The sequence below is a fragment of the Salmo salar genome, chromosome 01, assembly GCF_965601325.2.
Source record: "Salmo salar chromosome 01, fSalSal1, whole genome shotgun sequence".
In the NCBI taxonomy this organism is placed as follows: Eukaryota; Metazoa; Chordata; class Actinopteri; order Salmoniformes; family Salmonidae; genus Salmo; species Salmo salar.
In genome coordinates, this window is record NC_138291.1 from 25,800,797 (window position 1) to 25,944,975 (window position 144,179).

Consider the following 144,179-nt stretch of genomic DNA (forward strand, 5'->3'; position numbering starts at 1 on the left):
CCCAAGTATGCTGGCAAGAGCATCCTGTCTGGTGCAGAGATCAACAAGGCCTATGGTGTCATCACTACCGTGTCTCGCCACCTTGATCTGGATGAGGGCCAGGTTCTTGGCAGTCTGGCAAAGTACACTTCCAAGCAAGGGCTTTTGGATGGAGATGCAATATTGCAGTCGTGCCAACATATCTCATCAGCCATGCTTCCATCTTCCAAATCCCACCAACATCAGCCGCCTCAGAGCGCAACTGGTCCTTGTTTGGGAACACACACACCAAAGCATGCAACCAATACAAAGTTAGAAAAATTGGTGGCCATCCGGGCAAATTTAAGGCTTTGAGCCTGACAACGAGCCATTCTCAACAAGGTTGGAAAGTGACAGTGAAGATGAGGCCTCAGTCTGATATTCAAGAGGCGGACATTGTGGAGGTCCAGGGAGAAGACATGGAAGCCTGAGAGGAAGACAACCAAAGCTTTAGTTTCTAGGCTATCATTTTACCGATGTACAGTATTTTGAAAATGTTTTTGGGAGATGCGATGGATCATTGGGAATCATTCAATGTTTCCTTTCTTTTGTTATTCATTTAAATCATCCCATGTGAAGAGTCAACTCATTTAATTAAAGTTCAATTCGTAACTAAATTGTTTTATTTTTTATTTCTACTGGAAGAATTTAATCATTTGCAATTATGTCTACTTAGGACAAGGTAAAAGGTTTTATGTGTCTGTCTCCATATGATATGGTAAATATATACAATGCAAAAAACATCTACATTTAAATGGTATTAATATTAATTTGCATATATTTCCATTAATTCCCATACATTCACATTAAATCCAATTATTTCCCGTTAATTCCCATGGAAAGTTTCCACATCTGAATATTCCTCAATGTGCAACCCTAACAGAGACAATGGTGGTCTGCTTGAAACATGTTGGTATTACAGACTCGGTCAGGGACAGGTTGAAAATGTCAGTGAAGACACTTGCCAGTTGGTCAGCGCATGCTCGGAGTACACGTCCTTGTAATCCTTCTGGCCCTGCGACCTTGTGAATGTTGGCCTGTTTAAAGGTCTTACTCACATCGACTACGTAGAGTGTGATCACACAGTCGTCCGGAACAGCTGATTCTCTCATGCATGCTTCAATGTTGCTTGCCTCGAAGCAAGCATAGGTTATTTAGCTCGTCTGGTAGGCTTGTGTCACTGGGTAGCTTGTGGCTTTGCTTCCCTTTGTGGTCCGTAATAGTTTGCAAACCCTGCCACATTGGACGAGTGACAGAGTCGGTGTATTACAATTCAATCTTAGTCCTGTATTGACGCTTTGCCTGTTTGATGGTTGTCGGAGGGCATAGTGGGATTTCTTATAAGCGTCCAGGTTAGAGTCCCGCTCCTTGAAAGCGGCAGCTTTACCCTTTAGCTCAGTGCGGATGTTGCCTGTAATCCATGGCTTCTGGTTGTGTTATGTACGTACGGTCACTGTGGGGATGACGTTATCAATGCAATTATTGATGAAGCCAGTGACTGATGTGGTGTACTCCTCAATGCCATCGGAAGAATCCCGGAACATATTCCAGTCTGTGCTAGCAAAACAGCCCTGTAGCTTAGCATCTGTGTCATCTGACCACTTCCTTATTGAGCGAGTCACTGGTACTTCCGGCTTTAGTTTTTCCTTGTAAGCAGGAATCAGGAGGATAGAGTTATGGTCAGATTTGCCAAATGGAAGGCGAGGGAGAGCTTTGTACGCGTCTCTGTGTGGGGAATAAAGGTGGTCTAGTTTTTTTCCCCTCTGGTTGCACATTTTACATGCTGGTAGAAATGAAGTAAAATGGATTCAAGTTTTCCTGCATTAAAGTCCCCGGCCACTAGGAGCGCCGCCTCTGGATGAGCATTTTCTTGTTTGCTTATGGCCTTATACAGCTTGTTAGTGCCATCTCAGTGCCAGCATCGGTTTGTGGTGGTAAATAGACAGCTATGAAAAATATAGATGAAAACTCTCTTGGTAAATAGTATGGTCTACAGCTTATCATGTGATACTCTACCTCAGGTGAGCAAAACCTTGAGACTTCCTTAATATTAGATTTCATGCACCAGCTATTATTTACAAATGGACACAGACCGCCACCCCTTGTCTTACCGTAGGCAGCTGTTCTATCTTGCCGTTGGATCAAAAACCCTGCCAGCTTTATGTTATCCATGTCGTCATTCAGCCACGACTCGGTGAAACATAAGATATTACAGTTTTTAATATCCCGTTGGTAGGATAGTCTTGATCGGAGCTCATCCATTGTGTTATCCAATGATTGCACGTTGGCTAATAGGACTGATGGTAGAGGGGGATTACTCACTCGCCGTCGGATCCTTACAAGGCACCGCGACCTACGTTCCTGATATCTCCGTCTCTTCTTCATGCGAATGACGGGGATTTGGGCCTTGTCGGGTGTCTGAAAAAAATCCTTCACGTCCGACTCGTTAAAGAAAAAATCTTCGTCCAGTACGAGGTGAGTAATCACTGTCCTGATATCCAGAAGCTATTTTCACTCAAAAGAAATGGTGGGTGATTTTGTACTTATGTAAAAGAAAAACCACACACACACACAATAGCACAATTGGTTAGGAGCCCGTAAAACGTCAGCCATCTCTTCTGGTGCCATCATTCTGTTACCCTTGTTTTCCAGTTTTTTCAAATGTATGTTAATATAATATATGCCATTTAGTAGACACTTTTATCCAAAGCAACTTAGTCATTTGGCAAACATTTCACGTTCAGGTGGTCCCTGGAATCGAAACCAATATTCTGGCATTGCAAGCGCCATCTTCTACCAACTACCATACTGTACCAGACTGGCCAATATAATATTACTATAATGGCCAGTCTGGTAGGGTTTACGTTTTACACATTGACTCCAAAAATGTAATTTATTTTTTCATTATTTTCAAAATGTTCATATAACAATGATATCTGAAACGGATCACATTAAAGCCAGGAAAAGTATTTGAATATACCAAACTAAAAAACATACAATCAAAATGCTTGCGAAGGTCAATACCTACAATTTTATTTCACAATTATCATGCGAGTCCGTAATAAATTGTTTAGCGCACTTTAACTACACCTCCCATGATGCATTGTTTTCAGGAAGTGGATGCGTCCGAGTTGAAAGTTCAAAACGTCCAACCCAAATGCTACAACAACAAACATCTTCAGGACGTTGATATTTCGTTTGTTTTGGTATTTTATTGTAGTAAATAAATATAAAATGACAGGAAATAAGGCGAAAGACCTTTTGCAGATGGACCTGTATGGTCTACTGGGTATAGACGGCACAGCGACGGCGAAAGAGGTGAGTGATAGCTAGCTAACGTGCTAAGATTCTAACTACGCTAGCTAGCGTTAGTTCGCTTGCAAACTTTGACGCCTTGTAGTTTATTAGTAGTTTAGTTAGCTAGTTGGTACAGTACAAATAAAACAATTCAAATGTATTCGTTACATGCTTCGTAAAAAGCAGGTGTAGACTACAGTGAAATGCTTACCTACGGGCCCTTCCCAACATTTCGGAGATATAAAATAGACACATAATTGAAAGTGAAACACGTAACACGTTAATAATTATACACAATGAGTAAAACGATAACGGCTATATACACGCAGTACCGAGTCGATGTACGAGGTAGATATGGCCATAAAACTAGGAATAAAGTGACAGATAATGAACAGTAGCAGCAGTCAAAAAAGTTAGTGCAAAAATGGGTCGGTCAATGCAGATAGTCTGGGGTAGCTGTTTGGTTAACTATTTAGCAGTCTTATGGCTTGGGGTAGAAGCTGTTCAGAGTTCTGTTGGTTCCAGACTTGGTGCATCGGTACAACTTGCCCTGTGTGTTCTACGAGTAAAGTATCTTCAAATGGCCACTAAGTGGCGGCATAGTACCATTCACAATTCTATGTAATTCTGTAGTCCTATGAATGATGACGTTTTTGATTTAGCGCAGTGGTGGAAAATGTACCCAATTGTCATACTTGAGTAAAAGTAAAGATATTTTCTGTTAAGATGACTCAAGTAAAAGTCACCCAGTAAAATACTAATTGAGTAAAAGTCTAAAAGTATTTGGTTTTAAATATACTTAAATATCACAAGTAAATGTAATGTAATGTCCTGCTGAGCATTAAAAATGTAACAAGTAATTTTGGGTGTCAGGGAAAATGTATGGAGTAAAAAGCACATTATTTTCTTTAGAAATGTATTGAAGTAAAAATATAACGAGTACTTTTAAGTAGTACTTTAAAGTATTTTTACTTAAGTACTTTACACCACTGATTCAGAGACAACAGAGCCAGCCATCTAGGTTTTCTGCAGGGATGTATTCATCCCGCGGATTCTGTTGCAAAACGTTTCTCAAACTGAAGCAAATGGAACAGGGAGGGACTTTTGATAGGGCTGCGGCGGTCATAAAATTTTGCCTGCAGGTTATTGTCATGCAAAAGACTACCGGTCTCATGGTAATTGACCGTTAATTAACATAAACACGTTTAGCATCTTCAGGCCTCCACACATACTAGCCGCTGATGTCCACCTTTGAAACATAAAGTAAAATAAATCTATTTAATATACATCATCATAATAAATCCATTATTTATTTCAGTCAGATCTAAAGAAACATTATGATATAAAGAAAACGTATTTCAGAAGAACAGAATGAGTTTGCCTACTGTAGGCCTATGTTATCTGGCTATACTCCCATGCCATAGGCTGTAGGCTTGTTAATTTAGCTGACAAGATATGTTTATAAGTGCTATTATTTTATCAGGTTAAATAGTAAGAAGAATATAAATTAATTAAGCTTATTAAAATAGGAAGGATGTTTTTCCCATTACAGAGCGAGTGCGCATATGAAGTGGCTATGTTGATAATTTGACACAGGTCCTATATGCTAGATTTAGAGTTATTTAGCAACTTTAGTTGTGAATTATACAAACCTTAGAATGCCTTAGAAATTAAAACGTATATGGGCTGCATAATGTGACTAGGCTATTGATGATTTGATAAATTAACAACAAAAGCTTGCACTCTGCTTGCCTCAGGCTGACAGCTGTTCTCTTATCAAGTGATCATATTTTCACCCATCAAACTATTCTCAATTTAATCTTGTCTTTACTAATATGTAAAATAAGTTTGATGGGGTTGAGGTCAGGACTCTGTGCAGGCCAGTCAAGTTCTACCACACCGATCTCGACAAACCATTTCTGTATGGACCTCGCTTTGTGCATGGGGACATTGTTATGCATGCTGAAACAGGAAAGGGCCTTCCCAAACTGTTGCCACAAAGTTGGAAGCACAGAATCGTCTATAATGTCATTGTATGCTGTAGTGTTAAGATTTCCCTTTACTGGAACTAAGGGGCCTATCCCAAACCATGAAAAATAGCCCCAGACCATTATTCTTCCTCCACCAAACTTTACCGATGGCACTATGTATTCGGGCAGGTAGCATTCTCCTGGCATCTGCCAAACCCAGATTTGTCCGTCGGACTGCCAGATGGTGACGCGTGATTCATCACTCCAGAGAACACGTTTCCACTGCTCCAGAGTCCAATGGGGGTGAGCTTTACAGCATTCTAGTCGACGCCTGCATTGCGCATGGTGATCTTAGGCTTGTGTGCGGCTGCTCAGCCATAGAAACCCATTTCATGAAGCTCCTGACGATAAGTTATTGTGTTGACGTTGCTTCCAGAGGCAGTTTGGAACTAGGTAGTGAGTGTTGAAACTGAGGAAAGATGAATTTTACGCACTACGTGCTTCAGCACTTGGTGGTCCCGTTCTGTGAGCTTGTGTGGCCTATCACTTCACTTCACAGCAGCTACAGTTGACCGGGACAGCTCAAGTACAGCAGAAATTTGACAAACTTACTTGTTGGAAAGGTGGCATAATATGACGGTGCCATGTTGAAAGTCACTGAGCTCTTCAGTAAGGCCATTCTGCTGTCAAATCAAATTTGGTTGGTCACATACATGTGATTAGCAGATGTTATTGTGGGTGTAGCAAAATGCTTGTGCTTCTAGCTCCGACAGTGCAGTAATATCTAACAAGTAATATCTAACAAATTACACAACATATACCCTATACACACATCTAAGTAGGAATGAATTAAGACTATATACATATGGACGAGCGATGTCAGAGCGGAACTGGACTAAGATACACTAGAATAGGATAGAATACAGTATATACATATGAGATGAGTAATGCCAGACATGTAAACATTATTAAAGTGACTAGTGTTCCATTCCTTAAAGTGGCCAGTGATTTCTAGGGTATGCCTAATAGGCAGCAGCCTCTTATGTGCTAATGATGGCTGTTTAACAGTCTGATGGCCTTGATAGAAGCTGTTTTTCAGTTTCTCGGTCCCAGCTTTGATGCGCCTGTACTGACCTCGCCTTTTAGATGATAGTCAGGTGAACAGGCAGTGGCTTGGGTGGTTGATGTCCTTGATGATCCTTTTGGCCTTCCTGTGACATTGGGTGCTGTAGGTGTCCTGGAGGGTGAGTAGTTTTCCCCTGGTAATGCGTTGGGCAGACCACACAACCCTCTGGAGAGCCTTGTGGTGGCGGGGGGTGCAGTTGCCGTACCAGGCGGTGATACAGCCCGACAGGATGCTTTCAATTGTGCATCTGTAAAAGTTTGAGGGTTTTAGGTGACAAGCCAAATTTCTTCAGCCTCCTGAGGTTGAAGAGGCTCTGTTGCACCATCTTCACCACACTGTCTATGTGGGTGGTCCATTTCAGTTTGTCAGTGATGTGTACGCCAAGGAACTTGAAGCTTTCCTTCTCCACTGCGGTCCCGTCGATGTAGATAGGGGGTGCACCCTCTGCTGTTTCCTGAAGTCTACAATCATCTCCTTTGTTTTGTTGACGTTGAGTGAGAGGTTATTTTCCAGGCATCACACTCCCTGAGCCCTCACCTCCTCCCTGTAGGCTGTCTCGTCATTGTTGGTAATCAAGCCTACTGCTGTTGTATCATCTGCTAACTTGATGACTGAGTTGGAGGTGTGCTTGGCCACACAGTCATGGGTGAACAGAGAGTACAGGAGGGGGCTGAGCATGCACCCTTGTGGGGCCCCAGTGTTGAGGATCAGCGGAGTGGAGGGGATGCTTCCTACCTTCACCACCTGGGGGTCGGCCCGTCAAGAAGTCCAAGACCCAGTTGCACAGGGCCGGGTTCAGACCCAGGGCCTCGAGGTTAACCTCCTACTCAACAGCCAGTGTAATCCCGTGGCGCGATATTCAAATACCTCAAAAATGCAAAAACTTCAATTTTTCAAACATATGACTATTTTGCACAATTTTAAAGACAAGACTCTCGTTAATCTAACCACACGGTCTGATTTCAAAAAGGCTTTACAACGAAAGCAAAACATTAGATTATGTCAGCAGAGTACCCAGCCAGAAATAATCAGACACCCATTTTTCAAGCTAGCATATAATATCACATAAACCCAAACCACAGCTAAATGCAGCACTAACGTTTGATGATCTTCATCAGATGACAACCCTAGGACATTATGTTATACAATACATGCATGTTTTATTCAATCAAGTTCATATTTATATCAAAAACCAGCTTTTTACATTAGCATGTGACTAGCATGTGACTAGCATTTCGACCGAACACTGCCGGTGAATTTACTAAATTACTCACGATAAACATTCACAAAAAACATAACAATTATTTTAAGAATAATAGATACAGAACTCCTCTATGCACTCGATATGTCAAATTTTTAAAATAGCTTTTCGGTGAAAGCACATTTTGCAATATTCTAAGTAGCTAGCCTGGCATCACAGGGCTAGCTATTTAGACACCCAGCAAGTTTAGCACTCACCAAAGTCAGATTTACTATAAGAAAAATGTTATTACCTTTGCTGTTCTTCGTCAGAATGCACTCCCAGGACTTCTACTTCAATAACAAATGTTGGTTTGGTCCCAAATAATCCATTGTTATATCCAAATAGCGGCGTTTTGTTCGTGCGTTCAAGACACTATCCGAAAGGGTAAATAAGGGTGACGAGCATGGCGCATTTCGTGACAAAAAAATTCTAAATATTCCATTACCGTACTTCGAAGCATGTCAACCGCTGTTTAAAATCAATTTTTATGCCATTTTTCTCGTAAAAAAGCGATAATATTCCGACCGGGAAAGCGTGTATACGTACAAAGAGAGAGAAAATAAAAACATCTCGTGCAAGAGCATGAGTCTCAGAGTACTCTGACCAGCCACTATCCAAACGCGATAATGTGTTTCAGCCTGGGGCTGCCTCGATATCATTCAGCTTTTTCCCGGGCTCTGAGAGCCTATGGGAGCCGTAGGAAGTGTCACGTTACAGCAAAGATCCTCAGTCTTCAATAAAAAGAGCCAAGATGAACAACAACTCTTCAGACAGGCCACTTCCTGTTCAGAATCTTCTCAGGTTTTTGCCTGCCATATGAGTTCTGTTATACTCACAGACACCATTCAAACAGTTTTAGAAACTTTAGGGCGTTTTCTCTCCAAAGCCAATAATTATATGCATATTCTAGACTTAATTGGATTTCAAAGTCCCATCCGCCCCAGAGGAGTATGTTGGGGAAGTTAGTGGTTGTGGCTTTGACAGAAAGAGTCTCCGAAATTGCGAGTCAAGTTCTGTGAGGTCTACTGATGGTCAGGATAGATAGTTTGCTGTAGTGCGTACACAAGTGAGTGTGTGGGGACTGGAAGGCCTTAAAACCAAGTGGTGAAATCTATGAAGACAGCTACTTTGTCACAGTTGTTTTTGCCCAATGCTACACCAACAGGACTGCTGTTTATCATTGAGAGAGGAAATACCCCTCCAGGAACATGTTAATGTGGGCTTACCACAACTTGTAAACCATTCCCTGACGTATCCCGGCTTCCTGTTACTCCTGGTTTGAATGATCTGTCGTTATCTCTGGTATCGAAATTGCTCTCATTTTGGGTTGCTGATATTATAGCCAAGCAGCTGGAGTTGGTAGCTTGGAACCTGTGGTTTATGCACATCACTGAGTGACTCGTTATCTGGACCCAGATAAAAAAAAAACGTTCTCCCTAGAATTGGTATATTACCCGTAATGTTCTTCTGTTTGAGTGTCCCGTTTTCTGAGGGTTAGGAGAATATTCCATCAATGTCCCACCAAAGATACGCAGAACATGGTTTGCACTTATTTGGACTATCATTTGTTTTTCAACAGGACAATGAACCAACACACCTCCAGGCTGTGTAGGGCTATTTGATCAAGGAGAGTGATGGAGTGCTGCGTCAGATGACCTGGCCTCCACATTCACCTGACCTCAACCCAATTGAGATGGTTTGGGATGAGTTGGACCGCAGAGTGAAGGAAAAGCAGCCAACAAGTGCTCAGCATATGTGAGAACTCTTTCTGTTGGAAAAGCATTGCAGGTGAAGCTGATTGAGAGAATGCCAAGAGTGTGTAAGGGTGGCTACTTAAAATATATTTTTCGTTTGACACTTTTTTTTGGTTACTACATGATTCCATATGTGTTATTTCATAATTTTGATGTCTTCACTATTATTCTACAATGTAGAAAATATGACATCACATCATCAAATATTTATAGCTAAACTGGAATTACTGAGTGTACCAGTACAGATATCCACTAAAAAATCTTTACATAAATTAGATAATCAAAAACACGTTGAAATATAGCATTAGGCTGAATTAGCTAGCTAGCTTTCTTACCTAAAAGAAGAAGCGCCTTGTGGGAAGTCCTCCATGTTGCAATATGGCTACCAGTTAGCTACCTGGAGATGTGAACATGTTGATCCAGCCTTCCAAATTAGCTAGCCAATCACTGGCATTGTAACTAAAAGCACTGCTATGATTGGTCGATAAAGCTGGCTATCTTATTTGAGTAACATGTCATTCTAGATTTGCTAGCACACAGAGATCATTTCATGCAAGCACAGCTACATTTCGAGAGAGCGCAGGCAAGTATACCGAGAAATGGGAGATGCTGTGCTCTACACTTCATTTCTTGCTCCCAATTCCACTTTCTGGCCAATCAACATTTGTGTCCGAGCTCTCAACTATCTCTGTTCCTCAACATGATCCTCTGCACCCTTAAGATTTTTATCTGAACTTTCAACTCTCTCCACCCACTCTCAACATTATTTTCCACACTCTTGACATGCCCCCATGCGCATTCGAATTGTGAGACTGAAATGACACCATAGTTTTCGCTCACAGGAGCACAGGAGTGATGGTTGCTGATAATGGGCCTCTGTACGCCTATGTAGATATTCCATAAAAAAATCATCCGTTTCCAGCTTCAATAGTCATTTACAATGTCTACACTGTATTTCTGATTTAATTTGATGTTATTTTAATGGACAAAAAAATTGCTTTTCTTTCAAAAACAAGAATTTCTAAGTGACCCCAAACTTTTGAACGGTGGGGTATATTTTTTTATAAACATGCTTTTGCAACTTTCCCATGAAATGTGTCAAGAACATTAATATCTTATGTTTTGAGAACATGGCAACCATGTTCTGTGTATGTTTGGTGGGACATTGATGGAATATTCTCCTAACCCACGGAACGGACACATGAATGTTCTTGCAATGTTCCCATGAAACGTGTCTAGATTTATTAGGATCCCCGTTAGCCGACGCCAATGGCGACAGCTAGTTAATATCTTAAGTTCTGAGAACATGTTAACCACGTTCTGGGTAATTTAAATTGGACACTAAGGGAATGGTCTCTTGGAAACATTCCTAGCACATCACCGGAACATTCCTATGAAATTGTTAGTTAATGACCTAATGTGACTCTTAAGGGAACATTCTCTAAAGTTGTGGGAATGTTCGTTGTTAGCTTGGGAGTTCCTTTTGCGCCACTGAGTTATCCTGTAGCCGACACAGTTAAACAGGCTAGCTATCACTTTTCAGCCACATGCTCCTGCATTTCAGCAGGGATAAACAAGTGGCTGTTTTACTTACTAAGAGAGCAGAAGAAGGGAAAAGACTGGACACAGTTAAGGCACAAACAAATTCAATAAGATTTAGCTACTGTATGTGGCTTGCTGGTGCTATTTCTGTTGGGTAATAAAGCACAATATACCGTAACTGTTTTATATGTGGACACAATCTAGCTGTCTGAGTTCTGTGCAGACATTCACCAGCAGATGTCTTTGTGGACGTTATCATGACACACAGCGATTGCATGTGGAGCGTCTTCCTCTCATTCCTATCGCTCTTCGTGTCTGGCGCCCTGACTTCAGTAACGTTTGGGCTCCATGGCACAAACAGCTGTAACTCATGGCACTGTAGCGTAGCTAGCTGAGGGAGTGAGGGGGAATAGAGTGACACTTATCCTACCCTTGTGCTCTGCTGCCTGCATCCATGCAGAAGAAGACCCTTTCCTTGGGTGTGTGGGTAACTCAGCTGGCCCTTGACAGGCCCCACTCACGCTAATTGTATCACTGTCCCAAATAAATGTTCCTGTCAGGCGAACTATGCTCGCTCAGTGCGCATTTTGGAAGCTGAACTGCAATTATATCTTACTAGGCAGACGTACGCACGCACACACAGTTTCCACTCTATATCCCCATGCTCTGTAGCTCTTATCGTTTTGTTTCTTTCTCCCTTGTACTCCTTCTCCTTCTTACCCTCCCTCTATCTTTTTCTCTAGCTGATAATTTCCTGTAAAGGCCAGATCAGTGTGATTTAAGGAGGATGGCCCCATGGCAAAGCAGGCAGCTACCTAATCAACCACCCATGTGGGTCCTGTTGGGGCAGTGCTGTGGTTTCTGGGGCCAGTTGTCAGCTGTAATAGTCACCACAGACTGGGGTAATGAGGACAAGATGTGGGCATGCAGTAAAGACTGTGGCAGGCAGCGGGTGGCAGAAAGCGCTTGATTTCTTCAGGCACCAACCATTTGGGCTACTGTGTGCCTGCTGGTACTGCAAGTAAAGTACAGTAGCCCACTGCTTAGGAGTGAGGGATGGGCTTGATTCTAGCTTGGGCCTCATTAGTCTTATGGTTCATTGGATCCTTTAAGAGGTCTCTCTCATAATTGATTTAGGATATCCAGCACTGGAAAAAACTGTAATGAGCGGTAGGCTAGTAGATGGCACAGTTATTGACCCTCCTCATTCAGGGAGGACCTGTCACTCAACCTGAGATTTCTACTCTCACTTAGCACTGAATTAGCAAACTCTAAACTTGGATCCTGGTTTTACCTCAATTAGGGCTTGCGTGTTACTGCATTGATGGGAGCAATCATGTATTATTGAACAAAATTCTGAGCTGGGGGAGCAGTATTCATGTGCCAGCAGTAGATGAGGGATAGCGAGATGAGGCGGGGGGGAGGTACGCATTCACCAAATGGGCTGTTATTAACAGAGAGGGGATCTCTTCCTCCCCCTCCCCCAGGGAGGTGAGGTAGCCACTCTCGGAGAGGATTTGATTGACTAGCGTTGTTAATTTCTAGTGTGACTGCTTTTCAGCACAGCGGCGTTGTTGACTGGCTGCACTTGTTTAAGAGCTGTTTAGATGTCCAGACAGCTGGAGAAACCTACTTTGACCTTACACAATGACAGAGACATGTAATCCTATTAAATTGGTCTCATGATGGCAAAATCTGCTATGTGAGTTGAAGACATGACCTGACCTCTTCAGCTGGCCGGGTGTTTCTCTTGGGCAGTGGCAGTGCTGTGTAACTCAGGAGCTCCTCATGTCGCTCATCTTGCTGCTCAACAGGACATCTGCCGCTGACTCACTCCTCGGCTGAGGCAATGTGCTGGCCATGTGCTGAACTCTGTGAAACAGATTATGAGGAGAGGAGGGGGTGGTCCAGGAGAGGGGATGAGACAAAAAAGACAGCAGAGCAGAAAGTGACTGACTGATTAGTAGAGGAAAGGAAAGGGAATTGAGACTGGAAGTTAGAGCTGGGTGACACGGACAAATCTGTATCTCAATAAATTGTCTGAATTGATGAGATAATGATAAATAGAATAACTTTAAACATTAATTTGCATCCGTTTTTTAAATTGTATGATCCTTTAAACTACTACAACTAGTTTGACGGTTGTAGCCATCAATTGTCCCATTAACATCACCCACATTAGCAAACTTACTTCATTTCAAACTTCACATTTCTCTAGTATAGGCTAATATTGTAATGAATGATATCAGCAAAATGCCTGCAATAAGTGGTCGGTGTCGATCATTTTCAGTTTATCCCAGTTTTACTGGAAGTCCAGAGTCAGAGGAGAGGGTGTAGGAGGCTGAGGGGGAAGTGTTGCTGCTTGAAATAGTTCCACAGACCTGCATATTACTGTATATAGTACGCTCTCCTGAGTGAAGGGCTGTAAGAATGTGTAGCTTCACAACACCATCCTACTGAACTGTTTCAAAAGTCACCATTAAGAGATGCACGTATGCTGTTCACTCTGCCAGCTCTGCCCCCATCCACCTCTGGACAGCACACCAGGTCCAGGTCAAGCCCAGACTACCTCAGGCCAGGGGAGGCTCATATCAGATAGTTCATAAAAGGTCTTCTCTAACTGCTGATGTAAACTCATCAAAAAAAGAAACATCCCTTTTTCAGGACCCTGTCAAAGATAATTCGTAAAAATCCAAGTAACTTCACAGATCTTCATTGTAAAGGGTTTAACACTGTTTCCCATGCTTGTTCAATGAACCATAAACAATTAATGGACATGCACCTGTGGAACGGTCGTTAAGACACTAACCGCTTACAGACGGTAGGCAATTAAGGTCACAGTTATGAAAACGTAGGACACTAAAGAGGCCTTTCTACTGACTCTGAAAAACACCAAAATAAAGATGCCCAGGGTCCCTGCTCATCTGCGTGAACATGCCTTAGGCATGCTGCAAGGAGGCATGAGGACTGCTGATGTGGCCAGGGCAATAAATTGCAATGTCCATACTGTGAGACGCCTAAGACAGCGCTACAGGGAGACAGGACGGACAGCTGATCGTCCTCGCAGTGGCAGACCACGTGTAACAACACCTGCACAGGATCGGCACATCCAAACATCACACCTGCGGGACAGGTACAGGATCGCAACAACAACTGCCCGAGTTACACCAGGAACGCACAATCCCTCCATCAGTGCTCAGACTGTTCGCAATAGGCTGAGAGAGGCTGGACTGAGGGCTTGTAGGCCTCTTGTAAGGCGGGTCCTCACCAGACCTCACCGGCAACAACGACGCCTATGGGCACAAACCCACCGTCGCTGGACCAGACAGGACTGGCAAAAAGTGCTCTTCACTGAAGAGTCGCGGTTTTGTCTCACCAGGGGTGATGGACGGATTCGCGTTTTTCATTGAAGGAATGAACATTATACTGAGGCCTGTACTCTGGAGCGGGATCGATGTGGAGGTGGAGGGTCCGTCATGGTCTGGGGCGGTGTGTTACAGCATCATCGGACTGAGCTTGTTGTCATTGCAGGCAATCTCAACGCTGTGCGTTACAGGGAAGATATCTTCTTCCCTCATGTGGTACCCTTCCTGTAGGCTCATCCTGACATGACCCTCCAGCATGACAATGCCACCAGCCGTACTGCTCGTTCTGTGCATGATTTCCTGCAAGACAGGAATGTCAGTGTTCTGCCATGGCCAGCGAAGAGCCCGGCTCTCAATCCCATTGAGCACGTCTGGGACCTGTTGGATTGGAGGGTGAGGACTAGGGCCATTCTCCCCAGAAATGTCCGGGAACTTGCAGGTGCCTTGGTGGAAGAGTGGGGTAACATCTCACAGCAAGAACTGGCAAATCTGGTGCTGTCCATGAGGAGGAGATGCACTGCAGTATAGACGTTAATGCAGCTGGTGGCCACACCATATACTGACTGTTACTTTTGATTTTGACCCCCCCCCCCCTTTGTTCAGGGACACATTATTCAATTTCTGTTAGTCACATGTCTGTGGAACTTGTTCAGTTTATGTCTCAGTTGTTGAATCTTGTGTTCATACGAATATTTACACATGTTAAGTTTGCTCAAAATAAACGCAGTTGACTGTGAGAGGACGTTTCTTTTTTTTGCTGAGTTTATTACCATATCCTCTTCAGTTCACTAACAGTCAGTCAGTTGGTCGGTCTGCACAGTATGTTCTGGCACATTCCTGTTACAATAGTGCAAAACAATAGACACACAGGGAAACGTTGCATTTCCCAGAGTAGATGGCATCCAATGCAAAAGTTCCAGGTGTGCAGACCAGAAAGGAGTCCATGATCTATCCAGTTCCAATGGACGGATCTGATTGATTGGCAGCAAGGGAGAGAGGAGGAGGAGGTGAAAGGGGGGAGGTGAAAGCATGCAGAATGCTGGCAGGGCTGATTACTACTGGGGTCTGTACTGAGGATAGAGGAGTGGTTTGAAAAGCTGGGCGCTCTGCACTTCCTGTCTCTTCAGAGAGCTGCTCTCTCTCTCTCTCAATGGGCCCTGCTTCCTCGCTGGAGGAGTAGACTTCGCCTAATGAAAAACATGTCATTAACTCGTGCAGAAGGGCCGAAGAAACATTCCTGAGAACAACAGAGTAAAAAAAGAAAAGGACTAAAACCTCACTTAAGATTGCAGTGCTCCAAAGTATTGTTTTGTTTCCTAATTTGGTCGCTCATATTTTAAAATGTTTTGGCTTGAGACCCAAGATATGAATGGCTGCCTTCCCAATTTCGTGATGACGATGGCACGCTGTTTGCATGTTATTGTAACTTTTTTTTTCTGGCCCCAATGAAGCTAATCTCATCCTCTCCTGCCGACACAGTCCACATTTATCCATCTTGAAAAATCATTGTCAGCATAAAGGTGACAGCAGTCAAGTCAATCTTTATTTAAAGTACATTATCACAAGCACAGCAAAGGATGGGTGCAGATATTGATGTGGCCCCCCAGTGAAACTAAACCTGAACTCCCTATCAACCACTGAACACTTTTCCACCCCCTGTAGTTTTATCAATCTTTTACTATTTTTATTATGTTTCCATGGGACCATCATTTTTATGCACGTTTCGTGCCAGTGATGGCATGCAAAAGAGTAATTGGTGTTGGAAATATATTTCAGCGATTCTAGATTGCCAAACTGCATACAGCGGTTTAGAATATTCAGGAAAAAGAACCCTGTAGGCGATATTTTGAAACAACAACAGTATACAGTCGCTACCACAAAGTCCAACCAAGCTGAAAAAAATGAACTAACTGTATGCATCTACAAAAATATTCATCCACTCTAGGGACAGTTTTTTTTTGGCTGGAGGTTATTGGACAAGGGTGACTTGTTTTTTGGCTGGAAAATTCACCACAGATCAACATTTTTATGGTTTCAATAGACAACTGAACATAGTGGACTGGGACATAACAATGAGAATAATAATAATGTGCTGACCAAAGTCCATGCATACTAAAAAAGTAAATACTCGATAAATCTGATTTCATTTTCTCCTGTAGATCAAGAAAGCCTACCGACAGAAAGCCTTGACCTGCCATCCAGACAAGAACCCAGACAACCCAAAAGCAGGTTAGTGAAAAAGACATGGCACAAGTAAAGCCTAGGTACAATGTCCATTTCTCCTCACCTTGTATGTCGGCTTTCTTCCTCTGTAGATGATTGTAAAACCTGAACACCATCACCACCAGCCACATCCATGATTCTGACCAGACGCACATTGAGAGAATAGCGTGTGTTCAGTGTCTTGCCTTCAGAAGGTATTCAGACCATTACTTTTTCCACATTTTGTTAGGTTACAGCTTATTCTAAAATTGATTAAATTGTGTTTTCCCCTCATCAATCTACACACAATATCCCATAACTACAAAGAAAAAATTGGTTTTTAGAAATATTTTCAAATTTATTACAAATAAAAACTGAAATATAACATTTACATAAGTATTCAGACCCTTTACTCAGTACTTTGAAGCACCTTTGGCAGCAATTACAGCCTTGAGTCTTCTTGGATATGACACTACAATCTTGGCTCACCTGTATTTGGGGAGTTTCACCCATTCTTTGCTCCACAGCTATTTTCTGGTCTTTCCAGAGATGTTCGATCGGGTTCAAGTCCGGACTCAAGGACATGCAGAGACTTGTCCCGAAGCCACTCCTGCTTTGTCTTGGCTGTGTGCTTAGGGTCATTGTCTTGTTGGAAGGTGGACCTTCGCCCAAGTCTGAGGTCCTGAGCACTCTGGAGCAGGTTTTCATCAAGGATCTCTCTGTACTTTGCTCCGTTCATCTTTCCCTTGATCCTGACTAGTCTCCCAGTCCCTGCTGCTGAAAAACATCCCCACAACATGATGCTGCCACCACCATTCTTTACTGTAGGGATGGTGTCAAATTTCCTCCAGACGTGACGCTTGGCATTCAGGCCAATAGTTCAATCTTGGTTTCATCAGTCCAGAGAATCTTGTTTCTCATGGTCTGAGAGTCTTTAGGTGGCTTTTGGTAACCCCAAGCGGGCAGTCATGTGCCTTCTACTGAGGAGTAGCTTCCATCTGGCCACTCTAACATAAAGGCCTGATTGGTGGAGTGCTGCAGAGATGGTTGTCCTTCTGGAAGGTTCCCCCATCTCCACAGAGGAACTCTGGAGCTCTGTCAGAGTGACCATCGGGTACTTGGTCACCTCCCTGACCAAGGCCCTTCTCCCCCGATTGCTCAGTTTGGCCGGGCGGCCAGCTCTAGGAAGAGTCTTGGTGGTTCCAAACTTATTCCATTTTAAGAATGATGGAGGCCACTGTGTTCTTGGGGACCTTCAATGCTGCAGACATTTTTTGGTACCATTCCCCAGATCTGTGCCTCGACACAATCCTGTCTCTGAGCTCTACGGACAATTCCTTCGACCTCATGGCTTGGTTTTTGCTCTGACATGCACTGTCAAATGTGGGACCTTATATAGGCAGGTGTGTGCCTTTTCTAAATCATGTCCAATCAATAGCATTTACCACAGTTGGACTCCAAGTTGTAGAAACATCTCAAAGATGATCAATGGAAACGGGATGCATCTGAGCTCAATTTCGTGTCTCATAGCAAAGGGTCTGAATACTTATGTAAATACGTTTTTTGTGTTTTCTAAAAACCTGTTTATGCTTTGTCAGTATGGGATATTGTGTGTAGATTGCTGAGGATTTTTAAATGTATCCATTTTAGAATATGTCTGTAACAAAATGTTAGTCAAGGGTCTGATTACTTTCCGAAGGCACTGTATGCACAAACTGTTTCGAACTGTTTCGTTTGTGAAGTATGCGGACGCCTTAACTAGACTACCTGGGGTGGCAGGTAGTCTAGTGTTTAGAGCGTTGGACTTATAACTGAAAGGTTGCAAGATCGAATCCCCGAGCTGACAAGGTAAAAATCTGTCTTTCTGCCCCTGAACAAGGCAGTTAACCCACTGTTCCTAGGCCGTCATTGAAAATAAGAATTTGTTCTTAACTAACTTGCCTAGTTAAATAAAGGTAAAATAAAAAAAAACTCTACAGTCTGCTCCACTCTGTGCCATGCTGCCAGACAGGCCGGCCACAGCCCTCTACAGACTGGCTAAGCAGAGCAGAGCCTTCCCACAAGCCCTCCAGCCACCTGGGCCAGTCCCAGCCAGACAGTATGACCAGTATGTTTGAGACGATATCCAATATTGCGATACTCGTTAGTTTTGTGACAAGGAAACAAAACACTTCGGATTTAACTTCTTTAGAAAAACAGCCCTAATGTTGGAAACAAACATCATTATGTTGTCATCCAAAGTCACATTTATTTTCCAAGCTATAGCACACTATTTTAAATACAGCAGGTTTTTAAAGGACCAAAACGTTTGTTTCATTTATGCCATGGAAGAAATATCGCAATACTGGTATCGTCCCGGCCCTAATGACCACCGTTTCCCCAGTCAGCCCCCCTGGCCTATCGCGGCCTGTAACCAACAAACATGTCAACAATCAGTTTTGGAAATGTCTATATAATTGTGCGTCAGGTGAAAAAAGAAAGGCACCCTGGAAAAGGCCCATTTGTGAGGCATGTTTTCAAGTGAGGTTTGTGCGGTTGCTGGATACCTTTTAACTATTCCTGATTTAAGTAAGAAACGAGAAACAATGGGGTAATAGGGGACTGAGTGGCATAAAATGGCTCAGTTTCACAGAAATGAAAAGTAGATGGTGAGGAATATGCACTTTCACATCACATGCAGTGATTTATCCACTCACATGAGAGGGTAAGAGCCCTGAGACTATAGCCCCAAGTGGGATGGGGGGGTGTTGAGGTGAGGTGGGGGGTCACCTTCCATCCCCACCCCTATATGCACCCTCTGTGCTGTGACAGTCTGAGCTGCACAGACCAATGATTCAGCTAGCTCTATTCCATGTGCGTAGGTAAGTTGACCCGTCCACTTGCAGCTCTCTAGAGCCTGCTGTTTATGCCGCTTTCCTCACAGGGAGTAAAAGTATATGCCCGTTAGATAGAAGATGAAAAAAAACTCCCATAAGTGAGTGATTAAGCTGGAGCAGTGGAGTGCGGTAATGGGGCCGGTTATGGGCTGGGGGTTTGCGGTTCTGGGTTTGGGGCTGGAAGGTTGGAGAGAGGCGAGCACCGGAGGTTTGCGTGGTACTCTTGATTGGCCCTGTGTCCCCTTAGGGCTCCCTAATGGGAGATGGATTGAGAGGCCCGGGTGGGTTTGTGGGAAAAGTGCGGTTGGATCATTAGAGGAACCCGATTTCGTGAGACTCCAGGCACCTTTTAATGTAGGAAATGTCTCCGTTTATCTCAGCCCCGGGTCCCGTGTTGGCACAGAGACACCACACAGAGCACACGCCGGCTTGTTTCTTAACCCTGCCTCGTTTCCGTCCTTTCCTCCACACTCCACCAAGTCTCTCCCCTCCTCTGACCTCTCCCTGCGTGTTAGCAGCTCACTAAGATATCATTACCTTGTATTGTTAACCTTTGTTCCATTTGGTTGTTGTTTTTAAAGCTAACATTCAACACATACACTATGGTCCCCTCGATCACATCTTACCTTTAAGTCCTCACTGAGCAGGAATATGAGATTCTAGATGTTTCTATGTACAGGTAACTGACAAAATAAAGGAAACACCAACAAAGTGTTTAAATGGGTGTTGTGCCACCACAAGCCGCCAGACCACATTCATTGTGCCTTGGCGTAGATTCGACAAGTGTCTGGAACTCTTTTGGAGGGATGCGACATCATTTTTTCCATGAGAAATTCCATAATTTGGTGTTTTGTTGATAGTAATGGAAAATGCTGTCCCAGGCGCTGCTTCAGAATCTCCCATCTCTCTCACACACACACACACACACACACACACACACACACACACACTTTAATCCCCCTATGCTCCTTTGAGACCCCTCTTTCAAAGTCACTGAGCTCTCTTTCTATCCAGTAATGGGTAACTAGACATTTTTATACCTTACCCTAAGCATGATGGGATGTTAATTACTTAATTAATTCAGAAACCACACCTGTGTGGAAGCACATGCTTTTACTCAAGTGTTTGCTTTATTTTGGCAGTTATCTGTAAGTACAGCGCAGTATGTATAAATGAATATAGAAAGCAAAACAATCACTTATAGAAAGCCCGGCTAAAAAGGTGGGTTTTCGAAAGTGGTTTATGACAGTGTCCTTGGTGTTTCTTCCCCAGCTGATCTCTTCCACCAGCTGTCCCAGGCCCTAGAGGTGCTGACTGATTCTGCTGCCAGGGTAAGACTTCTGTCTGACACACACACACACACACACACACACCATCCATACCACCACCAGACCCTCTTTCTCTCTTCTCTCCAACTGTTCATCACATCAAACTGTCCTCCTCTCCTCTGTGTCAGGCTGCTTACGATAAGATCTGCGCTGCCAAGAAACAAGCGGAGGCGAGAAACAACAAGCTAGATGCTAAGAGGAAGAAGATCAAGCTAGGTGAGCCCTCAGACCTGTGCCTACTACAACTCAACAACCCTTCCCCTAAAAACACAAAACTGGCTATCAGGATGATGCTAACTGTATGTGTGCGCGTGTGTGTTACTGTGTGTGTACGGTTTTCACAGACTTGGAGGCCAGGGAACGCCAGGCGGAGGCACATAGTGCAGAGCAGTTCCAAAACACCAGAACACTAGAGGAGGAGGTAAGAAAGACACAACTTCACAGCATCCTAGTTTCCTACTCTGACCCTAGAACAGATCATACAGGCACGGTTCACTTTCAATGTCAATCCCTCAACCACACACATGGGCCTAGAGTAGTGAGGTGGATAAAACCATTCCATGCATCCTGGAGAATGGATAAAGTAGAACGGATGCTTAGCTCACGCTAACTCCTGAACACTGCACCACACACAGTCAGCCCTAGAGTACAGCTGTTCCAATCACTGGCTTAGTGAAGGTAAGACATACACAGCCACCTCTACTCTCCTCGACCCTCTCGCACAGCCACCCCTACTCTCCTCGACCCTCTCGCACAGCCACCCCTACTCTCCTCGACCCTCTCGCACAGCCACCCCTACTCTCCTCGACCCTCTCGCACAGCCACCCCTACTCTCCTCGACCCTCTCGCACAGCCACCCCTACTCTCCTCGACCCTCTCGCACAGCCACCCCTACTCTCCTCGACCCTCTCGCACAGCCACCCCTACTCTCCTCGACCCTCTCGCACAGCCACCCCTACTCTCCTCGACCCTCTCGCACAGCCACCCCTACTCTCCTCGACCCTGTCGCACAGCCACCCCTACTCTCCTCGACCCTCTCGCACAGCCACCCCTACTCTCCTCGACCCTCTCGCACAGCCACCCCTACTCTCCTCGACCCTCTCGCACAGCCACCCCTACTCTCCTCGACCCTCTCGCACAGCCACCCCTACTCTCCTCGACCCTCTCGCACAGCCACCCCTACTCTCCTCGACCCTCTCGCACAGCCACCCCTACTCTCCTCGACCCTCTCGCACAGCCACCTCTCCTCGACCCTCTCGCACAGCCACCTCTCCTCGACCCTCTCGCACAGCCACCTCTCCTCGACCCTCTCGCACAGCCACCTCTCCTCGACCCTCTCGCACAGCCACCTCTCCTCGACCCTCTCGCACAGCCACCTCTCCTCGACCCTCTCGCACAGCCACCTCTCCTCGACCCTCTCGCACAGCCACCTCTCCTCGACCCTCTCGCACAGCCACCTCTCCTCGACCCTCTCGCACAGCCAACTCTCCTCGACCCGTCTCGACCCTCAATTGATTAACCTTTTATAACGCACGCTTTCACAGGTTTCCTTTGATTGATCTTGAAATTCACTAAAGATTCGCGCAAATAACAAAGCCGCAGCCATGTCTCATAGAAACGTTTTCATTCATCAAATCAAATTTATTTATAAAGCCCTTCTTACATCAGCTGATATCTCAAAGTGCTGTACAGAAACTAGAGGTTGACCGATTATGTTTTTTCAACGCCGATACCGATTTATTGGAGGACCAAAAAAAAGCCACTACTGATTAATCGGCCGGGTTTTATTTATTTATTTATTGATAGATTAAAACAAATATATTTTTCTTTTTTTCCCTTTTTAATAATGACAATTACAACAATACTGAATGAACTTATTTCAACTTAATATAATACATTAATAAAATCAATTTAGCCTCAAATAAATAATGAAACGTTCAATTTGGTTTAAATAATGCAAAAACAAAGTGTTGGAGAAGAAAGTAAAAGTGCAATATGTGCCATGTAAGAAAGCTAACGTTTAAGTGCCTTGCTCAGAACATGGGAACATATGAAAGCTGGTGATTCCTTTTAACACGAGTCTTCAATATTCCCAGGTAAGAAGTTTTGGGTTGTAGTTGTTATAGGACTATTTCTCTCTATACGATTTGTATTTCATATACCTTTGACTATTGGATGTTCTTATAGGCACTTTAGTATTGCCAGTGTAACAGTATAGCTTCCGTCCCTCTCCTCGCTCCTACCTGGGCTCGAACCAGGAACACATCGACAACAGCCATCCTCGAAACAGCGTTACCCATGCAGAGCAAGGGGAACAACTACTCCAAGTCTCAGAGCGAGTGACGTTTGAAACGCTATTAGCGTGCACCCGGCTAACTAGCTAGCCATTTCACATCGGTTACACCAGCCTAATCTTGGGAGTTGATAGGCTTGAAGTCATAAACAGCGCAATGCTTGAAGCACAGCGAAGAGCTGCTGGCAAAACGCACGAAAGTGCTGTTTGAATGAATGCTTACGAGCGTGCTGCTGCCTACCACCGCTCAGTCAGACTGCTCTATCAAATCATAGACTTAATTATAATATAATAAACACACAAATACGAGCCTTAGGTCATTAATATGGTTGAATCCAGAAACTATCATCGCGAAAACAAAACGTTTGTCCTTTCAGTGAAATACGGAACCGTTCTGTATTTTATCTAACGGGTGGCTTCCCTAAGTCTAAATATTCCTGTTACTTGGCACAACCTTCAATGTTATGTTATAATTACGTAAAATTCTGGCAAATTAGTTCGCAACGAGCCAGGCTGCCCAAACTATTGCATATACCCTGACACTGCGTGCAATGAACGCAAGAGAAGTGACACAATTTCACCTGGTTAATATTGCCTGCTAACCTGGATTTCTTTTAGCTAAATATGCAGGTTTAAAAATATATACTTCTGTCTATTGATTTTAAGAAAGGCATTGATGTTTATGGTTAGGTACAGTCGTGCAACGATTGTGCTTTTTTCGCAAATGCGCTTTTGTTAAATCATCCCCTGTTTGGCGAAGTCGGCTGTCTTTATTAGGAAGAAATAGTCTTCACTGTTCGCAACGAGCCAGGCGGCCCAAACTGCTGCATCTACCCTGACTCTGTTGCAAGAGAAGTGACACATTTTCCCTAGTTAAAAGAAATTCATGTTAGCAGGCAATATTAACTAAATATGCAGGTTGAAAAATATATACTTGTATATTGATTTTAAGAAAAGTATTGATGTTTATGGTTAGGTACACGTTGGAGCAACGTGTACCTAAGCGATTATATGCAACGCAGGACAGGCTAGATAAACTAGTAATATCATCAACCATGTGTAGTTAAGTAGTGATTATGATTGATTGTTTTTTATAAGATAAGTTTAATGCTAGCTAGCATCTTACCTTGGCTTCTTACTGCATTCGCGTAACAGGCAGGCTCCTCGTGGAGTGCAATGTAAAGCAGGTGGTTAGAGCGTTGGACTAGTTAACCGTAAGGTTGCAAGATTGAATCCCCGAGCTGACAAGGTAAAAATCTGTCGTTCTGCCCCAGAACAATGCAGTTAACCCACCGTTCCTAGGCCGTCATTGAAAATAAGAATGTGTTCTTAACTGACTTGCCTAGTTAAATAAAGGTGTAAAACATTAATTTTTTTTAAACGGCGTCCAAAAATACCGATTTCCGATAGTTATGAAAACTTGAAATCAGCCCTAATTAATCGGCCATTCCAATTAATCGGTTGACCTCTAACAGAAACCCAGCCTAAAACCCCAAATAGCAAGCAATGCAGGTGTAGAAGCATGGTGGCTAGGAAAAACTCCCTAGAAAGGCCAGAACCTAGGAAGAAACCTAGAGAGGAACTAGGCTATGAGGGGTGGCCAGTCCTCTTCTGGCTGTGCCGGGTGGAGATTATAACAGAACATGGCCAAGATGTTCAAATGTTCATAGATGACCAACAGGGTCAAAAATAATAATCACAGTGGTTGTCGAGGGTGCAACAGGTCAGCACCTCAGGAGTAAATGTCAGTTGGCTTTTCATAGCCGATCATTCAGAGTATCTCTACCGCTCCTGCTGTCTCTAGAGAGTTGAAAACAGCAGGTCTGGGACAGGTAGCACGTCCGGTGAACAGGTCAGGGTTCCATAGCCGCAGGCAGAACAGTTGAAACTGGAGCAGCAGCATGGCCAGGTGGACCTGAGGCATGGTCCTAGGGCTCAGGTCCTCCGAGAGAGAAAGAAAGGAAAGAGAGAGAGCATACTTAAATTCACACAGGACACCGGATAAGACAGGAGAAATACTCCAGATATAACAGACTGACCCTAGCCCCCGACACATAGCCTCCAGCTAGTTTGAGACAGGAGAGGTCGGGAGACACTGTGGCCCCATCCGACGATACCCCCAGACAGGGCCAAACAGGCAGGATCTAACCCCACCCACTTTGCCAAAGCAAAGCCCCCACACCACTAGAGGGATATCTTCAACCACCAACTTACCATCCTGAGACAAGGCCGAGTATAGCCCACAAAGATCTCCGCCACGGCACAACCCAAGGGGGGGCGCCAACCCAGACAGGAAGATCACGTCAGTGACTCAACCCACTCAAGTGACGCACCCCTCCTAGGGACGGCATGGAAGAGCACCAGTAAGCTAGTGACTCAGCCCCTGTAATAGGGTTAGAGGCAGAGAATCCCAGTGGAGAGAGGTGGACCGGCCAGGCAGAGACAGCAAGGGCGGTTCGTTGCTCCAGTGCCTTTCCGTTCACCTTCACACTACTGGGCCAGACTACACTCAATCATATGACCTACTGAAGAGATGAGTCTTCAGTAAAGACTTAAAGGTTGAGACCCGAGTCTGTGTCTCTCACATGGGTAGGCAGACCATTCCATAAAAATGGAGCTCTATAGGAGAAAGCCCTGCCTCCAGCTGTTTGCTTAGAAATTCTAGGGACAGTTAGGAGGCCTGCGTCTTGTGACCGTAGCATACGTGTAGGTATGTACGGCAGGACCAAACTGGAAAGATAGGTAGGAGCAAGCCCATGTAATGCTTTGTAGGTTAGCAGTAAAACCTTGAAATCAGCCCTTGCCTTAACAGGAAGCCAGTGTAGAGAGGCTAGCACTGGAATAATATGATCAAATTTTGGGGTTCTAGATTCATTGCCATATCATTATTGATACACTTTGCTCGTGAAGTCAATGATAAATAAAAGGTTTGGGATGCTTTTCACTTGAGTAATGATGACTTGCACTCAACCTGTTAAATGCATGTAATTATGGACCATGTGTTGTGACTGACTGACTGGGAGTGATCACCAGTGGGTGGCAGTATTCTATTCTCAGTATAGTAATGAGCTAGTGGTACTGCACATTGGCTGGTGTTACTGCAGTCCATATGGTCGTGGATTACTGTCCAACCAAGTAAAAGACCACGATCCTTAATAGGCATAGTAAAAGCGCTGCTTCATTATGATTTAAAGGACAAAACTGATCCTAGATCACTACTCATACTCTGAGACACTTTGTGAATACTGGCCCAGAACCTATCCTTGAGAGAAGGATGTTCCTTGTTGTTAACCATGAGGTAATTGTCCTGTCAGATTGCCCGTCTGCGAGAGGAGGGCTCCAGGCAGCTGCAGGAGGAACAGAGGCTGATCAAAGAACAGATCCAGAGGGAGAGAGAAGCACAGCTCCACCACTCAGGCACAGCAGACTACACAGCTACAGGTACATTACTCAACCACACCAGTCACTCAACATTGCAGTACATTTTACTGCCTTGTTACCCACAGAGTTTGGATCACAATGTTCATTCTACTTCTATGGCTGGCACACTTACCATATAACTGTGTAACCGACGGTTATGGTTGAAGACTCATGAAAATAAAATAACCATCATAACCGGGGGAAAAAATTATCAAATCTATATTTTTGGAACGAATAGCTGACTGAAGATGGGACGGCCGAGTATTCATGCGGTTGAGTCCGTTTCTGGAATAACATGGACTCTTAACAACATGATGAAACTTTGTTGCTCCTTGCTGAAACAAGCAAGGTGTTGTAGCAAATGATTAATAAAATGGGCTTGGAACCTCTCACCCTGGTAAGGGTCACCCACCAAAAAAGGCATTCCATGACTAGGGCTGTTGCGGTGACCCTATTACCGCCACACCGGGGGTCACAAGTCATGAAGGCAGTCAAATTCCACATGACCGTTTAATCACGGTAATTAGGCTTCTCCAAGCTCTGATTCTGCTGCTGGTCATTAGTAGCCTATCAAACTTGCTAACTGCTTGGTACTCAGAACTCTATTGTCCCTCTAATCACTCTGACATCAATCCAAATGTATTCGGAAATCAAATCAAACACTTCATGAGAGCCAATGAGCTCATGTTGCACAACATTTCTATAGGCTATGTAATTGTGGGAGAAAACAGTATGATGGCTGCTAATAAAAATAAAATGAGGATCCCATCAGCTTTCTATAGGCTAGGCCTACTATATTTATTTCTCAACTTTCCTAAAATGAAGCACATTGCTTATCTTTACAACAGGAGTATAGCCTACCTGGCTGGCATGAAAATAAACTATGGGGAAAAGCTTCCTCCATTCACTATTTAAGTGCATAGATTACATGTATTTTTTTCCCCCCACTGCCCCTGTTTTGATACAGGTGCATGTTAATGGTAAATTCTAAATCAAAACAAATGTCACATATATATTATTTAGTATATGTACAGACAAGATTAAATCAAGAATAGTCTGATGGGTGACAATAATAGCCTATCACTTGTGAATTATATATTATCACTTGTGAATGATGCCCAGCATAAGAAATAATGGCTTTTTTCCCCTTTTTTTAAATAAAAATATAAATAAATAAGCAGCGCGTGAGTTTCAAGTTTGGGGAAGATCATTTTCACCATAAATGTTCCATTTATAATAAAAGCATTACATGCATAATTGCATTTTTGGTCACTTTTGATAATGGTGTGTCCCGCTAATGGAACATTCAGGCTTATAGCCTACTACCATGTGTGCATTGCTGCGCTTATAATGTAAAGAAATAGCCTAATAGTTTATCAACATTTTTAAGCTAAACGTTCTGATCTGTTTCATCAACCACATTGCATCAAAAAGTTTTTTTGATGCTAGTGGTTGTATTAATTTGGGATCTATCGCATCCCACAACTGTCCCAGACTATGTTTGGAATATTTATTTCTTCCACAAAATAGAATAGGTTGACGTTTGTACTATGAGGGATAGTAGATTGACATAGGCTAGTGCTTTTGCTGTTCTTTAGGACTACTCATCTTGTTGGCTGACAAAAAGTTAATGTGGACAGGATTTTACAAGTGGATTTTTTTAGAGTGCATGGATTTTTTTAGAGTGCATTACGGACACAAAGGGGATGCCGCCGTGAAAATCGAGGTATTATCAAGTGTTTGTCAAATTGAATGAGAGACTATTGGAGTCTGTACAGCCTGCGCAAAAAACAAAGCAGAGCTCATGCCTTTCAAGCAACTTTTTTCAAAATGTTTTTGCTATTTGAACGGGGTTAAAAAATATAAAATATATTTATATTTTTTAATTTGTTCTTAAACTGACTTGCCTATAATTATTTAACTAGGCAAGTCAGTTTAAGAACAAATTCTTATTTGCAATGACGGCCTAGGAACAGTGGGGTAACTGCCTTGTTCAGGGGCAGAACGATAGATTTTTACCTTGTCAGCTCGGGGATTCGATCTAGCAACCTTTCGGTTACTAGTCCAACTCTCTAACCACTAAGCTACCTGCCATCAACCCCTTGAACGGCTATTACGGAGACCAAGGTCATTTGGCTGGCCAATTACTGTTATCCAAAATTCCATGACTATCACCGCCCTATCTACTACCTCTAATTATATGCTGTTGCACATGGTGCTGTCTATCAGACCCACTGCTAAGTCTGTCTACTGAACTAGGCCAGTCAACAGGGCAGTGAGCGGCCAGTTGGACAGATATTACACAGTACACAGCTCGTCTGGACAGAACAACAATGGCATGTTCTTTGACTTTTAATATGTTATGTTGCTTAGAAACACAACTGTTTGGACTATTTGTAGGAAAGGCCTATTTTTGTTCATTAGCAAAGAAATAACCTGGCTGCATAATACAGATCTGACAGACGCATATAGCGCTTCATCATCTGGTTCACAAGGTATCCTTTTACATCTTAATATCATATGCATTTGGGGGAAAAAGATGCTTGTTCTGGGCTGGAGCCATGAGAAACCATGGATGGTCTAATAAAGGGTGATGGGAGTCAGCGTTGTGGGAGATGAGGTCTTGGCCTGGCCCCCTATTGCTGCTGCACATTAAGTCAGGCAAGTTCAGCACATCGTCACTGAGATCTTCTCTGCTCGCACGCTATTGGGCCTCTCCAGGCCTCTGCGGCGAGGCCTTCCTGGAACAACGCCCTGTTACGGCTCTGGAGGCACCCGGCAGGTCTGCAGGCTTGGGGTCGGGGCGAGTACAGTACTGCGGAGAGATGAACAACCCAAGACTGATCATGTATGACCTGCGGTGATGCGAGACAACCGATCTCCCAACGGAGAGACAACAATGTCTTGACCACTGTGACAGAGCCCTCCCTGTCCTCGACCAACTGCACGTCTCATTCGTCTTTTGAGATTTTTTTGTCTGCTTGATTGAATAATTTTTTTCTTTGTCTTTCTCTCTCTCTCTCTCTCCCTTTCCTTCGCTGTCTTCCAGACGCAGCACTTGGAAGGCATTCCAAGAGCAATGTGACCCCCAAATTAAAAGTAAGTTCTAACATTGCTTTTAGTCAGGGGATTGGAAGAGGGGTCAGTATTTAGGGTTGAGATTCTTGGCGAAGGAACAAGAGAGGAGGGGGAAGAAGAGTCTTCATACTGGTTTCTTCCTGAGGAATCTCTGAAGTGATTGGCTGAAATCTCCTAAGGTATTTCATTTGTAAGTGGTTTATGATGGAAACCAAGACATTTGAGATCTAATGGAGAGTACATACACTCCTCCTCCTCTGCCCTGTTCCTCTCCTGTACTGTAGGCCATCGTCAGGAGTGCTGTAACTATGTAAAAAGAGGGTTATTATATTTCCTCTGGAAACTATTCAATCCCCATCTATTACTGGGGATGTTAGCTAATGTGTTTCTGTATTTAATATTGTTAAAACGTCTGATACCCAAGAGCGGTGTATCCCCCAAAGAAGTTTGTGTGTTCAGTTAGGAAAACAAACGTCAGGGCTGAGTGTTGAGTCTGGCTACGGTATTAAACAAATTGTATTCACGTACTGTGCATGTGAATATTATTCCATACATTTACTCTGAGGGGCAGTTGTATCTGTTAGCTGGTAACACGCAATAATGTCAATATCAAAGTCAGACTTCAGTTAGTAATTTTGTTATAGAACAATATTGATAGATGTAAATGAATGACATCTGTGTCTTTTTTAAGCTACAACATTCAAGCGGTATCGTTCCTGGCCCTAGAGCTAGAGCGTTGTTCTTTCCCTCAGTATCAGTCCTTTATCTTTCAATCTGAGACAGGAAAAAAAATTGCTTCATATTTAAATTTCCCCACAACAGAAATGTAATGTAGTAATTTTCACTATTTTCGTATTTTATTTTGGGGTAGAATAAAGTCCAAACTACTGGGGGACATTGACTCTTACGTTTCTAACGGTCCTCAAAGAGTAGATTTCAACAGTGCTATTTGGAAGTTGACCATACACCATTCTTGTCCTCCCCAGTGTGGGGAGAGTGAAATATGACCGCTGATTATGCGGTTATTTTTTGTGTGAGGGTATTTGTTTTTGTTCTTACATCTTTAGTTATTTGCGGCTTGCAAGCGTGGGTATTAAATGTACCAGAGCAGATGGGTACTGCCAGGGAACTCCAATCTCTTAAAATGTGTTTAGAATGCCAGTAACGTACACCGTAGAAACGTGCTGGAGCGGCCTGAACATTTGGGTATCACCCAAGATCTGCTCTGCCTTGTTAGAAGATTAATGGGGTACAAGGTTATCGTTGGGTAGAGGAGATTGGCCTTGGAAGGAGAAAGCACATTTTGGAAATAAATGTTAAAAAAAGGTGTGTGTGGGTGGGAGCAATTCCCAGAAAGTGAACAGAGTTCTGCTCTGGCCCTGGTCCGGTCACTCGCTGCTTGCCATTTATAATTCTGCTCCATTAGTTAGCGAGATACGGTCTTGACACTGCTGAGTTATGAATGGAATTAACCTGTTATGTAACATCTTACTCAGAGAGCTAGATGCTGGGCAGAAGAACCATTTACAATTGAAATGCTGTACAGTTAACTTTCAGCTGTCAGCCAACATTAGAGATCATGGCTTTATTACATGGTATTGGCTAATAATGACCAGAGCTAACCAGGAGTTTGCTCAGAATAACTCTCACATATTTCTGTGTGATTGAGTGACCCTCGCGTTAGCTGCGTGCCACACGTATATGTCTAGCAGCAGGTGAGTCAGTCTGGTGTCTTCGGTCCAGATCCCAGTCTGACCTGTCTTAATTTTAGTCCTCCCCTAAGCACGTAAAGCTGACTGGAAATTGACTGCAGGTCTCCCAGGTGGTGGTGGTGGTGGTGGGTATGCTCCAAGAGCTGAACAATGTCCCCCTGGAGCTCTGCTCTGCTCCTCGGCCTGGCACGGGCTCAGTCCTGCTTAATCTACGCTTGTCATCAGAACATGTTTTTTTATTTTTTCTCTTGGGGGCTGCAGGAGTGTGTGCTTCACCACTGACTATAAATTAAGTATAACTGTAAGAAATCTAAGATATATCGGGAGCCCCGGATATATACCTTATATATCCAGTTCAGGGCTCCAGCTATGCATTTGGTTTGCTTACGTGCTAGCTAAGTGGCTAGATGTAAAGATCAAGCTTCTTGGTTACAGCAGAGATATTCAATCCCCTCTTGGATCAAGATCCCTGTTGCCCCAAAACAATTTTGTTTAAAAAAATTGCGCCCCTTGTGTACACTTCCGGTAATACCGTATACCCCGGTATGGTACAGAAACGATATGACAGTATGAAAATCTATATACCACCCAACCCTATCCATAACCAAAAACTGGCAGCTTTGGGGAACATTAGTACAGACCCCATGTAAATAGGATTCATAACCCTAGACTGGCAGCTGTGGGGAACATTAGTACAGACCCCATGTAAATAGGATTCATAACCCTAGACTGGCAGCTGTGGGGAACATTAGTATAGACCCATGTAAGTAGGATCCATAACCCAAGACTGGCAGCTTTGGAAAACATTAGTACAGACCCCATGTAAGTAGGATCCCTAACCCAAGACTGGCAGCTTTGGAAAACATTAGTACAGACCCCATGTAAGTAGGATCCCTAACCCAAGACTGGCAGCTTTGGAAAACATTAGTACAGACCCCATGTAAGTAGGATCCCTAACCCAAGACTGGCAGCTTTGGAAAACATTTGTACAGACCCCATGTAAGTAGGATCCCTAACCCAAGACTGGCAGCTTTGGAAAACATTAGTACAGACCCCATGTAAGTAGGATCCCTAACCCAAGACTGGCAGCTTTGGAAAACATTAGTACAGACCCCATGTAAGTAGGATCCCTAACCCAAGACTGGCAGCTTTGGAAAACATTAGTACAGACCCCATGTAAGTAGGATACATAACCCAAGACTGGCAGCTTTGGAAAACATTAGTACAGACCCCATGTAAGTAGGATCCATAACCCAAGACTGGCAGCTTTGGAAAACATTAGTACAGACCCCATGTAAGTAGGATCCCTAACCCAAGGTGGGTTATCTGTTTCTCTCGGTTTTTCTTTCCTAACCTTTTTTTCCTTCTCTCTTTTCAGTTGAAGTGGAAGTGTAAAAAAGAGGATGACACCAACGGTGGCTACTCTCAAGACTTTATTTTTTGCCTTCTATCAAAGGTGGGTGCCTTGAACGTGAATCACCAAATATCACCATACGGCTACGATTCAAAAGGCCATCGCCCTTAAGTTGGCACACAGTTTCTCACACCTGCTTCTCTTGGAAGGAGCTAAGACTCCTACTGTATGTCTCCTATCAAATGTTCTTATTTGAATGTGTAATGTCGCAGAAGAGACACTGGTTATGTAATCATACTTGTAGAATATTGCTCTCAAGCTATGTGGTGTAAGACTGTCTGTAATGGCTTGTCCCCTGCTGCATCACAGACCTGTATCTGTCTGTGAGGGCTTGTCCCCTGCTGCATCACAGACCTGTATCTCTCTCCAACTCGCCTGTGATGAGACCTGCCTGGTGTCCAGCTCGCTTTTGAGCTCTGCATGACATCAGTGTTTTAGATGGTTTTATTTTTCCCTTTATACAAGCCCCATTAAGTTTTGTAGCAGTGAAAGGGCTTAGGGCAATGCAGTGCCCTCTTAAAGTGGTGCACGCCATTGTTAGTTCCCCTGCTACTGGGCGGGTTTAGCAGTGCCAGGGGAGTCGCTAGGAAATGTGCTCTTCTCATGCAACCGTGTACCACCTCAAACTGCAACCAGCTAATGGGAGTTTTGGTGGGGCGTAGGTAGTGCAGGAATGAGGATAGGTCAAGTCCAAGTGTCACTGACGTCAAACAGAAGGAAAAAAATGTAAAACTTTGAATTTTTCCTCCGCACGCACTCAATGTATCGTCAGGCGTGGGAGGCTGGGTCAGAGGATTGTGGGAAAAGGAGTGTTGTTGTTTTTGCTGAAGTAAAGAGAGACATTTAAAAAACAACTTAACGCTATTTGCAATGGCGAGCTTCTCCGATGAGTGGCAGGTAATGCTTGAGTAGGAGTAGCCGCTCATGTGTGGGAAAGGGGACTGTGTGTGTGTGTTTTGGACTCACGCAACCTTACGTCTGCTCTGGAAGGGAGAAAAAATACATATTAAATATTTGGATTTATGAAATAGGGGTCTACAGAGACTCCCGTTTGTCACTGTTGGCACGCTGTAGTGTCCACGTTCCCTGGCCTGTCCTTTTCCCAGCGAAGCAGATTCCTGGTAAATGGGATTCTCAGAGGCCTCCTTGCTGAGACTGCTCTCTAGAAGTGGGCTTAATGAGAGAGGCCCTGTATTTCAGGTGACATACTGTATCAGCCGTGGACCCTGTCTCTGCTGCAGGCCTTTACCCAGAGGAGCCCAGCCTCCATCAACATCTATCAGCCAAGAGCCTCTGTAATTATAAGTGCAGCTGAGAGAGATCAGCTTTTACTGCTGTCAGACCTAATCCAAGTCCTGTCTCCACTTTCCAGCTTGTCTGTCTGTCTGTCTGTCTGTCTGTCTGTCTGTCTGTCTGTCTGTCTGTCTGTCTGTCTGTCTGTCTGTCTGTCTGTCTGTCTGTCTGTCTGTCTGTCTGTCTGTCTGTCTGTCTGTCTGTCTGTCTGTCTGTCTGTCTCTGTGTCTGTCTGTCTCTGTCTGTCTCTGTCTGTCTCTGTCTGTCTCTGTCTGTGTCTGTCTGTCTCTCTCTCTCTCTGTCAGAGGTCAGTGGTTGACCCAGGCTGGACTGTTCCTCCCCTGTACTCCCCTGCATCTGACGTACTGGCAGGCAGCTGGACAAGGGCCTTGGCTAATTTCAGTTTATACCAAAACATGTTTTATAGAGTTTTCTCATCACACACAGAGTACACTTACTGAAGAAGTCCAGGATGCTGTCTTGATACTTGGAACATGCTAAAAGTCGTTTATGTTGACGTGTCCCAGACATTTCTGTTAGAAATGTTACCGAGGTTGATATTTTTCTGGAAATTAATCATAAAAAAAAATACATTAGGGTTCATGTCATTTTTAAAATCACATTTAGGGATGATATGTTTCTCGTTCTCTCTAACAGTATAGGTCCCTCCCACTATCTCTCAAGGGACCAAATCACAGGATGTCCTACGTATAGTTGTTATTGTGTAACTTGAAAACTCAGCCATTACAAGTGTATACTCTAACATTGTCATTGGAGGTGGTGGTCCATAAACTGATGTGATACACTGTGGAATTTACGCTTTAGAGTCCTGTCTGGTCATCTGTTGGGTTTTTCTTGCTGATTTAATGATGCCCATTTTTCTGGTTCTGTGTTCTACTTTGAGAATACATTGTGTAATAACTGTCTCTGTTTCTGTGGCTCTTTCAGTATGGCGACGTTTTAAATGTTCTCATATCAAGGAAGAAGAGAGGAAGTGCTGTGGTAGAATTTGAAACCGTAAAAGCAGCTGTAAGTATTCTGGTTCATAAATTATACACACTCATCTCATTTCCTATTGAAAAGTCACTGAAATCAATCAATACCCACCAGCTTTTCCGGATTGGCATTTTTTTACCATTTGGTTTGCACTGAGCATTATGCGTCTCAACAACTTCCCAGCCCAAGGCCCCTAGTTTTCCACACACATGATGACATTCTCATCATCTTGTAGTGTGTGTCTGTAACAGAACAGAGGAGTTGACAGAACAGAGTGTTCTGATGGGAACCAGGAGGATAGAATAGCTGAGCCGCCTCATTGTTCAGACCACCTGAGTCCTCTGCCCCTTTGCTGTCGCATGCTGTTTTGTTGTGGGCTTTGGTGCGATGTGTGGTTCCCCTCAGCAGAACATTTCTGCTGTCCCCTGCGGAGCCAGACTCTGGGCCTGCGGTCGCCTTCTTGCTGTCTGGAGATCTCGGGGTCCCTACGCTGCTTGGGGGGTTGGGGTATCTAAAGTTCACCTCATATGTGCGTTTCAAATACACAAGGCAAAACCCCACACAACGGCTGGGGTGGAAGACACAACTAACTCTATAGAGCTGAGAGGAGTAGATAGGTTGATGTAGCTCCATAGTGGTGCTGGGGGAAAGAATGGCCTGTCAGCAGATCATGTCACACTGGGGTCTAACGTTACTCCGTTGTTTCTCTCCAGGAATTGGCATATAAGAACGAGAGTGGCCTTACAGCAAACCCACTGAAGATCTCTTGGCTTGAGGGACAGCCTGAAGTCATCACCCCAGTGGTGTCGCAGGTTCAGCAAACATCTGGACAGTACTTCCCACCTAAACAGGTATGTAACCAGGGGCAACCACCACCACAAGTAGGGCAACCCCTCCCCAATGTGCTTAGTCCTAATTCTCCTTCACTCCCATCAATGATAATGTAAGCCCTATGTTGCCAAATATCTCCACGTTGTTGGCTTCCAATCCAAATAACATTTCCTAAACACCATCCCGCAAAGAGAGGTATGTAAACTTCTGCGGTTTTATTTTTGTATCAGCGAGAAAATATTGCCCATGCACTTGCACTCTCCTTGTCTGGCCCAGAAAAATGTGTTTCGTTAAATGGTCTTAGGTTTGTTTGGCTTGGAGACGCAGTGTGTTGGCCCGGTGCTGGTCCGATCCCCTGGCCTGTCCCGCCTCTCATTAAGGCCTGACCCACCCGGGAGACCAATGGAATGCCTCACTCCATGAGAATCACACGGTAACCCAACACGACCAGCGTGAAGGCAGGCACGAGAGGGCTTTCTCTCTCTACCCAGAGTGGTACTCACCCCAGTCTGCCCACCTTTTTGCTAACCTCCTGGTCGGCTTTCATAACACGCATACTGGCCGTTTGGAGGCCTTTTCCAGTCAGGGTAATGTTGTAGCACAGTTGGGAAATGTAGGTGGACGATGAAGGTGATCTGAGTCAGTTTGAGGAGTACAGGAAGTTTAAGCTTCTCTCTGGTCATGAGCTAGACATGACTCAGTCTCTGTGTCCATAATCACCATTACTTAGTTTCAGTGCTGTGGTCATTTAGGCCTAATAATAATAATAACGCTGACTTTGTTTATAAAGAGCTTTTCCATACATTTGGGCTCAGGTCTGCATGGGTTTAGACCAGCAGACTCTCCCTCCCCAGAGCTGAGGATGGACTGTTTCACCTCAGTAACTCAGGCCCCTCGTCAGGGTTCACAGCCCGGCCCGCGCATTGGGACTTGTCAGAGTAATGTTATTATGGTAACTGGTTTTACCGGTTAAAGCTATCCGACGTAGATTGCTTCATCTCTCGCAGAGCTTTTCAGGGCAGAGAACGAAAACAACATGATTATGGCAGTGTAATTTTCACATTAGCCCTCAGTGAGTACGCTTCTTACTAAAGAGGCCCACATGACATAATGGGGATCCAGTGAACATTGGTAATATTGTCCCACATCTGGCCTGGGGTCAGTGGATACTGGGGAGAACCATGGAGGTCCTGGGCAGGCTGTCTGGCCTGGGGTCAGTGGATACTGTTACAATCTCCACCCGGCACTGCCAGAAGAGGACTGGCCACCCCTCTGAGCCTGGTTCCTCTCTAGGTTTCTTCTTAGGTTCCTGCCTTTCTGGGGACTTTTTCCTAGCCACCGTGCTTCTACATCTGCATTGCTTGCTGTTTGGGGTTTTAGCCTGGGTTTCTATATAGCACTTTGTGACATCAGCTGATATAAGAAGGGCATTATAAATACATTTGATTGATTGGGGAGAACCATGGAGGTCCTGGGGAGACTGTCTGGGATCCAGAACACTGCTTCTCCCTCTTATCTTTCTCCCTCTCTTTTTCCCTCCGCTCCCTCTCTTTCTCCCTCTGCTGCCTCTCTTTCACCCTCCCCCTCGTTTTCTCCCTTTCCCTCTCCCTCAGTGTGACCTGCTGCGATCACATAGGAGCAGCAGTGCTGATACCTGCTTCTTTAACCTCCATCAATCCAGCCCCAGCACAGCAGGGAGCCCAGGGACGCACACGCCTGACTTCACACTATGCACCACTCTGTTTAATAAGAGTATCTGCTTACACTGGTCTGGGACCTGCTGCTGCACCTGGGCCCCCAAGTCCCCACAGGCCCATGGAGGCCCCTAGTATCACACACTGTAGCAAAGTTGGAGAGACATGGATGAGCACCTGTTGTACTCCTGTGCTGAGTGATTCTCTAAGTTTGTGAATCAAATCAAATCATTTGTCACGTGCCGAATACAAGAAGTGTAGACCTTACCATGAAATGCTTACTTACAAGCCCTTAACCAACAGTGCAGAGAAGAGTTAAGAAATTATTTACCAAATAAACAAAAGTATAACAATAACAAGGCTATATACAGGGGGTACCGAGTCAGTGTGCGGGGGTACAGGTTAGTTGAGGTAATTTGTATATGTAGGTAGGGGTGAAGTGACTATGAAATACATAATAATCAGCGAGTAGCAGCAGTGTACAAAACAAATGGAGGGGGGGTGTCAATGTAAATAATCCGGTGGCCATTTGATGAATTGTTCAGCAGTCTTATGGTTTGGGGGTAGAAGCTGTTAAGGAGCCTTTTGGTCCTAGACTTGGTGCTCCGGTACCGCTTATCGTGCGGTGGCAGAGAAAACACTCTATGACTTGGGTGACTGGAGTCTCTGACAATTTTATGGGCTTTCCTCTGACACCGCCTAATACATAGGTCCTGGATGTCAGGAAGCCTGGCCCCAATGATGTACTGGGCCGTACGCACTACCCTCTGTAGTACCTTATGGTCAGATGCCGAGCAGTGGCCATACCAGGCAGTGACGCAACCAGTCAGGATGCTCTCGACGGTGCAGCTGTAGAACCTTTTGATGATACAGGCCCTCTGTCAGACATGGGTGTGTTGGGTCAGGCGTTTAACCAGTAGGGACACCATGCAGAGACAATACTGTAGGGGTGGTGGTCCATTCACAACGTTCTTCTAAACATAAATAACCAAGCAGGGTAAGGAACAGAGGCCCTGTCCCAGCCAGGCCATGGTGCGGAAAATTGCTCCCCATGCTCCAGACTAAACTCCCTTGTATTTCGATAGGATCTAGTTTCACCTCCTGAGTGTGCTATGTTTTGTATCACTGCACCGTGCCATAATAAATTATCATAATGAGAGGCTGTAAAGTATGTATGGTAAATCATTCTGTGCTCGTGCTGTTTTTCAAACAGTCGGTCTCTGTTGACGTTTGATGTCAAGTTTTATTGAATGTCAGTGTGATGTACACAGTCAGATGTGTGTCTGTTCCTGAAATACTCAGTGGATTACGTAATCTGTTAAGAATAGACTATACTGTTGCTACATAGATGGATGGTGGTTTGCATGACAATGCGAAGTACACAGTTCAATTATCGTGGATGAGGTGTTCAAGCTGTCCCCCCAGAACTCTTCACATTGCTGCCAGACTACAGTGATTCACACAATGTCAATATGACTCAAAGTTGTTAAGCCCTTACCTACAAGAATCTCTCGAGTTTGGGGTCCACATCCAACCATCTGTATCCTCCCTATCAGAAGAACCTTTAGCATAATCATGTCTTTGGAAGTCATAAATCATTGTATCCCCAATTTAGAACAATTGTTTAGCATATTGTCTTTTTAGAGTATTTATTCTGATAAAGACGTATCGCAATACTTGATACGACTCTGTTTATTTAATCTTTGAGGAAACTTAGACTTGGAGCCTGTCACAACATGAACCAGATGTAGCTTGTCATCTGTTCTGGGATGTTTTTTCCATCATATCGGACCGGCTAGCTTCCTTCTGCTAAAGAAAGAGTACGCTCACCTAAAATAGCCCGAGTCTGTCCGGGTCCTGGGATGCTGCGCATAGTCCTGCTACAGTTGGCAGCTGGCTGCAGCACTGTACTCTTTCTGGACGGAGATAACTTCTAGTGTTCTGACTTCCTGGAAGAGTCCGTTTAGCGACGAAAGGACTAATGTAACAGATTGGTTAATTTACAGCTGTTGCCAGCTGTTGTTATCAGCATCAATTCATTTAACTGGGCTTTAGCTTAGACAGGGAATAGAGAAGGTATTGGACTATCTTAACACGAGGTCTGGGAGCAATGGAGACCACTGCATTTTTCTTCATGGGACAGTTAGAAGGAGCAAAAGGCCATGGGAGACCATTTTTACATTGCTGACTCAGTGTTTTTCCTCTGTGGACTAAAGTTGAATTGAATCTCCTCAGACTTTTGTGCTCCTCTTCGATCTACTATAACACATTGCATATGAACTTGATCAAATAGCTTGCTAGTTTTAATCAGCGGATGTTAAACTTTTGAGATCTTTTGATGGTTTTGTCTTCTCAAGGTTTTACGATGCCCAAATGTATCATGGATATCATGCGAAGCAGTACTATTGTGAGCTACCTTGGCCCTAAATGTGTTTTTAAATGGGGGAGAAATGTGTGAATCGGTGGCTCTGTAATGTGTCCTGACACGATGCAGAGTTCCATAAACAATATCAGTTTCAGAAACGGAATGTCTTGGTTGTCAAAACAATATTTCCACCCCCAAAAAATGTCAGATTTATTTTTATTTTTATAAAAGCCTCTGTCTTTTGTAAGATGGCTTTCGTGGTATTCTGTATGATGGTGAGTTTGGAATTTGGGGGAAAAGTGGTACCAGATATGATGGGGTACCTCATAGTTTAAAATGTTTTGCCAGTTGGCACTGTGCCAAGATAATTTGTCTTCCAATTACTCTTTCTTCTCACATCAGCCTTGTGAGTTTGGGTGCTTGTTGAGAATACATTTGTGACTTCTTATGTGGAGGAGCCCAGTGCAGACGATGGGGTGTTGTACGGTCCAAGGACAGTCTGCGTGTGGGTGCTCTGTAGTTCTGTCTCTGAGCTCTGGCTGGGACAGTGGGACATTAGTCCCACTGTTCTAGAGGCGTGTTATGTCATTGAGGAGAGTCTGGATAAGAGGTAATGTAGATTTAGGCACCAGGTTTGACAATGAAGTTATGGATGCTGATGAAGCATGCAAGGTGGGCTTTCATAGGATTAGGTGAAAGGTGGGAAAGGAAGAGGCATCTTTTCTGGGCTTTGACAAGAATAAGGAACCATAATGTATGGTCCTCCATTCCTCTCCTGAGCAAATTATATCAAGACTCGTTAACCTAGAAAGCCAAGATGTCAATCTGATAAGGCCCAGGGAAACTCTCAACATTTCTTATGAATGGATTACTTGTTCTGCTGGTCCAGGATAAGTGGGGAATAAAGGTTGACTTCATCAAGCCCAACTTCATCTATTCAATAACCTTGCTGTGATGCAGGTGTGGTCAACACTGTGCATCATAACCATTCAGTACTTCCCTCAAGCTCCAGTTCATTGTAATAGCAGTATCAAAGTGAAACCTGTGAATGAGTAGATGGTTGATTTGGCTTGGAATGTCTGTCTGTACGTGCCCATGTGTAAGTATCTGACATGGACTACTTTAGCTCCAGCTGTCTCATGTAATGTCAGGGTGTAATTTCTCTTCAAACAGTAAGTGTAAAGTGTGACAGACAGGGCTTTAATATGGCCTCTATTAGAGGTCGACCAATTAATCGGAATGGCCGATTTAATTAGGACCGATTTCAAGTTTTCATAACAATCGGTAATCGGTATTTTTGGCCACCGATTTGCCAATTCTTTTTAATAAAAAAAAAGAATACTTTTTTTTAATTAAAAGAATTGGAAAATCGGCCCCCCAATTTTTTTTTTTATATATATTTTTTTACACCTTTTATTTAACTAGGCAAGTCAGATTAAGAACACATTCTTATTTTCAATGACGGCCTAGGAATGGGTGTTAACTGCCTTGTTCAGGGGGGATTCGGGGATTCGTTTTTGCAACCTTCTGGTTACTAGTCCAACGCTCTAACCCGTTAGATAAAATAAGGACCGGTTCCGTATTTCACTGAAAGAAAAAAAAACGTTTTGATTTCGAGTTGATAGTTTCCGGATTCGACCATATTAATGACCTAAGGCTCGTATTTCTGTGTTTTTTATTATATTATAATTAAGTCTATGATTTAGTAGAGCAGTCTGACTGAGCGGTGGTAGGCAGCAGCAGGCTCGTAAGCATTCAGTCAAACAGCACTTTCGTGCGTTTTGCCAGCAGCTCTTCGCAATGCATTGCGCTGTTTATGACTTCAAGCCTGTTAAGGCTGATTAGACTGGTGTAACCGATGTGAAATGGCTAGCTAGTTAGCGGGTGTGTGCTAATAGCGTTTCAAACGTCACTCGCTCTGAGACTTGGAGTAGTTGTTCCCCTTGCTCTACATGAGTAACGCTGCTTCGAGGGTGGCTGTTGTCGATGTGTTCCTGGTTCGAGCCCAGGTAGGTGCGAGGAGAGAGACGGAAGCTATACTGTTACACTGGCAATACTAAAGTGCCTATAAGAACATCCAACAGTCAAAGGTATATGAAATACAAATCGTATAGAGAGAAATAGTCCTATAATTCCTATAATAACTACAACCTAAAACTTCTTACCTGGTAATATTGAAGACTCATGTTAAAAGGAACCACCAGCTTTCATATGTTCCCATGTTCTGAGCAAGGCACTTAAACGTTAGCTTTCTTACATGGCACATATTGCACTTTTACTTTCTTCTCCAACACTTTGTTTTTGCATTATTTAAACCAAATTGAACATGTTTCATTATTTATTTGATGCATTATATTAAGTTAAAATAAGTGTTAATTCAGTATTGTTGTAATTGTCATTATTACAAAAAAAATAAAAAAAATTGGCCGATTAATCGGTATCGGCGGGGTTTTGGCTCTCCAGTAATCGGTATCGGCGCCGAAAAAAATCATAATTGGTCGACCTCTAGTCTCTATGGCACCTCATGACTGTTAGAAAACCAAACATATGTCAGTCCATCAAAGTGTGTAAGCAGTATTATACAAGCCATCTAAAATGTTGATGCGAGCAATTCTATCCCCAACCACTGATCTTGGAATTTGACAAGAGTAAAAGAAGTTTGTGAAACACTCTTTTAGACCAGTGTGTACACTATGTGTTATTATTCTCATAAAACATACAATATACTGAAAGCCATAAATCGTTTTACTGAAAGATGCACAAAACATATGCAGTACAGATGTAACCACAAACATCAGTGACTCCATTAGATTGTTAACATGCTATTGCTAACGCTGTTTAACTGTTTGTTAGCAGCAGGACACTCATGGCTAGTGAAGTTCTCTGTAACGCCTCAAGGATCCCTGGAATGTAACAGCTTTTAGCTTTGCCCCACCACTTTCCTTTCCTGACAGCCCCCTGCTGTGGTGCTGGCTGTGGCTCTCTCCCAGCTCCCCTTGCAGGTGGGTAAGTGGGCCCAGGACTGGGGTTGGTGGGCAGTTCATCGGGCCCTGTTTGTTCAGCAGGTAGTGTTTAAACCCTCATCAGGAGCCTTGCAGGTAATGGATGGCTGTGGTCCCCAGCCTTCTTGGCTCCAGCAGCACGTGGAAGGATCACATTACCCCTCGCCACCTTCCCCTCTCGCGCCACTCACCAGAGCGAGGGACTCCGATTAACATTTAAGAAAACGGCGCTGGGGTTTTGGGGCACGGACCTGTGGCCTGAGTTGCAGCCCACCAACCACTGGCTTTATTGGAAGCAGAGCTAAGTGTTTGTTTTCATTGTGTTGTTGGAAAAGAGAGACGGGGGTGCCTTCGTGCACCTTCAAGTGGGGCCTCTGAGATGCGTGCGGAAGAGAGATTGCCCTCCCACACAACGGAATGGCAAGGACGCCAAGTCGTCACAGCTTCAGGACCTTGGAAAACTAAGCCCTCATTCTTTTTTCTTTCTTTAACATAACATTCTTAAGTCTAACAATCCCCTCGAGAGCTCTGGAGGAAGGACCTGCGTTTAATCTAAGAAGGTGAAAAAGCAGCCAACTGAAAATGCCCACTTTACTTTGAACAGCTTGAGATAAAAAAAAAAGTGCTAAATTATTAACTAGACTATGTAACATTTTATCTAATGCTGCAACGGGTAATGCTAGAAGAACATGAACTTTGCCCTTTAAAGCGTATGCAGTTTAACCCTTCAGAGGGAAGAATTCCAACGTTGACTCTTAAACATCACAATAGATAATATACACTCATACTGATTCTATTGCTGTATAATAGAAACAACAGATGGATATGATCAAAAAATGTTCAACAAATTAGCGTATAACTCAAACATGACGTTCTGAAATGATAATCTACTGTAAATGAGAGAAGGAATAAGTTGAAACAGAAGTCCATGTTCTGCCTCTTATTGTCCATGGTTTAGATCAGTGTTTCCTAACCTTTTTTGGTTACTGTACCCCAAATCACATTTTGATCTGACCGGAGAACCCACAAAGTACCCCCTCGTGCATTTTACCATTAGGCCAATGGTCTTTTGAGTCTTCCCCACGTACCCCCTGTGGATAGCCCAAGTACTCCGAGGGGTATACTGTGCATTTGGAAAGTATTCAGACCCCTTGACTTTTTCCAAATGTTGTTACGTTAAACCCTTATTCTAAAATGGATAAAATAAAAATAAAAATGTCCTCATCAATCTACACACTACCCCATAATGAAAAAGCGAAAACATTTTTTTTATAGATTTTTTTTGGGGGGGCAAATGTATTAAAAATGTATTCAGGCCCTTTGCTATGACACTCGAAATTGAGCTCCGGTGCTTCCTGTTTCCATTGATCATCCTTGATGATTCTACAACTTGATTGGATTCCACCTGTGCTATAATTCAATTGATTCGACATAATTTGGAAAGGCACACACCTGTCTATATAAGGTCCCACAGTTGACAGTGTATGTCAGATCAAAAACCAAGCCATGAGGTCGAAGGAATTATCCGTAGAGCTCAGAGACAGGATTGTGTCGAGATACAGATCTGGGGAAGGCTACAACAAAACTTCTGCAGCATTGAAGGTCCCCAAGAACACAGTGGCCTCCATCATTCTTAAATGGAAGAAGTTTGGAACCACCAAGACAGAACTGGCCACAGTAAAAGGCACATGACAGCACGCTTGGAGTTTGCCAAAAGGCACCTAAAGACTCCTAGACCATGAGAAACAAGATTCTCTGGTCTGATGAAACCAAGATTGAACTCTTTAGCCTGAATGCCAAATGTCACATCTGGAGGAAACCTGGCACCATCCCTACAGTGAAGCGTGGTTGTTGCAGCATCATGCTGTGGGTATGTTTTTCAGCGGCAGGGACTAGGAGACTAGTCAGGATCAAGGGAAATATGAACAGAGCGATCCTTGATGAAAACCTGCTCCAGAGTGCTCAGGACCTCTGATTGGGGCTATGGTTCACCTTCCAACAGGACAACGACCCTACGCACACAGCCAAGACAACGCAGGAGTGGCTTATGGACAAGTCTCAGATCGAACATCTCTGGAGAGACCAGAAATAGCTGTGCAACGATGCTTCCCATTCATCCTGACAGAGCTTGAGAGGATCTGCAGAGAAGAATGGGAGAAACTCCCCAAATATAGGTGTGCCAAGCTTGTAGCGTCATACCCAAGAAGACTCGGCTGTAATCACTGCCAAAGGCGCTTCAAAAAAGTACTGAGTAAAGGGTCTGAATACTTATGTAAATTTGATATTGGTTTATTTTTACATTTGCACAATTTTCTAAAAACCTGTTTTTGCTTTCTCATTATGGGGTATTGTGTGTAGCTTGAAGATGGGGGGGAAACGATTTAATCCATGTTAGAATAAGGCTGTAACGTAACAAAATGTGGAAAAAGTTAAGGGGTCTGAATACTTTCCAAAAGCACGCACTAGGTATCCCAGGTTGGGAACCACTGGTTTAGATTACCTCACATGAAATGGAGGAGGATCTCTTTGTAGTTCTGTCCACATCTCATCCATTACTCTTTGAGTCCATTGCATCTGATATAATTTAGCCACAGTCAGCTAATCCAAAGATCGAGATTGTAACCCCATAGTGTTTCAAATGTTCTGACATTGTTTCTTTCAGTCAGGAGTTTTTTTTATGTCATCTGTTCATATCCTAGGACAGTTTAGAGTGTTCTAATGCCAGTCACATATAATTATGTCAGTGAAGTCTCTTGCTGAGGACCCATGTTTGTTTGGCTGTTCCTCTAATAGTGGAGCCTGTCCATGACCTGCAGCACGTCATCCAGGATGGAGGGGCCCAGGTCCAGGCTGAAGGAGAAGCTGTTGTCCACCTCATCCAGCTGCAGCGTGTCCTCATGGCAGGTCTGAGTGGAATCTCCATCCCTGCCAGAGCTCAGACTGCCCCGGCCAGGACTGTGGCTTCTGACCATGACCCCGTGGCTGGGGCTAACACTGGCCTCGATCGCCCCCTCGCCCTCCTCACTGTCCAGCATGGGCAAGGAGCTGTACTCCTTCCTCCTCTCGGAGGCTCTGTGGCTCAAGTGGGCCCTGGTCCACTCTGGGATCTTTAGGGCCTCGGCCTCACCCAGGTTAAGTCGTGGGGGTTTGGGTGGAGGGTAGCAGGCCAGGAAGAGGTTATGTTCGCTCTGAGAGCTGTGTAGTATCAGGCTGTGGCCCCCCTTCAGAAAGGACAGGTCCCCAAAGCTGTCACTGCTGGCGTTGCTCCCGATGTGGGCAACGTGGCAGAAGTCGGCCAATGGGAGGCTGATCATGTTGACAGAGAGCACCTCCCTGCGCTTCTGGGTCCTAGACCAGCGGGCCGAGGCTGGCTTACGGCACAGAGACATCTTCAGTGGCATCTTACCTGGTCCTGTTGATGTCCTTTGGTTCACTTCTGAGATTAAGCCTAAATGCAGTCTACCATCTTCGAAAAAAAAGCTCTGTTTTGGAAAAGATAAACAAATCATTTATTTAAATAATTTCACTTTGAGGTTAGGTTCATGTCAGATCAAGTGGTTTCCCATCAAGAACATATCATACATCTCTGATCTAAATGTCCAGGTTTACTTTCATCATTCTGCAACATACAGGATGTGCACTATTTGTTTCCCTCTGCTTTCCAACAACAGATGTAACCTTATGATTATGTCAAGTTTGATGTGAAAAGGCAGCAGTTATTATTTAGAGAATGCACCTGCTCTGCTTGGTTTTGTATAAATACCATTCTTCAACATTTGGCTCCTGGGAAATAGTCCAACATGTGCTTTGAAGTGTTTGATTTGAAATGTTTACTTTTCAAATCCAGTTTATTCCCATTAATGCAGGTGTGGTCTGCTGAATGCACTAAAGGAATGTCTTAGCCTGATTTTGACTTTCAGTAACTGTGCACCACATATGCACATTTTAGAGCAGACCCAACATCCTGTATAGAACTCACCAGCTTGTAGTCCTAAAAAACGGAAATGAGTTAGCCATGGCTTGTTGGTCAAAGCCTATGTGGAAATACTGTTTTTGTTTCGTAGAGTTTTTGGATAAATGTCCAAAATAAGGTCTGAGGTTAGCACAGGCTATGGAGATATGATACGTTTTGTTCTATGAGATAATATCATTCACTTAACACCACCTTTATGAATTATTAACCTTTTAACGTGTTTTGTGTGAAGAGATGACTCTGGGATGCTGGCCTTCTAGGCAGAGTTGCAAAGAAAAAGCCATATCTCAAACTGGCCAATAAAAGTAAAAGATTAAGATGGGAAAAAGAACACAGACACTGGACAGAGGAACTCTGCCTAGAAGGCCAGCATCCCGGAGTCGCCTCTTCACTGTTGACGTTGAGACTGGTGTTTTGCGGGTACTATTTAATGAAGCTGCCAGTTGAGGACTTGTGAGGCGTCACTCTAAACACTCTAATGTACTTGTCCTCTTGCTCAGTTGTGCACCAGGGCCTCCCACTCCTCTTCCATTCTGGTTAGAGCCAGTTTGCGCTGTTCTGTAAAGGGAGTAGTACACAGCGTTGTACGAGATCTTCAGTTTCTTGGCAATTTCTCGCATGGAATAGCCTTCAGGCAACTACAACTACAGAATGGGGTGGAATTTGCTACATGTTGAGACAAAACCCAGATTCTTTCAGACACCGTATGCAAATTCATCTTGTTTTATTTCTCCTTAACTTTGGATCTGTTGAGCTGGTTTACTGGTCACAGTTAGTCAGACTTTCCTGTTTAACATGCTGGATCCACAACTCTTATTTGAGAGAGGTGTGGCGATACCTGACATGATTTGTTATGATGGTAATATATGTAGAATTTAACTGGAATATGACTCACATACTGTAACTGGTGTCAAACTGTTTTTTAGATCTCAGACAGAGCACTTTGTACAATGGTCATTTAGAAGTTAATCTGTACAGTTTCAATCTCAGTTAGCTGTAAATGTTGAGCCTTGAACAGCTACCACCCATTTAGAAAGCAAGGGCATAAAACCTTTTACCTAAGACAACTGAACACACTGAGGAAAGTGTGGCTCTGAAAAGATTAAGTCCATTATAGTTCATGTAAGCTCTAGGCCCAAAGCGCAAAATAAAATGCACCATATTCAAATCTAGTTGAGTATGGTTCCAGTAACTTAGTCATTTTATTGAGTAACACAGAATGCAGTTCATCATCTCTGGCTTGTCAAATGGACAATCTCAGTGGTCTCTGTGATTTTACGGGCTCCTAACAGCTTTGCCCATATAATATCTGTGTTCGTGACTTGAAACACTCACTCTGTAAATTTGTAAGGCACTACGGCAAACATGTTTTGTTGGCCCATAAAGGTTTTACTGGCACTTTAGTAGCAGCGGGAGATGGGGAGAGTGTGGACACAACAGCATTCCTTTCCAAACATGTCAGTTGGACGAGGGAGTGTTAGAATTGTAGCGGTCAGGATCACGCTAAGGAAACACTTATCTTCCAAGTCCAAATTAAAGAAGTAAAAACTGCTTTGTCAAGACCATTTACAGTTACTAAATAATCTTCCTCATCAAACTGCCTTGGAGACTGTCAAATGAGTTGGCCACCTGTCCAAATGGAAATGCCTAAAGTATATTCTCAAGAGCAGGTGTTGGTTAAGTCTCTTAAAACGAATCATTTTGATAGATTGATCGATAGAGTTTGTAATAATATGTATGATAGATCTGTTAGCTCTTACCTGTACTGCTGTGTACACAGGGCATCTGTATCCCACACCCACACGTCTGTCTCTATCAGGAAGCCAGGCTAGGGCTGATACCTGTAGACTGTGACACTGTTTCTCCTGACATGATGGGGCTTGTTCAACTGCAGCGGGAGAAGCACAGTGAACAACCTTGAGATAGCGAACTGGTGCCACTTCCCCAGAAAATTCTCTAAATCCCGGATTTAACAGCCTAGCCACTCTTGTCTCTTACCTGAGTCTTATTCTTATCAGTAGAGACCCTGTCAGGTTTGTTGGTTGAGAAAGTGTCCTCTGTAAGTAACCCAGGTGAGGTGAGTGTAGAAGAGGGTTAAGACGAGCAGGTGGGGTTTTTTGTTGCTTTTTTTTCTCCCTACCTAATGGCAGAGAGCGTGTTTTCCCTCTGGTGATGTAACTCTTCCTGCTGTGTGAGTCTGAATCGTGGGCGTAAATCCCGCTGGCTGCACCCACTACCTGAGGGAGAGGGCAGAACAGGAGCTGTCGGAGTCCCCAATGATTTACTGCTTGTAACACGGATGGAATTGAACTAGGGAAAGAGCACAGCACATTCCTCACACAGACAGGGCCACAGTGACGTGTGTGTGTGAGAGAGATAGAGGGGGGCAACTCGCACTCCGATGGGGTTAACCGATCACTAATCTCCATGGCATTGTCTCTACTCTACTGATTTCCTGTGCTCTGTTAGCTTGTGTAAAGCCCCGGGGCAACGTAGGCCATTCTGGCTGAGTGGAGGCCAATAGGCGGGGATCTCGGATGAAGCCACTGACTAGCATACAGATATGCATGTGTAGAATGGCTGAGTTGCACAAGATAACCTGTTGCAGTTCCAATTCTCACGCCTCCAGCTGCATGCTTGTTTTTGTTATTGGAATGTTGTAGGAATACTGTAGTCATAGTAGAATACGAATTGGCTTCTCAGTATTGCTAGCCTCCAGTCAATGCCACTATAGGCCCAAATGTAAATGTCTTGTAGTGTCAGTCTGTGTGTGTATTTTTGGCCACCTTAGATGTCTACTGTAGTGTACTGTAATTTAACCATTAGGCTTATTGATAATCACTGTTTGTTTGCTGTGTGTTTATGCTATTGACAGACTTACTTTTCCCTTCAGAGATAAAGCTTTAGCAGTGGCCAGAGGCCTACACCCCACTCTGCTCAGCTTCTAGCTAGTGTATACATGTCTCTGGGATGGTCTACATCTGGTCTCAGCAGCAGTCATACTCTGTGCTCCACACCAGCATCCTCCCAGTCATTGTGCCTCCTAGCAACGTCTTTGACCTTGAGAGAACGTTAGTGGCCATCTGTTTGTCTCCAGACAACACAACACTCTGCTCCAGGGTCTCTGAGATGAAACATCCTGTAAAACAACACATTTCACTGCACTTATCTAGTGTATGTGACAAAATAATTATATATAGATAGATGGATATATACAGTGCCTTCGGAAAGTATTCACACCCCTTGACTTTTTCCACATTTTGTTACGTTATAGCCTTATTCTAAAATGGATAAAACAAACAAATCCTCAGCAATCTACACACAATACCCCATAATGACAAAGCGAAAACTGTCCAACTCATCCCAAACCATCGCAATTGGGTTGAGTTTGGGTGATTGTGGGGGCCAGGTCATCTGATGCAGCACCATCTCTCCCCTTCTTAGTCAAATAGCACTTACACAGCCTTGAGGTGTTGGGCCATTGGCCTGTTGAAAAACAAATGATAGCGCAAACCAGATGGAATGGCGTATCGCTGCAGAATGCTGTGGTAGCCATGCGGGTTAAGTGTGCCTTGAATTCTAAATAAATCACTGACAGTGTCACCAGCAAAGAACCCCCACACCATCACACCACCTCCCATGCTTCACGGTGGGAACCACACATTCGGAGATCATCCGTTCACCTACTCTGCTGCTCGCAAAGACACAGCAGTTGGAAACAAAAATCTCAAATTTGGACTCATCAGACCAAAGGACAGATTTCCACTGTTCTAATGTCCATTGCTAGTGTGTGTTGGTACAAGCAAGTCTCTTCTTATTATTTGTGTCCTATAGTAGTGGTTTCTTTGCAGCAATTCGACCATGAAGGCCTGATTTCACGCAGTCTCCTCTGAACAGTTCATGTTGAGATGTGTCTGTTACTTGAACTCTGAGGCATTTATTTGGGCTGCGATCTGAGGTGCAGTTAACTCTAATGAACTTATCCTCTGCAGCAGAGGTAACTCTGGGTCTTCCTTTCCTGTGGCGGTCCGAGAGCCTGTTTCATCATAGAGCTTGATGGTTTTTGCGACTGCGCTTGAAGAAACTTTCAAAGTTCTTGACATTTTCTGGGTTGACTGACCTTCATGTCTTAAAGTAATGATGGGCTGTTGTTTCTCTTTGCTTATTTGAGCTGTTCTTACCATAATATGGACTTGGTCTTTTACCAGATAGGGCCATCTTCTGTATACCACCCCTACCTTTTCACAACACAACTGATAGGCTCAAACGCATTAAGAAGGAAAGAAATTCCACAAATTAACTTTTAAGAATGCACATCTGTTAATTGAAATGCATTCCAGGTGACTACCTCATGAAGCTGGTTGAGAGAATGGCAGTAGTGTGCAAAGCTATCATCAAGGTGGCTACTTTGAAGAATCTCAAATATAAAATGTATTTTCATTTGTTTAATACTTTATTGGTTACTACATGATTCCATATGTGCTATTTCATAGTTTTGATGTCTTCACCACTATTCTACAATGTAGAAAATAGTCAAATAAAGAAAAACCCTTGAATGAGTAGGTGTCCGAACTTGACTCGTAATGTATATACTGAATTCGGTCTCTAAGATTACTTTACTGATCAGATCTTTTAAAATGGCTCCAATAAACAAATTCCTGCCACCTTTCCTTCCCCATTCACTCCCTAACGCCAGAGCAGACCTTTAACAGATGCAATTACTCACGCAAATGTACTAACTGCCTTATCATAACATTTATCCAAGACTGGAACTGAGCATTTCAATAACTCCCAATTCAGTATTTATTTTCTCCACCCCTACCCCATCCACTATTTTGTTTTGTTGGGAAGCCATGGTTTCATGCTAGCAGACCGTCAAGGGAGAGGATAGCGTGCTTTATCTGTGGTGATGTGGTCACACAGGGCTAGGGTTGCATAATTCTGGGAACTTTCAATAAATTCCCTGGGGTTCCAGGAAACCTGGTTGGAGGTTTCCAGATTTCCTGCTTATTCCCTCCTGATTCTGGGATCCTCCAACCAGGATTTTGTGAATACCTGGGAATGTATTGAAAGTTACAGGAATTTTGCAACCCTACACAGAGCTCCCCATTAGACCAGGGATTTGAGGTGTGTTTACTCTCATGTTTGTGTTAGTACATTGTCCAGACTGGGGTGATTACATTGTCCCTGGACCCTGACCATAAGAGCAGAATGGGTGTCTGACTGCCTTCTTCTCCATCTCTCCCTTCTCAGAGCAGTGTTGGTACTGTGGTCTTTCTGGTCCGACTATGTTCTCCCTCAAACCTAGGATGCTGCTTGTTTTTGTTATAGGAAAAAGTGCTTACAGATACTGCTTTGACTGGCTCTATAAACCCAAATTGAGGCTTTTGTGGATATTAATTTGGGCCTTTTGTGTGTTCTTGTCTTGTGAACGACAGACAGAGCAGTGTTTCACTGCGTTAAGATGTTTCCTCTCACATGGAATACACAGCAGTTCGGTTGTGGCCCTGATAGTGTATGATGAAGATCTGTACAGGATTGAAACAATGGATGCAAACCAGTGAAATCCATCACTAGACAGTGAGAGCCTGTGTGGTAACTGTCACTCTACAATGATGAGTGAGTCAGACAGTGATGAGCTTTGTGGCAGAGCTCCAACTGAAACTCACCTGACTGAATGGATAGACCTCTGTCCCTCAGGATAGGCAGTTTAGTTGCATCTGAAGAAGTTTCATTGTGTAACATGACAAAGTTCTCTTGTCTTCATGTATAGTTGTGGACCAAATTCCAGGGGTGGTCTTATACCATCCCATACATTTTACCTAGGCAATCTTAACAGATAACGGACGTGAATTACATCATGTCCTCTAATAAAACAGTCTGTGTCCATTTCAAATGGAACACACACTGACTTCTTCTCCACTGTGAGATTTGTAAAAGTAATGCTTCATTGCCATATTTGCAGACTAGCAGACCAGACGTGTGTGTGTGTGTGTGTGTGTGTGTGTGTGTGTGTGTGTGTGTGTGTGTGTGTGTGTGTGTGTGTGTGTGTGTGTGTGTGTGCGTGTGCGTTCTGTTCTCCGTGGGAGGTCAGGGAAGTCTGAGAATGTTTACCTGCTTGTGTCTCCTGGCACTGAATTATTTGTAATTATTAAATGAAGGGTTTGATATTTGGGGTTCTTTGAACGTCTGGGCTCTGAAGTAAACAGTGTGTGGACTGCTGCATTCCAGTTGCTGTTTGTTCAGCACATTAAGCAGATAAGGAACCATAACACATGCTCAAAGCAGCAGTACAGACCTCTCATCAGGCGGCACACCAGACACACCCAAACCACCAGCTTGTTCAGACGCACGCACACACACACACACACACACACAGTAGAAATGTTTTATGTGTATTTGCACTTTAACCTTCGTTTCGCTTAATTTTTTTTGTCATGTCTCTTTTGGGATATTGAGGGTTTCAATTCTACATTCTTGCTGGTTCAGTGGCCCCAGTGTTTTAAAATCGAATCTGTTGCAATCAGAGGGCTTTTCCCGGAAGGCCCTGATGTGAAAGACATAATTCTGGTATTACAAAGATGTATTGTTGGATATTACATAGCTGAACAGCCCTCTCCCCCATCTCTCTGTCATAGAAACCCCCAACACATCCATCATACAGGGAAATGCCAGAGCACAGGGAGTTCATGTCTCAACTTCCATTTCTCTTTCATTTTGTTTATTTCCTTTACGGGTTTCCAAATACACCCTCTCTATCCAGCAGGCTCAAATCCTGCCCTATACAGCCCCCCCCCCCCGAATCCAGTGCTGACTGGCTCTTCGTTCACACTTTACACTACTCACGGACCAGAGCTTTCACCTAGGCACCAATACAACTTCATGTAGCTTACTAAATAACCACCTGCACACAGCTTACTCAGTCAGTAGGTTTTAGTAGCTATTGCGTGGTTTGGCCCTGTCAAAGCTGTTAAACCTCATTCAGAGAAGTCCATTGTCTTCTCGCTACATTTCAGCAGTTATTAGGAACCAATTACATAAATACAGTATGTTCCTGTTTCTATAGGTTAGCTTTCCTTCTCAGGGAAAGGGGCCTTTGCCTGTGAATGGCATCCATAAACCAGGTGTTCAGGACTAATTCTGGAAATTACTGAACAACACAGGAAGTAGACTTGGAGCCTATTTCAATAGCTGTTATTGCAGTATTATGAGTTTGTATTTGTTCCATCATTACAAAGAGTCTGTCTGTAGACCAGGATCCTTTTGGTTCGTTTTGTCTGTCCTCAAAAAAATTATTGATCTTCTCCCATTTATAAAAGCCTGAATTTACTCTTGTGAGGAATCTTAGTTTGGCTGTGGCATATGCGATCCTCCTGCCCAGTGTGTGTTTGTTTGAGTTAGCGTGAGCGTCTGGGCATACACTCTTACATATCACACACACCCCTAATGATCTCTAAATAAGTGTTTGGCTCCTATAAATCACCGGCTCCATAACCCACTGACACACACACACACACACACACACACTCGTGCACACACACTGCAGAGAAATGGCCCCTTGATTAGTTTCAACAGACGGCAGTACCATCTGTATTACTGTACACTTAAAAATAAAAAATCCACATCTAGACCTAGCAGTAATTTACCTGGACAACCACTATGGTTTGATAGAAGTACCGTAGTCGGTAGGAGGAGCTGTTGTAAAGAAGATAGTTCACACGTAGCGTTTAAACCTATTTGTCTCAGACACCTTGGAGCAGGATGTCTCGTTGCTTGCAGTGGATCTTGGTGAGAGGGGGAAAGCAAACTGGAGCGAGGCGATGTGGATCAGAATGTTCTGCAAGAAGGTGATGGTTTAAAGTCCTTTTCAGGCTTGTCTAAATCATTCAAACACTTCTATGTTTATCAGTATTGTACACAAACACATTCACTGCTTTTAAAACTTTATTTAGGTTAATGAGGGCTGATGGCTCCTAGTCTGTTTCTGGACAGGCAGTTAGGCGTGCAGACCAGCTCCGTCTCAGGTCCATGACACATAATAGGCCTTCATGACATCATCAGGTCCTCATAGCCCCCGGGAGACATACTTCTGTCATGAGCTGGGGAGAGAGCGATTTTAGGAGGGGGAGAAGAAGAGCTGGAAGTCTCTCTCTCTCTTATCACCCCCATGCTAGCTGTGCATTGGCCATCTGACTGGGGATGTAGATAAAGGGCCTCATTGCCAAAATCTTGAACTATCCAATTAAGGAAGGAATACAGTCCTTGTGTGATTATTTGCCAGATCAGATACCACTTTTCAACAGTGAGAGAACTGTGTGTAACTCAAGACACACACACACACAGAGACAGGTGGGTCTAATGTAGAGCAGATCTCCTGATCCCATCTGTCTGTGGGGGAAAATACTGTGCCTGGCCACCTGTAGCATAGCCTGCCGTCTCCTGTGGAGCACCCTGACTCACCGCCCTGCCTGGCTTATGGTGATGTTACGGCTGGCCTGGTGTCAGGTTGTAGCATGCTGTTGGGAGGCTCCGGGCGGTGAGTGATATCAGTGCTGTTAGTCAGCCCTGAGCGAGCGAGCATGGAATGGAGCAGTGTGTGTTTGTCATCCTGCCTCTGTGCTGGCCTGGTCCATTTTGTTGTGGGCCCCATTGTTTATCTTATGTGGTTTCCCTAGTCTCTCTCCAGCCCCTGGTGTGTTTATGGAGCAACACACACACACAGACAAACACACCTCCTCAAGTGTTAAGTTAGTCAGGGATGCACAGGCTAAACGCGTACGTTGAGTGTGAGCCCACCAGGCAAGGAAACGGCTCTCAGCTAGAGAAAACTGTCACTCTCCTTAGATCCCTGTTTGTGTTCAGCACTCACCTCCTACATGGGAAGTGAACCAATAGAATCTCTATAGACCTTACTTGGGAAATAAATCGCGACATACAGTATCACTGTCCATATAAGCCTAGTTTTTCATATAAGCATTTCAGAGAATGGCCAGTAGAGGTCTGTGTGGAGTAAAGGTGGAAGGGGGGGACTGCATTCCCTCCGGCCCACAGTTACACCCTTTGTTTTGTATAATTGAAGATGCAACAGTTGTTTATTTACTTAAGTGAGCTTGCGTGATATTTCATGGTTACATCTTAGACAAGGACTTGATCTCACATTACTGGAATGATAATCACAGCTGTCTATCCAACAGCATGGAGAGGGAGCCTGCCTCCCCACGCCATCCCTCTTTTTCTCCTCCTCTCTTCCTTCCTCTCTCTCTCGTACACACGGGTGGATGCTGGAGTCCCAGTGATCTCTTCCAGATGGTTTACCTCACCGAGCCACTCTCTAACCCTCCTTCATTCTCTTCACTTTCTCTCTCTCCCCCTTTCTCTTCTGTGTCCCACTTTATCTCTCACACATTCACACACTCACTTCTCTCCGCTCACTGTCTTGTTAGGGAGACACTTCCTTGGCACAGCAGACTTCCTCCATCTAATCCTATAAAACAGGTTTATTCTGTGGACACTCCGCCTCCCCCCCTCCATTCAGGATTAGGGGCAGTGTGTGTGTCTGACTGAGTGTGTGTGCACACATGCATCAAATCAAATTGTATTTGTCACATCTGCCAAACACCACTGGTAAGCGTGTGTCTTTGCATACTTGTGTGTGTCAGCTCCTAGTGCTTACCGTGCAGCCTAGTGCTTACCGTGCAGCCTAGTGCTTACTGTGCGTGTGTCTCTCTGTGTCTATGAGAGACTGATCAACAACTACAGGAAGCATTTGGTTGCAGTCATTCCAGTTGAAGGTGGCACTACCAGTTATTGAGTGTAAGGGGGCAATTACCTTTTCACACAGGAGAACTGGGTGTTGCATAATTTTTTATTAAATAAAATAAGTATATTTTTGGGGGTAATCTCAGGTTTTGGTTGACTGAAGATCTGATAACATTCAGTATCAAAAATATGCAAAAATAGAGAATCAGAGAGGGGGTGAACTTTTTGGCACTGTATGTCTGAAACTGTCCTGTCCTCTCCTCTCTCTGGTCCTGTCGTGAAAAAAACAGACAGCAGCCGCCAGTGACGGACAGTTATCATTTGGTCCATGCACTGTTGCACACTTGTCACATATAGAGCTTGTTTTTGTATTTGCACTGTGTTATCCCATTATTAATGCAATGGCTTAGCATGGTTTGCTTCTTCATATTGACTGTTTTACACTGGTAACTAAGGTAAAGGCGGTGAAATGTCTATGGTAAAGATCACAGGTTGTAAATGCTTTGTACCTGTCCTTTGTCTGCCTGCCTGTCCCTGTTGATCTGACTGTTTGTCTACCCCTACAGGGCGCCCTGAGCAGTGAGCGGGACTATGAAAGCGTGGTGCTGATGAATATGAGACAGGCATCAGAGAGACAGAGACTCATAGAGGAGATGCAGAGAGAGGACGAGGAGGATGCAGCATAGTACCAGCCCAGATCCAGTCTCAGACCCAGGCCGGGATTCAATCCAAGGTGTTTTCTGTAAGCGTGCGGTGCTTGACATTTGAAGGTAATTTCCGTTGAGCTGTCATCTGCACCCTATACCGTGAATGCGATCTCCGCGCTTCAATGTGCCTTTGAATGAATCCTGGCCCCAGACCCAGTCCAGCTCTTCCCAGCCACAACCCAACTACACTTTACTATACACCTGATGCTTTAGTTTCATAAAGCACATCTTGTCTGTGTTTAAAAAAATTATCTGTTTGAATAAACATTTTTTAAAGAACGGGTGTGTTTCTGGTTTGTCATTTACTGAATTACTACCAGCTACTATTGTAATGTAAACTCAACCAGTGTACTTTTTCATCCAAACCACTTATAAGACGAACAGGGGAACAAGACGTTTATACTAACAAGGGATGTTATCATAATGTATTGCAAAAGATCCCAAAGAGATGGGCCATCCAACACTGCTATAACACATCTAAATGATGCAATCATGTAATTTGCATCTGTCAGTATCACTTTCTCCAACTGTAAAACATTTGTTCATTACCCTATCTTTGCAGCAAAGAGACTGAGTCATTTCCCTTTAATGCAATTTAAAGTTGTCTTACAACAGTGTAAACCACAGACCATGTGATTAGAAGATGAGGAAATCATGGCTATTACATTTTTAACTGGCAATCAGCCTGGGATGGGAGTGGTAGTACTGTAGGCATGTTTTTAAGTGAATGTTTGTGGGCTCACGTGATGCAAAGGGAATATACTCTAGAGGCCCTTTATTATAGCAGTGGTGGTTATGATGATTGTTTGAGTTTTGTATATCTAAGGCTTTGCATCAAATTACAGAGGCCCCATGTACTGTACAACTTCAAGGCTGTAACTTGATCTGAAGACTTTAGTACCACCCTGCACTGAACTTTTACATTGTAGTTAGCATTCAAGATATGCCTATTCTAAGTGCGATTCTCCTTTGTCAAATCCTGTTTACTGGTTGTGCTGTAATAAATACATCTGTTCCTTGAAACTATCATGAAGAGAATCTGATGACTAGTTGGTCAACCCAGTGAAAACAACTTAACTGAAGATCAAATGTACACGTCCCTTAAGTCGTTGGCATTCATGAAAGATATATTCATACAGTATCATGTCCGTTCCTCTCTTGCCTGAATGTTGTGGTTTCAGATGAGTTTCCCCAATAGAGGCTGTTAAAGGAGTTGCTCATGGAGGAAGAGGTCTCCTGATGTCACTGATGTCACAGCCAAATGCTGGGATGTCTGGTCCACTTCCATTTAGGACCTGACACACTGAGCTAGACTACAGCCACTCTGACGGAGAAACAAACATTTAAGTGTCTTCTCTCCGTGGGACATCCAAAAACAAAATAATGTATGTTGTTGTCCCTCAGGGGACTATGGTATAATGTAGTCTCTATTCCTGGGGTTGTGTGAAGTTTCCTCCTGTCATTGTGTTATTTTGGAGACTCATAGCCAGCTGGTTGGTCCAACCCAGTGATCCATCTCCCCGGCACTCCCAGCCTGCCGCAGCTTTCTTACACAACAGCCAGCTGTGGTGCAGTGTGAGCCATATTGTCCCTACACTTCTCTCCTCTCCTACTGCAATATACACTAATCAGATGGTTCTGTTTATGCATTTGAAGGACAGCCTGTCATACCAGAGAGAAAAAAGCTGAACATTGAGTCCAAATTACAAGAGGGAATACAATTAGTTCCAGAAACACATCCTGACCGTGCCCTGTGCCAGCGGATTGTGCTGCATGCAAATGAAACGGGAAGATGTGACGTCCCAACAAAAGCCATCCAATAAACAGGAGAAGCCTCCGGCGACATCTTCACAGCATCCTCCTCTTCCTCAGATCCTCTGTCCGTGTGGAAGCTGGCAGCTCCTCAGATGCCAGCGGAACCTGAAACCGACCACAGTTGCACACGCATGGAGAAATTAGGGGCACTTTTGATACTTGGGTGTAAATTGTGGCCAAGTCACGACAGCAGGCCTGGCGAAGGCTTAGTGATCTGGGGTTAGCCTCAGACACGCGCTGGCAGCCCAGAGACTAATGAAACCACCCAGTAGCAGCAGAAGTGCTGGCTCACATGGTCTCCACCAGGCATGCCTGCAGCACTCTCGTCACACTTACAGGACCTGACTAACTTCCCCCTATGTACGGAGGTCTGACTGGCCCACTTTGAGAGTCTAAAAACCACCTATATGCTGCAGACATGCCATATTTCCCCTCAATCTGAGGTGGGAAGGCACAGTTCCAATGGCTTGTTTAGAGTTTTTTTTTTTAAGAGAGCATGATGCTCATTTGTCCAACAAATGTAATGCTTACCATATTGTACTGACAGATGGCAGACAGGGAGATCAGACTTCCAACCTCTCCTTTTAAGTATACTCTACCTCCTTGAGAGTTGGGACATGCCACGGAACAAATGACATCAAATCACCTTTATTATAATTTCTTCACATGCATCTAATTATATTACCAATGATATGAAAACTAACATTCTCACTACATCAATAGCTCCTTTTTGCACCAACTTTTGACAGTTTTATTATCTGTCACTTATTTGTTAGTTATATGTACATATCTACCTCAATTACCTCATAACCCTGCACATTGACTCTACTGGTACCCCGTGTATATTGGCGAATTATCATTACTCATTGTGTATTTATTACGTGTTATTAGATTTCCACTTTCTTTCTCTCTGCATTGTTGGGAATGACCCATAATTAAGCAGTTCACTTAAATCTACACCTGTTTACAGAGCATGTAAGAAAATGGAATAGGATTCAGGATAGAGGAATATTTGCATGCTAGTAAAAGTAATATTTGCTTGACCTAAAGGCAATGTAAAACTTTGGAACAGATTCATCATACTCTTGACATTCAGATTCAGTTAGTAATGAAGTGAAATACATTCCATACTCATGGAAAATGAATATTGAGGATTTGGTCATTTGCGCTGTAATCCTCTCTGGAATGTACTTTTCTTGACATTGTCCTGTTTCCCTGAAGTCTGTAAACCCATTGCTATGATAGATTATGAACAAGCCACTACACACATTATTTGGTAGCTACTCCATCACATTGGAGTGAGTTTGAATGGGAATACAAAAGATTTTGGACAAGTAGTGTCATTATACAAATTCACACATTTGCTAATGAGGCAAATAACGATCTAGAGAATTGATCATTCAAAATTCAGTAATCTGCACCCCTTTGCTAAAAAAAAAGAAAAAAAAGAATGGAAGACAAAGGACCATTACATCACAAAGAACAGTAGCAAAATGAATGTATAGAACCCATCCATGATTTGTGATGTAATACGTACAATATAGGTTTTAGCTCTGGCTCCTCATTGGACAGAGAACACTACCACCACCACCACCTTGTGGCCCAAGACACACTATCAGTGTCATTGATCCACAGTCAGGTCACTCAGTCTCCTTGTGCATGCACCACACCAGCGTTTGTCCCACGCCTGTCATCGTCACCATGCGGAAGCCAATCTTCTCCAACTTGTCCAACACCAACCGCGGAGGTTCGTCCACGTGGTACTCCGAGCTGCAAGGGGCACAAAGTTTATTTTTTTTCTCAGATGTAAAATGTCAAACTCATTCTGTGAACTGTCAGGAGTGCGAACACACGCAGGAGACCTCCGCTCAATGAGCCAGGATTGTGTTTGTGATTATTCCCTCCACACCTTGGTTGATTTCCCAAAAGCACTTGTGGCAGATCCGCAATGACAACACTTCCCTGTTCTGTGTTCGATCAGCTCTGCTGGTCTGCTCCCAAACTACAGAGCAACAGCCTATGTCCTGCTCTGGTTCAACTTGTACCACTACTACACCATTCTTCCGTGGCTCAGAAGTTTGTATGTCTCCATCCTTACGGCCAAGATTATGACAATGAGATATACTCAACACTCACAAATTGTTCCCCAGCATGGTGGTTTTCCTGGCTCCCAGGTAGTTCATTATTGCTGGGTCAGAGTATACATCTCCTACCATGGTTGGCCCAGTCTCCTGAAAAACAGATATTCAGGTGTGTGCACAAATGCTATACGCGGAGTGTACAAAACATTAACACATTGCACACAGGAAACTGTTGAGTGTGAAAAACCCAGCAGCGTTGCAGTTCTTGACACAAACCGGTGTGCCTGGCACCTACTACCATACCCGTTCAAAGGCACTTAAATCTTTTGTCTTGCCCATTCACCCTCTGAATGGCACACACACACACACAATCCATGTCTCAAGATTTAAAAATCCTTCTTAAACCTGTCTCCTCCCCTTCATCTACACTGATTGAAGTGGAATTAACAAGTGACATCAATAAGGGATCATAGCTTTCACCTGGTCAGTTTGTCATGGAAAGAGCATCTGTTCTTAATGTTTTGTACACTCCGATGCATTCTTGAAATAAATTGACAAACACCGAAAATATGCATGGCATGCCATCCACAATCTCGATAACAATTGACCACTTATGCACAGAAATAGGCCTACATACTTTATCTGACCGAGCAGTGAACATGTTTTTAATTTGGTGCACTGTAGAAAAAAAACGCGCGAGCTGTTATGCACTAGTTCGAATTTGTTTCGCTTCCATTTTTGCAAATGTTGAAAAACAGGACATAGGTTTCAGCTATGTAATAAACTACACGTCAAAATCGGCGACATTGTTGCAGAGCCTTCCTTTACAAAATCTTTAGTCTCTATAACATTTCGTTGCGCGCGTCAACCGCAAGGATGCAGTCTGTGTGCTATGACGGGAAGAGGAATACTAACCAGCCGGATCTGAGTACTAACGAGTACATAGGGCATCCTGGATCTCAACCGTTTAACGGGTAGTCCCCCGGGAATGGATGATAAGATAATTACTTAAGAGACACGACAGTGCCCTTTCCAAGTTGCACTCGCACTGACAGCTCACAACAGAATGCGGAAACACCCATCGCAATGGACCAATCATAGCTCTCTCAGCAACTTGTCAACAATGCTGGTGCATGCACAGTGCGCGTGCTTGTCCAATATTATAGTAAAATAAAAAGCTATTCATTTAGGCACACAATATTACTTATTTTGCGTATCAAACTGGAAACAATGTGAACATGTTTCATATTAAAGGCATATCTGATGTCATATGTATGGCTTTTTTGTCAGACCTATTAAATCAGGGCCACTCATAAATGTAGCAGCACTATTTGTTTAAAGATTATACACTCCCCTCTGTATGTATTTTGACAGTAAAGCTAACTTTTTTAATTTGTCTCTATACTCCAGATTCCTTTTGTGGATAAAATGTTACAAATGAGGCGAGAGTACAGAATGTCACCTTTACTTGAGGGTATTTTCATATCCGTTTTACCATTTAGAAAGCACTTTATTTCTGGACTAGTTCACTTATCGTGTATTAAAGTGGTCAAAAGTTTAGTATTTGGTCCCATAATCCTTGCACACAATGACGTTGCAGTCACACAAAGCTTGTGACTGCAAATTAGTTGGATGCATTTGCAGTTTTTGGTTGTGTTTCAGAGGATGTTTTGCCCGATACGAACTAAATGGTGAATAATATATTGTCATTTTGAAGTCACTTTTATTATTATTATTATTATTAAGAATAGAAGATGTTTCTGAACACTTCTACATAAGCTGGAGGCTACCAGTGTAGGTTGGTTTACATTTCATGCGGATGTAATCTGTGAAGTGAATGTAGGTGATGTTGAAATCAGAGAACCCAGGCTCTCCATTGGGTATAGTGGCCTGAACATTTGCCACGTTCATGGTTTTCTCGGTTCGGCTCAGGTTTATCTTTTAATTATGTGGCTTTGAAACGGTACATTAAGTCCACTGTGGTTTCAGCCAAAACTCGGATGTGTAGCAATCTTACATATGTGAAGAGCGTCTTTAGGCTACAAGTAAGTTATCTCGAATAACTAAAATAAAAACCTTGTCTGTCAAACTTCTAAGCGGTTGACCGAGTTCTTCTGTTTTTCTTTTTTTTTTTTTACCGCTGTCTCTCGTGATTTTTTTTTTGTTACATTGGGAAACATTCCATGGTCAAACACTCATTATCGCGATAGCCGACTTCAAAGATAGACTTTGCTGCTTTCAGTATCCCATCACTGTATTGATGAATGGTGACAGTATTTCCAGGTGCTAAATATGGGCTATTATGTTGCCTTTCCTGTTTTGTTACAAATTACTTTTGGATTCAATCCACATCACGTGTTAATACACAGTCCTATAGCATATACTGTGATTTTGTATGCATGCAGAACTCAACCATATTTTTACAGTCTGGAACTATGATTTCCTTTTCTGAGATTTATTAATTTCCCTTTCAGTGCAGCAAAAACTCATTTGGATTAGTCTTTTGAGGCTGTAGGGGAAAGGAAAGACATAACCCATATCCTAACAACAATGGAGGGGACATTGATTAAACCAGCAATATGAATGTAATGTCCTTTTGATGCCAAAGAGGACTTGACAGACAATCAGTTTGGCTTTGCATGTCATGCTTATTGGGGCTGGTAATTTATAGTGTGATCACAGCTTGATATTGCTCTGATGGGAAGAGATATGGGAGTAAACCAGACCTTACCCATGGTACACAAAACCCATTCCATGCACTTTGATACACCAGTTGCAGACAATTTGTTTATGTGGTTTGGAAGTTGTTATTGTGAAACACATACATACATTCAATTGATCAGTTAACTAATTTTGGTTTCTGATTTTATGTGATTATTGGAACAACATTTTCTTAGCATGTGTCACTTGTATGGTACATCAATCCCAAATTATAACCATGCTGTTAAATAATATGACTGTCTTTCTCAAACGTAATTTATGTCTTTATCAAATAATGTTTTCTACGCTGCATTACACAGTCATACAAACTCTAACAAGCTGATAAGTACAGGCTATGCGTTCCGATTGACACAGGTGGGAGGTTTGGTGAGAAGATTGCCACCTGCTGGCTTTGTAGACCAATGTCACCAGTAGGCTTCTTACCCACTCATCTGCACAAAGGAAGTTAAAAAAAGAAGAAATAAAGTAAGGGTCGTTTCCCAGAAAGTGTCTTTTTCGTATTTTTATCGCCACCCAAAGAGCACAGGAGACCTGATTCAGGAAGGAAAACAGGAAACCAGTGGGGCTGTCGCTGCTGTACTCCAAAAACAAATGAAATACCACTTCTGCCAAAAAACACTCTCTTAGAATGTATTCCTGGGGCCCTCGGAACGTCCTGTGGTCCTCTGAGGAACTTCCTGATCTAGCTCATCTGCTGTGCATTATTAGAGCCCTGGGTCGCCTTTACAGTGACCTGGAGGGACAGCAGGGCTCATCCCTGGAGCAGCCTACCCAGCCACAGGAAGCAGTTTGCTGCTGTGACAAGGGCCTCTCCTTCACCTCACCACTGAGAATTCGTGATGAGGGGAGAGATACTATTTACTGTCTGAAGAGTACTTCCCCACAGGCAGTAGTAAGAACACATACTGCCACATGATGGGAAATACAAGGCTGCCCTTGACCCTGTCGGGCTTCAGCAACTGGGAGTTTCATTTATCAAAACAGCAGTAGCTCTGTCAATCTCTGACTACTACACACACACACACACACACACACACACACACACACACACACACACACACACACACACACACACACACACACACACACACACACACACACACACACACACACACACAATTGTTTTTTATTTGCTGAATGCAGTGGAAATCCATATGCCACCTACAGTTCCAGTTTCTAAATGTGTGCCTGTACTATGGTCGCAAAACACACATTCATGTTTTCCATCACAAAAAAATAAATACACCTCTGTCCTTTGCGGAAGTGTGATTTATACACAAGGCATTGCATTGATAATCATTTGATCACCTGGTGTTTTATTTGTGTGCGGTTATTAGTATTGTATTGAATTAGCTAAACAGCCACTCATACCCAATTTTTCATTAGATTGTTATCGCTATGTAAAATGATTGTAATAAATGCCTATTAGAATGCTCCTTCAGATTCCTGCTTTGCCTTGGACCCTAAGACATCTCCAAATGAAAGTCACAAGGATTGGATATAGGGAGCACTTCTATAGTTTCCAAACCTACCCTACAGACCTAACACAAAGGAATGTTGTTTCTTTCAGAAGCCTTCACTGGTTATTGTTCACCAGTCTAGGAGACATGGAGGAATAGTACTCTTTTGTATGAGTTTAACAGTTCTCTTTAATTGATTTGCTTCATCCTGGCATCTTCCTTTGGACAGAGGTCCCAGCAACCCACACAAGGTATTGAGCAATGCATGAAGTCAATGGCTGAGGGATTTATTTGCTGTTAGGATCAGTGGGTGAGGACCAGAGACAAAGGTAACATACTAGAACTAGCTGCTAAAGCAATCTCTTTAAATCTTGGAAGTATAGTGTGGGCTGGATGAATTATGGAAGACGTACACTAAGTTCTTACAGAAAGAGAAATCAAATAGTAAGCAATAAGTATCGAGCTGCCAGATAAGATATTCAGTTGTGGTTAAATCAACAATATTTCCACATCATTTCAACAACAAAAATCTATGTGATGATGTTGAATCAACATGGAAAACTCATTGGGTTTGCAAAAAGTCATCAACGTAAGAGAATTTCATATTTACTTCACCCAACTTTTAACCTAGATTTTTTTGTTAATTTCACTTTTAACTCATGTTAATTGACAACTCAACCAAGTGTTTTATCAAAATGAAATGTTTAATTGACATATGTGCCCAGTGGGGAGAGTACATAAGGAGGCAAACCTCCAGTTGTATGGTGATACTCCCGTAATTGGAGTAAAATAATGGACAACAATACTTAGGCTTACAGCTGAAGTCGGAAGTTTACATACACCTTAGCCAAATACGTTTAAACTCTGTTTTTCACAATTCCTGACATTTAATCCTAGTAAAAATTCCCTGTCTTAGGTCAGTTAGGATCACCACTTTATTTTAATGATGTGAAATGTCAGAATAATAGTAGAGAGCTTTTATTTCTTTCATGACATTCCCAGTGGGTCAGAGGTTTACATACACTCAATTAGTATTTGGTAGCATTACCTTTAAATTGTTTAACTTGGGTCAAACGTTTCGGGTAGCCTTCCACAAGCTTCCCACAATAGTTGGGTGAATTTTGGCCCATTCCTCCTGACAGAGCTGGTGTAACTGAATCAAGTTTGTAGGCCTCCTTGCTCGCACATGCTTGTTCAGTTCTGCCCACAAATGTTCTATAGGATTGAGGTCAGGGCTTTGTGATGGCCACTCCAATACCTTGACTTTGTTGTCCTTAAGCCATTTTGCCAAACATTTGGAAGTATACTTGGGGTCATTGTCCATTTGGAAGAGCCATTTGTGACCAAGCTTTAACTTCCTGACTGACGTCTTGAGATGTTGCTTCAATATATCCACATCATTTTCCTCCTTCATGATGCCATCTATTTTGTGAAGTTCACCAGTCCCTCCTGCAGCAAAGCACCTCCACAACATGATGCTGCCACCCCTGTGCTTCACGGTTGGGATGGTGTTCTTCGGCTTGCAAGGCTCCCCCTTTTTCCTCCAAACATAATAATGGCCATTATGGCCAAACAGTTCTATTTTTGTTTCATCATACCAGAGGACATTTCTCCAAAAAGTACGATCTTCGTCCCCATGTGCAGTTGCAAACCGTAATCTGGCTTGTTTATGCCGGTTTTGGAGCAGTGGATTCTTCCTTGTGTAACAGTGTAGGTTCCGTCCCTCTCTTCGCCCCAACCCGGGCTCGAACCAGGGACCCTTGCACACATCAACAACTGACACCCCACGTAGCATCGTTACCCATCGCGCCACAAAAGCCGCGGCCCTTGCAACGCAAGGGGAAACCCTACTTCAAGTCTCAGAGCGAGTGACGTCACCGATTGAAACGCTATTAGCGCGCACCACCGCTAACTACCTAGCCATTTCACATCGGTTACACTTGCTGAGCGGCCTTTCAGGTTATGTCGATATAGGACCCGTTTTACTGTGGATGTAGATACTTTTGTACCTGTTTCCTCCAGAATCGTCACAAGGTCCTTTGCTGTTGTTCTGGGATTGATTTGCACTTTTCACACCAAAGTATGTTCATCTCTAGGAGACAGAACGCATCTCCTTCCTGAGCGGTATGCCGGGTGTGTGGTCCCATGGTGTTTATACTTGCGTACTTGTCACATTCGTCATAGGAAGGAGACCAAAGCGCAGCCTGGTTATCGTTCCACATCTTTTATTTCAATGTGAAATGTTGCAAAACAAACAATAAACTACTATTTAAACACAAACCATGACGAAAGAGGTGCAACATGCACTAACTCAAAATAATCTCCCACAAACACAGGTGGGAAAAACAACTACTTAAATATGATCCCCAATTAGAGACAACGATGACCAGCTGCCTCTAATTGGGGATCATACAAAAAACCCAACATAGAAAAAAGAAACTAGAACCAAACATAGAACTAAATAAACTCGATAACCCCCCAGTCACGCCCTGACCTACTCTACCATAGAAAATAAGAGCTCTCTATGGTCAGGACGTGACAGTACTATTGTTTGTACAGATGGACGTGGTACCTTCAGGCGTTTGGAAATTGCTCCCAAGGATGAACCAGACTTGTGGAGGTCTACAGTTGTTTTCTGAGGTCTTGGCTGATTTCTTTAGATTTTCCCATGATGTCAAACAAAGAGGCACTGAGTTTGAAGGTAGGCCTTGAAATACATCCACGGTACACCTCCAATTGACTGAAATGATGTCAATTAGCCTATCAGAAGCTTCTAAAGCCATGACATCATTTTCTGGAATGTTCCAAGCTGTTTAAAGGCACAGTCCACTTAGTGTATGTAAACTTCTGACCCACTGGAATTGCGATACAGTGAATTATAACTGTAATAATCTGTCTGTAAACAATTGTTGGAAAAATGACTTGTGTCATGCACAAAGTAGATGTTCTAACCGACTTGCCAAAACTTGAAAAATTTGTTTTAATGACTCCAACCTAAGTGTATGTAAACTTCCGACTTAAACTGTATATACATTTTATATTAGTTTTATTTTCTTGTTTTCTTATTTTATTTGTTTTTAGTCCCACCCTACAGCTACCCTCAACCACTCCCATCTATCTCTGAAAACCATCCAGTTTTGATTTCAAATTAAGGGATAATGCCCGAGAAGCCGGCGTTTGGAGGATATTTTGGCCCAGTTGTTGTCAAGCCCGAGACGAAGTCAATATATCCTCCAAAAACTGGCTTCGAGGGCATTATCACTTTTATACAACGGGTTACTAACATATTCAAATAGGGATTTACATATTTTAATTAAAAACTTTATTTTGATTAATTATTTTTACTATTTCATCCTTCCACAAGATATAGTCCCGATACAAATCTCGGGTTGCCACCCAAGTCGGCTGGTCGTTCGTTCTATCGGTTCGGTTGCTAGAGATGTGACCCAGTCATTCAGTCTTTTTGTTCTATATCTATGGACGCGTCCCAGTAGTTCGTTCTAAATGTTGCATTACCATACTGGCTGGCAACGTTCTTATCCCTTGCTTGCTAGCTAGCCAACTAATAACAGCAAAGTTGTTGCGTTTGCCTTTGTTTAAGCTGTTTTCTCGTGACATTTATTTGGATACATCCGTAACAATGAGCTAATGAGGTGTGATTTCGCCTGGCATGGAAAATGTGCTCACTCATCAGGACACTGTTGTTCAGAGGAGCTAGCCAACAACACAGCTAACACATTCACTTAAAACTGAAGCTGGAAAGACAGCAAACTAGATGCACTTTGTTTAGTTTTACCTCTTTGCAATTGACATTTCTTTGTATATATCCATAAAAATGATGCCAGCTGATTCATGATTTATGAGAAACGCTGCCTGTCTGTCTCATCCCGATTCCCGACATGTTCATTTCCATGAGACAGCTGGAGATTGTTTCAATATTCAAATTCAATGTTGCAAATGTCGGAGAGACAGACAACAAGGTTTATACAAATCTCCGCTGTTGAAAACAATATGTTAGTCTAAAAGAAATGTGAGATAATGTCTAGATGCTTTTTATAGTGGAGATCAAGTTTATAAAGTGCCTGGCTGGGCTGATGAGACAGTGGATTACTCAGTCAGATGGAACAGATTAAATAGGCATTTTAACGTCATAGATTTAAGATTTAGCTGGTGGTAACTTGTGGAATAGACACGTCTGGAATGCAGTTTTAACCAATCGACATTTGGGATTATACCCGTTGTGTAATTGGCATATGTCTTTCAACTGTGCTGTAATGTTTCACAAAAGTTCTGAACCTTTCTAATCTCATAGTTTCTACAGATTGTAAATGAAAGATTAATATTTTTACTAAAAGTATTATTAAATTATTGATAGATTGACTATGGCTTTTCAAGTCACCCAGCAGTGCTTTTTGCAGAGTTAGCTCCAGGTAAATGTTGCAATTCTTGAACATTCCTGAACCTGCAGCCAAAAACAAGCTACATACATACAAGCAGTACCAAAACAAGTGATCTAATGATTCTGTCTCTTCGCAGCAAATGTGGATGTTGTATCCCCCATATACATGCAGTGCCTTCAGAAAGTATTTAGACCCCTTGACTTTTTGTTACATTATAGCCTTATTCTAAAAATATATATATTTTTAAAATCCTCAGCAATCTATGTACAGTACCCCATAATGACAAAGCGAAAACAGGTTTTTGAATTTTTGCTAATTTATACCTGACAGAGCTTGAGAGGATCTGCTGAGAAGAATGGGAGAAACTACCCAAATACAGGTGTGCCAAGCTTGTTGCGTCATACCCAAGAAGACTCGAGGCTGTAGTCGCTGTCAAAGGTGCTTCAACAAATTACTGAGAAAAGGGTCTGAATACTTATTAGCAAACAGTTTGAAAAACCTATTTTTTCTTTGTCATTATGGGGTATTGTGTACAGATTGATGAGGAAAACAATACAATTGAATCAATTTTAGAATTAGGCTGTAACATAACAAAATGTGGAAAAAGTCAACGGGTCTGAATACTTTGCGAAGACACTGTAACATTCTATTGGTTACAATAATTTTGTATAATAATTTCAATTGAAAAACTACGTTTTGAATCTGGCTTTGTTTTGTGTATCAGTTCCATGTGCCATGGAATCGGCACATCGAAAATCTCTTCCAAACTATTTTGCAACCTGTATGGCGCAGCTGTCAATTTTTTTGTCCTTAAATTAAACTGATATACTTTTTCATTTATCATAATTTTCTTTAACCAATTTTGGTCTCTAATATAGGGCCAACAGGCAAGTTCCTTACCTTCTTCCACTTCCACTTGCCTCTTCCATTTTTGTGGTAATGCTGCCATCAGTTGGTTGTAATTTTGGATAGAGCAGATATTTCCATATATTTTTGTTAGCTGCATGTGTGACAAATCCGCCAGTCATACTTATGATATCATTAATTAACAAAGCTTATACCATGATGATTTTGACACAAATAGGCAGGTATTTACCTTTCCATGGTAGCAAGATCTTATCTATTTTTGATAACTTTCTATTAAAATGTATTGTATTGAGATAGTTTCTTTCTTTCGGGATATGAATACCGAGTATGTGCAATTCACCGTCAGACCATTTTATTGGTAAAATACACGGTAATGTAAAAGTATTTTTTTGTGATCCGTTAGGTAATATCATAGTTTGGTTGTAATTCAGAGAGGTTAGAGAATTGATTACCTCTATGAGGTTGTGCAGGGATCCAAACTGTGGATTTAACAGAACGTGAGTCGTCAGTGTACAATGACACCTTTGTTTTTAAGCCCCGGATTTCTAGCCCCTTGATGTTATTGTTGAATCTGATTTCAATACCTAACATTTCGATGGCCATGATAAATAGATATGCTTATAGTGAACAACCTTGTTTCACGCTACTGTCTTTCCTTAAACCCCACATTGCGTTAGTGTCCGCTTGATTCAGTGGTTGTTATAATTCATAACTAAAAGTAAGCTCATTGTAGCTGTGATAGAAATGAATTGTTACTTGATGGCATGGGAAAATCAGTTTATTGAGATTGCGTCTGCTTACTTCGCAAAGCCTCAGAGTGAGTGTCCACTTGCTTTAAATTGAACCACTCTGAAGTGAAGAGATGCGAAAGAGTGGTGAGCTTTATACTGTACAGTGACAGCATTGCTTTAAAAAATCTGACCAATAACCAGTGTGTATAGGTGTGTGTACCTGTGTGTGTGTGTGTGGTTCCCTTCAGGCCTGCGCCACAATCCATGTGCTTTCCAGTGGTTCCTCCTACCTGGCATGTGGAGCGGCTCTGAGAGGAGATTAATCCTAGACCTTATTTCTACTCATACACACATAATATGCACATACACTGAGTGTACAAAACATTAAGAACACCTTCCTAATATTGAGTTGCACCCCACCATTTTGCCATCAGAACAGCCTCAATTCAATGGGGCATGGACTCTACAAAGTGTCGAAAGCGTTCCATAGGGATGCTGACCCATGTTGACTCCAATGCTTCCCACAGTTGTGTCAAGTTGGCTGGATGTCCTTTGGGTGGTGGACCTTTCTTGATACACACCGGAAACTGTTGGGCGTGAAAAACCCAGCAGCGTTGCAGTTCTTGACACAAACCGGTGTGCCTGGCACCTACTACCATACCCCGTTCAAAGGCACTTAAGTATTTTGTCTTGCCCATTCACCATCTGAATGGCACATATACACAATCTGTCTCAATTGTCTCAAGGCTTAAAAATCTTTCTTTAACCTGTCCCCTCCCCTTCATCTACACTGATTGAAGTGGATTTGAGAAGTGACCTCAATAAAGGATCATAGCTTTCACCTAGATTCACCTGGTCAGTTTATGTCATGGAAAGAGCAGGTGTCCTTAATAGTTTGTACACTCAGTGTACATCAGTGGCGGTCGGTGTAGTTTAAGATGAGGGAGAATTATATCTTTTTTTATGAACATGGTATTATTTCTATTACAGCATATTGGATGACTGGCATTCATATTCCATTCACCCAGCTCAATATAACATTGATAAGTTTAGGCTACTACATGATACTCTAATTATCCCTATACCCATCATGAGGTTGCTACAACCTGGCCTTTGAATGAAAGTTTACATTTACATTTACATTTAAGTCATTTAGCAGACGCTCTTATCCAGAGCGACTTACAAAATGGTGCATTCACCTTATGATATCCAGTGGAACAACCACTTTACAATAGTGCATCTAAATCTTTTAAGGGGGGGGGGGGGTTAGAAGGATTACTTTATCCTATCCTAGGTATTCCTTAAAGAGGTGGGGTTTCAGGTGTCTCCGGAAGGTGGTGATTGACTCCGCTGTCCTGGCGTCGTGAGGGAGCTTGTTCCACCATTGGGGTGCCAGAGCAGCGAACAGTTTTGACTGGGCTGAGCGGGAACTGTGCTTCCTCAGAGGTAGGGGGGCCAGCAGGCCAGTGGTGGATGAACGCAGTGCCCTTGTTTGGGTGTAGGCCCTGATCAGAGCCTGAAGGTATGGAGGTGCCGTTCCCTTCACAGCTCCGTAGGCAATCACCATGGTCTTGTAGCGGATGCGAGCTTCAACTGGAAGCCAGTGGAGAGAGCGGAGGAGCGGGGTGACGTGAGAGAACTTGGGAAGGTTGAACACCAGACGGGCTGCGGCGTTCTGGATGAGTTGTAGGGGTTTAATGGCACAGGCAGGGAGCCCAGCCAACAGCGAGTTGCAGTAATCCAGACGGGAGATGACAAGTGCCTGGATTAGGACCTGCGCCGCTTCCTGTGTGAGGCAGGGTCGTACTCTGCGAATGTTGTAGAGCATGAACCTACAGGATCGGGTCACCGCCTTGATGTTAGTGGAGAACGACAGGGTGTTGTCCAGGATCACGCCAAGGTTCTTAGCACTCTGGGAGGAGGACACAAGGGAGTTGTCAACCGTGATGGCGAGATCATGGAACGGGCAGTCCTTCCCCGGGAGGAAGAGCAGCTCCGTCTTGCCGAGGTTCAGCTTGAGCTGGTGATCCGTCATCCACACTGATATGTCTGACAGACATGCAGAGATGCGATTCGCCGCCTGGTTATCAGAAGGGGGAAAGGAGAAGATTAATTGTGTGTCGTCTGCATAGCAATGATAGGAGAGACCATGTGAGGATATGACAGAGCCAAGTGACTTGGTGTATAGCGAGAATAGGAGAGGGCCTAGAACAGAGCCCTGGGGGACACCAGTGGTGAGAGCGCATGGTGCGGAGACAGATTCTCGCCACGCCACCTGGTAGGAGCGACCTGTCAGGTAGGACGCAATCCAAGCGTGGGCCGCGCCGGAGATGCCCAACTCGGAGAGGGTGGAGAGGAGGATCTGATGGTTCACAGTATCAAAGGCAGCAGATAGGTCTAGAAGGATGAGAGCAGAGGAGAGAGAGTTAGCTTTAGCAGTGCGGAGAGCCTCCGTGACACAGAGAAGAGCAGTCTCAGTTGAATGCCCAGTCTTGAAACCTGACTGATTAGGATCAAGAAGGTCATTCTGAGAGAGATAGCAGGAGAGCTGGCCAAGGACGGCACGTTCAAGAGTTTTGGAGAGAAAAGAAAGAAGGGATACTGGTCTGTAGTTGTTGACATCGGAGGGATCGAGTGTAGGTTTTTTCAGAAGGGGTGCAACTCTCGCTCTCTTGAAGACGGAAGGGACGTAGCCACCGGTCAAGGATGAGTTGATGAGCGAGGTGAGGAAGGGGAGAAGGTCTCCGGAAATGGTCTGGAGAAGAGAGGAGGGGATAGGGTCAAGTGGGCAGGTTGTTGGGCGGCCGGCCGTCACAAGACGCGAGATTTCATCTGGAGAGAGAGGGGAGAAAGAGGTCAAAGCACAGGGTAGGGCAGTGTGAGCAGAACCAGCGGTGTCGTTTGACTTAGCAAACGAGGATCGGATATCGTCAACCTTCTTTTCAAAATGGTTGACGAAGTCATCCGCAGAGAGGGAGGAGGGGGGGGAGGGGGAGGAGGATTCAGGAGGGAGGAGAAGGTAGCAAAGAGCTTCCTAGGGTTAGAGGCAGATGCTTGGAATTTAGAGTGGTAGAAAGTGGCTTTAGCAGCAGAGACAGAAGAGGAGAATGTAGAGAGGAGTGAGTGAAAGGATGCCAGGTCCGCAGGGAGGCGAGTTTTCCTCCATTTCCGCTCGGCTGCCCGGAGCCTTGTTCTGTGAGCTCGTAGTGAGTCGTCGAGCCACGGAGCAGGAGGGGAGGACCGAGCCGGCCTGGAGGATAGGAGACAGAGAAAATCAAAGGATGCAGAAAGGGAGGAGAGGAGGGTTGAGGAGGCAGAATCAGGAGATAGGTTGGAGAAGGTTTGAGCAGAGGGAAGAGATGATAGGATGGAAGAGGAGAGAGTAGCGGGAGAGAGAGAGCGAAGGTTGGGACGGCGCAATACCATCCGAGTAGGGGCAGAGTGAGAAGTGTTGGATGAGAGCAAGAGGGAAAAGGATACAAGGTAGTGGTCGGAGATTTGAAGGGGAGTTGCAATGAGATTAGTGGAAGAACAGCATCTAGTAAAGATGAGGTCAAGCGTATTGCCTGCCTTGTGAGTAGGGGGGAAGGTGAGAGGGTGAGGTCAAAAGAGGAGAGGAGTGGAAAGAAGGAGGCAGAGAGGAATGAGTCAAAGGTAGACGTGGGGAGGTTAAAGTCACCCAGAACTGTGAGAGGTGAGCCATCCTCAGGAAAGGAACTTATCAAGGCGTCAAGCTCATTGATGAACTCTCCAAGGGAACCTGGAGGGCGATAAATGATAAGGATGTTAAGCTTGAAAGGGCTGGTAACTGTGACAGCATGGAATTCAAATGAGGAGATAGACAGATGGGTCAGGGGAGAAAGAGAGAATGTCCACTTGGGAGAGATGAGGATTCCAGTGCCACCACCCCGCTGGCTCGATGCTCTAGGGGTATGCGAGAAAACGTGGGCAGACGAAGAGAGAGCAGTAGGAGTAGCAGTGTTATCTGTGGTAATCCATGTTTCCGTCAGCGCCAGGAAGTCTAGGGACTGGAGGGTAGCATAGGCTGAGATGAACTCAGCCTTGTTGGCTGCAGACCGGCAGTTCCAGAGGCTGCCGGAGACCTGGAACTCCACGTGGGTCGTGCGCGCTGGGACCACCAGGTTAGAGTGGCAGCGGCCACGCGGTGTGAAGCGTTTGTATGGCCTGTGCAGAGAGGAGAGAACAGGGATAGACAGACACATAGTTGACAAGCTACAGAAGTGTTGTTTCTTGTATTATTGTCTCCTGTGTCTTTAGAGAACTGTTTCACTTTGATATCCTTTTTCTTCTGTCCTGATTTTCTCTTTCTTTTCTTCTGTTAACTAGATATTCTTTGTTGTTCTTCGTTAGCTAGCTAGCTTCTTCCAAAAGAGTCCCTAGCAACTGCTTAGCAACTGGTAAACAATTCAGCTTGCTAAGATAACTACAATTTTATGAAAAATAGTTATTTTTCAAAAGCCTATCTTCTTTGTTTGTTGCTTGTTTTTTCTCCTATTCAGTCTTGCAGTTTTCTTTTGCTTTTTTCTGATGTACTTCACTCTAAAAACCATGTAAATTTCAATATTTGTAGGAGCTCATTTTTCAGCTGCTGCTGCTCAAATTGGAGTTCCGGTTTACAATGTAGGTGCACAGGTCGAGAGAATTTTGAGTAATTAAGGTGACAGACAGTGACACATTCAATACCGCCTTGCAAACTCTTGCCTGCATCTAGCTGATCTAGGGTGTAATCATTAGTCCAACAGTGGCAAATTAGAGTTTTTATTGGATAAATTCAGGTATGTTTATCCCCACTTTGTTTTCCCTTCATTTGTGGACTTCAGTGCACAACACATCAGCTGTCTGTGACCAGGCAAAAAAACCTTTCCAAGCCAAACCTTCATATCATGACCACTAACCGCTACACACAGCCTACCTCGTCAACATACTAGAACTAACATGTTAGTAAACTCGCTACAATCATGCAGTACAGTTTACAGTCAGAAAGCAGTTCAGCAGTTAAACCGGCAGGCCAGTGGCAATAAGTTAGTAAAACCAAAAGTTTACCTTCACTTTGAAGAGTTCCACGTGTTGGATGGCCATAGCCAGCTAGCTAACATAACATCCCTCTCTGTTTGAGCCGGGTGTTTTGAGTAGGCTAGACTAGCTAGCTGAATTCAGTAGCTAAGTGAAATTGAATGTTTCGCTACAAAGATACAGTCTGGCCACGACCAGATTCAAACCATTTGAGCTCCTCCCTTCCATCCACTGTATGGCCTGACCAATCAGCGTCCTCTTATAATCTGTGGGGGTGGTTTAATTGATAATGACAATGAGAAGCGCATGTACTGTCGCAGAAGTAAAAAATATAGCAGCAGTTACATCATTAGAGGGCATAACTTTATTGAAATAACAGCAAATAACTGCATTGAAGTCTTTTCTCGAAGGAGAAGATATTTTCGCTCTTTTCATGACTGGGGTTCGCCAAAGAGCCTGATTTACCAGATGGCTCCGCTGGTAGTCAAGAAAATGGGAAGGATCTAGTGTAGCCGTTGGTTGCCCTCATGGAGTTTCACGTGACATACACATGGTAAATATAACAAAGAATCTACCTAACATTACAACGTTACGGACAGTAATGGACAGTATGATGACTTCTGTTTGCAAGTCCATAACTATGGATGTTATTGTTGCAGTATACTTTCTGATCTAGACTCTTATATTGGATCTTATTTTCTTTCAACCAGGGGAGAGGGGGCAGAAGGGGAGCAAGCCAGAGAGAGTTTTGCAAAGTTGGCAGAAGTCCGATCCATTGCCAAAGAGGGTGAGTAAACATTGTCTTGTCACCGAATAAAACCAGTGTCAGTTCATATCCTGGGCCCATATTCATAAAGCATCTTAGAGTAGTGCTGATCGAGGATCAGGTCCCCCCTGTTTGTAACTTCCTAAATACTGGCCATGGTAATTTTCACTCCCTTCCTAACCCTGTCCTGTTGCACTCAAATTCAAGAGGAAGCCTAACCAGCTGATTTCCCATAATTGAACAGGACAATATCTTTGTCATGCTGGGTTGAGAGCCTCTAGGTCTGTGTGAGTGTTACAAACCGGCTTATCGCCCGTAACAAAGAGGGAGATAAAGAAATGACAAACATATTTATGAAATAAAGTCAACTATATCCAAGTAACAATGGTGTAGTTATTAGTGTAAGTGAGTCGATGCATGCATAGATGGTGATAATGAGGGGTGTTGGGAGGTGCCAAAACAAATTAACACAAAGAAACCCCAAAATGCCACAACCAAAATCAACAGCGTGCCTGCGTGGTGAGTGTCTCCTCAATGTATGGGGGGAAAGGTGTATTTATCCTCCGGACACACCCGAACCCATGTGTGTCCCATTTTGCTGATGACCCTGTCGGCTCCGCCCACCGACATCGTTTTAAGGAAAACAGGAGTAAAGAGAGAATTCGGCAGACAGAGTGGGAGGGTCGTCACAGTGAGGGATATGAAAGAACACATTTATGTGCACTTTTGATATGAATGGTGATAGCTAAGATGATGGATGAAGCAATTTTGTATATATGCTTCGAAAATACACCCCTGTAAAACATCTGTTAACACAGCATTGTGTCTATGATATTTTTAGAAAACATCTGAAATGATGCAGGTTTTCCTCTGATAGGCTATTATAATGGCTAATATTGCTGATGAATTGGTGCATGTATTTGTCATTCAGGTACACCGGTGTTGGCGCTGACATCAGTGCTCATGTTGTCAACAACCTTCCAGTTTTCAGATTACAACATGCAAGGGAAATTCTGCACATCATCAGTGAAATATTTTATTGTTGGGGGGGATGGAATCAGGAATAATAAAAATAATTGGGCGAGCAATGTCAGAGCAGCATAGACTAAGATACAGTAGAATAAGTTAGAATACAGTATATACATATGAGATGACTAATGCAAAATATGTAAACATTATTAAAATGGCTAGTGTTTCGTTATTAAAGTGGCCAGTGACGATTTCAAGTCTATGTAAATAGGGCAGCAACCTCTAATGTGCAGTATGGCTATTTAACAGTCTGATGGCCTAGAGATAGAAGCTGTTTTTCAGTCTCTTGGTCCCAGCTTTGATGCACCTGTACTGACCCCACCTTCTGGATGATAGCGGGGTGAACAGGCAGTGGCTCGGGTGGTTGTTGTCCTTGATGATCTTTTTGGCCTTCCTGTGACATCGGGTGCTGTAGGTGTCCTGGTGGACAGGTAGTTTGCCCCGGTGATGCGTGGGGCAGACCGCACCACCCTCTGGTGAGCCCTGCGATTGCGGGCTGTGCAGTTGCCGTTCCAGGTAGTGATACAGCCAGACAAGATGCTCTCAATTATGCATCTGTAAAAGTTTGTGTGGGTTTTAGGTGCCAAGCCAAATTTCTTCAGCCTTCTGAGGTTGGTGAGGCGCTGGACCATTTCAGTTTGTCAGTGATGTGTACGCAGAGGAACTTGAAGCTTTCCACCTTCTCCACTGCGGTCCAATCGATGTGGATAGGGGGGTGCTTCCTCTGCTGTTTCTTTAAGTCCACGATCAGCTCCTTTGTTTTGTTGACATTAGGTGAGAGGTTATTTTCTTGGCACTACACTCCCAAGGTCCTCACCTCCTCCCTGTGGGCTGCCTCGTCATTGTTGGTAATCAGGCCTACATCAGTCTGCAAACTTGATTGAGTTGGAGGCGTGCGTGGCCACGCAGTCATGGGTGAACAGGGAGTACAGGAGGGGGCTGAGCACGCATCCTTGTGGGGCCCCAGTGTTAAGGATCAGCAAAGTGGAGGTGTCTTTTCCTACCTTCATCACCTTGGGGGTGGCCCATCAGGAAGTCCTGGACCCAGTTGCACAGGGCGGGGTTCAGACCCAGGGCCTCGAGCTTAATGATGAGCTTGGAGGGTACTATGGTGTTGAATGCTGAGCTATAGTCAATGAACAGCATTCTTTGCTTTCTTGGGTACAGGAACAATGTTGGACAATTAGTGAAATGATTGCTCAGAAATGACACTTTGTTACTATCTGTATGTTGTTACTTGTACAAGTGCAACTGATTAAAACTGTCAACAGTGTGTGCAACTGGTTAACTGAAGTCAGGTGCAGGAGAGCAGAGATGAGTGAACAGGCACACTTTATTTGGCAGAAGGAAAACAGTCAGACGCAACTGCGTAACGACACTCCCGCCAAAGGCAAACGCGAATAGCGCACTCGTCACACAAATAATGTACAGCATACAATACCACGGGTTCCAAACAAGACCCGTCGAAAAACCAGCATGACGCGTCACACATGACACGTAACGAACAATTACACACACAGACATGGGGGGGAACAGAGGATAATATACACGTAGAGTGATGAGGGGATGTAAAACAGGTGTGCGGAAAAACAAGACAAAACAAATGGAAAATGAAAGGTGGACAGGCGATGGCTAGAAGACCGGTGACGTCGACCGCCGAGCGCCGCCCGAACAAGGAGAGGAGCCGACTTCGGCGGGAGTCGTGACAAAAACGGTCGTAACTGTTGCTCAAAACTGTCGGTGGTGTTTAATTTCAACTGTTAACATTATGGATTTTCTTCAAATGATGAATTGATCAAGAAGCATAAATCACAGTAGACAACAAATTGAAACAAATTGTTACAGTAGACAACAGAACAATAATACATGGAAAGTTAAAGGCAGATAAAAGTTGTACTGATAAATACAGATCAATGACAAATATTTACAGTGACAACATTAGTTGATTTAGCCTACTCCTGCTCTTTAACCTCAACATTTCCCTCCTTCACTGCATCCTGCATGTTGGACACGAAGAAGCCATAGCAGAGTCTTGCCTCAGTATGTTGTGGTCCCACCAGACCAGGGTGTATTCATTACGGAATCCGTTTACCGTTAAATAACCAAACGTAATTAAACGGGGTGGGAGCTACCTGAATTTGTCCAATTGTTTGCATTTTTTGTTTGGAGTAAATGGTTTGTTGCAAAATGTTTTGGATCGGACTAAACATTTTGCAACAGAATTGGAGTAATGGTGACACCCCTGGTTGCCTCTGGCACTGAATCTACCACCAAGTCATTATGTTTTTTCTCATGGTTCTTATTTTGCTTTGCTGTATGTGTAGACATTTCAGAAACCTGGCATACGGTATGGGAGATGATACCTCTGTAGAGGTTGGCCCCGGACCTATTTCTGACGCAGGTTGCAATGTCAGTGATGTCACCAAACATGACGACTCTGTCCACGATTTCTGACACAGAGGCATGCAGACAGATCCTCTTCACAGCAGGTGAACCGCTACTGATGTGGGCTAATTGAGTGACTGACATAACAAGAGAAACAGTATACTTGTAATGAACATGATAAGAGACAGAGAGCTGGTTTCAAGCACAGAGCGCAGCAGGTGTTTATTTGTAAAGGACCACAGGAGGAGGCAGGTAGCTGGGTCCAGGGGCAGGCAGAAGGTCATACACAGAGGGTCCAAAAAGGCAACAGTACAGGCAGGGATAAGGCTAGTAAAGTCGTCCGGGAGATCAGGCAATAGGTTGATAACAGGAAATCTGATAGGCTAAGGTACAGGCAGGGAATAGGCAAAAGGCGGCGTTAGTGAGGCAGACCAAAACTATCATACACAGGAGGCATAAATCACGGGAAAAACAGAGCTCCGAATAGAAGTGTGTCACAAAACAGTCAATACCTCATAGTGATGGGGTGCAAAGAACTGAACTAAATTGTGTGTGATATTGACATACGGGTGTGTGAACAGGTGATCAGAATTCAGGTGAGTGGGATCTGGAGAGTGAGCTGCATTCAGGGGATCTATGTGTTGGAGAGTGTAAGTTGGAAGCAGACATTATAATACTATTCTACTATATAACCCTCAACAGTAAGTTCAGACCCCGACTGAGTTCCTAAAGAAATGTAATAATAATAAATACCTATTATTTTTTTATGTTTATTTTTTGGGGTCGGGGACCAATTATGTCACATATGCTTAGGGAAATAATGTCCGTTTTTATAAGATCAATCCTCCTTCATTGGAATACCGTTACGCTACTGTATTTGGAGAACTGGTGAAGGTGTATAGTATCATTCTCTTCCTTCAGAATCTGTTCCCTCGGTATTCTGTGCCTATGTCTGACCACGAGTCTGGTCTGCATTCAGCAGGATTAATTATCAACAGTCTGCTGGCCCGAGGTGGTTCTGGATGCTTCTGAGAGCACAGAGCACTGCTAAGATCCTCTTTATTATTTAAAAACAACAGTCCCAGCAACCACTTCCTGCTAATTCATTAGTTTTTATTTCCCCTCAAAAGTACAGAATGAGGGAGTTGCTTCGCAGAAGACAATTATAAAACAGAAAGGACACATTTTAAGGCAAGACAGATTTTTTGCAATGATAGTTTGAAAAAAGGGGAAAATTAAACAAAAAATAGGCCAAGCATTTATGGACAAGTAAACATTTCCTTTTCCTTAATTGCCTTAAAATCACAGGAAATTTTAATTTAAAGGCTTTATTAGGAACAGTTGGTTTCCTTGAAGGCTAGGAAGTGGACTCAGTCTGTCCTCCACATTTAACAGTTGAGGATTGTGAATGGGTGTTAGTATAATAGATTTAACAAGCTGATTAGCCTAAAGTACCTCTTCAACACCTCAGCATGCCCAAGAGGAGATAAAAAACAAGTGCCACTAAGTGGTGAAGTCTTTATTCAAAGTTACTTAGCCACCACAGGATATATGCATTGGGCTTCAGTTTGTTGAAGACAGGAAAAAATTGCTTCTCAGAGGAGTCTTTTATTCAGGAAATACCAGGGAGCACATGACCGTTTGACAGGTGTGTGTTGACAGCGGGAAATGGTCCAGGCCTCTCAGCCTCTTGGTGAAGTTCTGACCCTGTAGCGCTCTAGTTTAGCTTCTCCTCCATCAAGGAGCAGATGAGACAGAGGGACAGAGGAGAAAGCCGGTCAACCTGGACACATCAAGTTCTGTGGTTAACATCATGGTTTTTATTACGGTGCAGCATGCGGTTGTTGTTTATGAACAACCCTGCAGAGTTAATCTGTTCAGTGTATCGTCTCTGGATAGAAAATAGACACTCTTAAACAACAACAACAATCTGTAGAAAAACCCATAGCGACAGCCTGATTTTGTTAAACGTATAACAACAACAAGACAGCAACAGAGTTGTCCAGATACCCGCCCTTCCACAGCACAGGAAGCAGGGAGAGGTCCGATGGTTTACAGTAAAATATGGCTGGCTGGCCACTATGTCCAACACTTGAGAGTATGTGAGGTGTTTTTACATAATGCCATTTTGGACAACAGCTGGAGCAGCTCTGTTCCAACACAGCGTGAGAAGAGGAACAGTAGTTTGAACAGAGGACCAAATAAATAGAGGTTATAGAGGCAAAAGGGGGAAAAAAAGTATTCTATCTTTGTGGGAAACCTCTTGATCTGGGGACGTCACCCGACCAAATGGTGTAATAGTCTAGTTACTTATGTCTGTGATAAAGTCTAGCTTCCCCTTGCGAGAATCATGTAAGTGTTTGTGATTTATTAAGACAGATAAACCCTGAACTGATCTGCCAGCTACAGAGGCTGACATAAAATGGTTCTGCTCAACATGGCCTGCCCTTATTTTCCTTTAATAAATCATTGCAATCTGGAGCCCATTTAAATAAGTGGCCTCTGGTTCATCTTCACTTAACAAAGACACCATTCAGTCTAAAAGTGACCTCATGGGAAAACAGTGGTGGTTGGTGAACCTAGATACCTGTGGCCCTGCACTGCGTGACAAATCAGATCTGTACGGAGAGTGAGAGAGAAGCTCACAGCAGCAGACTGTATTATGAGGTGAAAAAAGGCTTTCTAGCTTCAGCTCTCCACTTAGATGCAGAGAGGATGAGGTGAGAGTCAATTATATGACAATGATGTCATTGGACTACTGGCTTTGATGAAGTCCATATGTCTGTGGGGTTCCCATGGAGTTAGTTCTCTCTGGTACCTTTCAAATAAAACATATGTTCTTCTCCATCTAGAGAGAGCCAAGAGAATGTGACCACAGCACAACTGGAGAGAACCAACAGACCATTACCATAACCTCTGACCTCTGACCTCTCAACATGATACATGTCTTTATGAGATTAGGTTAGAATATGCAGGCGATAGAATTTCATAGACGTGAGATGTTCAGATTGCGCTACTACAATGTGTAGAATAGAGGTTCCGTTCTGCATTACGCAATACCGTAGGCTGGGATTACCGACAATGACAATCTGTAAATCTGGTTCATTAAGTTTTTGTGGTGGGTAGTGTCGTGTCTTTGGCTATGCCGGATGAAGTGATATGACATGCTATTCTATAAAGTCATTTCTCTGTAATTAATATTACCTGATTAAGCTACTCAGGTAAATAATTAACTAGAAAGTCGGGGCACCACGAAATAATGTTTATAGAGCTGTTATCTTCTGAATAAACTCTTAAAGACCTGGTAATCTTTTACGTCATGTCACGATTCCCACCGACGGTGGCGCCCCCTCCTGCTCGGGTGGCGCTCGGCGGTCGTCGTCACCGGCCTATTAGCTGCCACCGATTCCCTTTTGCTTTTCCCTTTTTTTATTTTGTGACACCTGTGGTCAATTAGCCATTAGAGGGGCTATTTAGTTTAGCTGGCCCGCTCCTGTTCGTGCGGGATTAATGATTGTTTCTTGTGTGACGGCTTGTGTTCATGTCGACGTTGTTGTACGCCGCATGTATTTTCTCCCCTGTGTGTGGGAACATTTTTTTTTTTTTGGTGAGTGTATATTAAAAACACCACTACCCTGTGTTCGCTGGTTCCTGCGCCTCATTCCTCCTCCACAATTACCAAGCCTTAACAGAATCCCGCACCAACAGGAGCGGGCCAGCTAAACTAAATAGCCCCTCTAATGGCTAACTGACCACAGGTGTCACAAAATAAAAAAAGGGAAAAGCAAAAGGGAATCGGTGGCAGCTAATAGGCCGGTGACGACGACCGCCGAGCGCCACCCGAGCAGGAGGGGGCGCCACCGTCGGTGGGAATCGTGACACGTCAGTAGCAGTCAATATTTAATCCTCACCTTATTTACAAAAAGCAGAGAATTTACCATTTACTGGGAATTTATTCCTTCACACGGTAAATTTAGGGATTTAGGGGTCTCATCTGAAAGTTGTAAATTCTTGGTTATCTTCACGAAAAGCAGATAATTTACCATTTACTGGGAATTTATTCCTTCACTTGGAATTTATTCCTTCACATGGTAAATTTAGGGATTTAGGGGTCTCATCTGAAAGTTGTAAATTCTTGGTTATCTTCACAGAAAGCAGAGAATTTACCATTTACTGGGAATTTATTCCTTCACACGGTAAATTTAGGGATTTAGGGGTCTCATCTGAAAGTTGTAAATTCTTGGTTATCTTCACAAAATCGTATGTAGTTTCCGAACGGTTTGACCTACACACTAATATGACCCCTCTGTGGAAAGGTGAGAAGTACGTATTTATGGAGACTGTTTAGTGCCAAAAATAAGGGATTAAATACATGTAATAAACAACATTTTTTTCTGATCTTTCTTATATCTCTCAGATATAGGACAGACACTTCAGAACAAACGCCCTTTAGATTTTTTGGGGGACTATCTGTTATTCCATGCAAAAAAAAATCAGTTATTCAATGTGTTTGTCTGGACTAATAGCAGTAAAGCCAAATAAAAACTTTCATTAAATCATTTTTTATATATATATTTTTTTATACTTCAAGGGACTTAAAATTATAAATCAAATAGCTAAATTATCCTTGGTATGACCTTCTTAAAACAATTCCATATAGCTTATTAGAATCCACCACCCCCCTCCCTGGCTTACACAGGGTTTAGACTGTTATAGTTTAACACATTGGGACACTGGAGGTATATAACTGTTATGAGTTAGTACTGTCATTCCACTTCCAGGAATGACAGTACTAATGTGATTTTACAAAATGATGCATGCTGTTGAGGCCAGAGTCACATTCTCAGATAACAGTGTTGGGAGGACTGCGCTGTCCCAACTGATCCAAGACCAATACCTCACTGACACTTATCTAGTTCACAATTTGCTCCCATTTTACAAGCTCTAAGTGAGGTCCAAGGTCATGGAGAACACACACACACACACACACACAATATTGTAATGTGTAGAGACTGGGGAGGTTGAGTAATGAAGATCACAATATTTAACCTCCATTTCTTATCTCAGCCTGTCCTCCTCTTTCCCCCTTTCTCCTTGTGGGTATCACCTTCCACATTTCACTCATGGGAGAGACCACTTTGTCTTTAACACATAATGGTCGTCTTGTTGTTGCAGACAGCAATGCATTCCATTGTGTCATCATTCAAATGCTACTCCTTGTCCTTGCTCCGTTTCAGTGCATGCTGTCTGAGGTGAGCAAGTACACAAGTATTCACACACCCCCACACCCTTTATAACGGGATTCTATGGTTGATTAAATAACTCCACCATGCCTCTACAAAGCCTAAAGCCAGAAATAGTTTTGGCCTACAGTATCTGTTGTCCTGACCAGCAACAACTGTGGGCCCACGGGCCATAGAGCCTGAAGTTCTTCCTGATCAGATAATGTGGTGAGGTAAAACTCCTGTTCCTGTGTTAATGCAGCATGCTGAGTATTCCTGTGGTTTTCCAGGAAAGACGAGTCTGTCCCTGAGTGTGGAGAGAGCTGTTATGTAGTTGACTCAACGCCATAGTGGGCCCCTCCCCTCCTTTCCTCTATCCCTCACTTCCCATCCACTCGTCACAGAACACACGCTCCACATGCACCAGCCTGGGGTGAGCGGCTGGTTCTGATTCTTAGTAATGACGATCCAAACTAGGCCACAACCTAATGAATCATTTCCTCCAACATACGGTGAGAAAATCACTTTCAGAGTTGTCGGTTAGGGGACTGATTCAACGTGTAGCGCTCTCCTCTCTTCTCCTCCTCCTCGCCTTCCTGTGAGGATTAGCCAATCATGTGGTAAGATGCAATACAGTTCCAACAAAGCAGAGGAGGTCATCTAATGTCCTTTCGTGTGCTGTGTTGTCCCTTTGATGGCACAAACTTGTTAAATACAGTACTCAAGAACCAAATGAGCATGCGAGTGTGAATGTCATTTTTTCCCTTCCGTCCTCTCTAATGGTGTGCCCCCTCTTCTAGCCCCCCCACCTCCCTCCCCCAACAAACACACATGCACCCTCCACACACCACTCCTCCCTCCCTCACACACACACACACACCTCTCCTCCCTCCCTCCCTCCCTCCCTCACACACACACACCTCTCCTCCCACACACACACACACACACACACACACACACACACACACACACACACACACAGCAGCAGCCTGCTTTCTGTCACGTACCATCTCCCCCTGGGCTCCTGGACCTCCCTGCTGCTCAAGCTGTGTGACTTGGCAGCTCTCTCTCTCTCTCCACAGCACCCGGGAGGTCACCATGTGTGTGCGTGAGTGGTGGTGGTGGTGGTGGGGGGGGAGGGCTACACGCTATAAAGGATGCCGCCGAAATGCGTACGTTTGTTTTGATCTCTGCTGCAAAAAATAAGATATTAAAACAAATGTATATTTCGGTGAGTGCGGGTTTTTCCTTTCTTCCAGTATACGCCCTTTGAACCCGGCACCCAAAGATTTTTTGGGACTACAAATATTTTGAGCTGAGCACGCCAATTTCTCTTTCTATGGCTACACGCCACAGCACAGCTCCATGACACAGGTGGCCGTATGCTGTACATCAGTGTGTAACCAGGCTCTAACTCCCAGTGCTGGGGGAATATTCCTGAACATTCTGATTCCCTCCTCAGATTCTCATTAATGCTGTAGTGGTCCCTGTTCCCCTATTGTCCATGTTAACTCCCCTCCACAGCCATGTATTGGTTCCTCACACACAGTCCCTCACAGGGGCCTTGTCCTCTGCCTCTCTGGGCTGTTTGGCTTGGCAGCCTGCCCTGATCTGTGCAGTTGTGTCCCAGTCATCACAGTAAATGGTTAGGACTATTTTCATGCATGTTGTATGTTGATGCCCTGGAACCCCTCGTTTACAACCCCCAGCCCACTTTTCTAACTCTGTCTCAATGTAGTCCATGGCAGGCAGCTGCGCCTATTGGATGAGGCAAATGTGAAACTGAATCCCACAACAAGAGATTTGCTTAATCCTGCTGTCCTGTTGCTTACCCTGGCCAGGACCTGGACCCCACTGCTCCAGTCAGAGAGTCAATGTCATCATGGTCCACCAGTAAAATGGGCCTGTAATTATCACACTTCAGTCAAACAACCAACCAGATGACTTAACCTTATCAAGTAACTGACACATATTTCTGTATCTGTTTCAGTAGGAAAAAGGCAAGCATATTTTCCTCTACATTTGTATGACTATATCAAAATTATAGCATTTTTTACTAAAAACTTGAAAGTAAGTATATGGCTGTATTCAAGGCATTTTGGATTTAGATCCAAACAGTATGCAGTATGCAATTGTTGACTTAACTGCCAGCTACTGAAGATCACCGCATATTTCTGCTGCTTTTTCAGCATTCCTACATTACCAATATGAAGATCTGCCAACATGTGTGCTCAAGTTTCTTCATTTTCCCCCTTGCAAGCGAGTGTTCCTCCCATGCCCTATGCCACAATTCGCTGCCTAGTCAATTACTAGTTTTGGCACCACACTCCTGTTCTGGCAGCGAACTTACCTTGTATTCAGCTTGGTCACCTCCAATAGTAAATGTCCTCAGCACACATGGATGACCATCAATAACAGGGCCATTTCCTCAATCTGTGTGTACCATTTACCATGGGGGCTGGCACAGCTGACAGATAGCTCTCCTTACTTCAAATTAGCACCCAGAGGCTTTGTTATAAAATAGGGTCAATCACAGCCCTCCCTAGTGAGGTCTCTCTCTCTCTCTCTCTCTCTCTCTCAACCCATCTCATTCTCTGGCCAACACAGTTATTATAAAATGTCTGTGTTTTTCATTGATTATGTCCATGTTTCACTCTCAGATCCTTCTTTATCCTGGAATCAGTCCTTGTAAAGAACGTTTCTCATGTCGTCCTGTTCGAAACGTCTCCAGAACTAACAGAGAGGACATCAGTCTAGATGATGAAAAGATTGAGCCCCCTCTACTCTGAAGGAGCCTTTGTTGCTAGAATGTTTTTTTGATTGGTCACCACCATTATGGGTTATGTAAGTGTTCATATTCCCTTGTAGGGGCCCTAAACTGCTATCTAACCATGTCTTTTCCTCTTTCTCCTCTTTCTCCTCTTCTCTCTCTTGTAGGGGCCCTAAACTGTACCATCTCTTTTTATCCATATCTCTACTACTCTTCTATCTTACATCTCCCTTTCTCTCATTTCTCTTGTATTCTCTCTCTCCTTATATTTCTATTCTGTCTGTGGCCAGGGACAGCAGCTGGCTGCACTTTGCTCTTAAGCGACCGTGAGTGTGGACGGGTGACATCACTGGGCTTCTGGGGGAGATATCTTTGAACAAGATCAGCAGGCGAAACATTACGGACTTAATGCCCTCATTACCATGCACGTGGGATCACGATGCAGTCGGGGTCACTCAGAGGTCTTTTGTGTCTTATCTACCTCTTCTTTTCCGTTATCCCCCGTTATCATCTAATCCCCCTAACTATGTTCCCTGCAGTCCAAACCTTGGATTTCTACCACAATTCTGGACATGGAGCAACAATCAGGCGGGTGCTGGGTGATTCTGTGTGTCTGTGTGCGTGTGTGTGCGTGGGCACATGTAAGCTGCATGTGTGTGAATAGGTTGGTGCAGGGCTCCAATGTAACTTTTACTCTCTAATCTTTATTGTCTTCAACTCTTTTCCCCTAATTGTGTGTACATTTACAGTGTGAACTTCACTTCTAATTGACAAAGTTTGGGATAGGAATGCGTAGACAACTTGATCTCACTCAAGACATTGGATTACTGTAGATTGGATATAACAGTAGCCACCAAGAGGAAGATGCTTCCGTTTTCTTATATAGTCACAGAGATCCCTCTTTGTTAAAGTATCCTCCACATGCTACAGGTGTTACTGTGTGAATTACCTTCCACCCCAGTGTCATGACTGTCCTGTGAGGATCCAAATAGGTCAGATCAGCTTTGCAATAAATAACTTCAACCAGACCCCCTCTCACCCACAGTGATTCATGTGGTACTATTCTACTACTCTTTTCAAACCATTGTATTCCGCTACTCTCATCACCCCCCTGGGAACCATCGACACGGCTGGCTAGCCTGTCTTCAAAGAAGCATCTTCCAGAGCAAATGGAAGTAGAATAAACTCTGTAGTTCTGTTCAGGACTACACGACAAGTCACCGGATACTGGACGACAGCAGAGGAGAACAACAGTAGAAGACGGGAGGGGACCCCTTTTGGACAACCAGTGTCTTACAAGCGTGCGAAAAGGCCCAACACCCTTTCCAAGAAGGCCCTGTCTACCGAGAGAAACCTATGATTTTCACGTAAATACATTAATGATTTCTTACTCCAAGCGGGTGGCGGTTCATGTGCAAAGTATAAGTGAGAGTAGTCTCTTAACCTGTTAGGGCTAGGGGGCAGTATTGACACGGCTGGATAAAAAACATACCCGATTTAATCTGGTTACCACTCCTACCCAGTAACTAGAATATGCATATACTTATTACATATGGATAGAAAACACCCTAAATTTTCTAAAACTGTTTGAATGGTGTCTGTGAGTATAACAGAACTCAAATGGCAGGTCAAAACCTGAGAGATTCCTTTACAGGAAGTGGCCTGTCTGACCATTTCTTGAACTTCTTTTCCATCTCTATCATTTACTAAGGATCTCTGCTCTAACGTGACACTTCCCATGTCGTCCATAGGCGCTCAGAGCCCGGGAAAAAACAGAATGTCGTCATTCCAGCCCCAGGCTGAAACACATTATCGCCTTTCTCAAGTGGCCGATCAAGGGACACTGGCTTATGCGCGTGACCCCGACCGCCCCCGCCTTTGGGATTTTTTCCTCTGTTTGCCGAAAAGGAGATTCCCTGTCGGAATATTATCGCTTTTCTACGAGAAAAATGTCGTAAAAATTGATTTTAAACAGCGGTTGACATGCTTCGAAGTACGGTAATGGAATATTTAGAATTTTATTGTCACGAATTGCGCCATGCGCGCGACACTTCTTTACTACTTCGGATAGTGTCTGGAACGCACGAACAAAACGCCGCTATTCGGATATAACGATGGATTATTTTGGACCAAAACAACATTTGTTATTGAAGTAGCAGTCCTGGGTGTGCATTCTGACGAAGACAACAAAAGGTAATCAAACTTTTATAATAGTAAATATGATTATGGTGAGTGCTAAACTTGCCGGGTGTCTAAATAGCTAGCCCGTGATGCCTGGGCTATGTACTTAGAATATTGCAAAATGTGCTTTCACCAAAAAGCTATTTTAAAATCGGACATATCGAGTGCATAGAGGAGGTCTGTATCTATAATTCTTAAAATAATTGTTATGCTTTTTGTGAACGTTTATCGTGAGTAATTTAGTAAAATGTTAGCGAATTCCCCGGAAGTTTGCTAGTTCTGAACGTCACATGCTAATGTAAAAAGCTGGTTTTTGATATAAATATGAACTTGATTGAACAAAACATGCATGTATTGTATAACATAATGTCCTAGGGTTGTCATCTGATGAAGATCATCAAAGGTGAGTGCTGCATTTAGCTGTCTTCTGGGTTTTGGTGACATTATATGCTGGCTTGAAAAATGGGTGTCTGATTATTTCTGGCTTGGTACTCTGCTGACATAATCTAATGTTTTGCTTTCGTTGTAAAGCCTTTTTGAAATCGGACAGTGTGGTTAGATTAACGAGAGTCTTGTCTTTAAATGGCTGTAAAATAGTCATATGTTTGAGAAATTGAAGTAATAGGATTTTTAAGGTTTTGAAAATCGCGCCACAGGCTGGCAGTGGCTGTTACGTAGGTGGGACGCAAGCGTCCCACCTAGCCCATAGAGGTTAATGTACCAACGTTAAGTGCCTCTGTCCCTCTCTCTCTCTCGCCCTCTCCATGTCTTTTTGTAACAAGCAGCCATATTGTTGTCAATCTGCTAGGGGCCTGTTTCAAATGTATTAAGTGTGAATGTTTATCCTGTGTTACAATTTAGTTAGCTAGTAAATAAATTATTAAACACATTTGTATAGTACTGAATCATAAGTAAGGCTTGAGTTTTTGCAGATGCAATGTTACGACTGTTCAGAATAATAATAATATGATACGAGGTTATGATTAATAAGTTGACTGTTTATGGATGTGATTGGTAAAGAAGGTTAGAGTTTAATTCGGGAGATGGTAACTCTTTAAAGAACCACTCCCGTGGTGCCCCAAATCCTAATGAGTTAATTGTTACATGATTCATTTAAATTGGGTAATAATTACACATAGTTAGTTGATTAGATAAATAACAGTCATCAGAATAATGAAAGTAAAGTCGCCAGGTATAGTTTGCTTCCTGTGAAACCACTGCACGTATTCCCCTGTCCGTCACATTTATATTGACCTCTCAAGGTCAGTTTGACCACACGTTAACCATGCTAGATCAGCCATAGCCCACAGTACTAAAGCCGATGACTTGTCATATATCATACAAGGCTATATTACATACTTAAACACAGCCCCCAGAGGGTTGCTTGAGGAAGGTGTGATGTCAACTTAAGGCCATGCCAAACCAAAGGAGTGCTGTGGGATATGAGCTCTAGGGCTCCATCCATGTTTGGAAATGCTGCTCATCGGAGTTGGATGCGCATCGCGCAGTGGAGCGTCAGGAGTGTTTTCTCAGCTGTTTGAGTCAGGAGGAGGATGCCGCTAGCGCTCTCTGCACTCTGAGATCTGCACCTTCTCTATAATGGGTCAGGTTTCACATGAACGCCACCAAGCCTCTCCAAACAGACAGTACTGGCGGTATACACATAGCCTGCTACAGGCACACACACACATCCATGCACACCTACACACACACACACTAGCTTACATGCAAGCGAATCCTCTAAACCAGATCGAAGCACGTACAGTGTGCTCTGTGTGCAAACACACTGTTCTAAGCACGCTCCTCATTTTCAGTGACTTGCACAAATCAGGCACATAGAGACAGTAAAGTAGTGAAGCATGGCTCTTCAAGAGATTAGGAGGTAAACTGTCTGTATGCAACCAAACATCTTTCATAGGCCTTTTTCATATGCCAGCTTTGTAAGTGGATTTTGCCCTTCTTAATAGTAAAGTTACTCAGTCAATATAAAAGTCTATAAAGTTTACAGCCCTTAAAAAGCCAAACATTATGTTGAAGTAATGATAGATCAGTGATTGAGCTCATGGTTAGAGTCTTAGTAATGCTGATAAACTGGTTGGGTAGCAGGATGCCAGATACCAAACAGTAACAGCCATCCATCCAAAAGCCATCATGTTACTATGAAAGCATGCCACAACGGTGTGTTGTGTTGGTGTGTGTATGTATGTATGGGGGGGGGGGGGGGGGGGGGGGGGGCAAGGACACTCCAGAGCCCATTTAAATCCCAATTTCCAACAAAAGAACAATAAACACAACAAGTGGTCTGCTCCAGTGTGTACATGGTAACCTATCTTGGTGTGTACACATTTCCTCTAAAACTGCCATAAATGTTCTTGGGTAAAGTAAATCTTGGCCTGAGAGGGGAAAAAAGGACAAAACACAGTGTAGCTGTTGGCAGTAGCCCCTGGCAGGCCGTGATGCAGGTCGGCTTTAGTAGAAGAGAGAGAGAGGGAAGGGGCTAGCTGGGTTTATTTATACTGGCATAGAGGAGAAGTTCTACCTTGGAGGTGGTGGGCTGCGGTGGCCTATACATCCTGGCAGCCAAGCTTGCGGGGGATGCAGTGCTGTGTAGGGGGAGACCGGTGAGAGAGGAGGGAGGTGTGGTGGAGTTAGTGGGGGGTATGCTGAAGGGAAAGGGGCCTACTCTACTGGGGAGTCAGCCAAAGTGCAGGCCTCCCTTAATGGGTTCTCCACTGCTATGTGATCCCAGCTCGGAGAATTGGAGCAAACACCCTGACTCCTGTCTTCCCTGCTCTCTCTCTGGAGCGATGGTGTGTGTGAGAGGGGGCGGCAGTCATCCTTGGCTTCTGGTGCCTCCGACGTGAGGAAGGTGATGGTGACTAAACCACAGCCACCAGTGGCTCTTCAGTGGGATTGAAGTCACACACTTAGTATAGCATACTCACAGAACAAGTAGGGAGGGCTACTTGATCATTGGAACAATCTTCTCAGTGAGAAAACTGACCTGTGAGTCACTTTAACTGGATTTGCACCTGAGCCAGAATTGTCCTGATAAAAGACAAGCACAGTCAGTATCGTCTTTAACTCGGTCAGAGAAAAGTACTGTAGTCCTTGTGCCATATTGCTCTGGCGTGTCAGAGAAAGAACTGTTCATGCTATTTCTGGAAGTGGAAATATGGTAAAATTGTTTTATCATAAATTCCCTTTAAATGGTTTCCACTCCGGGCTGACGAGGTTCTGGACCCCCCCCCAAGTCACTCTCTGGTTCAGACAGAGGTAGCAGACTGAAATGCAGACAGATAAGTTGTTAACCCCTTCTCTGCCTGTCTATCCTGAGTGATTACCTAATCAAGTAAAAGTGCTGCTGATGAGCAATGTTGTTTCCATGAGATTTTCAGGTTTTGATGTGAAATGTTGGTGCTCTTCAGCCATCAAAATGTTGATTTGATTTTGTGTCAAACACGCACACACACACACACACACACACACACACACACACACACACACACACACACACACACAGTACAGTCATGGCCAAAAGGTTTGACACAAATATTAATTTCCAAAGTTTGCTGCTTCAGTGTCTTTAGATATTTTTGTCAGATGTTACTATGGAATACTGAAGTATAATTACAAGCATTTCATAAGTGTCAAAGGCTTTTATTGACAATTACATGAAGTTGATGCAAAGGGTCAATATTTGCAGTGTTGACCCTTCCATTTCAAGATCTCTGCAATCCGCCCTGGCATGCTGTCAATTAACTTCTGGGCCACATCCTGACTGATGGCAGCCCATTCTTGCATAATCAATGCTTGGAGTTTGTCAGAATTTGTGGGTTTTTGTTTGTCCACCCACCTCTTGAGGATTGACCATAAGTTCTCAATGGGATTAAGGTCTGGGGAGTTTCCTGGCCAAAATATCGATGTTTTGTTCCTTGAGCCACTTAGTTATCACTTCTGCCTTATGGCAAGGTGCTCCATCATGCTGGAAAAGGCATTATTCGTCACCAAACTGTTCCTGGATGGTTGGGAGAAGTTGCTCTCGGAGGATGTGTTGGTACCATTCTTTATTCATGGCTGTGTTCTTAGACATAATTGTGGCTGAGAAGCAACCCCACACATGAATGGTCTCAGGATGCTTTACTGTTGGCATGACACAGGACTGATGGTAGAGCTCACCTTGTCTTCTCCGGACAAGCTTTTTTCCGGATGCCCCAAACAATCGGAAAGGGGATTCATTAGAGAAAATGGCTTTACCCCAGTCCTCAGCAGCCCAATCCCTGTACCTTTAGCAGAATATCAGTCTGTCCCTGATGTTTTTCCTGGAGAGAAGTGGCTTCTTTGCTGCCCTTCTTGATACCAGTCCATCCTTCAAAAGCCTTCGCCTCACTGTGCGTGCAGATGCACTCACACCTGCCTGCTGCCATTCCTGAGCAAGCTCTGTACTGGTGGTGCCCCGATCCCGCAGCTGAATCAACTTTAGGAGACGGTCCTGGTGCTTGCTGGACTTTCTTGGGCGCCCTGAAGCATTCTTCACAACAATTGAACCGCTCTCCTTGAAGTTCTTGATGATCCGATAAATGGTTGATTTAGGTGCAATCTTACTGGCAGCAATATCCTTGCCTGTGAAGCCCTTTTTGTGCAAAGCAATGATCACGGCACATGTTTCCTTGCCGGTTAACCATGGTTGACAGAGGAAAGAACAATGATTCCAAGCACTACCCTCCTTTTGAAGCTTCCAGTCTGTTACTCAAACTTAATCAGCATAACAGAGTGATCTCCAGCCTTGTTCTCGTCAGCACTCACTCCTGTGTTACCGAGAGAATCACTGACATGATGTCAGCTGGTCCTTTTGTGGCAGGGCTGAAATGCAGTGAAAATGTTTTTGGGGATTCAGTTCATTTGCATGGCAAAGAGGGACTTTGCAATTAATTGCAATTCATCCGATCACTCTTCATAACATTCTGGGGTATATGCAAATTGCCATCATACAAACTGAGGCAGCAGACTTTGTGGAAATTTATATTTGTGTCATTCTCAAAACTTTTGGCCACGACTGTACATACATACATACATACATACATACATACATACATACATACATACATACATACATACATACATACATACATACATACATACATACAGTTAAAGTCGGAAGTTTACATACACTTAGGTTGGAGTCATTATAACTCGTTTTTCAACCACTCCACACATTTCTTGTTAACAAACTATACTTTTGGCAAGTCGGTTAGGACATCTACTTTGTGCATGACACAAGTCATTTTTCCAACAATTGTTTACAGACAGATTATTACACTTATAATTCACTGTATCACAATTCCAGTGGGTCAGACGTTTACATACGCTAAGGTGATTGTGCCTTTAAACAGGTTGGAAAATTCCAGAAAATGATGTCATGGCTTTAGAAGCTTCTGATAGGCTAATTGACATCATTTGAGTCAATTGGAGGTGTACCTGTGGATGTATTTCAAAGCCTACCTTCAAACGCAGTGCCTCTTTGCTTGACATCATGGGAAAATCAAAAAGAAGTCAGCCAAGACCTCAGAAAAACAATTGTAGACCTCCACAAGTCTGGTTCATCCTTGTGAGCAATTTCCAAATGCCTGAAGGTACCACGTTCATCTATACAAACAATAGTACGCAAGTATAAACACCATGGGACCATGGAGTCGTCATACCGCTCAGGAAAGAGACGCGCTCTGTCCCCTAGAGATGAACGTACTTTGGTGCGAGAAGTGCAAATCAATCCCAGAACAACAGCAAAGGGCCTTGTGAAGATGCTGGAGGAAACAGGTACAAAAGTATCTATGTCGACAGTAAAACGAGTCCTATATCGACATAACCTGAAAGGCCGATCAGCAAGGAAGAAGCCACTTCTCCAAAACCGCCATAAACAAGCCAGACTACGGTTTGCAACTGCACATGAGGATAAAGATCGTACTTTTTGGAGAAATATCCTCTGGTCTGATGAAACAAAAATAGAACTGTTTGGCCATAACGACCATTGTTATGTTTGGAGGAAAAAGGGGGAGGCTTGCAAGCCGAAGAACACAACTGTGAAGCACGGGGGTGGCAGCATCATGTTGTGGAGGTGCTTTGCTGCAGGAGGGTCTGGTGCACTTAACAAAATAGATGGTATCATGAGGGAGGAAAATGATGTGGATATATTAAAGCAACATCTCAAGACATCAGTCAGGAAGTTAAAGCTTGGTCGCAAATGGGTCTTCCAATGGACAATGACACCAAGTTTAGTTCCAAAGTTGTGGCAAAATTGCTTAACCTGTTATGGATTGGGGGCAGTATTTTCACGGCCGGATAAAAAACGTACCCGATTTAATCTGATTATTACTCCTGCCCAGAAACTAGAATATGCATATAATTAGCTTTGGATAGAAAACACCCCAAAGTTTCTAAAACTGTTTGAATGGTGTCTGTGAGTATAACAGAACTCATTTGGCAGGCCAAAACCTGAGAAGATTCTGTACAGGAAGTACCCTGTCTGACCATTTCTTGGCCTTCTTGATCATCTCTATCCAAAACAGGGGATCTCTGCTGTTACGTGACACTTCCTATGGCTCCCATGGGCTCTCAGAAGGCGGCAAAAAGCTGAATGGTGGCTTTGCAGGCCCTGGCTGAAAAACATTAGCGCGTTTGGATAGTGGTCGGTCAGAGTACTATGAGACTGAGGCGCGTGCACGAGTCGACTCCATGTTTACTTTCTCTCTCTTTGTACTAAAACACGGTTTCCCGGTCTGAATACTATCGCTTTTTTATGAGAAAAATGGCATAAAAATTGATTTTAAACAGCGGTTGACATGCTTCGAAGTACGGTAATGGAATATTTCGAAATTTTGGGTCACGAAACGCGTCGGGCGCGTAACCCTTCGTCACCCTTGGACAGTGTCTTGAACGCACGAACAAAACGCCGCTATAACTATGGATTATTTTGAACCAAACCAACATTTGTTATTGAAGTAGAAGGCCTGGGAGTGCATTCTGACGAAGAACAGCAAAGGTAATAACATTTTTCTTATAGTAAATCTGACTTTGGTGAGGGCTAAACTTGGTGGGTGTCTAAATGGCTAGCCCTGTGATGCCGGGCTATCTACTTAGAATATTGCAAAATGTGCTTTCACCGAAAAGCTATTTTAAAATCGGACATAGCGAGTGCATAGAGGAGTTCTGTATCTATAATTCTTAAAATAATTGTTATGTTTTTTGTGAACGTTTATCATGAGTAATTTAGTAAATTCACCGGAAGTGTTCGGTGGGAATGCTAGTTCTGAACGTCACATGCTAATGTAAAAAGCTGTTTTTTGATATAAATATGAACTTGATTGAACAAAACATGCATGTATTGTATAATATAATGTCCTAGGCGTGTCATCTGATGAAGATCATCAAAGGTTAGTGCTGCATTTAGCTGTGGTTTTGTTTTTTGTGACATTATATGCTAGCTTGAAAAATGGGTGTCTGATTATTTCTGGCAGGGTACTCTGCTGACATAATCTAATGTTTTGCTTTCGCTGTAAAGCCTTTTTGAAATCGGACAGTGTGGTTAGATAAAGGAGAGTCTTGTCTCTAAAATGCTGTAAAATAGTCATATGTTTGAAAAATTTAAGTTTTTGTATTTTTGAGGAATTTGTAATTCGCGCCACGCCTATCATTGGATATTGGAGCAGGTGTTCCGCTAGCGGAACGTCTAGATGTAAGAGGTTAAGGACAACAAAGTCAAGGTATTGGAGTGCTGCGTGATGAGTTGCATGCACCTGGCTGTCTCACATGCACTCTTGCTAAGGTCTGACACGGGGATAACTGTCTTATGCAAACCTATGAGATCACTCAGAAACAGAAGTAATGCTGTAATAGGTGTTTGTTGTCATCAGATGCTTTGCAAAACTTGCAGAAAATGTTGACCGTTGACTGTGCTTACAGTAGCAAGGCTGACGAGGGCCCTGCCAAAATATTTGAAAAAATTTCCCTTCTGCAAACCTGCGTGCATTGCTGTACACAAGATGTTATGCAATGGATTTTTTCCTATTAAAAAGGAAAACATTTTACCTGTGTTTCTATCACACTATGACCAGTTACAGAGTCAGATATCAGGTTATGACAAGTTCCTTGTAACGCTGGTATCAAAGATTCGGGAGAAAGGCGCAGGAATGCGTAATATTTTTTTTATTTCTTACCTAAATTACGGCGTGCCGTGTAAAGGCACAGGGACGAAGTCCAAACAAACACTATACAAAACACAGGGTACAAACCCAAACAAAAGAGAGAGGAGTCGCTCGAATAAATAACACAAGCGCTGTCACATCTGCTCCTGCAACGCCCTCTACTGCTCATCCTGTGTCTCTTTGACCTGCTGCTTCCCCCAGTGCTCTTTTCCTCTGTATGTGTGATTGTGTGGGCGGAGACAGGTGTGCTGGAGTCAGAGCAGATCCCCACCAGCTGCAATCCGTTCCATTATCAAGACCTCTACAAGTACTCAGTCCTGCCACTTCCACACTGCCAGATTGTAATCTCTGCTCAGTCAGTCTACGCTTCTAGCTATTTGTTACTATTCAGATCCTGTTACCCTGCTGTGCCTGTTTCCCTACCTGATGCTATTTTCCTCTCCGGCTACAGTTCTGTCCACTCTGACTCTGGTCCCTGTCTCCTGTCCCACGTCTGTCCTGGATTCCCCACTCCACTACTCTCTTGGATTCCTCCCCGGACCTGCTTACCCTGTCTCAACCCCTCTCGCTCCTGCCTCAGCCTCCGCACCGGGTCTCCAGCAACCCGACAGAGCTTCCCCTGACCTGCACTCCATCTTCCCCAGGTGTGTGGAAATAAATTACTTCATCCCTGTCTCCGTGTCTGAGTCTGCTCTTGGGTTCACCCGTTCCGCTCCGCCTAACAGTACGATCTGACCCGAGAGATGAACCCAGCAGACTCTGCTACTCTCCATCAAACCCTCGTCGGCCAAGGCGCCCTGCTCGAGCAACATGACCAAGCCCTGAGACCCTTCTGGAGCACATCAATGAGTTTTCACAGAGCCTGTCTGACTTACAGGGCCGACCCCTCGCTCAGAGCTCACAACCAGTTCCTAGTCCTTCTCCTCCGCTCCGGGAGTCATTTGTTCCGACTCCCGAGCGTTACAATGCCAACCTCGGAGCTTGCCGAGCCTTTTTGGTACAATGTTCACTAGTATTTGAGCAACAGCCCTACTCTTATGCTAACGAACAGGCCAAAATGTATTTTCTGATTGGCTGCCTCCGTGGAGCAGCACTTTCCTGGGCCACGGCGGTGTGGGAGAGACAGTCCCCGATCTGCTTCTCCTACTCCAGATTCACGGAGGAGATGAAGAAGGTCTTCGACCACCCGGTCTGCGGTAAGGATGCCGCTAAACGGCTTCTGTCCCTCCGTCAAGGCCCCCATAGTGTTGCTGTCAGTTTCGCACCCTTGCTGCTGAGAGCGGCTGGAATGAGGAGGCCCTTCAGGGAGCATTCCGGAACGCACTCACTGATACCCACAAGGACGAGTTGGTTTCCAGGAATTAGCTTGATGGATTTGATGAATTCATCTCTCTCGCTATCCGCATCGACAACCGTCTCCATGAGTGTCAGAGGGAGAGTGTAGGTAGGGTTGCATGTCCCATAACATCTGCTTCAGTGCCTTGCCCTCCTTCTCCGACTGCATCCCATCCCTAGGCATGTCCAGATCCTGAACCCATGCAGCTCGGCTGGGCCCGTCTCTCTCCAGAGGAGAGGCAACGACGAATTGGCGCTAGGAGCTGCCTATACTGTGGCCAGGTTGGTCACTTTGTCTCCACTTGTTCCCTGCGTCCAGCAAAAGAGAGGGCTCGGCAGTAGTGGGGGATATACTTTTGAGCCAAACCGCCTGCCCGTCTTCCCCCAGACCCCTGCTTGAAGGCAACCTTGTGCGGCAGAGCCAGGCTTTTCCTCTGTCTGCTCTCATTGATTCGGTGCCAACGAGAGCTTCCTGGACTGAGGTGTCGTTACCCAGTTGTGCTTGGACACTGTTCCACTCGATTCACCCCTTGATGCCAACACTCAATAGAAAGCTCCTCGCCCGTGTCTGTGAGAGAACCGTCCCTGTCATCCTGCATCTCTTGAAATTACCAGGAAAATATCAGTTTCCCCATAATCGACTGTCCTTACTCTCCCCTGGTTCTTGGCCATCCATGGTTAAAGCTATACAACCCACTTGGAGTTGTCACTCTAATTGTTTACATTCTGCTCTTCCCCTGCCTTGTCTGTGCCTCAGTTCATTCCAGAACCTCCGGACCTGTCATCTGTTCCTCCCGAGTATCACGATCTAGCTCCTGTGTTCAGCAAGCAACATGCCCTGTCGCAGCCACCTCATCGGCTGTACAACTGCGCCATTGTCCTCCAGCCTGGAGCTACTCTCCCCAGTAGCCGGTTGTTTAACCTCTCCCATCCCGAGCAAGAGGCTATGGAGAGTTACATCCAGGATTCTCTGGCTGCAAGACTTATCAAGCCATCTTCCTTCCCGGTGGGTGCTGGGTTTTTCTTTGTGAAGAAGAAGGATGGGTCACTGAGGCCATGCATAGACTTCCGTTGGCTGAATAATATCACTGTTAAGAACAAGTACACCTTGCCACTCATCAGCTCTGCTTTTATCCCCCTCCCTGGTGACACGGTGTTTACCAAACTCGACCTCAGGAATGCCTACCACCTTGTGCGCATAAGAGAGAGGAACGAGTTGAAGACTGCGTTCAACACACCTCTGTGTCACTTTGAGTATTTGATCAGGCATTTTGGACTTACTAACGCCCCTGCTGTTTTCCAGAACCTAGTCAATGACGTGCTGAGGGATGTGATGGGATGCCTAGTTTTTGTCTATTTAGATGACATCCTGATTTTTTTCCCAAGGACCCTGAGGCTCACCAGCAACACGTTCGCCAAGTTCTTCAACGGCTGTTGGAGAATATTTTTTTGTTAAAGCTGAAAAATGAGAGTTCCATGCTGCCACAGTGTCTTTCCTGGGTTATATTATTGCACTGGGACAGTTATGTATGGACCCAGCCAAGGTCATGGCAGTCACAGAGTGGCCTGCGCCCTCCAACCTGAAGCAGCTACAGCGTTTCCTGGGGTTTGCACATTTTTACAGATGTTTCATCCGCAGCTACAGCCATCTAGCAGCACCTCTCACCACTCCACCTCCACTCCGTTCCACTGTACTCCTGAGGCAGAGGCAGCTTTCCTGGAACTCAAGCGTCGCTTCACCTCCTTTCCGGTCATTACTCAGCCCGACCAGGAACTCCAGTTCATCGTGGAGGTGGACGCCTCTGACACCAGGGTAGGTGCTGTTCTGTCTCAACGTTCCCCCTCTGATCAGAAGGTCCACCCATGTGCATTCTTTTCCCGTAAGCGCTCACCTGCAGAGAGGTATTTTGACATCAGTAACCGGGAACTCCTGGCAGTTAAGGTGGCTCTAGAGGAAGGGCGTCACTGGCTGGAGGGCTCTGTAACCCCCTTCATCGTGTGGACTGACCATAAAAACCTGTCCTACATCCAGACCGCCAAACGTCTGAACTCCCGGCAAGCCAGGTGTGCCTTGTTCTTCAGTAGATTCAATTTCACACTCACTTATTGCTCCGGTTCGAGGAATACTAAGCCTGAGGCCCTCTCTCTCCAGTTCACCACCGACAACACGGGTACCGAGCCAGAAGCCATTGTGCCATGCACCTGCATCGTTGCCGCCGTCACCTGCGAGATCGAGTCCTGTGTCCGCCAGGCTCAGCAGAACCAGCCTGACCCGGGTAATTGTCCCAGTAATGCTCTGTTTGTTCCAGATTGTGTTCGTTCTGATGTTCTTCTAACCACCTCACCTGTCACCCTGGTCTGAACCGAAACCTTGCCTTCCTGCGTCAGCACTTTTGGTGGCCCACCATGGAGAGAGATGTCCGGGAGTTTGTCTCAGCCTGTTCGGTTTGTGCCCGGAACAAAATGGTCTGCTCCGCCCTCTTCCCATACCCAGTTGCCCCTGGTCACACATAGTTCTGGACTTCATCACTGGCCTTCCCCCATCTTACGTTAACTCCGTCATCCTCACCATTATTGACAGGTTTTCCAAAATGGCTCACTTCAATCCCTCTCCAAGCTACCGTCCTCCAGGGAGACTGCAGACCTGATATTTTTTTATTTCACCTTTATTTAACCTCTTGCTAGCGGAACGCCTCACCAATATCCAATGGTAGAGCGTGGCACGAAATACAAAAACCTTAAAAATGCTATAACTTCAATTTCTCAAACATATTACTATTTTACACCATTTGAAAGATACTCTCGTTAATCCAACCACATTGTCCGATTTCAAAAAGGCTTTACAGCGAAAGCAAAACATTAGATTATGTCAGGAGAGTACCCTGCCAAAAATAATCACACAGCCATTTTCAAAGCAAGCATATATGTCACAAAAACCCAAACCACAGCTAAATGCAGCACTAACCTTTGATGATCTTCATCAGATGACACTCCTAGGACATGATGTTATACAATACATGCATGTTTTGTTCAATCAAGTTCATATTTATATCAAAAAACAGCTTTTTACATTAGCATGTGATGTTCAGAACTAGCATACCCACCGAAAACTTCCAGTGAATTTACTAAATTACTCATCATAAACGTTGACAAAATACATAACAATTATTTTAAGAATTATAGATACAGAACTTCTTTATGCAATCGCTATGTCAGATTTTAAAATAGCTTTTCGGCGAAAGCACATTTTGCAATATTCTGAGTACATAGCTCAGCCATCACAGGCTAGCTATTCAGACACCCGCCAACTTCGGGGCTCACTAAACTCAGAATTACTATTAGAAAAATTGGATTACCTTTGCTGTTCTTAGTCAGAATGCACTCCCAGGACTTCTACTTCAACAACAAATGTTGTTTTGGTTCCAAATAATCCATAGTTATATCCAAATATCTCCGTTTTGTTCGTGCGTTCAGGTCACTATCCAAAGGGTAACGCGCGAGCACATTTCGTGACAAAAAATGTCAAAATGTTCCTTTACCGTACTTAGAAGCATGTCAAACGCTGTTTAAAATCAATTTTTATGCTATTTTTCTCATAAAATAGCGATAATATTCCAACCGGACAACGTTGTATTCATTCAAAGAGGGAAAGAAAAAAATGGCGAGGTCTCGTGAATGCGCATCTCCAGTCTCTCTGTCACCAGGCAGTCCACTGACAAACTGAGCTGCTGTTATCTGCCCAGAGACAGGAGACGCGTCAATCCGGTTTCTGAAGGCTTTAGAGAGCCAATGGAAGCCTTAGAAAGTGTCACGTAACAGCACAGATACTGTAATTTCGATAGAGATGCAACAGAAGGACTACAAATTGGAATCTTCTCAGGTTTTTGCCTGCCATATGAGTTCTGTTATACTCACAGACACCATTCAAACAGTTTTAAAAACTTTAGAGTGTTTTCTATCCAAATCTACTAATAATATGCAAATTCTCATTTCTGGGCAAGAGTAGTAACCAGTTTAAATCGGGTACGTTTTTTATCCGGCCGTGAAAATACTGCCCCCTATCCGAGACAGGTTAACTAGGCAAGTCAGTTAAGAACAAATTCTTATTTACAATGACGGCCTAGGAACAGTGGGTTTCCTGCCTTGTTCAGGGGCAGAACGACAGATTTTTACCTTGTCAGCTCGGGGAATCGATTTTGCAACCTTTCAGTTACAAGTCCAACACTCTAACCACTAGGATACCTGCCGCCCCATTATCCCATGTATTTTGTCTGCATGGCATCCCCCCCTGACATCGTTTCCGACAGAGGATCCCAGTTTGCCTCCCAGGTATGGAAATCCTTCTGTTCAGCTCTTAGTATCAATGTCAGTCTTTCTTCTGGATATCACCCCCTGACCAACGGCCAGACCGAATGGGCCAACCAAGAGTTGGACTGCCCTATGCTACTTGACCTATGCCAACCCTTCCTCCTGGAGCACTCAGCTACCCTGGGTTGAATATGCCCACAACACCCTCCCCAACGCCTCGTCAGGTATGTCACCCTTTGAGTGTGCTCTGGGTTACCAACCCCCCTTGTTCCCCACCCAAGAGGTTGCGGTTCCCTCAAGCCAGGACCATCTACGCCGTTGTCACCGTACCTGGAGGAAGGCCCGGGCTGTCCTTCTTTGTGCCTCCGACAGGACTCAGTCACAAGCCAACCGTCACCGGGCCTCAGCCCCAGTCTACACCCCGGGGCAAAAGGTATGGCTCTCATCGAAGGACCTGCCATTGAAGGTGGCATCAAATAAACTTTCCCTCTGATTCAATGGCCCCTTTAAAATTGACCATGTCATCAACCCCTCGGTGGGGCGCCTGAAACTCCCAGCCTCTCTCAGGATCCATCCTACCTTCCACGTATCCCTAATTAAACCTGTCTGCTCCAGTCCTCTGTCTCCTCCTGCTGCAGCTCCTCCACCCCCTCGGCTCATCGATGACCATCCTGCCTAGACAGGAAAACAGCGTCAGGCAGGGAAACAGGCACAGCAGGGTAACAGGATCTGAATAGTAACAAATAGCTAGAAGCGTAGACTGACTGAGCAGAGATTACAATCTGGCAGTGTGGAAGTGGCAGGACTGAGTACTTGTAGAGGTCTTGATCATGGAACGGGTTGCAGCTGGTGGGGATGTGCTCTGGCTCCAGCACACCTGTCTCCGCCCACACAATCACACACACAGAGCGAGGGAAAGAGCACTGGGGGAAGTGGCAGGTGAAAGAGACAGAGGATGACCAGTAGAGGTTGTTGCAGGAGCAGATGTGACAGTACCCCCCCCCTCCTCTCTATGGGTGCCACCTGGCGCCTGACCAGGCTTATCTGGCTGTGAGATATAGAAATCCCGTTACCATCTGATTATGGAACGGATTGCAGCTGGTGGGGATCTGCTCTGATGTTCCTCTTACGGGATTTCTATATATCACAACCAGATAAGCCTGGTCGTAGAGGGGGGGGGGGGGGGGGGTACTGCCACATCTGCTCACACAGACACATCTGATCACCAGAACGCAATGCGGGTCGATCAGGACACGGTGCAGCTGCCGAAGTAGTGTCATCGTCAGACAGGCCAGTTGCCGCTGCCGAAGTTGCGGCGCCGTCGGAGGGACCAGTAGCAGTGACGTAGGACGGACTGGTTGTGGCGGCGTCGGACAGGCCAGTTGTGGCTGCTGAAGTGGCATCGTCGGACAGACCCGTTGTGGCGACATCAGACGGCCCAGTTGCAGCAGCCGAAGTTGCGGCGGCGCCGGACGGACAAGTCACAGCGTCGTCGGACGGGTCATTCCCGCTGTCTCCCTTAATGGTCGATTATTCTGTCACGTTTGCATAATGGATTCAGGATTTTTTAATTTAGCCCAAATTACGCGTGCCGTGTAAAGGCACGGGGATGAAGACCAAACAAACACGTAACAAAAACACAGGGTTGAAAACCAAAACAAAAGAGTGAGGAGTACCTCAAATAAATAACACAAGCGCACAATGATTAACACATGGGACGAGACCCGTAATCATCTGCGCAATCCACAATGGCACAAAAGCCAAAACACACAGCACATGTACTCACACTCACCAACAGACATTGTAACAATAATTGACAGCACCATGGTGAACTATGTGCACATATATACAAATACAGTTAGTGGGAATACGGCTCAGGTTTGCGCAATGAAAGTTCCAGAGGGATCCATGACATTCCTGTGTCAGATCAGCTCCCACTTCTCCTCTGCATCCCACTCATTCCCTGTATGACACAGTGACTCCTACAGATTTATCATTGAGAGGAATTGCAGTCCAAGGCCCCTAAGGCCGGCAAGCTGAGTAAATGGTGTCTCCGGAACCCTGTGTTAGCCAGGGCTGTTCCCGTAGGCACCCTTCATCCCGCACTGTTCTTCTTTACCATCTGCACCTCCGCAACGGCTCAGCCTGTCTTCGGGGGCCCCCCTCTCTGTCCCCAGGCGACCCCTGGATTCCCTCAGACCCTTTATTACAGCAGCACCCCTCAACGTCCACCGCACGTAGGCTTACCTTACTTACTGTACACTAAAACACTACACTACACAATATTACACTACACTACATTATACTATACTACACTCAAACACACTGTCCTATACTACACTACACTACGCTATGCTACACTACACTATACTATACTATACTATACTATACTATACTAAAGCACACTACACTAGCTTGCTAATGTAGCACATACTCATAAAGAGACACAACACTAGTATAAGCAGAGATGTAAGCAACTACACACTCATAAATATACATTCACCCACTGGCAGACTGACTGACTGACAGCTTGTGTTGATGTTGATCCCACCTGTTCCATGTCACCTGGTTGTCAGGGTAAGCGGGGGGCCCTGCTGGCACACAGTGTGCTGTCATAAAGCTAATGAGTGTTCAATAAAGCATGGGGCACAGTGTGTCCCTAAATGGGGACAGAGCTGCCTGAAAAGAAGCTCAACACCAGGTACTGTACACTGCACTGACTTCGGGTGACATGACATAAATATTAATCTGCTGCTGCCGGCCCAGCCAAATTAACAAAGTGTTGACTTGCTGAAATTTTTATCAGACCTGTAGCCAATGTTCACCAGGGAGTTTGTGTTTGCAAAACAAACCCTAGACTGAACCTTGAAGAAGAAAGAGGTTTGACAGCATGGGTTCTTCTGTGAAACAGATTGCTTAACTCTGTACACAACAAACAGCGCACGGATGGAGTGACTATGGACCAAGTATATGTCTGTAAAAAACAAATCACACAACACACTTGAATGTTCAGAACCCCAAATAGAATGTCAAAAATAATGTTTTTCAGTGTTTAGTGATCAGTTCAAGAGACTAAGACTTAGGGTTAGTTGTGTTTAAATTGAACTAGGTGGGAGTCAGTCCCTGACAGGAGCAATCAGACCCACCTACAAACAGAGAATGTAAAAACAACTGAAAATTAATCCCTGCGAACACAAATCCCTGTGAACACAAATGTATTGCTAAATTTGACCATTGCCAAGAAAATAAATGGCTTGAAGTGGGATGGAGGGTGGGGTGAGGGAGGGGAGGGTGGTGCAGTTCATGGGGCAGTGCAGGGGAGAGATGAAACCGTTGGCCTCTTGTTACAATCAGAAACGTTGTTACTGAGACAATTACCTGCTATCCTGAGCAGAGGACTGCCAAAACATGCAAGTACAGTACAGAAAGTCTGTGGATGAATGTCTGGAAGACAAATATACACTCTTAAAAAAAGGTGCTACAGTATCTAGAACCTTAACCTCTAGGGGACCCCCTTCCCGTTCTCATCCCGGTAACGGGATTGCTTGACAAGATAGCAAAAATCGAATAATTTCAATTTCTCAAACAATCAACTATTTTACACCATTTGAAAGATAAACATCTCCTTAATCCAACCACGTTGTCCGATTTCAAAAAGGCTTTATGGCGAAAGCATAAAGTTAGATTATGTTAGGAGAGTACGTAGACAAAAAATTACACACAGCCATTTTCAATGCAAGGACAGGCGTCACCAAAAGCAGAAAACCAGCTAAAATTATGCACTAACCTTTGACAATCTTCAGCAGATGACACTCCTAGGACATTATGTTAGACAATACATGCATTTTTTGTTCTATCAAGTTCATATTTATATCTAAAAACAGCATTTTACATCGGCGCGTGACGTTCAGAAAATGTATTTCTCCCAAAACTGCCGGTGAATCATCACTACAATTTACAAAAATACTCGTCATAAACGTTGATAAAATATTACACTGTTATTCAAAGAATTATAGATTAACATCTCCTGAATGCCACCGCATTGACAGATTTCAAAATAACTTTACTGGGAAAGCACACTTTGCAATAATCTGAGTACTGTGCTCAAAAAAATACACTACGCAATACAGATAGCCGCCATTTTGGATGCATAAATAACATTAGAAATATTTACTTACCATTAATAATCTTCATCAGAAGGCACTTCCAGGAATCCCAGGTCCACAACAAATGTTGTTTTGTTCGATAACTTCTCTAGGGCCGGCAGGACGAAATCGTCCCACCTACGTAACAGCCAGTGGAATCCTGTGTCGCGTTATTCAAATACCTTAGAAATGCTATTACTTCAATTTCTCAAACATATGACTATTTTACACAATTTTAAAGACAAGACTCTCGTTAATCTAACCACACTGTCCGATTTCAAAAAGGCTTTACAACGAAAGCAAAACATTAGATTATGTCAGCAGAGTACCCAGACAGAAATAATCAGACACCCATTTTTCAAGCTAGCGAATAATGTCACAAAAACCCAGAAGACAGCTAAATGCAGCACTAACCTTTGATGAGCTTCATCAGATGACACACCTAGGACATTATGTTATACAATACATGCATGTTTTGTTCAATCAAGTTCATATTTATATCAAAAAACAGCTTTTTACATTAGCATGTGACGTTCAGAACTAGCATACCCCCCGCAAACTTCCGGTGAATTTACTAAATTACTCACGATAAACGTTCACAAAAAGCAGAACAATTATTTGAAGAATTATAGATACAGAACTCCTCTATGCACTCGCTATGTCCGATTTTAAAATAGCTTTTCGGTGAAAGCACATTTTGCAATTTTCTAAGTAGATAGCCCGGCATCACAGGGCTAGCTATTTAGACACCCAGCAAGTTTAGCACTCACCAAAGTCAGATTTACTATAAGAAAAATGTTATTACCTTTGGTGTTCTTCGTCAGAATGCACTCCCAGGACTTCTACTTCAATAACAAATGTTGGTTTGGTCCCAAATAATCCATTGTTATATCCAAATAGCGGCGTTTTGTTCGTGCGTTCAAGACACTATCCGAAAGGGTAAAGAAGGGTGACGAGCATGGCGCATTTCGTGACAAAACATTTCTAAATATTCCATTACCGTACTTCGAAGCATGTCAACCGCTGTTTAAAATCCATTTTTATGCCATTTTCTCGTAAAAAAGCGATAATATTCCGACCGGGAATCTACATTTAGGTAAACAGACGAAAGAAAATAAAGCATGGGGTCGACTCGGGCACGCGCCTAAGCCTATTGTCCTCTGATCGGCCACTTGCCAAAAGCGATAATGTGTTTCAGCCTGGGGCTGCCTCGATATCATTCAGCTTTTTCCCGGGCTCTGAGAGCCTATGGGAGCCGTAGGAAGTGTCACATTACAGCAAAGATCCTCAGTCTTCAATAAAAAGAGCCAAGATGAAAAACAACTTGTCAGACAGGCCACTCCCTGTTCAGAATCCTCTCAGGTTTTTGCCTGCCATATGAGTTCTGTTATACTCACAGACACCATTCAAACAGTTTTAGAAACTTTAGGGTGTTTTCTATCCAAAGCCAATAATTATATGCATATTCTAGTTACTGGGCAGGAGTAGTAACCAGATTAAATCGGGTACATTTTTTATCCGGCCGTGTCAATACTGCCCCCTACCCCCAACAGGTTAAAGTTCATAATTTATGTCCAAATAACTCCTTGTTGTTCGCACGTTCAGTTCAGCTACTCTGAATGTAGGAAGCGCGCGGAAAATGTGACGACGAAAAGTAAAAAAAATGGATTTACGTTCATTCAAACATGTCAAACGTTGTATAGCATCAATCTTACAGTTACAACCCTTTTGTGTTCCATGTAGAACCCTTTCTACAGAGGGTTCTACATGGAACCAAAAAGGGTTCAACCTGGAATAAAAAAGGGTTCTCCTATGGGGACAGCCGTAGAACCCTTTTGGAACCGTTTTTGTAGTGTAGACCGGGGTTGGTTGTTTCACGGGTGGGTTGTCACAGTGCTAATTACGCCCAATCTAAATGGCCCTATGTAATTTTCTCAAGGTTAAAACGTGTGAGTTCTTCGAAAGAACTCATCCTCCTGGTCAATTCATGTTAGCATGACAAATCATTGAGGTGAGGGGAATTTATGTTTTTCATAGTTGGAAGTAAAAAATGAATTATTGGTATTTTTCTTGTAAATGTTTGAATTATGGGAGTATCCATGAATAAATATGTTTGTTGAAAAGAGGAAAGGGAGATGGTTGTCACATAGAATGTGGGGTTGGTTGTCACTATCAACATTGCCACTGCCAGTATTAAAATAAATCCCAAGCTATTTTGTGCTTGTGCTATAAAGAGCTTTCTTCATTGCCTCTCTCACACACATATATTACACACACATACACGCACAACTTTACTCAAAATGTCATATGATATTAACAAGGCATAAAATGCAGAATTTTGTTACGATTTGTTTCACTTCCTGTTACAAAAGGAATAAGCTACTAGCAAACATTGTGACCATCAACCCAATACTGTGTGACATCCAACCCCGCAATGGAGCTGGTTGTCACAAGTGGACAGAGTGTGTTTGATGGCTAATAACTCCATGTTAGAATAAGATATGAGGTTAAAAAGGGTCTCCATTTCAATCCAATACCTTGGTATTTCTCCTAATATTGAAAAGTCTTGTAAGAAATACTGTTTCTGAGTAAAAGGTGTGACAACCAACCCTGGTCTCCCCTACATTCTATTCTATGGTTATGCAACAAAACAACATTTCTGTAGTTTCCCTTTACTACAATTTACTGTGTTTTACTGTGTAGAAAAGCACAGTGTCTAACGCCAAGGACACTCCAGGAGACTGACCACTGGCAGCGACTCTGCCATGTTATTCTGAAAATAGGTTATTTGTTAGGTGACTGGATGCATGTGATGAGGCAATGTACAGTACCTCCCTTTGATTTAGGTGTTATCTTCAACCTCACTGAGACGGATCAGAGACATTTAAAGGAGCCTAAATAAAAGCTCTTACCTGTTGATGCTGCTTTTCTAACAAGGTACCATTGATATGCTGCCATGTTCCGCACGGCTGTGAGGTGTGACATATTGTAAGTCATTGTTTCCTCTCTGGATGGGATGTGTACAGAAGGACTAGCTAGCACTTACCCAGATAACAATTCTAGGGAGAGAGAATATTTTTGTAATGTTAGTAATGTTCCCCTAATGTTTGAGTGTCCAGTTTTCTATTAGTCAGGGGAACAGTGTATCTATGTTAACAAAAACCTTCTAAGAACCTTTTTAGCATGTTTTGGTGTTAAAGTTAGAAGAACATTCCCTTAATGTCAAGCAGAACTTATCTAGAACGTGGTTACAATGTTCTCAGAATATACAACATTAATGTTCCAGGTGCGTTTTATGGGACGTTGCAAGAACATTCATGTGTCCAGTTTTCTGAGGGGTTAGGAGAATGTTCCATCAACGTCGCATCAAACATACAGAGGACAGACATGGTTCCACGTTCTCAGAATGAAAGATATTTATGCTTTAGACACGTTTTATGGGAACGTTGCAAGAACATTTATGTGCATTAGTTGTCAGGACGTCACCTGCTGGTCCCCCCCCCCCTCTCCCCCCAAAAAGTCATTACACATAACGCCTTGTTACTGTTGCCAAGCCCATCAAGGCCCTAATTTGTGAACCACTAATCCATTCACAGCTCTTTAGGATAATCACACCCTGAAGAAGGCACAGTGATGCCAAAACATTGGTGTTTTACCCAATAAATTACTGGGAGTTTATATATAGAGAGTGTGCAACTCTCTTTATTTATTTTTATGGCTTACAGTTTATTCGTAGTTAGTCAGCACCTCCACACAAAATCATTTTCTCTGGGTGTGCTCTAGCTTTTTATTAGGGTAATCACACACACAGTGCTTTTCACATACAGTGTTTCCAACTTGCATATTTCACATACTGTACATTGTGCATGTTCATTTATACAGTAATTATTCTTTAACATGTCTTCACGGGGGATTTGAACTCACAACCTCTTAGTACACAGCATTCAGATCTTCCTGCTACGCCAACATGTCTGTCAGTTACCAGTTATTTTGACTATTCTCTCAATAGTGATTTTATTTACTTATTTCAACCATTTAAGGGCATTCTGTATAGTTGTCTAATGTTGGTGGGGCATATTAACCTATTTTAAGTATACTCCTGAATCACTATGACCAATAAAAGTTTCTTCTTGTGTGTACTTTTAATAGAGCTGAGATTTACTTCAAATTGTATTCACCCTTTAGCTTACAGCTATGAAGTTGTTTCAGATCTACACAAATGCCTAGGGAAGAAGGTGTTAGGGTTTGTTCTGGACAGTGCCTAGCTAATAAGCACATGCCCTAGAGATATCCCTTATTGGGACAGTGGTTAGGGTAATTGGTCCTGGTGGCCTGGGTTTGAGACCTGGTGGGGGAGTCACCCTACTCTCATATTCTTAGCAATATATGTTAATGCAATGATTTGGCAACAGTTACAACACACCTATCTGATCTAATTAAAATGAGTTTCTCATTGAAAGATGGGAATCAGTAGAATTCTAGATAGCTGAGCATCTCAGAGAGAACTCTCTATCGTTTTTTTGTTATCCACACCACATATACCATGTCGAACATACGTCTCTGATAAGCAATCACATCAGCTCTGGTCATTGCATTTATATCTGGAACATTCCTAATGTATTGCTGAAACATGGCCCAGGCGGTAGTGTTGTTAAAAGTCATTAACTTAAGCTCATTTTGTATTTTTTTCACCAAACTAAATTTACCTAAATTCAATGACATGACATTTTTGGTTGATTTCACGTTAGTTGAAAACTCAACCAAATGTAAATCAAAACTAGATGCGAGTGTAGTGAAATGCTTGTGTTTCTAGTTTCCCGACAGTGCAGTAATATCTAACAAGTAATCTAACAATTTCCCAACAGCTACCTAATACACACAAATCTAAAGGGGTGAATGAGAATATGTACATATAAATATATGGATGAACAGTGTTGAGGGTCAGAGTTGCTTGCAGAGACAGGGGAGTATACACAGGGGAGTGTACACTATTTAAAGCTAACTCAAGAGAACTGGGTATTCAACAATAATATTATATGGTAAAAGTAAGATACAACATTTTTTTTATTAAAATTGTAGGACAGTTCAGGTGTAGATACACACAAGTACAGATAATGTGATTTACCCAAAGATGTTTGCTGACATCTTGTCTATTTCAAGTCTTCACTCATTGAATGAGACAGGTGGGTGTCCACCCCAAATTACTGCATATCATGATGACAGAGACCTGTCTCGATTAATTAGAGAAGACTTGAATTAGACAAGATGGCACCGTACACATTGTTGGATTACTTCATTGAGCGAAAAAGTTTTTATTTTAATAACGTAGCATTTTCTAAATTCAAACTGACCCCCTGCAACTGGACTTATACATTTTATGAGACTCCTGTTCCCCTGAATCGAGGATGAAGACGGCATCGCTAAGGTTGGCCAAAAATATTCTGTACCTATCCTGTTACTCCCAGTAATGGATACCAAAAATCTTTGGTTAAATCACATTATCTGGTGTAACAATCTGTAGCTAAGAGAACTGGTGTTAATGAAATTGCCATTCACAAAGAAACATACAGTAAGAAATTAGACTATGATCTGCGTAGTTAAGTTCGGGGCATACTTGTAAACCTGTGGGAGGAGTGATGTCATGATCAAACTGCCATTCAGCTCCTCATGAGTCATCTGCTTGAAATCCAACATAATGTCTAATCCTTAGAGAGAGATACAGTTCACGGGATACAGTTCTGCTACAATGACACACACAGGCAAATGGAGTATGTTTCTGTATTTAGAATACACTCCAGGAAGAAGCCCAAGCACTATTGTATTGTCTGTAAGACAAACAAATGTAATAATTTATTGTAGTTTGAACGACAGTTGAACTATGCCAGCATAACGTCAACATTCGGGTAGACTTGTTGAACATGCATACATGTGCACAGGCACAGAGATTACAATTACAACAATATCTATCCTAATACAGACAAATATGGCATAACCCTCAACCTTTGCACAGTTACCAGACCGTACAAATGTACCTAGGTAGGTAGGCAGACAGTACAGTGCCTTCAGAAAGTATTCAGACCCCTTGACTTTTTACACAATTTGTTATCTTACATCCTTATTTTAAAATGGATTTAAAAAAAATAATCCTCAGCAATCTACACACAATACCCCATAATGGCAAAGTGAAAACAGGTTTTTAGAAATGTATTAAAAATAAATGGAAGAAGTTTGGAACCACCAAGACTCTTCCTAGAACTGACCGCCCAGCCAAACTGAACAATCGGGGGAGAAGGGCCTTGGTCAGGAAGGTTATTAAGAACCTGATGGTCGCTCTGACAGAGCTCTAGAGCTCTTCTGTGGAGGACAACCGTCTCTGCAGCCCTCCACCAATCAGGCCTTCATGGTAGTGTGGCCAGACGGAAGCCACTCCTCAGTAAAAGGCACGACAGCCCTCTTGGAGTTTGCCAAAAGGCACCTAAAGACTCTCAGACCATGTGAAAAATGATTGAACTCTTTGTCCTGAATGCCAAGCGCCATGTCTGGAGGAAACCTGGCACCATCCCTACGGTGGTGGCAGTGGCTGGGATTGGGAGACTAGTCAGGATTGACGCAAAGATGAACGGAGCAGAGAGATCCTTGATGAAAAACCTGCTCCAGAGCGCTCAAGACCACAGACTGGGGGCGAAGGTTCACCTTCCAACAGGACAACGACTCTAAGCACACAGCCAAGACAACACAGGAGTGGCTTCGGGACAAGTCTCTGAAGGTCCTTGAGTGGCCCAGCCAGAGCCTGCACTTGAACCCGATCAAACATCTCTGGAGAGACCTGAACATAGCTGTGCAGCAACACTCCCCATCCAAGCTGACAGAGCTTGAGAGGATCTGCAGAGATTAATGGGAGAAACTCCCCAAATACAGGTGTGCCAAGCTTGTAGCGTTATACCCAAGAAGACTTGATGCTGTAATCGCTGCCAAAGGTGCTTCAACAAAGTACTGAGTAAAGGGACTGAATACTTATGGAAATGTGATATTTCAGTTTTTTATATTTAATATATTTGCACACGTTTCTTAAAACATGTTTTTGCTTTGCCATTATGGGGTATTGTGTGTAGATTGATAAAGAATTTAATTAATTTTAATTTTAGAATAAGGCTATAATGTAACAAAATTTCAAAAAAGTCAAGGGGTCTGAATACTTTCCAAATGCACTGTATGGTTGAATGTAGCTAATAGTACATCAAAAACTCCTCCATTTCATCTGGTCAGTTCTTTCAAGGATTGTGTTGTTAGTGTCTGTCTCCTTTTGACCCTTGTGTGGTGTTCGGGTCTGTGGGACCCATATTTAATGTTTACTAAAAGAAAAAAGACACAATGAATAATTTTTTCAACCTGAGACTCATTGGATTTGCCTCATTTTCTGTGAAGAACATGTAAAATAACACATTTTCATTGAGTGCGCACTGTGCACCCCCCTACACATTTATATTACATATGTGGTGTTTGGGTCCACTGGACCCGAGGGTAATAAAAGTGTTGAAAAATGTGTGTGTAGGTGAAAACAAGTAAACATTTTACAAAAAGGTTTGCTGTGTGCCTTCACTCTGTCCTCCCTGGACCTGCTGTTTCAACATAGCACCAAGAACCTGTCTGTTTCCCTACCCGTCTGCCTGTCTCCTGCTTTTCTCACACTCTTTACCCTTTGTAGTGTGTGAAACTACACAATGTCTTGCAGGAACCTGCACAATGTTATTACAATACCTTATTTCAATACATTATTTCGAAACATTGAAAAAATTCTGTATTTTCCCACACTCTACCCCAGCCAGGTGAAAATTGGGGGAGGGACACAACAAATAAATTGCTTTGCATGTGTGGCTCCTTACCACAATCAATCAGTATTGCAAAAATAATTTCTGCTCAGAGGGTCTAAGAAATCATTTTTGCAGAGAGAGAAGCTAGTGTGGAAGGAGCATCTTCTACTTCGGAAGATTAAGAATTTTCCGAATATGATCATGTCTCTGTTAATTCGGAGTCTGACAGTGAGTTGGACGAAAAGGATGAGAATGACCATCAGCCAGCCCGTCAGCAACCAGCTCATCAACAGCCTGCAGGAGAAGAAATGTGGATGTCAAAAATTGTCCACTTGAATCGTCTTCTTGTCCAAGGAATGAGCCACCATGGCTGCCAATGTGATAAGGATGCAACCAGGGCCGACGCAGATGGCGATTACTCATGTGCAGAACATAAAGTCTTCTTTTTAAATGTTCATCCCAGACACCATCCAGAAAATCATTCTGGACTGCACTAATTTGGGGAGAAGCTGTGTTTTTGGGGAGAGATGGAAGGAGATGGACCAAACTCATTTACATGCATACTTTGGGGTTCTTATCCTTGCTGGTGTGTTCAGATCCAATGGGGAATTCACAGAATCCCAGTGGGATGCAGAAACTGGTAGAGAACTTTTCCGTGCAACAATGTCTCTGGAAAACTTCAACATTAACTCCAGGATTATCCTCTTTGAACGACAGGAAGACACAGTAATCAAATCAAATCACATTTTATTGGTCACATACACATGGTTAGCAGATGTTAATGCGAGTGATGCATATGCACAAGTGCATCAACTGCATCAAGTGCAAGAAATACATTTGCAACACACACACACACAGTAAAACTCTGTCCCTTATGTGGTGTGTAGACCGGCCTTAATTTGTGTTCAATGGGGTTCGTTTATCATTTCCATAAAATACTGTATGCAAAATTTGTCCTTCCAATTTGTTCAGTTCGAAGCAATAAACATCAATAGTGATGAAAATCTTGTTTCATTCATATTTGTTCAAGTAAATATAATTCTTTCCACCCATGTCTTGATTACATTTTATAAAAAAATAAACGAATAGTGCTTTTACTGATAAATGTGATCTAGCAGAGGTAAATGGTAAATATTAACCATGTATGCTGTCCAGATTGCTTGTAATTGATATAAGTCAACAACTAAGTCTTAAATATTAAGTAATTTTACGTAAACTATTATGGCTGTATTTAAAAACCCAATAATGTTATGGGTTCATAAGACCCGCGAACATTGGGTGAATAACAAAACCATGAACACCACACAATGGTTAAAAAAAGGCCCCGCCTTGGGGAGGGACAGGTGACAGTGCACAAAGCACCGCCCAACATATGTTGTAGTCTATCAGAGACTGGAAAAAATGTGTCTGTTTGTATATTTAGCGCTGAATCCACCAATAGGAATATCGCTGAAAGACGTCCAATGGCTCTATTGAACAAGGATAAGCATATCTACATGCACAAAATGTACAGTTCAATCAGTATAGCATAGAGCTTTCTCGAAATGCCACAAAGCAGGAATACATTTATTTTAAGATCTTGTCCCCCCCCCATCAATACACCGGAAGCCGTCAATGGTGTATCATTCAGCACACGAAGCCCTGACTTGCCTTCCTCCTGGGCAATTATGTGTGAAACACATTTTACTGTCCTAGAAATGTCTGGGACATGATGAAAACAAACCCACAAAAACTAAAGTAGGGTGGTTGGTCGGGGTGGATGGTGTTATAGACATATAACACGAATGTCTAGCAACCCAAAGATTGAGTGTTTGAATCTCATCACAGACAAATTTGCAACTACTTACTACTTTTAAGATACTTTGCATGTTAGCTAACCCTTCCCCTAACCCTAACCTTAACCCTTTAACATGACTCCTAACCTTAACCACTAACCCTAGCCCTAGCCTAGCTAACATTAGCATTAGCCACCTAGTCACCTAGATAATGTTGGAATTTGTAACATATCATACATTTAGCAAATTCGTAACATGTTGTAAAAATTGCAATTCGTAACAAATTCGTAACAGAACCTTATAGTTCAAGCTCTTGAAGCAAAGGCAGTAATGTTCTCTTTGCCCAGAAGCACCAAATGAAACATGAAAAAGCATCTAGAACATTAATATCTTATGTTCTGAGAACATGGCAACCATGTTCTGTGTATGTTTGGTGGGAACTTGATGGAATATTCTCCTAACCCACAGAACTGGACACATTAATGTTCTTGTAAAGTTCTCATTTAACATGTCTAGCGCGTTAATATTGTATATTCTGAAAACACGGCAACCATGTTCTGTGTATGTTTGGTGCGCAGGAGGTTGGTGGCACCTTAATTAGTGAGGACGGGCTCAGGGTAATGGCTGGAGCAGCATACCACCCTGCTTCACACTGCTGGTCTGCTTCTGAAGCTAAGCAGGGTTGGTCCTGGTTGGGCCCTGAATGGGAGACCAGATGCTGCTGGAAGTGGTGTTGGAGGGCCAGTAGGAGGCACCCTTTCCGCTGGTCAAAAAAAAAAAAAAAACAATACCCCAGAGCAGTGATTGGGGACATTTCTCTTTGTAGGGTGCAATCTTTTGAATGGGATGTTAAAAAGGTGTCCTCACTCTATGTTGTCACTAAAGATCACATTTATTGTAAGATTAGTGTTGTTAACCCCGGTGTCCTGGCTAAATTCCTAACCTGGCCCTCATACCATCACAGTCACCTAATCATCCCCAGCTTAAAACTGGCTCATTCATCTCCTCTCCCCTGTAACTATTCCCCAGGTTGTTGTTGTAAAAAATTGGTGATGTGGTATCAAAAACAGTTTCCATGTGTTTGATGCCATTCCATTTGCTCTGTTCCGGCCATTATTATGAGCTGTCCTCTCCTCAGCAACTTCCTGTGATTTGGTGGAACGTTGACAAAATATCCTCCTAACCAACAGAAAACTGGACACAAATGTTTTTGCCATGTTCCTATGAAATGTGTCAAGAACATTAATATCTTATGTTCTGAGAACACGGCAACCATGTTCTGTGTGTGTTTGGTAGGACATTGATGGAATATTCTCCTAACCAACATAAAACTGGACACATGAATGTTCTTGCAACATTCTCATTTAATGTGTCTAGTACATTCATATCTTAAGTTCTGAGAACATTGCAACCATGTTCTTTGTAAGTTTGGTGGGACAATTGGGGAATATTATCCTACCCAATAGAAAACTGTTCCCATGAAACGTGTCTAGGACATTCATATCTTAAGTTCTGAGAACATGGTAACCACGTTCTGGGTAAATTCTATTTGACATTAAGGGAATTGATTCTTGGAAACATTCCTTACACATCACAGGAGCATTCCTATGAAAATGTTAGTTAATGACCTAATGAGACTCTTAAGGGAACGCTCTCTAAAGTTTTGGGAACATTTGTTGTTAGCTGGGAAGCATCTCTCAATGCCCCTCAGTTGTAGGCCACAATCAATCAGCAGAACTGTGGACCAGGGCTTTGCGGCCTGGTTTAGTAGGACACGCTCAGTTGGGAAAAGTGCATAATGCTAACAAGCTAATGATGGTTTTCCCTTTAATTCCAGGAACATCCTTAATCTGCCTGTGTTTATATTGTTGTTATGATTTTCCATGCAAGCCGAGGAGTTAAGCCCATGCTTCTACCAGACGCAGAGGCTTTACATCACCATAGTAACAGGCTAGTTTGCTCAATGGGCCTAATTATATGAATAGCTGCCGTGCGTGCATCTACGCTAAACATAGTGTGTCTCTTGCCAAGAGCGCATGGCTGGGCAAGGTCTGCCACAGCATGTGCCATCTCCTTTTCTGTTTTTCTCTCTTCCCATAGCACCAAGGGCCGGGCTGGAAGTTTAGGGAGGGTTCAATGTTATGGAGTAGGCTGATGATAGTTATTTTCAATCCACACAAATGGGGTTCATTAGGCTACAGTATGTCACATGTTACATTATATTATTCCCAAGCAGCTGTGCTGATGATGAATCTCCTCCTCCATTTGTGACTGTCACTGTCTTGTCAAGGGCAACGCAGTATCAGCTATCGACAGATTGAGCTATAGCTCCTAAAAACTAAGCAATATGCTTCTGTATCCCTTTAGTTGTGTTTTTGCAGTAAAAGACAATCCTTTAATTCGATTTGAAGATCTGTGTGTTTGATATCTGAGAAGCTATTGTTTTTTCCCCTCTGATATCTTACCCATATGTGGGATAGCACACTCTCTTGTGCTTCCAACCTCCTCTTGTTACTTGAAAAAATATACACAGCAATAATACAATTTATTTCCCCATTAAAAAACATAACAGATCTGTCTGCTTCTCAAAGACAGTTCCATTTCGGGTGCTTAAGAGTGGTGCCAGCGGATTGTTTTGTCTGAGCAGTTACGTCCTGTGAGACTGCTTGACGCTTCTATATCTGACACTACACAAGTTTTATGGTCTCCTGGGGCCGCCTGACTTACAGCATGAATTACCCAGCTCTCCCTCTTCCTGAGAAGTTACATGGGGACACACATCCATCATGACACAACACAGTCCACAAAACAACAGTTAAAATACATATTTTCTAAACTTGGCAATGCACTCTTTACATCCTCCAGTTTATTGAGTTTTATCCCTACTGTACAACTTTTTGAAACTACGATTTATTTGTCATTAGAGTTAATTTGCACAAGACCATGACAACAACATGGTCATTCCTATAAAAGAGTCAGTGGTTGGCCATCTGGGTAGTGATGATCTCGTGTGAATGGTCCCTCTATGGTGTGCTGGCCTAACCTTCACAGCTGCCCACGCCACACGTCATCGTCTGCCTACCGGGGAAATGCACTGGGGAGGGTCTATGTAGTAAATCCTGACAGAACTTCTGCCTTTTCTTTTGACAGACCTCTATGATGTAAAGAATGTCTGCAATAGTCTGGAGGAAGCATTAGAAGCCCCAAAAAACTGCAGGACTGAAGGTCCAATGGTTCTGGGGGAAACAATTGAGACACGCACATGGGAGAAGTCTGGACTTTGTCAAATCAGAGACTAGACTGTTACCTCAGCTCTCACAGTCAATGCTTCATCTAGAAACCCCTGTATGTGGGGTATGTGTGTGCATGTGTGTTTATCTTGAATATTTTGTTATAACATTTTGTTAATTTTAATAAATTATGCTTTCCAACAATTCCTGATGTTCATATAAAAATTTGACCAAACCATGTGCTTGCAGTTTGTTGCATGTGCATTTCACCTATGCAGATGTATTCATATTTTGTTTCCTGAAAATAATTTTTTGTTTAGTGAAGGAAATTTGGAAATTGGAATTAAGTCCCCAAAACTACTTATAATTACACAACAATGACCTACAACAATGACCTTTACTGATGAAGGTCAGGTCACATAATATGGAATTAATATTTATTTATTTATTTTTGTTATTATTGTGGCCCTTTCCGCTCATAGCCCCTGTCATCCCATATACTGGTTGAAAATGGTAGACATTATCACTGATAAGTGCCGAAATTGGAACGCAGTGACTGGTCAGTAACCATTGAAATAGAATGATTTCTATGACAGTAACACGGTATACATGAAATCGGAGCTCAGGTTTTCCGTTTCACAGCGTGGTATCGGATTTGACAGTCAGCGTTGTATCGGATTTGACAGTCAGCGTTGTATCGGTTTTGACAGTCAGCGTTGTATCGGTTTTGACAGTCAGCGTTGTATCGGTTTTGACAGTCAGCGTTGTATCGGTTTTGACAGTCAGCGTTGTATCGGTTTTGACAGTCAGCGTTGTATCGGTTTTGACAGTCAGCGTTGTATCGGATTTGACAGTCAGCGTTGTATCGGATTTGACTAGCAGACGTTATAAACTTGAGCACTGGGTGCGACAAGAAGATACCCCCATCCCTCCCTCTAATTTAGCTACTTTTGCACATTTGTTGTTGTTTGAGTGAGGTAAATGCTGTAAATAGGCATCTGAAAGATGAGATGTTGAGGATTGTAATAAATGCCACTGATGTCATACAAGCAAACCACACAACGAGTCCAAATGTGCACTTCACATTTCCATATTTGAAAATTCTTGTCATTTACACTATCAACGTTTATGATCACTATGTTTAATCCACAGTTACAAGGATGACATGCGTTATACCCTGCGTTGTCCTGAATAGAGTGAGAATATGTTAATAATTGTATTATGAAGAAAATTTGTGGTCGAACACGTACTTGAATGCAAGCTCCTGACTCCATCATGACTCCATCTCATGACACCATCATCTTACAATCTGTTAGGCTTTCAAAAGGCACTTCAGACAAAAACTGTAAGATCACATTTTATAACTTAGCTATCCATGTTGGCAATAGAATAAGCTTTCAAATTATGCCCACCTGAACTAGATTACGATTTACATTTTGGATTGCGTAAACAAGAGCAGATATTGTGTGATGGTGGGGACGCAGGGCTGTGTTCCTAAGAAAAACCCACAAGTGTACTTGCTCCAGTTCATCAATGGCAAAGCTAGGAGAGCTCAAAAGAGCACTTAATAGTTGAAGGCTCTTTCCTTGAGTCATAAAAGTGCATTGAAATTACTTAGGAACTGTGCACAGTTTGGAGAGGTGTGTCAGCACTTGAAGAGACCAGTTAGACATCTCACTCAAACCCCTTGTAATATTCTATTCTTATCTCGCACCTATTCCAAAATGTCAATGAATATTATTATTAGGTACTAAATGTATCCAGAGTATTTTCAAATTTTGTTGTTGACAAATGCTGTGAAAAGTACAGTAAATGTAAAATGCACATAAAATCAACAGTGTAATGTTTGGATTCAATCTTGTGTAAGGTGAACTATTTTGTTCTCACTTTTGGCCTGATAATTTCCCCATAATCTCCAAATTGTTCTCTATCATTATTGCTACCATGGTCATGCATATGTTTTACATTTCTTCTGTTTGAAACATTTCAATTAGCCAATTTCCACGAGCGTAAGGGGTTAACCTTTATTTTAACAGGGAAATCCCATTGAGACCAAGGCCTCTTTTGCAAGGGAGCCCTGCATGTACACACTGTAAATAAAATATAGTTGTTTCAACTAAATATTATTCAGTAACTGGTTTCACAGCCTTTCTTTAGTTTACACAACTTTTCGGTCAAAGTATTACGTTAATATAACTTTTTAGCTGGCCCAAAATTAGCTCCAACGTGAGAAAACATAGGCTAAAATTCAGTCAACATAGAATGATATGTTCGATCAAATTGTCTCATTCAGTATGTTCATTCAATACAAATTATTACTTGGGCATCTTACCTTAAATAAAAAGGCTTTTGACATAGTTACACACACACACACACACACACACACACACACACACACACACACACACACACACACACACCACACACACACACACACACACACACACACTCTTTGCCTTGATGACAGCTTTGCACACTCTTGGCATTCTCTCAACCAGCTTCATGAGGTAGTCACCAGTTTCATCATATCACTCAAATGGTTTTTTCAACTGCACTTGAAGAAACTTTAGAAGTTCTTGAAATTTCCCGCATTGACTGACATTCATGTCTTAAAGTAATTATGGACTGTCATTTCTCTTTGCTTATTTGAGCTGTTCTTGCCATAATATGGACTTGGTCTTTTACCAAATATGTCACTGATTCCCCCGGTACTGCTGCTCGTCACTGAACTGGATCATTACCACCAACCCCAGACTGTCTTGTCTCATTACGCACACCTGGTTCCCATTCCCCCTGATTAGCATGTGTATATATGTGCCCTCTGTTCCCCATTGTCCTTGTTGATTATTGTTCCATGTCCATTGGTCTTGTGAGTACCTGTGGTCTGTTGTATCGGCTTTCGTGTTAGTGTGCACTTGTTATTACTGGTCTCGTCCCATGTATTGTTATTATGGGTCTCGTCCCGTGTATTTATTAGAGGTTTACACCTCTCTCTTTATTTTGGTTACAGCCCTGTATATATATGTGTTTGTTTTGTGCTTCGTCCCCATCATGTTCATGACGTAGTCTATTTTTGGTAGAGAAATAAAACTCCTATTTCGTATTAATGCGCCTATCTCCTGTCATTATACAACTTGACAGAATAATCAACCCATCTAATGGAGACACCGGGAAAGGTCGAGCTGGCGACCATCGTAGGGACAGTCCGGCATCATGAGGACTGTCTCTCCAGACTCTACAGTGCCATGGGCAGTGTATCGGCAACCATCCTGCGTTTGGAGGGGAATGTGCAGTCCCTCCAGTCTCCAGCACCGGTTCTGGCACCAGCCCCCACACCACCACTACCTGCCTCCGTCCCATCTGAGCCGGTCCGTGGAATATCCCTGTCCCACCTGGAGCACTTTGATGGTGAGCCAGCGAGATGCAAGGGATTCCTCTGCAATGCAACCTGTACCTCGCTCGCTACGCCGAGGCTGTCTCCGGGAGAGACAGGGTTGCCACCGTCATCTCGGCACCGACCAGACGGGCCCTGGACTGGGGTGCCGCGGTCTGGGAAAAAGGTGGACCCGAGGTCGAGTCCTACAAGCACTTCACCCTATTCCACTTGGTGTTTGATCATCCTGTGGAAGGCCGAGAGGGGGGTGAGCGCCTACTCCAAGTACGCCAGGGATCTAGGACCACCTCTGAGTTCGCCCTGGAGTTCTAGACCATCGTAGCCTCCACCGGATGGAACGTGTCGGCTATGGTCACTGTTTTCCACAGTTGACTGCGGGAGGAGGTACAAATGTAGTTAGCCTGCCGTGATGACCTGTCACTCGACCAGCTCATCAGCATGGCGAGTCGGTTGGACATCCTCCTGTGGTCCCGATGAAGACCTGCCGGAATCCAGAGCCTATGGCTCCATCTGCTCTGTGACCATAGCCGATGGAGGTGGGCTCTGCATGTTTACATGAAGCAACGCGTCGGAGAAGGAGGAATCTGGGCCTCTGCACCTATTGTGGAGGAAGGGGACATTTCTCCCCGACCTTCCCTCTATCCACTAATAGGCAAGGAGGTGACAAGCCAGGGAATTCCCCTACTTCAACCCAGGGAGGATGCAAGATCTCCTCTCCTTTTCTGTCAACTCAACCAGTGTGTTTTCCCATTAAATTCCCTGAATATCCTAGCCCCTTACTCCCATTAGCTCTGATTGATTCCGAAGCTGCCGGGAATCACCCCATTGTTTTAGGTCTCCCCTGGTTGAGTTGGCATAACCCTGTTATTTCCTGGTCCGGTAGGAGACTTCTGAGTTGGTCGCAGGAGTGTCAGGGGAGGTGTCTCGCGATATCTGTCAACACCACTACGGTGGAAAGTCCGGACCACACCCCTCAAGTGGATTTCCTGGATGAATGTCAGGATCTGCCCCGGGTTTTCTCTAAGACCCAGGCTACACGCCTGCCTCCTCATCGCCCCTGGGACTGGTCCATTGACCTGCTGTCTGACGCATGCTCCCGAGAGGACATGTCTAACCCCTTTCCAATGTGGAAACCGAGGCCATGGAGAACTACATGCAGGAGAGCCTCCAGCAGTGTTTTATCCGCCCCTCTACTTCACCAGCCTCCTCAAGCTTATTTTTTGTTAGAAGAAAGATGTGGGCCTGCGCCCCTGCATTGAATAAAGCCACCGTTAAGTTCAGCTATCCTTTACCCCTCATCCCAACCATCATCGAACAAATGCACAGGGCGCAGTACGTCCCGAAACTGGACTTGAGTAGCGCCGACAATCTGGTGCACATTCGTGCAGGCGACGAATGGCAAACTGCCTTTTCCACGACCACGGGCCCGTCTAATGCTCCTTCAGTCTTCCAGGCCTTTATTAACTAAGTGTTTTGGGACATGCTGGGACTGGGCATTGTTGTTTATATAGACAACATTTTTGTCTATTCTGCTGACCGCGCCCAGCATGTCTCATTGCTCAGGTCTGTGCTGGAAAGACTGTTGGAGAATCATCTATATGTTAAACAAGAAAAATATTTGTTTTTCAGCAGTCCGTGTCCTTTTTGGGATACCTCATATCCACAGAGGGAGTGGAGATGGAGGAGTAACGCGTCAGCGCAGTCAGGTCATGGCCCATCCCCAAAGCAGTCCAGTGATTCCTGGGGTTCGCCAACTATTTCCGGAGGTTCATCCGGGGCTTCAGCATGTGGTCGTGCCTCTTACCTCCCTGCTGAGAGGAGATCCCCAGCGGCTTTGTTGGATGGTGAAGGTGGGGAGGGCATTCGAGATGCTGATGGCACACTTCACCACTGCTCCCATGCTGGCACATCCCAACCTCTCACTCCCCTTCATCGTCGATGTGGATGCCTCCGAAGTAGGAGTCGGGGCAGTGCTGTCCCAGCGCACCGGAACCCCTCCAAAGCTGTGGCCCTGCGCCTTCTACTCCAAACAGCTGAGCTCCGCCCATAGGAACTGCGACGTAGGTGACCGGGAACTCTTGACGGTCAAGAAGGGTCTGAAGGTGTGGAGGCACTGGTTTGGGTGGTTCAAACATCCTTTCCTGGTGTGGACGAACCACCGCAACCTGGAGTACATCAGGGCAGCGAAGAGGCTAAACCCAAGACAGGCCAGATGGGCTCTATTCTTAGCCAGGTTCCAATTCACGCTTTCCTATAGGCCAGGCTCAAAGAACGTGAAGGCGGACGCCCTGTCTTGCCTCTATGATGCAGAGGAGAGGCAGGGAGAGGAGAGCCCATCATCCCTCCATTCCGTATCATGTTGGTGTGGGACATGGATACCGACATACGGCAGGCCCTGCTTATGGAACCCACACCTGCACAATGCCCGGAGAACCGCACTTACGTGCCCACGGGTGTGCGGGACCACTGCCTTACCTGGGCGCACATGGCACCTGTGTCGGGGTCATCCTGGGATAGGCCGTACCATCGCCTGCCTGACTGAGAAGTACTGGTGGCCCACCTTGGCTAGAGACATCCGGGTGTATGTCTCTTCCTGCTCCATCTGTGCCCAGTCTAAGACACCCAGACACCTCCCTTGTGGAAAGCTCCTTCCCCTGCCGGTTCCACAATGTCCCTGGTCTCACCTCTCTGTGGACTCTGTCACTGACCTACATAAGGGCATTACGATGGCATTACCCGTATGGTTGATGAGGATCTCCATATTGCAAAAGTACGGTCCATTACTAGACGTCCGCAAGTGTTTTTAAAATAGGCCAACGGACTCAGGTCGTGCCCCAGGGCCAGATCTTCTGGGAAGCCATCAAATAAAGTATCTCAGACATTTGGTTTCCGTTATATTCATTTAAAAATTTTGGGTATTTTTTCCACTGTTCCGGAAAATTCCATCAAAATGGCTGCTTAATGCAAATGGACAAAACATCAACAAAGTGACATGGCCATTTCTCCTAAATGGAAAAGACTTCGAAGACGAAACTAGGTGAGCACAGGTTTGGCCAAATGGCCTTTTAGCCCAACAAGATGGCGTCGAGGCCTCAACGCTTTTTGAGTTAAGGCCCATTTTCTGGGATTAAAGGTCAAAAACGGTAATAGAGCGCTAATTTGACCGCTTCACGTCAAAGAACATGAACCTACGGTGTAAGGACTAAAAGATCCAGCCATTTATCGATGGTAATTTACGAGAAATAATTCAATGTCCGTTCGTTGATGGTTAAAGAAATGTGTTATTTAAAAATAAAAAAAATAGATCCAGTTGCAGCGTGTTCAGACAAATCCGTTAAGGCGGGTTTCGGAGCTCTACGTGATTTCCGTGATTTTCTATGATTTTCTGAACTCACACACACACACACAGTCAATGGGGAGTGACACAGTGTGAGGCTTACAGACACAAAAAGTCTGCAATAGGTACCTGCGTTCGAACTATCAAAGAACCGTCAGATCTAGAGCTCTGAAACTTTATATACTGTACATGTTCTAGAGCTTAAGTCAATAATGCACAGTGAGTTATGTGGCTCTAGAAGGTTCTCAGGCTGAGAAACAGCCTCATCCATTTGCAATGACTTCAATTCATTTTGATCATCGCGCAAATGACAACATTTAGAAAAGCGCCAGAATCACAAGACTAGGTGCATTGAAACTGCCTCGACCCATAGAGACAGACTCTAAAGTTTCTGTACGATAGCTCATTCAATGACCCCGTAGCAATGCCCGGAAAAAGAGAATTTTCAGCACTAATTAAGGTCGCTGCTCGGGCTCCGAATGACCTATTAAGCCGAAACTCGGGATTTGGGGTCGCCTCAGCTAGGACTACACATAATGTCATAACTGGACCCGCAGCTAGAACATAACTACGTGTTTTAAGGTTTTTTTATGGTTTAAACAGAAGGCGCTGTGAATTTTGGGCCGGCTCTGAAATACAGTTGAAGTCGGAAGATTACATACACCTTAGCCAAAGACATTTAAACTCAGTTTTTCACAATTCCTAACATTTAATCCTAGTAAATATTCCCTGTCTTAGGTTAGGTTAGGATCACCACTTTATGTTGAGAATGTGAAATGTCAGAATAATAGTAGAGAATTATTTATTTCAGCTTTTATTTCTTTCATCACATTCCCAGTGGGTCAGAAGTTTACATACACTCAATTAGTATTTGGTAGCATTGCCTTCAAATTGTTTAACTTGGGTCAAACATTTTGGGTAGCCTTCCACAAGCTTCTCACAATAAGTTGGGTGAATTTTGGCCCATTCCTCCTGACAGAGCTGGTGTAACTGAGTCAGGTTGGAAGGCCTCCTTCCTCGCACATGCTTTTCAGTTCTGCCCACAAATTGTCTATAGGATTGAGGTCAGGGCTTTGTGATGGCCACTCCATACCTTGACTTTGTTGTCCTTAAGCCATTTTGCCACAACTTTGGAAGTATGCTTGGGGTCATTGTCCATTTGGAAGACCCATTTGAGACCAAGCTTTAAGTTCCTGACTGATGTCATGAGATGCTGCTTTAATAGATCCACATAATTTTCCTACCTCATGATGCCATCTATTTTGTGAAGTGCTCCAGTCCCTCCTGCAGTAAAGCACCCCCACAACATGATGCTGCCACTCGGTTGGGATGGTGTTCTTTGGCTTGCAGGCCTCCCTCTTTTTCCTCCAAACATAACGATGGTCATTATGGCCAAACAGTTCCATTTTTGTTTCATCAGACCAGAGAACATTTCTCCAAAAAGTACGATCTTTGTCCCCATGTGCAGTTGCAAACCGTAGTCTGGCTTTTTTATGGTGGTTTTGGAACAGTGGCTTCTTCCTTGCTGAGCGGCCTTTCGGGTTATGTCGATATAGGACAAATTTTACTGTGGATATAGATACTTTTGTACCTGTTTCCTCCAGCATCTTCACAATATCCTTTGCTGTTGTTCTGGGATTGATTATTTGTACAGATGAACGTGGTACCTTCAGGCCTTTGGAAATTGCTCCTAAGGATGAAACAGACTTATGGAGGTCTACATTTTTTCTGAGGTCTTGGCTGATTTCTTTAGATTTTCCCATGATGTCAAGCAAAGAGGCACTGAGTTTGAAGGTAGGCCTTGAAATACATCCACAGGTACACCTTCAATTGACTCAAATTATGTCAATTAGTCTATCAGAAGCTTCTAAAGCCATGACATAATTTTCTGGAATTTTCCAAGCTGTTTAAAGGCACAGTCAACTTAGTGTATGTAAACTTCTGACCCACTGGAATTGTGATACAGTGAATTATAAGTGTAATAATCTGTCTGTAAAACAATTGTTGGAAAAATGACTTGTGTCATGCACAAAGTAGATGTCCTAACCAACTTGCCAAAACTTTAGTTGGTTCCCAATAAATTTGTTGAGTGGTTGAAAAACAAGTTTTAATGACTCCAACCTAAGTGTATGTAAACTTCCGAATTCAACTGTAGCTCCAGAGTTCCTCTGTGGAGATGGGAGAACCTTCCAGAAGGACAACCATCTCTGCAGCATTCCACCAATCAGGCCTTTATGGTAGAGTGGCCAGATGGAAGCCACTCCAACCTAGGTGTATGTAAACTTCCAACTTCAACTGTATGTAATAGTTGGCTTCTAAACGTGTTGGACAAAGTGGGTTTGGTGTCAGTATGTATCAGTTTGGTGTCAGAATGATATCTTCTTTTCTGACTGACGTTGACTTGATGGCTAACTTGTGTCCGTTTGCAATAATTTTAAACAGTGATGAACCATCACCAAATTGACAGACTGAAATCAACACCACTGAGCGATGGAGAGGAACCACTATCACTACCCAGCCATCCCGAGTTCAACGGGCTAGTCAATTGGGCATTTCTGCAGTATATTAGAGAATGTCAATATCGTGACGGTAAATGCCCATTGTAAGACATTGCAAATAGACTTCCGTGCACCTGGTTACCTGAACGATTTACTAGTAGCAAATTTTTTAAATAGATGTACGTCTATAGATGAACGGTTTACATCTTTTTTGTCAAGTTTGACATTTTAAAGTGGAAATTACAAACTTTAGAAGCCTTTTTAAACCTTGAATACACAAATCTGCATTTCCTGCTGTGGAGGAAAATTATCAGCAACAAAAGAGTGATCAAATTAAGATCCTACATCTGTAACAACTTGTATGTGAAATGTAGATGTATATTTATGTCTATCAGTATTTTGTAGCTGTAAGGAGGTGAGAAGAATCACTATGGCCTACAGAGTTGCAGTAGTAGTTACGGAGAAGAAATAGAAGACGTCCAAGGGTTGTCTAATTCTCATATATACTCTAAATATTTTCCTAGAGTAATTTCCTGTGTAAATGTGACATATCTGTCTTATCTCAGAGCAAATATACTGTGTTCCTATCCTTGTCTTTCAAGAAATGTTCTGTTTTACATCCACTTTTATATATAGAATACATTTGAGATTGCAGAGCGACATATACAGTATAGATACATTCAAAGTTATCTTTCGGATGGCATTGAGATGGATGGCAGATGCAGTAGATGGCACTCTCTTGAACTACCAGCTCTCACAGTCTCACATCAGAATTAGACGTTCATCCATGTTTCTCAAACGTCAAATTTCGAAATTGTTCCAAATGTCAAATTTCTAAGTGTATAAGGTCAAGTTTAGGCATTAACTACGAATTTATAAAGTAAAGGTTAAGATCAGGCATAAACTAAAAGTTCTTAAGGTTAGGCATTAACTCTGAATGGTTAAGGTAAGTGTTAAGGTTTGTGATAGGCTTAAAACTAATGTATCAAAAACAAATTTCTATCACTGGATTCGAACATGCAATCTTTTGATTCAGCCAGAGGCAGATGCTTATACTCATCTGCAATCCCTGCCCACAACACCCTAGCACAGGGCTGCCCAACCCTCTTCCTGGAGATCTATCGTCCTGTGGGTTTTCAGTCCAACCCTAATTTAACACACCTGAATCTACTAATTAGCTGCTCAACAAGACCTTAACTAGCTGAATCTGATATGCTAAATTAGGGTTGGACTGAAAACCTACAGGACAGTAGATCTCCAGGAAAAGGGTTGGGCAGCCCTGCCCTAGCAAAACCGCACTCACTTTTCCCCCTAGTGGCCGGTTTCCACGTCATTTCTTGACGTCCTCAGACAGGGACGGACGTCGAATACTGACTTGTATTATGGGTGACCTGGCTGCTCCTGAATCAGAGTGCGTGGGTTAAATAGGGATTACAGCCCAAGTACAAGAGTGCCCTGGGTGAAATATTGATGAGTGGGGCCTGTGGCTGGGGCTGTGACTGCATATGCCCTACCAGACCCAGGGTGTTGGGGTCTGGAGGCAGAGCATGTGTGCTGCTAACACCCAAGGTCCGCATCAATCTTTCATGGCAACACACAGACTCGACATCATGATCTATTATTACCTCTTTGACCTCCCTGCATTGTCTTGTTCATAGCATTTGTGCTCTCCTAAGACTGAGATACGCGACAGACAGGGCTGAGAAGGAGCATAGGATTTATTGCATGGAGCTCAGGCACTATGAATATCATACACTACATGTTTATGACCCAACCAGAACATAATACAATGGAATTATGTAAGTGCACCAAAACTTCTGAAAATCTATAATTGTTATTACAGTATGTACTTATGCAGATACAAACACAATGAATACATATCTGAATGGGTCAGAGGATGTATAATTCTTCAGATATCTCAACATGGGCAACACAACACATGATTTCTCCACATCACTGCAACAACAAAGTACTTACAGTAAAATCGATTCATGACCACCAGTTTATATGCCAATTTGGGGTGGCCAAACTAAATACCCTCAGATATAACAAAAGATTATTACAAACTGTGACTTTGGGCTGTCACATCATAGTAATTTCAATTCTTACATAACACTTGTGTAGCAATCTGCACACATATCTCTAGGTTATTTTTGTATTAATTTGTCTTGTAAATTAAATTCTACTGTGACATAATACTTTGATGGCGTGAAATTGTCCATAAAACTCAAATATCATGTGTTTCCAATTTCTATGAGAATTTAGGAGGGATATTTTGTAACATGAATTGCTACAATATCTATTTTCCTAAATCTGGAGGGATAACATATCTTGATTCCAAATGTCAGGAATTTCCCATAGATAGTTTGTACAATAAAATTATAGAAATACAAACATGATTCAGTTATCTTTCACAAAAACTGATTTATACAATCAACAATCAGATTAGCTAATGATAATAATAATAGTAAAGTATTAATATAAATCTTATGGTTGGTACCTACAGTATTAAAGCATAAACATTCACTGTTGTGTACATACCTTTAATATTACATTGGATTACTGCACTCCATTAACGGGTGTTCTGTTTGAAAACACAAAGAACAAGATTTTATGCCCCAGTAAGTAATTCTCCTCTGAGCTTGGCAGAGATCTTGTAGTTCAAGGGCTTCAGTGTTAACCCATAGGAGCAGTCTAAGGAGAGGTCCTGACTTGGATTATTTTCAAATGTGCACTGGTGAATCAAAATAGCAGAAAATAAAAAGACCTCCACTTTGGCTATCTGGTCACCGATACATCGCCTCTTTCCTGCTGAGAATATCATCACACTGCTGGTCAGATCCTTGTCAAGGGCACCATTTTCATCTAGAAACCGTGAAGGGTCAAAGAGATGTGGGTCCTTCCACTGTAAAGGGTCGTGGTTGACAGACCACTGGTTGATGAAGACCACTGTGTCTTTGGGGATGTGGAAGCCTTCGATGGTGACATCTGAGGTGGTGGAGTGGGGGATGGTGAGGGGTACAAAGCTGGTGTAGCGCATGGTCTCATAGATAACGGCATCTAGGTAAGCCAGGCTGGCTTTGTCCTCAATACAGGGCAGCCTGTCACGGCCTACCACTTTGTCAATCTGCTCCTGCAGCTTGGTTTGGATGTTGGGGTATTTCACCAATAAAAGGAGCATCCAATGAAGGCAAGTGGACACAGTATCCAGTCCTGCACCAATCAGATCAGACACTGTCCCTTCTGTGTGGGCCTCCGTCAACCCGGTATCACTGTCCGCCTTGTCAATGACCCCAATAATGGCATCACTCATGTCCCGGGTCACTTCAGGGTCAAATGTCTCCCTGTGCTCCACAACCTTGTCTCTCACAAAGGTGAAAAACTCTTTATTGAGGTCTTTGAAGTTCTGGTAGACCCTGCGGACAGGATTTGGGAAATACTGAAGCCAGGGCATGACATCCACCAAGCTGCCAGCCCCCACCGTCTCTCCAAACTTGTCCACGCTGCCAAGAAGGGTTCTAAACTCAATGTCATCATGTCCATAACGTTTTCCAAAGCATAGGGCACAGATTACATTAGCAGCAGCTACTGTCAGTTCATGAGCAGGGTTGAAAAACTGTCCCTTGAGTTTGAGGAAAGCTTCAATGAGCTCAGTGGCCTCTGCCACAATGTGCTGCTCAAATGCTTTTTTGGTCTGGCTGTTGGCAGAGGAGAAAGCTCTAATGGTGGACTGAGCGATCTTCCGGTGGGTCCTCCACTGTTTGCTGTAGTTAGTGAATGTCATGCTGTTACCACCAGACACTGACTGAAAAGACACAAAGTTGGGTCTGCCTGCAAACTCTGTGCTGTGTTGAACCAAGGCTTCTCGTATTGATGCGTCTCCATTAAGCACCACTATGTTGTTGCAGCCCAGTCTTATTTGATACACGTTGCCATACTTCTTTGCCAGCTTGGAGAAGGTGATATGAGGCATCTGCCCCAGCTGCATGGCATTGCCCACCACCGGCCAGGCAAAAGGTCCTGGCAGCCTTCTCTTGAGTCTGAGATTCCTGACCCACAGACAGGCTTCCAGACAGAAGAGGAAAACCAAGGAGGCAACCAGCGCTGGTTGGACCTGTCCACTCCACTCCCTGATGATGCTGCTGCTGCTCTTCACCTCAAACTCTGTGTCCAGCAGTGCCATGGTTCTAAGATGTTCTATTTCTGTTGTCCAATTCTTCAAATTCTGAGAGATTACACTTTTTCTTTGTTGAACGTTATTCCTGGTAACCTTATAATTTTAATGGATCCTCCTCTCACCTCAATTCCAAAAAATTAAAAAATAAGTAGTCTTTTTTTAAGTATGGTCAGTCCTACATTATGATCTGAAAATGTAGAAAATGAATCGAGACAATGAAGAAGGTTTTTAGCACCTCTTACACACTACAGTCTTTGTCTCTGTCTCCTCCTCCGTGCTGGCTTGTGAACAGGCTCGATCAGGTTGAGTGGTTAGCAGTGGTGTATTTGGTGTCCGTCTTCAGATGACCACATTAGAGGAATGAAGATTTCAGCTTTGACACTCCCTTATATATCTTCTTAGTGGGAGTGGTCAGGGACTCAGGTTTTTTATTATCTCTCCCCTCCCATTGTGACCACAGAGCAGGCATTAAAACTCCTATTCATTTCTTTTAGCACCGCGTCGCTCATTCCAGCTAAGTGTCAGTACTTTCTTATACCTAACACTCAACCCCACGGTAAGACAACAAGGAAAGCAACAACCAGTCAGGCCTGCCAGCCAAGGGCTAAAACAGAAAGAGTTTAGATTTAGCGGGCCAGAGGACCTGAAAGATTGGGCTGCACTACCTTTAAACACAATACAGGTACCGCAGGGGATAATTTTAGATGGTTTCTATAAATGGTGTAGTAGTTAGGGTTCCAGATTTCAGTAACAAAGACCACCTCAGCTAAACTCACCGTAACTAAACTCACGGGACACTGATTGGTCCGGTTATATTCTGGATTGTGGAAATCGCTTGATTACCTCTCTAAGGCGGCAGGTAACTTTGCGGTTAAGCATGATGGCAAGTAACCAAAAGATCGCTGGTTTGAATCCCTGAGCTGATTAGGTGAAGTATCTGTTGATGTGCCATTGAGCAAGGCACATAACCCTAATTGTGCTGGATAAAACCGTCTGCTAAATGACTAGAATGTATGTAGGATTTTTTCCTGACTGAAATACAGCAAAATAAAATAAATAAAGCAAAAGTCTCAGTGAAGTACCCAGGCTAAGGGAGGACTGCTTGTAACTTTAAAATATTCAGTTGAGCTTTCTTCTGTGGATTGTAAACTAATGTATGCATTTGTAATGACATCATTTTTTTATCTGTTATTTTAAGCCCATGTTCTGTTAACTCTAAACACCACTAGGAATAGAATCCAAGATATGACTATGAAAGCTCTGGGTTTTGCATCTGGACACAGAACAGAGAAACAATACACTTGTATATGTTTTATAAAAGTATACATTTACAAAAGCTTTTGTTAGCATAAGGGTCCTTTTATACATATAAATGAGATAATATAACTCTTAGGCTTGAGGCTTTATCGAAATAGTTAAAAAGTGATTTCAAAACAGGGACCTCTGACAATTACACTAGTAATAAGGCTATGGAGAGAAACAAATAACTTTTAGAAAGTAGACCTACTGGGGTTTCAATGCTATACAGCAGGAATTCAACTACTATGGAATTCTGTGCTCTGATGGTAATGCTTGCTGCAAGGAGAGATTCCTCAGTTATATGATGTATTGTTGCCAAACCAGATCACAATTCAAATACATTTGATGTGTTTTAACAGTTTTGATGAGATCAAACATCCAGGACTGGTGTAGATTAGCTGTAAAACAAAATGAATGTAACCAGTGATAAACACTTCTTTACAGTTTTATTATAATTGATTAAGTATTGTATTATACAATGTACCTTAGAGTGTGAATTGCCATAATAATTGTTACTTTGTAATATGTTATGCACCACCTCATATTCATTCTGCTGTACATGGAGTGTGTTACTACAAAGAACAACACATGGAGAGGAGAATGCAATCCTTCCGGTGATGAGGTGCTTAATGAGTTAATCAATGACAAACGAGAGAGAAGCAGAATCAGTCACTATCAGCCCCTGATTGATTTAAACGTGGCTTTATTCATTCCAGATGTAGCTTATTTTTCAATCATATAAAACAAACAAACAAACAAAACAACATATTTTCAATCATGAATCCTTGCCTGGACATTCAACGCATGCTGTAGTTGAGTTTCTTGGTTTGAGAGAGGCAGATATTCTGAACAATGTTTAATACATTTCTGAATACATGTTCTTTGACAAAGGTGACATTACATCTATAGACTTCAGAGCCTTGAGGTGTAAACATCCATGCATTTTTTTAAATACATCAAAACTCCATTGATTTGTGTAGTAATATTGTATTTAGTGACAGTTGGTTTGGATATGAAGGGAGGGGCTGTGTAGCTGGAGTGCCTGTTCAGTAAAGTAGATTTCTGAGAAGATCAATGTGGTCAGTGTTTGGAATTGGTCCTCTCCCACCTGTTCATCAGCGTTATCGGTACCACACTTCTAGACTCCAGTAGAAACCCACCTCTCCATTGAAACACCTCTAAATATTGTTGGAGACACTGAGCGTGAAGTTGCACAGAGGCAACAGTCTTGTTAACGCTGAATTGTCTTCACACGGTAGGCTATGGAAAATACGTATCTTGATTTTCCTTTAGCAGTTTGTCAGCATCTGTCAACAGTATTCAATGTGCTCATATGCATGGTGTACAGTAGATAGTGGATTTGATTATAATACTTAACAAATATTGTTCATACCTGAAATATATATATTTTTAAATGTAAAAGCTTTATGTGAAAAAGATAAATACATTGAAACATCACCATTGTAATGAGAGAAATCCACAAAGTCCTCAAGGCAACAAACTGTGGTCCTTCAGGTGTGACTACAACATTCACAAACACTCACAGGCATATTCCACTGTGACATAACCTTCCATTGACTGTTGAGGAATATTCTAGTTTCCTGCACATATTTTCATATGTTAACATGCTGAATAATGTATATGAAGTACGCTCAAAACTCAAAATGTATATAAAACAAAAGTATACTTCCTTAAAGAATATGATCAAGTACATAGTTTGAGAACCTGTTCAACTTTATTGACCCCATGACCCGTCCCCTGGCCCTAACACAGGAGATATAGCTACACCTAGCAAACCTTCCATCACTGTAATCATACTTTCAATCCTGTATCAACAACAATGCAAACATATTAAATTGTGATCAGATATTAATTAAATATTAAATATGAATTATTACACTCAACAACAACATTCAGTGCATGTTTACTAATACTCACTGTATAATATCATTGCTTGGCAAACTTGTAGTTTTTGCTGGCCTTGAGTCACAATATTGGGATGAGGTTTTATGCAGGTGACACAAGACCGAGCACCTTCCCCCTGAGCTTGGTTGTGATGGTGTAGTGCAGGGGCTTCAGTGCGAGCCCATAGGAACAATCAAGGGTCAGGGCCTCTGAGGGGTTGCTCTCAAAGGTACACTGGTGAAGCAAGATGGCTGTAAATAAAAAGATTTCCACTTTGGCAATCTGGTCGCCAATACATCGCCTCTTACCAGTGGAGAAGATCATGACGCTGTTAGTCAGGTCCTTGTCAAGGGCACCATTTTCATCTAGAAACCGTGAAGGGTCAAAGAGATGTGGGTCCTTCCACTGTAAAGGGTCGTGGTTGACAGACCACTGGTTGATGAAGACCACTGTGTCTTTGGGGATGTGGAAGCCTTCGATGGTGACATCTGAGGTGGTGGAGTGGGGGATGGTGAGGGGTACAAAGCTGGTGTAGCGCATGGTCTCATAGATAACGGCATCTAGGTAAGCCAGGCTGGCTTTGTCCTCAATACAGGGCAGCCTGTCACGGCCTACCACTTTGTCAATCTGCTCCTGCAGCTTGGTTTGGATGATGGGGTATTTGATCAAAAGCAGAAGAATCCATTGTAAAATGGTTGACATTGTGTCTTGGCCGGCTCCAATAAGGTCTGTGACTGTTCCTTCTGTGAAGTCTTTGGTCAGTCCACTGTCCTTTCCGTGCTCAATCACATTAATGATAGCATCACTCATGTCCCGGGTCACATCAGGGTTGAAGGTTTCTCTGTGCTGCACCACTTTGTCTCTCACAAAGGCAAAAAACTCTTCATTTATGTGTTTGAAATTCTGGTAGACGCTGCGGACAGGATTTGGGAAATTCTGAAGCCAGGGCATGACATCCACCAAGCTGCCAGCCCCCACCGTCTCTCCAAACTTGTCCATTCTGCCTAGTAGAGTTCTAAACTCAATATCATCATGACCATAACGTTTTCCAAAGCACAGGGCACAGATTACATTTGCAGCAGCTACTGTAAATTCATGAGCGGGATTAAAATATTGTCCATCTGCACTCATTCTCAGAAATACCTGCACAAGATCCATAGATTCTCCTAAAACGTGCTGCTCAAATGCTTTCTTGGTCTGGCTGTTTGCTGAGGAGAAAGCTCTAATGGTAGATTGTGCAATTCTCCGGTGCATTTTCCACTGTTTGCTGTAGTTAGTGAATGTCATGCTCCTGCCTCCTGAAATCATCCGAAAAGACACAAAGTCAGGTCTGCCTGCAAACTCTGTGCTGTGCTGAACCAAAGCTTCTCGTATTGCTGTTTCTCCATTAAGCACCACTATGTTGTTGCAGCCCAGTCTTATCTGATACACGTTGCCGTACTTCTTTGCCAGCTTGGAGAAGGTGATATGAGGCATCTGCCCCAGCTGCATGGCATTGCCCACCACCGGCCAGGCAAAAGGTCCTGGCAACCTTCTCTTGAGTCTGAGATTCCTGACCCACAGACAGGCTTCCAGACAGAAGAGGAAAACCAAGGAGGCGACCAGCGCTGGTTGGACCTGTCCACTCCACTCCCTGATGATGCTACTGCTGCCCTTCACCTCAAACTCTGTGTCCAGCAGTGCCATGGTTCTGGATGATTTATTACCTATTCCTGGAGACAGATATTGTAAATAGAAAAAAACACTACAAAAAAGCTCCACTTTTTTCAACACTGTCAGTTTTAGTCCAGCTCACTTTTCAAAAGCGATTTTGTGATGTTCAATTTCAATGAATCCATCTAATATAAAACTAGTTCGGTTAGTTTAAGTCCAAAGTATCCTGCTGAGACCATGGTGACAGTCTCAATACTTCTTGGGAAATTATCTCAGATTAAGCTTGGTGAGTTATGGTGAAGTTGTTCTCTAGTCACACTTTTCAGCAAGATGTAAGACTTTACTGACTAGTTTTGCTTCAGCAGGGTGTCTTATATGTTTGCAGTCGGTGGGCAGGGCTCAGCATTATTTCCATACTCCTCCCATTGTGGTAGCCCTGCAGACCCCACTATATATTATATTTCTGCTGTTGGACCTCGACGCGCGCCGCCCACTGGGAAACAGAGCGCGCAAGAGCAACCGTTGTCCCCGGAGGTGAGCTCCAGTAACTAGTGACAAGTTTAGGAGGAAAGTGACGATTATTTTACAAACTCGAATAGTGACAGACGATCCCATTTTAAATTATTATACTTAGAAAACTCAAGGGCGCAGTTTGGTACAGAAAAGCGTATAGCATACGGTTTGTTTCTCGTATAGTCGATAACGTATGGTTGGCTTTTGTGCGCGTCTGCATGGACATTCTATTCTCTCCATAATTAGCCTAACTTAAATTCTGTTTAGTCTCTCTCATAAAAATATGAATGTTCTCATGGTGCCATGTAGCCTAATACATGTATTTAAAAAGCATGGGTTTTCAGTAAGTTTTACTACTTTTCAGGTACTGTGCAACGCGTTGTTGCATATTGCGTTCTTTTAGTGCTGCATATAGCCAGTTGTATATCTTTGTGATAGTATTTTCAATCACTCAACTATGTCGCAGTTCAAATCGAACTCTGAAGGTCAGTGAAAGTTGCGTACCAGCCTACCCGAGTCCGAAGGCTTTCCATAATATTGCGCAGAAAATGAAAAAATTATATTTGTAATAATAAAATTGTTACATCTTCCATCATTGTCTGAATTTCCTTTCTTGAATAGCCTAAATTACATTTATCTTATTGAACTAGGGATAGGTACCTATCAGAAGTGTTTAAATGAAATGAAACCTCATCGTGATAAGGTCTTGGGTGGCTCTTACACACCTGTCTAGTGATATAAAATGAAAATGACCCATAGTTTACATGGATGCAACTAAAATAATTATCCACGTGTGGATTGAAATATTGTAGACTATAGACTATATATATAGACTATATATAGACAGCTTATTTTGCCATTATGAAGAACTACCTGCCTGTGCAAAACTATCAGGTTATTTAAAAATGATAAATACAATGTTGCATTTGCAATACAGGTAAATAGACTAACTTGCCTTACATAAGTATGCTTATACAAACACCTCTAAACATAAAGGACGAAATCTTAGCATAGAAAATCCATGAAAAATTCATATTCATATTTTCAGCAGGTCTCATGCTACAGCATTTCTTCAAGCATTTACAAAGCATAAAAGTGCCTGTAGTTTTGCGTGAGAGCCATGTTTCAGATATGTGGCAGCAACCTGGTCTCAGAGCCTTTCGTATTATTCTATACATAATCCGAGACACTCCATTTAGTATGGTATGTTATGTTTCGTATATTTGCATAGGACAGATGGTTACTTAAGGCAAAAACCAAAAGGTTGAGAGTTCGAATCGCATCATGGACAACTTTAGCATTTTAGATAATTAGCAACTTTTCAACTACTTACTATTTTTTAGCTACTTTGCAACAAAATCCCCTGCCCCTAACCTTAACCCTTTTAGCTAACCCTTCCCCTAACCCTAACCTTAAGCCTTTTAGCTAACCCATACCCTAAACCTAAAGTCTAGCAACCCCAAAGTTTGCGAGTTTGAATTTAATCACAGACTTTAGCATTTTAGCTAATTAGCAACTTTTCAACTACTTACAACTTTTTTAGCTACTTTGCAACTACTTACCTATAACTTGAACATCTTTTAAGCCAAAGGTTGTGAGTTTGAATCTCATCACAGACAACTTTAGCATTTTAGCTAATTAGCAACTTTTCAACTACTTACAACTTTTTAGCTACTTTGCAACTACTTCCCCTTCTCCTAACCTCAACCTTAACACTTTTAGCTAACCCTTCCCCTAACCCTACCTTAACTCTTACTCTTAACCCTAACCTTAACCCTAACTCTGGGCTCCCGAGTGGCGCTGCGGTCTAAGGCACGGCATGTCAGTGCAAGTGGCATCACCACAGTCTCTGATTCAAATCCAGGCTGTATCAGATCCAGCTGTGATTGGGAGTCCCATAGGGTGGCGCACAATTGGTCCGGGGTAGCCCGTCATTGTAAATAAGAATTTGTTCTTAACTGGCTTGCCTAGTTAAATAATTTATTGTATAAACTTAACCCCTAGCCTAGCTAATGTTAACCAGCTAGCTAATGTTAGCCACCTAGCTAGAATTCGTAACATATCATATGTTTTGCAAATTTGTAACATAAAGGTCAAGAAAAAGTATGTGAACCCTTTGGAATTACCTGGATTTCTGCATCAATTGGTCATAAAATTTGATCTGATCTTCATCTAAGTCAAAACAATAGACAAACACAGTCTGCTTAAATTAATAACACACTTAGAATTATATGTTTTCATGTCTTTATTGAACACACCATGTAAACATTCACAGTGCAGGGTGGGAAAAGTATGTGAACTTTTGGATTTAATAACTGGTTGACTCTCCTTTGGCAGCAATAAACTCAAACATTTTCTGTAGTTACGGATCAGACCTGCACAACGGTCAGGAGGATTTTTGGACCATTCATCTTTACAAAACTGTTTCAGTTCAGCAATATTCTTAGGATGTCTGGTGTGAACCGCTCTCGAGGTCATGCCACAGCATTTTAAAATCGGGTTGAGGTCAGGACTCTGAATGGGTGTATTTTCTTCTGTTGAAGCCATTCTGTTGATTTACTTCTGTGTTTTGGGTTGTTGACCTGTTGCATTATCCAACTTCGATGATAGTAAGTTGTCCAGGCCCTGAGGCAGCAAAGCAGCCCCAAACCATGATGCTCCCTCCATCATACTTTACAGTTGGGAGGAGGTTTTGATGTAGGTGTGCTGTGCCTTTTTTTCTCAACACATAGTGTTGTGTTTCTTCCAAACAACTCAACTTTATTTTCATCTGTCCACAGAACATTTTGCCAGAAGCGCTGTGGAACATCCAAGGGACTATATTGCGAACTTCAGACGTGCAGCAATGTTTTTTTTGGACAGCAGTGGCTTCTGTGGTGTCCTCTCATGAACATCATTCTTGTTTAGTGTTTTATGTATCGTAGACTCGTCAACAGAGATGTTAGAATGTTCCAGAGATTTCTGTAAGTCTTTAGCTGACATTCCAGGATTCCTCTTAACCTCAATGAGCATTCTGCACTGTGCTCTTGCAGTCATCTTTGCAGGACAGCCACTCCTAGGGAGAGTAGCAACAGTGCTGAACTTTCTCCATTTATACACAATTTGTCTTACCGTGGACGGATGAACATTAAGGCTTTTAGAGGTACTTTTGTAACCCTTTCCAGCTTTATGCAAGTCAACAATTCTTAATCTTAGGTCTTCTGAAATCTCTTTTGTTCGAGGCATGGTTCTTATCAGGCAATGCTTCTTGTGAATAGAAAACTCAAATTTTGTGAGTGTTTTTTATAGGGCAGGACAGCTCTAACCAACATCTCCAATCTTGTCTCATTGATTGGACTCCAGGTTAGCTGACTCCTGACTCCAATTAGCTTTTGGAAAACTCATTAGCCTAGGGGCTAATACTTTTTCCAACCTACACTGTGAATATTTAAATTATCTATTCAATAGACAGTTTAAGCACACTGTGTTTGTGTATATTAGTTTAAGCACACTGTGTTTGTCTATTGTTGTGACTTAGATGAAGATCAGATCAAATTTTATGACTAATTTATGCAGAAATCCAGGTAATTCCTTAGGGTTCTGTAACGAATGCTAGGAGTGGTGGTAAGAGTCAGGCGCAGAGAGCAGAGGTAAGGAAAAATGAGATTTATTTTCTCTGGTACGACACGGTCGACGCCAACACAACAGGCGTGTGAACAAAATTACCAACCCATACACAACGGGCACACAGTCCGGAAAGAAAATAATCCAAGCAGATCGCCAGCACATCAAACAAGCACACTGACGATAAAATAATCCCGCACAAACCTGGGCGGGCTAAACAGGCTTAAATAACCACAAATCAACACACACAAATAAGGAACAGGTGCAAACAATAA

The 144,179-nt window shown here is 43.4% G+C and overlaps 5 protein-coding genes across 7 annotated transcripts; 1 reads left to right on the forward strand and 4 right to left on the reverse strand.

The window, feature by feature from the left end:
* Positions 1-3,128: 3,128 nt before the first annotated feature.
* On the forward strand, positions 3,129-57,537 carry LOC106582929 (dnaJ homolog subfamily C member 17). Of its 3 annotated transcripts, none has more exons than XM_014166661.2 (11): positions 3,129-3,336; positions 16,475-16,544; positions 20,666-20,724; positions 20,850-20,937; positions 21,066-21,142; positions 26,329-26,455; positions 29,484-29,533; positions 32,603-32,680; positions 34,880-34,960; positions 35,641-35,778; positions 57,118-57,537. In XM_014166661.2, exons 1-11 carry the CDS (start codon positions 3,253-3,255, stop codon positions 57,235-57,237), a joined length of 972 nt encoding a protein of 323 aa, XP_014022136.1. In that variant the 5' UTR covers positions 3,129-3,252; the 3' UTR covers positions 57,238-57,537. The 3 variants fall into 3 exon arrangements, with proteins under 3 accessions (XP_014022136.1, XP_014022063.1, XP_014022226.1); XM_014166588.3 differs by lacking the exon at positions 57,118-57,537 and adding an exon at positions 37,372-37,693; XM_014166751.3 differs by lacking the exon at positions 57,118-57,537 and adding an exon at positions 36,063-36,190.
* LOC106583053 (cdc42 effector protein 3) lies at positions 45,469-48,999 on the reverse strand. Its single transcript, XM_014166859.3, has 3 exons — positions 48,791-48,999; positions 48,553-48,680; positions 45,469-46,301 (listed from the first exon to the last, which is right to left on the reverse strand). The coding sequence occupies exon 3, from the start codon at positions 46,218-46,220 to the stop codon at positions 45,606-45,608; it is 615 nt and encodes a 204-aa protein (XP_014022334.2). The 5' UTR covers positions 46,221-46,301; positions 48,553-48,680; positions 48,791-48,999; the 3' UTR covers positions 45,469-45,605.
* Positions 57,538-59,707: 2,170 nt separating the features above from the next.
* gchfr (GTP cyclohydrolase I feedback regulator) lies at positions 59,708-62,234 on the reverse strand. Its single transcript, XM_014166978.3, has 3 exons — positions 62,070-62,234; positions 61,210-61,304; positions 59,708-60,843 (listed from the first exon to the last, which is right to left on the reverse strand). Exons 1-3 carry the CDS (start codon positions 62,103-62,105, stop codon positions 60,714-60,716), a joined length of 261 nt encoding a protein of 86 aa, XP_014022453.1. The 5' UTR covers positions 62,106-62,234; the 3' UTR covers positions 59,708-60,713.
* Positions 62,235-132,454: 70,220 nt separating this feature from the next.
* LOC106583235 (cytochrome P450 1B1) lies at positions 132,455-135,275 on the reverse strand. The gene has a single exon (XM_045715634.2). The coding sequence runs from the start codon at positions 134,935-134,937 to the stop codon at positions 133,366-133,368; it is 1,572 nt and encodes a 523-aa protein (XP_045571590.1). The 5' UTR covers positions 134,938-135,275; the 3' UTR covers positions 132,455-133,365.
* A 1,641-nt stretch (positions 135,276-136,916) lies between these two features.
* LOC106583171 (cytochrome P450 1B1) lies at positions 136,917-140,119 on the reverse strand. The gene has a single exon (XM_045715646.2). It carries the CDS (start codon positions 139,819-139,821, stop codon positions 138,238-138,240), a length of 1,584 nt encoding a protein of 527 aa, XP_045571602.2. The 5' UTR covers positions 139,822-140,119; the 3' UTR covers positions 136,917-138,237.
* Between the last annotated feature and the right edge of the window lie 4,060 nt (positions 140,120-144,179).

Coding starts and splice junctions, on each gene's coding strand:
- LOC106583053 (XM_014166859.3), bottom strand. CDS start 46,220: ATGCCACTGAAGATGTCTCTGTGCCGTAAGCCAGCCTCGGCCCGCTGG.
- LOC106583171 (XM_045715646.2), bottom strand. CDS start 139,821: ATGGCACTGCTGGACACAGAGTTTGAGGTGAAGGGCAGCAGTAGCATC.
- LOC106582929 (XM_014166588.3), top strand. CDS start 3,253: ATGACAGGAAATAAGGCGAAAGACCTTTTGCAGATGGACCTGTATGGT. Junction 16,545..20,665: donor CCCAGACAACCCAAAAGCAG/GTTAGTGAAAAA, acceptor TTTCTTCCCCAG/CTGATCTCTTCCACCAGCTG. Junction 21,143..26,328: donor CCAGAACACTAGAGGAGGAG/GTAAGAAAGACA, acceptor TTGTCCTGTCAG/ATTGCCCGTCTGCGAGAGGA.
- LOC106583235 (XM_045715634.2), bottom strand. CDS start 134,937: ATGGCACTGCTGGACACAGAGTTTGAGGTGAAGAGCAGCAGCAGCATC.
- gchfr (XM_014166978.3), bottom strand. CDS start 62,105: ATGCCCTATGTACTCGTTAGTACTCAGATCCGGCTG. Junction 61,305..62,069: donor TTAGTACTCAGATCCGGCTG/GTTAGTATTCCT, acceptor TCTGTTTTTCAG/GAGACTGGGCCAACCATGGT. Junction 60,844..61,209: donor ACCATGCTGGGGAACAATTT/GTGAGTGTTGAG, acceptor TGCCCCTTGCAG/CTCGGAGTACCACGTGGACG.